Genomic DNA, 127,298 nt, shown 5'->3' on the forward strand with positions numbered 1-127,298 from the left:
TTATGTCCCTTCGTGGAAGTATTACATCATAGTAAAACATGATTAATGATGCTTTTAAAGTTTAAATATTCTAATTATGCTGTGGAAGGCTTTTTTTGTTTTTCTGTCTCTCATTTTTATAGAGATATACCGCATCTCACAAAGTGGCAATATTTTTGGCAATACACATTGGCCTGATATGTAGAAAGTGTTTCCTTACTATTTTGAGGTAATACCTATTAATATTTGTCCAGCTGGAATGGCGTGTTTTTCTGTAGTTACATACTATAGGTAAAGGAATACTTTGTCGATTTCAAACACATGCAGTGACAGACCTTTTCTCTCCAAGAATAACTCAGCTGTCAAAATCAATGTGAGAATGAAATGTGCCACATGGTGTAGTTCCAATAAAATGTTATTATTTAAGTCCTATTCGATTTTATTTTTTGACCATTTATATGGTACAGTATAATTTCAAGGTCTTCAACCAATATTTGTTATAGGGGAAGGGCACAACGTTATTCGAAGCTTGTGCATATTTTAAATACCATATTCATTATTGCATGTAATTGATTTTGCTTTTCAAAGCAAGCCAAAAAGAAACAAAAAACAAACAAACAAAAACCCAAACATTTCTTTTATAAAGGAAATTGGCTCCTAGCTCATTGACACCAGCCCAGTTCTCTCCTTCTGGTGACAGAGAAGAGAAAATTCTCTTTTCATTGCTTATGTGGATAAATTCTTCCATCCCTGTGTCAGAGGATGTGATAAGGCAAGAATCAGGCTGAATATTTAGCACTCACCCAGCTCTTCTTTGGATGCTGTTCTCACAATGAATCCAACTCTATTTTTTTTTCCCATTTTCACTCTGTGCTTGTCTTTCAAACTTAGGGCTACCTATCAAGTTTCCCCGACTTGACTCAAAAGTATGGATGCTAAATTGAGCTACCTGTCTAATAGCCAGATATTTTTTAGTGGCAGCAGTATAATATTTTAGGCTCTGAAGTCCCTGAAGACAAGGGCTATATGCCTGGGACTACATGGCATATAAGAAGTACTCCATAGAAAGGAGAGAAAATGAGTGGGAAATATCAGAGAGGAGTCAAACCATGAGAGACTCCTAACTCTGGGAAATGAACAAGGGGTGGTGGAAGGGGAGATGGGCGGGGGGACAGGGTGTCTGGGTGATGGGCACTGAGGGGATGAGCATTGGGTGTTATACTATATGCTGGTAAATTGAACTCTAATAAAAAAATACACACACACAAAAAGAAGTACCCCATAAATATTTGGGGCAGAATGAACTAGAAGTACATGATGAGTTAGGTGGCAGTGAAACAAGTAAGTTTGGTTCTAGAATCAAATTTTGAACATGATAGCCCTTTTAACATCTTAACTCACATTTATTAGTGCAATATGTAGAATGCATAAGTGTTTTACTCATTTGACTTAGTTTTAGATTACTTGGGAAAGAGACAGAAAATTGCTCTAAGTTTCTCTTTTTAATTTGTGTTACCCAAGGATACAGTAGTAAACATGAAAAACAAAAGGGAAACTGATTATTTAAAGGGGTACTTGTAACTATTTCAAGGGAAGCCAAATTTTGTTACTTTTTAAAATCCATGCAAAAATATACCTAGAGTGAAATTAAAGGGAATAATTTGCTAATCTCTTTTAAGGACTTTCCTAAATTAAATATCAACTTAGCAAAAGTAAATTTCTGAATCTTGATGCTAAACACAACTTAAAGTATATCTTTATTGCAAATATTCTTGCTCTTTTGGAAAAGCTAGGTAATCAATTCTCATAATATAGGTGGAATATTAGGATTTTTTAAATTATAAGAGCCACATAGCAGAGAAGTAAAGATATTCTTAAATAAATTTGAACCTTACATAAATATAATAGAAGATGAATTATTACAATTGCTGTAGAGTTCAAAACAAGCATGGAAAGCAAACTAGTAAATGTGTATCTTTAAATGTTGGTGATCTTAAATGGGTTTTTCCTGAAAATCATATTAAATGAATCAACAGAAGATCCAATGATAACTTAAATGGGGTTTTTCCTGAAAATCATATTAAATGAATCAGCAGATGATCCAGTGATAACTTAAATGTATTGCTTCTTTGTTTACTCATCCATACAGAAGGCAAATTTCCTGCCTGCCAGGTTAGTAGATGACTGACTCTTACTAAGTGATATTTGGTGTGAATTTTCCTACCTGTGCACATAGTACTATCGCAATAAGCTAAAACCCATTTAAATAGAATCACCCAGTTGCTGAAATGGAATCATCAGCAACTTTTGTGAAGTTAATGGGATTATATTAGTTTAGTTTTATTGCAATCATTGATAAGAGAAGGAATACTTCATGTGTAATGAAGTACTAAGTGCTGTCATTTCATTTTTTCTTATGATTGCTTAAAGCAAAGATGGGTTTTAAATTGATATAATATTTATTTTACTGCATTCCACATGATAGATTATACATTTCTAGACCTTTTTTTCCCCTGGAAAATATGATCTATTTCCCTATACATAAATATGATCACTTTTAAACAAAATACATTTAAACCGAGGTATGTTTTAACAATTTTATTCTATTGTTTAAAAAATTAGGGTATGTTAGTACTTTATGAGAATTTTAACTTTAAAAATCTATGTTAATTGGAAAGATTTTTAATATATCACATTTTGAGTTTCAGGAAAATATGGATGCATGGAGAATACATATAAGAAAGTGATAAAGATCACAATTCAAAACTAAATGCCAGAATTAGTCACAATTCAATTTAAACTAACAAAATTGCTTTTCATCTTTTAATGAAAACCTATCAGTTAAAAGTTTGCATGGGGGATCCCTGGGTGGCGCAGCGGTTTGGCGCCTGCCTTTGGCCCAGGGCGCGATCCTGGAGACCCGGGATCGAGTCCCACATCGGGCTCCCGGTGCATGGAGCCTGCTTCTCCCTCTGCCTGTGTCTCTGCCTCTCTCTCTCTCTCTGTGACTATCATAAATAAATAATAAAAAAAAAAGATTTAAAAAAATAAAAAAATAAATAAATAAATAAAAGTTTGCATGGGAGATTTTCTCCTTCTCCCTAAATATGGCTTCTGTTTAAAGCAGCTACCTCACATGGCAAAAATAGGATTGTTTTTGCCACTTTAGATATTTGAGATAGATAGATAGATGATAGATAGATAGATAGATAGATAGATAGACAGACAGACAGACAGGCTGGCTTTTGGATACTTTATTGTCAAAGTTTTTCTAATGAGGGAAAGCTCCATTAGCTATAATATCTTCTTTGCAATAAAAAGAAGGGAGGAGGTGGTACGGAACAATGGCTCCTGCTTTCCCAGTTCCCCTTGAATTATAGGTGATAAGACACAAGTAGGGCATAAGGGCTCAACAAAGAACTAGAAAGTCTGATGCATTAAGAATCATTACTGCCAATTCTGTACCACAGCCCTTTTTGCAATTTCCCCTGGCTTTGCCCACACTGTGAAAGGACTCTCCCATGTTGCCTCCCCTTCCTGTCCTCCATCCTGTTAATTCACTCCCTCTGCACCTCCATCCCCAGGCCACCTTCATGATGGAGTGCCTAGGTCGTATCCTGCAAATGCCAGCCTAGAGCTGATGCCCATTTGGTACAGAAACTAGAAAAATGGATTGGTTTGGACCACACATGAAAAGGAATTTAAACCGTGAGAAGCCTATATTCAGTTTTGGACTTCCTAGCCTTAGTTATTTTATTGCCCATTCCCTTATTTTTCTACCTTTTAATTCCCTTCAGATGAAGAGAATGTGGCAGAAAGAGCATCCCCTGAGCCAGAACTGCATCTCAGGCCTTACCAAATGGAAGTCACCCAACCAGCCTTGGAGGGGAAAAATATCATTATATGCCTCCCTACAGGGAGTGGGAAAACCAGAGTGGCTGTTTACATTGCCAAGGATCACTTGGACAAGAAGAAAAAAGCATCTGAACCTGGAAAAGTCATAGTCCTTGTCCATAAGGTATTCAAATAGCACATAATACAACAGTGTTTATTTTCACTTTATTTTTCTGGAGCATTTGTAAAATGACATATGTAACAACACAGATTTAATGTAATTAAGAGTAATATCAAAATAAGTAACTTATTTTAAATCTTTGCTTTTTTTGCAGGTTTATGTAATATCTAAGTTATTAGCTTTTAAAATATTTTTCAAAATACCAGAGCATAAATCAAATAGCTGTTATTTATGTGTGAATACATTTACCCAGATATTCTTTAAGGTTAACTGGCACTAATTTAAATTATCATGTACATGGACATGAATGACTTCAAAATAGTACTGCAGTCTAGGATCAGATATTGTCTTTTGGAATCTCTTTAGCTGTTGACCCTTAGTCAAAGGTCATAAGTCCTTCTTACCAGAATATATATCATTTGCTTGAAGACAAAGAGAAAATCAAGTGAATATTTGGCTGATCTAAATCAAGTTAAAAAGGAAAATAGATAACTTTTAAGAGTTACTAAATAGATGTTACCCAAAATGCAACTGAAGTTTTCCTCTAATAATTTATATTTTGGGGCATCTAAAGACCAATCCTCATAAATAGGTATAAGTCATCTCCACAGTAAAATAAAATCTAGTTATTTGAGCTTTATTCAGATAAATGAGTTTATTAACTTATAAATCTGTACATTGGGCAGGTTAATCTTTACTTTTGTGGAGTAAAATTGAGTATACATTGGCATGGTCAGACATAGTCTTTTTTCTATTACTTAGAGTAACTAGACTTTCCTCATTTCCTTTACCAAAAATATAGTAATGGGTTATACAGCTTTTCTGTATTCTTGGATTTCTATTATGCCAAAGGGTTTAGTTGCAACCTGCCGTTCAGTACCAAAGAAACATGCTCACAATATATGATCTGAATAATTTCTATCATGTAGTTCCAAATGCATTTTGAATGTATCTGCTAAGTCGAAAGACCTCTTCTTTATACTTGAATGCCTACTCTTAGAACAGTTTTATTTCTCTTGTGACAATAGTGATACATTAGAATTTACTTGGAAATATCCTTTCACATATTCTCTTTCTTAAGTATATTGTCTTTTGGAATAAAAGGAATCTAGCTCTGAATACAACTTCTACCCACCAGTAGTTTGACCTTGGACAAATTCCTAACTTCTCCTTACTTTAGTTTCCTCATCTGTAAAATGAACAAGATAATACTACCCAGTATATTTGCTCTGAAATTTAGTCTATCTTAAGCCTGCGAATGACTCAGTAAGTTTTAGTTCTTTCCCCCACTCCTCCTTCCTCACTTCCATGACTGATTAAATGGAACTCCTTAACCAGTAAACAGGGTCTTAAGTGCCAGGTTTAGAGAAAAGAACAAAGTTAACTGGATTTGAAGGTACTTCAGCTGGAGTTCTTGAAACCATTTGAATATTCTGCAGCTTCTTCAAACTGTATTTGCCTCCCTGAGGTTCTCCTTCCCTCCTCAACTATCTCTTTGTTACTTATACCACCTCCTCCAAAGCATGAAGCCTCAACACCTAGGAGATATTTTTGATTCATCTGCTTCCTTGCCTTCTCTTATCAGGCCCCAGGGTCATAAACTCTTAGAGCTGAAAGAGGACTTCAGGATCCAGCTCTCATCCATCGCAGTGTGGTTCTCTCACCCCTGCTGAGTAAGCTGGAATACCCAGGAAGTCCCACTTTTAATAAGATAGCTTGATCCATTCTTTGAATAGCTGGCACTGATGGAAAAGCCCTTACAAAATCTGTTTCTCTGGGATCCACACTCATTGGTTAGAGTTCTTTCCAGTGTGATTATAAAAAGTAAGTATGAATTCTCCTGCCTCGTGACTGCCCTTCACATTGAGAAGACAGCAATATGGCTACTAAGTCATTTTTCTTTTTTGTTCCCTGGGATAAGTATTCCAGTTCCTTTAACTAATTTTCATATAGCATGGTTTCCAGATTTTTTATCATCCTGAGTGCCCATATTTTTTGATTCATTTATTTAGGACCTTCTTCAAGTACAGCGTCCAGAGTTGGGCAAAATACTATAGATATGGTGTTATTAGTGCAGACTGTAAGAGAGATGAGATGTGACTCTAAGCCCACGACCTGGTTTGCATTTATCACTGGTGCTGGCACCCAGAGATTCATCTGGAGTTCGCTGTAAACTAAAAGCCTCAGTTTCTTTTTTGTCTGAAAATCTGTTAAACTAGAATTCTTTTAAGTTATTTTTGTGCAGTTAATTTTTGAGCCTAAATGCAAATACTTACATTCATTTCTTCATCTTATGTATGTTGATTGATCCTCGCAGGCCTCAGGTTTTTGTATACATCTAACGCACCTTGTTCTTATAATGATTCTTCCTCTCGATGTTGTATGCTCATCATGAATTTTTCATCTCATTGGATTGAGGTGATTCTTACAAATCCACATTTGCAGCCATGTTTAAATGTTAAATTATCCTCATTAATTATTCATTTTCACTGCAATGTTATGGAGACAGTTAAGGACGTAAGTCTAATTCATCATCTGCTTCTCTGGTATTTTTCCCTAAGAATCACTAGAAATCCCTCCACTAGTTCTTCCATATATATCACAATTGTTTACTTTATCATCCCATTTCTTTCCATTTTAAAGTAACTTGAGCTTCAGTTCTCTTCGACTGAGTCAGGAAATCTCTGGTCCTCTATGTCACATAACCTTAGGTTTATATTTGGCCTAATAGATGGCATCGTAACCCTTGATCTCGAAAAGAGAAATCCTGTCCCCTCTAACATCATTTACTTTCATCTCCCTGCCTCCATGCTTTCCAAAGTTATCGCCTTCAAATGCAGGGAGAAATGAAAACACCACCTGTGTTCCCAGACTTTCTATTTCCTATCTAGGGCTTCAACATCACGAGAGATAAATCCCAGGTTCCTTCAGATGCTATAATGCAGCCCCATATGATTCAGCAGAAGTGGGTAGCAGTTGGGTTTGATTAGTCTTGGCAGGCACTCTGTCACATCTCAGGAAAAGGCTCCAAGAGGACCACACACCTCCCAATTAGCCATGTCAGACTTGCATCTGGCTTTCTCTGTGTCCTTCAGTAGGAAGTCAACGCCACCCAGAGTGAGTATCAGGATTTCCAACACCTGCTACCTCCTGTGAAAACTTATTTTTGTTCTGTAGGCCAGAAGATGCTGCTTCTTTGGAAGGTCTTGACTTATCCTTTATGGGCTGAACCCCAGGTTGCTATGTCACCCCATGGTATAGAGATTCTTAAATCATTCAGCAGCATGAGGGTATTTAAAGACAAATCAAAGACAGATCCTATTCTCAGGAATCTACAATCTAAGAAATGAGAGATGTATATTAATCATATAATTATTAATATTGCATTATAGTTCATGATACAGTATTAATTATTTTTATTGTATCTCACTAAATCTACACAGCTACTCTATGAGGTAACCATAATTATTGTCATTTTACTCCTCAGAAAATTGGGGCTCTGAGGCTTTATTTGGTCTGTCAGGGCTCATCCTTCCAATAAGCAGCTGAGCTGAAACTTGAACCATTATCTTCTGAAGTCAACTGGCCTTTTTTTTCCCCCCTGTACTGGAATAAAAGAATCAGAAAAATATCAGGAAAGTTTCTGAGGACCAGAAAAATGACAGCTTATATTTTATTTAATTTTCACAACAGTGTTATCAGTAGTTTACCATTGATTGTTAACATTCTCATTTTTTGATGTGGAAATTGAAATGATTGAGATGATCAGTAACTTGTCCAAGGACACATAATAACCAAGTGGCTGGAGTAGTTTTTAGGGCTAACTTTCTCTCCTCTGGATCTTGCTCTTTCCACTAAGCTTAATTTTCATTCTCTTCTTCAGAGTCTTTCTTACTCCCTCCTCAGATGATTTCCTCTGTCTCATGTAAGTAGAAGAAAAAGAATAGTTCTAGAAAGATATGTCAGCAATGACTTTGTGTAAGAGAAAGAAGAGCTGCGGTTCTCACATTTTAAAGATTTATTGTCACATGAGAGCTTTCATATAAGTGCAAGTTGTGCCTACAAAGTTGTGTCCCTAGAGATGATCGCTAGATTCAGTGGCCTTTTGATGAGGCCCAGGAGTTTGTATTTTCCAAATATCTCAAATGATTTTGTGCAGATGGACCAAAGACTTGACTTTGACAAAAAACAAACAAAAACAAAAAACAAAAGCCCCAAAACACTAACAGAAAGTTTCTCTTCTTATTTTTCTCACCTTGTGTTATTTTCTCCGACTTACCAAAGTTGGTTATTAATTTTAGGTCCTCACTTTAAGGAGTAAAATAGAATCTAGTCATTTCAAGAAAATAGTGGGTCCACACTCACCCTTCGATGACTTCATTTTTATATTAAACAGTGATACAAAGTATTGCTTTTTGTACACTGTTCTCAGCCAGAGGTATCAGCCAGCCCTCATTTTACACATAATGGGGCTCTCCTCAAGGAAAAAGATGAATAACACATGTTCTGCAGACCAGTGGAAAGATAACCACTGATCATATTATCTGGTACTTATGAGTATAATGCTTACTCTTTGATGCTTTTCCTTGAAACTCTTTCTGCCAACTCTCTTCTTGCCACACTGTATATCCCTAGGCTTCCATGGTAAAAACTCTCCTAGGATATAACCTTCAAGATATCCTGGTTATTCCTTTCCCTGATCTGGGTGGTATTCTATATGACTAGTAATGTGTAGCATTGAAGTGTCAACTCAACCACCTTCTGCAGATACTATGACATACAGAGATCCAGCTAAAAGGATTTTATTTTACTTTCATGCAACAAGACCTTTGTTAAAATTTCAACAGATTGAGCTTTTACTGAAACTGGTGATTTTTAAACTTAAGTTGGGGTAAATGCCCATTATGCAGAGTAATGCCATCACTGGGGAGTGTGAATGCAAGACTGAAGAATTAATAGCCATCCCTCAGACAGAGGACCAAGTACAGGGCTGACACTTTCTGGATGTTGTAACCAGAAAGAATGTGGCCATCTTCCAACTGCTTGCCTGCAAAGATGTACCTCTGCTGGCCAGGGGGCATGCCTTCTTTATCCTGGGTCTTGGCCTTCACATTCTCGCTGGGTTCCATCTTCAGGGTGATGGTCTTGCAGGTCAGGATCTTTATGAAGACCTTTATTTTGACTGCCCAGTGAATGCAAAGATATTGTGAATCGCCATCACGTTAAGTAACTTCAATGCCAACATACTCCGACAACATAATGCCAGTCATGTCTGAAAGATTTCCACTTATTTTGCCAATCTGCCCTTTTGTTCTTTGTTAGCTATCAAAGCTATTTTAATGGTCTATCCCTTCATCTCACATCTGCTCTCTTCGGCAGTATCTTACCTCCTCACTTTTAGTTCTCTGTTACCTTCAGTTTTTTAGGCATGTTGCCTCTGGCCCCTTTCCAAAACAAACTACAGGAAAAAATCAACACCAAACACAACTCACAAGGGTCCTATGAACTATAATACTAAATTTAAAATATTCTGCATGGTATTCACAGCCCTTTATAGCCTGGCCCTGACCTATTAATTCAGAATTTATCTCTTATCCAGGTTTGGTTTTCATTTATCTTGTCACTGACCCATGGCTTACTAGATTAAAATTCTATCTAAACTCATCTTTGGAGTACTCGGTTACTTCTGCCTCCTTGCGGTCACTTTGTATTTCTGTGGGAGAATTATCACATGTGTTTTAATAATTTGTGGGTTTCTGTTGGTTACTCTTACCCTATGTGCTCACCTAGACCTAGTTCCTCAAAGTTGTCAGCTATGTCTTAAAACATCTTTATGTTTCAGATATGATGTTTACACCTAATAGGCATTCAATAAATGCTTATTGATAAATTAATGAATGTAATGATTGATAGTTTGTTATGCTTAGTTAACTGATAATGTAAACACTTCTGATAAGGCTTGGCACATACTAGGCCTTTAATTGGTACTTTTTTTTTCCTCTGACCATGCCCTCTCTCTCTTTAATTTTGGCATTTTTAAAGGTACCACTAGTTGAACAGCTCTTCCGCAAAGAGTTTGAACCATTTTTGAAGAAATGGTATCATACTATTGGATTAAGTGGTGATACCCAATTGAAAATATCATTTCCAGAAGTTGTCAAAACCTATGATGTTATCATCAGTACAGCTCAAATCCTTGAAAACTCCCTTTTAAACTCAGAAAAAGGAGAAGATGATGGTGTCCAATTTTCAGGTTGGTTGAAGTTGGAAAAAAAAGAATTAGTAATATTGATGATAGTTACAGAGGCTGTAGTAGATAAATAATTTTCAAAATGTTGATTTAAAAATATTATCTCTGATTTACAGGTGCCTGGGTGGTTTAGTTGGTTAAGTGTCCGACTCTTGATCTAGGCTCAGCCCTTTGTCTCAAGGTCATGAGTTCAAGCCCATGTTGGGCTTTATGCAGAGTGTGGAGCCTAATTTAAAACAATAAACAAAAATAAAAAGATGATTTCTCATAGGATAATTTTTTTAAGATTGTATTTATTTATTCATGAGAGACAGAGAGAGAGAGAGAGACAGAGACAGAGACACAGGCAGAGGGAGAAGCAGGCTCCATGTGGGAGGAAGCCTGATGCGGGACTCAATCCTGGACGCCGGGATCATGCCCTGAGCCTAAGGCAGGTGCCTAACTGCTAGCCACCCAGGCATCCCATAGATCATCTTTCATTGCTTAAGTTTTCCTTAAAACTGTTTACTTTCCTGGAGATACACAAAAATGAGATACATTTTTAATTAGATCACTTTATTTACATAAGAATACATTATTAAATCAAGCACCCACTGGACTTTTTATTATTCTTTATTTCTAGATACCAACAAGTTATTTTCATATGCTAATGGATACTGTTAGATATGCCATCATTTCCTTAGAATGAAATATAATCTTTTTTATTTTGTGGGGGGAGGGAAGAAAAAGTGAGAGAAAGGGAAAGGAATATAGTCATTATAATACTTCTAATAATTAAATGCAATGTTAAAACAAAGCAAAGTGATCTCTGTTTAAATTGAATGGTTTTTATCTGGCATAAAAAAACCCTCATCAACTTAAAATTGAATGTTTTATTAAAGAACAAGTGTAATCCTGACTAATTTGGGGGGAACAAAGCAGGGATTGAATTCTATCTCGTAAAACTTACTACCGTTATAAATTTTCCAAAGCTAATCTCTTCAATAGGGATAATATCTAACAAGAATAGTTTCATAATTAATATGCATGGGCCTCTGGATTTACAGATGACTAGCATAGACATTGTCTGCTTAAGAATTAAGAGGTCTGTGCCATATTCTGCTCAAGAAAGGATGAGCAGCTCAGTTTACTAGCTACTAAAGGATGTCCCATAGCAGCCCAGTTTACTAGCTTTAAGGTTCTTTTCACTCTACCTTGCTGGTATGGACAAATGAACTACTTGGATTTTCTTTTAAGACTTTACCCTTATCATCATTGACGAATGTCATCACACGAACAAAGAAGCAGTCTATAATAACATCATGAGACGTTACTTGAAACAGAAGTTGAAAAATAATAAACTCAAGAAAGAATACAAACCAGTGATTCCTCTACCTCAGATACTAGGACTAACAGCTTCACCAGGTGTTGGAGTAGCCAAAAGGCAAGCTGAAGCCCAGCAACACATTTTAAAAGTAAGCCATTGACTTTATATGTAACGATGATAGCAACAACAACAATAACGAACCCTAAAGCAAATACCACGGCTTTTTGGGCTTTTTGAGTAGGATTAAGTCCAAGTGCCATTGAGAAAGAAGGTATTCTGTAATCATTAGTTAAGGGAAATGAATATGTTTTAGTTAAAGTAAATATATTCAATCTTCTACAAAACAGTAATATGCCTTAATAAATTACTATGGCACAGAAAAATATCACAAAAATTATGGAGTGTAGATATAATCAATGAAAAATTGGGACAAATGAAATACCTTATTTTAAATATCTACTCATGTTGTTAAACTCGATGATCCATCTGATACAGAAATGTGCACAAACTGTGAAAATTTCTAATTTTCAAAATACTGCATTAGTTTCAAAATTGCATATTTTCTTCTGTGCCTTTTTTGTTCTGTGTGATTCTCAGATTCTGGGTAATTCAAATTAAATGACAAAACGGATATGAGAATCTTTAGTCGAGGTTGTCAGCTGACCCCAAATGATAACACCACATGAAGTACTATTGTTGATTTTGAGTGTTATGTCAATTCAGAGTAACCCAAGAAATGTGTTAGCACAAAGGCAACTGTGTTTATATTATATTATATTATATTATATTATATTATATTATATTATATTATATTATGAGTCCCTTACTTTAAGTTGAATTCAGTGAAATTCAGACATAGGCACAATTATTTGTTCCAAGATATTTGGGAATTTATTATGGGATTAAGGACTAACATCAGTTTAGATCCAGGCACATCCTGGCTTTGGCTGCTCCTAGCTTTACATTGTCCTCGTTATGTGTAGAAGAGGGTGGTAATCTGATCCAAGGATGTCAAGCTGACCTTTAAAATGTCTTATGTAATATGGTTATCTCATAACCATTCTCTACTGATCTCTGTAATTTGCTACACTGTTTCCATGTCAGTTTTTCCACCTGGCAAATGGAATTTAAGGAATGAAAATATTTTAAGGAATTAAAATATTTAAGGAATGAAAATTCTTTTTCTGCAATTATACACCGACAAAACTTAGAAGCTTCTTTTGAGTCCATCGAGATAGATGTGTTGGTTTAGCAGATCCACAGTAAAGCGATATTAAAATGCTGTATTTAATTAGTCGTGGTCCCTATTTATTACATGAAAATGTTTCTACATTGAATCAATTGAAAAGGAAAAGTAAATATTTGAATATTAAAAAAAATCTCTTTTTCAGATATGTGCCAATCTCGATGCATGTACCATTATAACTGTGAAAGAAAATATCAATCAACTCAAAAGCCAAATGAAAGAGCCATGTAAAAAGTTTGCAATCGCAGATGACACCAGAGAAGTATGTACTTAAAATTTTATGTTTATTAGATTGAGAATACCATACTCAACTGAAAAATGCAAAGATTACTTTATACCTTCTGAAGAATATTATCTTAAATTTTTAGCAAAATAAGTTACAGTTTTATTCTTTATTATTACTATTAAGCAACAAAACACTGCTGTGAATTCTCCCTTTCAGGCTTCTTTTAGTTTTCCGGTTTATATGAAAAGTGGCTTGACTACATGTGGGCCATGGGGGTAAGGGTGGAGAGAGTTATATTGCTAAACTAGAGGGATTACTGTAGTTTATTTTATTCTTTTTACTTTCTTGGTGAATTTCAGGCCTGTGGGTTTTTTGTTTTTTTTGACATTTCACAGAACCATTTTGTTTCTACCAGATTACAGTTGGTAATAATAATGGGAATCCTAATAATCTGCATATTTACTTTCTTAAAAGCATGCTGACACAGTAAAGAAATAAAATATTTACTTTAATGGTGCTTTTGCAAGGAGTATTTTCACTGATTATAAAAACCACTGAGTTAGTTTGGACATTATGACCAGTGTGTTATGGCAGTACTTTCTTTTGTAAAATATAAAAAAGCATGATAAATTTTAGTTCTATGTACTTGATAATAAAGGTAATCATTAAAAATCTACCTCAAAGGATGTTAGGATTAAGTGACATGAAATATGTATAATAGACAATATTGTATTTGAAATGTAGTAGGCACTAAACCAGACCAATCTCCATAGATTAATTTTTTTGAAGTTCTGAAGATGACTCCTATCTATTCCAGCTGAACTAGAACATTTGAATATACTTTATTATCCTTCATTTTTTGTTATTTAGTTTTACTTAATAAATTTAAAGGTATGTTTCTACTCATAATCATTTTTAAAACTTCCACAGAATCCTCGGGATATATTTTTAAAAGAAGTTGCCATCTTACCTTTTAACTTAATTTTGATATACTTTTTATTGAAGTATAATAGACATACAGAAAGGTACAACTTCATAAATGTACAGATTGCTGAATTGTTATAAAATGAATACACCTGTTTAATAAAAATCCAAATCAAGAGATAAAACATTTTCAGCACCCCAAAACCCCTCATTCCTCCTTCTAGTCACTTAGCCCCCAAAGATAACTACTATTTTGTCTTCTAACACCAAAGATGGATTTTAACTGATTTTGAACTTAAAAGTGAAATCATATAGTATGCACTGAAGAAGAGTGCATTTAAAACTCTATCTCTTAACTTTTAAAAAAATTTCCAGTTAACATACAGCATTATATTAGTTTCAGGTGTACGATATAGTGATTCAACGTTTACACACATTACCTGGTGCTCAATACAAGCCTACCTTTTAACTTTCTACTTTAGTAAAAATAATACTGAAACCAGTTCTTCAAAAGGTAATTTTTATGAAATTACATTGTAGGCTTTCTAAATAACTAGGGCATTGCTTTAATATATAAATATTTATTGGGGCAGCCTGGGTGGCTCAGCGGTTTAGCGCCACCGTCAGCCCAGGGCCTGATCCTGAGACCCGGGATTGAGTCCCACATCGGGCTCCCTGCATGGAGCCTGTTTCTCCCTCTGTCTGTGTCTCTGCCTCTCTCTCCCTGTTTCTCATTAATAAATAAATAAAATCTTTTAAAAAATATTTATTTATTTAATACTTATATAATTAATGATATAATTTAAATAATTAATATTTACTATATATAAAAATAAATACATTTAAAATTATTGTTAGCACTCAATGTGCATATTATTCTTTAATTTTATTTTTGTAAAACTTTTAAAAGGGAAATTCTAGCAGCAGTAAATGATGTTGGCATATGTATGGCTTAAGGATGGATTACTGAAAAATAAATGTACAAAGAGATGGTCAGGAATTAACTTGTTACTTTGTCTAGACCAAAGATTCTGAATTAAATTTATTATAACATGGGAGTTATTTTAACAAAGATAATGCTATTTCTTTAATAATATGAGCATGTAAGAATAAGTGTATAATTTATTTTTAGGATCCATTTAAAGATAAACTTTTAGAAATAATGAACAAGATTCAAAGTTTTTGCCAAATGAGTCCAATGTCAGATTTTGGAACTCAACCCTATGAACAATGGACCATTCAAATGGAAAAAAAAGGTAATTTGGGTTTTGACCTAACACTTCGTTTATTCCAAGTTCATGCCAAGATTTCAGATGGATGTGTCATATATTCTCAACCAAACTGAAAGCAAATGGAATATCAAATGGAATTTCTGTGTTTGAAGTAGTACAAGGATGAACATGTTCTAATCCCTTATCTAAGGAAAGAAGCAGCAATCCATTAATTTTCTCTTTATTTCCAGAGTCTTTCACTTATTGTATGTTTAACATATTAAGATAGATATTAGTCTCTGCCTCCAAATGCAAACTCAACCGCAATGTTTTTCATGCCATTCTTTGAGTCAGTATGGATCAGGACTCTATTCTTGCTGATACAGAGCTCAGGATGCCAGTTTAGGGGTTGGAAAACTTTTAGAGCTGGAGGCACATTTGGAGGCCCATCTCAAAAACAACATGAAGCTTATTTTTAGAGTCGTATCATAGACGTATTCAAGTCCACAGCACAATTTTCAGGGATGTGTTCTACCATTATTTCACTCTATGTAATGTATTCTTTCATAGCTGCACGAGAAGGAAATCGAAAAGACCGTGTTTGTGCAGAGCATTTGAAGAAGTACAATGAGGCCCTACAAATTAATGATACAATTCGAACGATTGATGCATATAATCACCTTGAAGCTTTCTATAATGATGAGACAGAGAAGAAGTTTGCAGTCCAAGAAGGTGATAGTGATGAGAGTGGTGAGGATGGTGACGGTGATGGTGATGAAGCTGAGGATGATGAAAAGAGACCTTTGAGACTGGATAGGACAGATAGATTTCTCATGGAGTTATTTTGGGGTAAGAATGTTATGTTGATTTTATACTCTCGTGCATTTGCCTCAGAGTGTGAGCCTGTTGCTTCTCAAGAGCTCTCCAAAAGGCCCTCTTAAAATCATCTTTTATTTTGAAAGAAGAAATCCCAATCATTTTGGAGTTCTTTCTAATTGATGAGCTCAGATAAGCCATGAATTATATACTCAGAATCAGTCAGTTGGTCATCTGGTTTTATTGTCAACAAGACTGCAATACCTTTATTTATTAAGCTAGCCTGATCATTAGATACAGCATAAGATTAACTATAGTTCAACTACATATTCGTATCTCATTACATAAAGTCTCCCAGTGTAATTTATTCACATATTTTATAATTCAAACTAATTCTTTCTTAAAGAAAACAAGAGAATGTTGAAAAAGCTGGCTCAAAACCCAAAACATGAAAATGAAAAGCTGGTCAAATTAAGAAACACCATAATGGAACAATTTACAAGGACTGAGGAACCGGCCCGAGGAATAATTTTCACAAAAACACGACAGAGTGCATTTGCCCTTTCCCAGTGGATTACTGAAAATAAAAAATTTGCAGAGGTAGGAGTCAAAGCCCATCATCTAATTGGAGCTGGACACAGCAGTGAGTTCAAGCCCATGACACAGGTGAAAACACCCTTCTTTACTTCTTCCCTTATTCTGTTATTACTCTTCCCAACTTAGTTGTAGTCTTTTTTCCATCAATTGTCTTGCCCTGCAATTCTCTTACCCACAAATAATTTTATGGAATGGAACATTTGTTCTTAAAATATGAGTTTATTAGCAATCTAATCTGTGATGTCTGATAAGCTAAGAATTGTGTTAGAAGTCACTTCTTTCATATACTTGGAGGAACCTTCAAAATTGAGTTTCCTTTGCAAAAATGATTGACATTTAGACTTAGTAACAAAATGGAAAAATGGTTACGATATAATATCAAGTGGAAAAATCAAATCCCAACAAAAATATGTGCATTATAATTAGAAAAATGTAGAATATGTTTGCATAGGATGAGATCTGTAAGGCAACTTGGAAAAATGAAGACATTTCATGTGTTAGAGATTTGGGACTATAAGTGATTTTCTTTTCCTTGTTAAGATTTGTTTTGTGTTGTTTTCGTTTCATTATACTACTTATCATGTGCACAATAAAACCCATGGGAGAGAAAAAAAGACACTTGTAGACATTATAAGCGTGGCTTGTTAGAATAAAATGTTCTGAAGTCATATTGACCTTGAGTCTTGCTAGACAAGAGGATACTCCAATTCTATCATACTCATCAAAATTCAGTCCAATGGAGGAAATTAAATCTGTTTTAGGATTTACTGAAGAAAAAGTCATTCTTGAATTTTTATGCAATATACTTACTGCACATACTCAGTTAGAGTTGTCTCTAAAATTTATACCAGAGAAAGAAAGCATTGCTTTCCTTGGGTAAGGAGCTTATTTTCTCTTTTGTGATGAGAGCCAGTTTATTTAATCTGTTTCCTTTTTGCCATAGCTTTCAGGAAGCTCACAGGCAAAACTGAAGTTCAGTCTCTCTGCCTCTATGCTAATTCTTATAAGTAGTACATCTATATTCTTCTACTCCCGTTTTTGAGTTTCTATTATATTAGCTTTAGTGTTATAACTTTGGTTATACGTGGCCTCAGATCCGCTTTGAAAAGAGGTGAGGTACAAAAGGAAAGTATGTTGTCAAACTACTTTTTGCTCCTTAGCTCCTTCAGATTTGGGGGCTACTTGCCAAAATATAGAACACACCTTTTTCTTATGCCCCACATCCTCTCCTTGTGAACAGAGTTGGTCTTACTCATTGGAAGAGGGAGTCAGCATTTATTTGATGTGATTTGAGGGTCTAACTCTGTGTCTGAAACTCTCATTATTAAATTTACTCTTTTTTAAAGATTTTATTTATTTATTTGAGAGAGAGAGAGAGAGAGACAGAGAGAGAGAGAGAGCATGACCTGGGGGAGGAGCAGAGGGAGAGGAAGAATCAGACTCCTGGCTGAGCAGGAAGCCCAGCACAGGCCCAACTTAATCCACCGAGCCACCCAGGCATTCCTAAAGTTACTTTTTTGAATAGCAGACACTTCTGCTGAAATCCAAAGGCATAGAAGATTTTATCAGTGGACATGAGTGCGAGAGGGAGAAATTATCAGAGAAGACTGGAGAGAGGCTTTTCTGCAGAATTCTCCAGCCTTTAGGACTCAAAAAAAAAAAAAAAAAAAAAAAAAAAAAAAAACACCACCTCTAAGAAGAAAGGGAAGAGGGTGGGAGGACACACTCTTGGTCTGACATGTTTATTTTTATTTTTGTCTAATGTTTAATGTTTTTGTTTAATGTTTGGGGATAAAACATAACAGAAATCTGTACAGGCCGACTGGAACAACAGTTTTGATGAGAGTGGTTCTAAGAACAAAACCACACTTGCCATATCAGGCTAAGTTTATGCTCACCCATTCATCCTATGCAAGGACCAGAGTGCTTGTTTTATTTCTTTACTTATATTAAGTTTGAAAATTCAGAGTTTTTTCATTGAATTATAGTTTTTAAAAGTCTGTTTTGAATAACTTGTTATTTCATTTTTATTTACTCTTCTCTCTGAACACATAATATATTTACCTCCTTCAGAATTAATGAGCTTTAGGACACACCAGTGCTCTCCAGCCTTCTTGCTCCCTCCTGGGAGAAAGCCAATGTTTTTGGTTTCTCACATGTCCTTCCAGACATATTCCATAGGTTTCGCACTTGAGTGACTGTTATAGTGACCAAATGTGGCATAGAGTGTGTTATTTTTTCTGTGACTCATAATTCAATGATCTCAAAAAGTGTCCCCGAATCTCATTTTCTGGATATTAACAATTCTGAAGTTAACATAGTGAAAATCACAGCCCATTCTAGTTTCTCATCGCCTTGACCCTCTTCTCCACTGAAAGCATCTCTTTTTTTCTCCCTCCCAAGTCATCCATCAGTTTATTTCCTTGGCATAAATGATGGTCTTCCCACTTCCAGACTGGATGATGGAAATATTTTTGTTATTGTGTGGTAATCCCAGATTGGAAATCAAATGTTGTCTCACCATCATGTCTTTGTTCAATGCCAAAAACAGATGGCAGTGAATCCGTGTATGATCTAATCCTTTGATTTGCACTGACCAGTTGCAATTTATTATTTCTTCTGCTAATTAGAAGATTTTAATGTGTTTAGCATCACAAAATTTAATTTATTAAACTGTTTCTACAGAATGAACAAAAAGAAGTCATTAGTAAATTCCGCACAGGAAAAATAAATCTGCTTATCGCTACCACAGTGGCAGAAGAAGGTCTGGATATTAAAGAATGTAATATCGTCATCCGTTATGGTCTCGTCACTAATGAAATAGCCATGGTCCAGGTATGTTTAATACCTCTAATAACTTGATTTTTGATTTTGTGTTATTAGTTTGTTTTCTTTTAGCAAAGCAGCACAGACCATTTTTAAAATGTATCTATTCTCCTTCTAAAGGAGAAATCGTTTTGCACTGTATACAAATATCAAATCATTACATTGCACACCTGAAACTAAGAGTGTTACATGTCAATTATACTTCAATTAAAAGAAGAAGAAATCTTGAAGAGCTGCACACTACTGCCTTTTATGCTGTTGTTTAATTCAGATGATGATGACAGATAACTGTCGTATTCCCAAACAACTCTTCTTGGGTTATTATTTCTGTGTCCCAAGACTCTTCAGAAATGTGACACTGGCCCATCTATAAGAGTTGACGAGGCCTCCTAATTCCTAGGATGTCTATGAGCTCCCAGCTGGACCAGAAATCTGAAGAGCAGTGTCCCTAAAATGTCTGACAAAGTAATATGCTCAAAAGTTTGGGAACCCTGCTATTTCTGCATTTTCCTCCCTATTCTTGCAATTTTTCTCTGTGTTTGAAAATTTTCATCATAAGAAGTTGGGGGAGGCATAGTTATACATATAAAACAAAAGTGAAGTATACTAATTTCCATTTAATTTCGCTTTACCTCTTACCTCTTACTATCTTAACAATATAATTGTTACCTTTCATTGAGCATGTATGGGATTTGTGCTGGTTAATGCCAATAATATTCCTCCTATATCATTAACTAAAATCTCTTTTTAAAATATATAAAATTGCTTTCTTGACTGGAAAACAAGTCATGGAATATTAAGATAACCAGATAGCCACCAAATTAGGAAGTAATTGTATTTCAAGAGTTACTTTGTTAGCAGTTTATTACACCAAATACATTTTTATACAGATGGTGTTATAGTTGGTCATTAGGTTCCTGGTTAAGACCATATTTTCTGTTACTCAAAATGTACCTAAATGTCAATTTTTAAAGGGGACTATAGAAATTTATCACCATGTTAAGCATGTTTTCATGGGAAATGTGCTCAAAATCCAATATAGATACCAGGAGCAGACCTGCTTTCTCAACAACTCTAGTGTCAAGGTCAGAGATGCCCCTTCTTTCTATCCATCCCTCCTACTAGGCTGGAGGAGTGCCTCCCCAGTCCAAATCAATGATGCTGGCTTTTAGGATTGAGAGAAGTTTCCAGGATTGAGAGAAGTTTCCAGATTGGTCTTGTGTAACTGGGGGTCTTGAAGGATGGTGTGGTAACCTAACCATCATTGCTCTAGAACATTGTTTGTTCATTATAGTGCAGTTTGAATTTCAAATAACTGACTTATAAAAAATGGGTAATAACTAACATTACTGACAATAGAGAAATTACTTGAAGACTGGGACACTGAGCATTGAATACCATTCCAGGCCAAAAATGAGAGCATTCACAGAAAGACATGACCCTTCATTAACTTGATTTCTTTATTTTTCTCAGGCCCGTGGTCGAGCCAGAGCTGATGAGAGCACCTACGTCCTGGTTGCCCACAGTAACTCAGGGGTTATCGAACGTGAGATAGTTAATGATTTCCGAGAGAAAATGATGTATAAAGCTATAGACCATGTTCAAAATATGAATCCAGAGGAGTATGCTCGTAAGGTATTGTTTTTGGACCTCTCTGAATTTTTCACTTTAAAGAGTCTGCATGTGGTTGCCGCTGATAGCTTTGTGGCTAAGTCTCAAGACAGAAATTGTGCTAAATTTTAAGTTCCAGTTGGATGAGCCATGCTTAATCCAGATTCACATACAAAGAATTAGGACCGATGAGGGCAGAAATTGTCAGACTGCTGTTCTAGTGAAACCAACCATAAACTTTGAAGATATAAATTTAGTCTGTCCTTGATCAGAAAGACTAGTATAGCTCACCCATTCAAGCCAACCTGGTAATTTTGGTTTGGTGCAATCTGTTTGTATGGGCACAAGTTTTTCATTCCAGAAATATTTATGAAGTGCCTACTGTGTGCCAGGTAACATTCTAGAAAGAGAGAACATGGCAGCAAACAACACAGATAGAACCCTCCTGTATGAAGCTTACATTCTAGAGTATACATAATGAGATTTGAGGAGGAGAAACAATAAGCAAAACTGAAGCAAGAAATGTATCACATAAGGATAAATGCTACAGAATTAGAATAAGACAATATGAAACAAGTCATTAGATGAGTACTCTATAGATTGGGTATTTGGGGAAAGTCTTGTAGGAGGAGTAACATTGAGGCTAGATCTGAATGATAAGAAAATACATAATATGTCATCTAGCTGCATCTCAATTTACTAATGCTCATTTGAGCTGCAAGAGGAATGCAGTGAGGGAAGAATGCACTTCTACAATATTTCAGGAAATCCCCCATACCACTGAATTAAAGACTGTAACTACTATAATAGCAAACAATCCATTTAGAAGAAAATTCACACCCTTGCATATGGGTGTGAATGTTAGTTTCTTAACATTGGAATTGGCTCTACCCTAAATAGAGTTTCACGAAAGGGATGCTTTTAAATTGGTGTGCATTGCTATAACCAACTCCAAGGTTTCCTGGCCAGGTTTCTACACAAACTTGTATTTTAAAACCCCCTTAAATATAAGGCAAACCAAACATTTGGTAATGTCAAATCAAACATCTGTGGCCAAATAATGTCACTGGAAAGTTATTCAAGTGGATATTTTCAAAGACCGATGTTTCGAGATCAAGTGTTTTGGGTAAGCTCTAGGCCGTCCCTGGAGTTTATGAGTCAAAATTTTCCAGCTTATATCTATAATAAGATACAGTCTCTTTCGGGGCCCCAGAATCGACAATCTTTTTAGGTTTCCTTTGGCTAAGAGACCTGCCCTTCTAAAGCTAACTCCAGGCTGACAAACTCAGAGCAGGGATGGCAATGATGTGGGGGCACATTCCACTACTATTCAGTTCGGCTCCCTCAGCAGACATCAGTACAGTAGACATCGCTACTAGGTCCCAGCTCTTCCTTTTCCTGAGTTAAGAATCCTTCTCAACACAGTTTGCAGGCAGCCACTAATAAATGGTGAGCATTGACGTAGAAGGTGAAGTGTGTTTTCCATGTCATATACAGAATTTGTACCTAACTGAAAACCTCTAAATCAAACTTCTAGAAACAATGTGAAGATTTTAAACATTTTCCCTAACAATGACTCAACAACTTTTCCCACATCATTACATTTTATTTAGACTTTGACTGCCTGTACTGTGCCTCCTGTACTATGCTTTGTTTTATTTTTTTGCCTTTCTTTTTGATTCATATTCTTTATTATTCTAGAACCAGTCCTTTAGTTCCTGGTGTCCTGTTTACATATCTGTACACTAACCTTAGATGTATTTTTATCTTTTCTGTCACACATATAGGTGTTTCTTGATTACCCACCATGTATATGGTCCTATGCCAAATCATCTTTTATCAGCTCACTGAATTATAAATATCTTGCAAGTACAACCTAATTAAAGTTTAGGAAACATAATACTTCATTTTTTTTTATTGTTACCATTTACAGAGGACATTGATTTTTGTACTTGTCCGATTAAGGCATTCCATGGCCCATAGATTGCTCACAAGGTTTAGTTTTCTTTTCTGTACTAAATATGGCTGTCTTGAATCAAAGCCCAAAACAGAGGTGAGCGCCAAAGGTGGGCCACTCAACTTTGTTCATCAGCACTGAGAGTTTACATTTACTAAAACTTCCCCTCAGTCTTCAGGAAAACAATGGCTTCCTCCACAAGTTAGTATAAATTTTCCATCTGTGAGAGGTTCAGTTTGGAAGTAAATATGAAGTTGTATAGGTGTGAGAACTGGCCAGTGCCTACCTCAAGGTTTGTGTCTTTCCATTGTTTCTATTATTAAATAAATGTTGCCACTAACTGCAGAGCCTGCAATACAGGGGCTTAAGGACTTATTCTCACATAAAAAATGTGGACAATCTGGACCCATATGATAGCTCCATGATGATGTGAGGAAGCCAAGACTCTTCTCTTGCCCTTTTAGTATTAGGTTTCCATTATCCAAGTCAAAGAGTTTTTTGAATTTAAATTATCACTTGCTCATTTGAGGCAGGAAGAAGGAAGAAGATGGAAAAGGCAAAAAGTGGAAATGGCAGCTGATACTTAAGGAGACTTTCTGGAAATTCTATGTAACATCTTATGTCTCATTGGTCATTAGCTTGGAAATGTAGTCATTTAGTTGAAATTATAGTTCTGTTTCCAGGAAGAATGGACACTGGGTGGGAAACCAGTAGTTTCTGCCACAAATGTGTAAAAAGGAGATTGACTAAGATAGCAAGGGGGTCTAGAAATTATAATGTGTGAGAAAAGCTTAAAGAAACTGGGGGGGGCTTATCACAGGTAAGAGAAGATTATTGGTAATATAATAACAATGTTCTTCAAAGAGATTCTATGTAAAAGCAGATTTAGACATATTTTATGAGACAGAATTAAAACTAATGGTGATAGAGGTTAGGGGGTGAGGTTTTTTTCTCTGGGATATTGCCAAGCACTTTCTCACTACAGAACTTGTCTAAAATGGAATGGGTTATTTTCGGAGCATCTGAAGGTTCTACATTTCCATGCCCACAGGGAGGCATTATATGCTAAATTCTTTGGGGCCAATCACCTCATTATTTTCATTTCTAGGCTATGGCCAGGTATACATTTCCATAACTATCTAAGAACTCTGAATTCCAGGAGACTTACTTCAGTCAAACTGTGAAGAAAAAAAATAATAAACTTTTTTTTTTTCTCAATGCAGATTTTGGAACTACAGATGCAAAGTATCATGGAAAAGAAAATGAAAATCAAGAGAAGTGTTGCAAAGTGTTACAAGGAAAACCCATCATTAATAAATTTCCTTTGCAAAAACTGCAGTGTCCTAGCCTGCTCTGGGGAAGATATCCACGTTATTGAGAAGATGCACCATGTCAACATGACACCAGTATTCAAGTAAGTCCCGGAAGACTCAATTTTAAGTTCCCTTATAAGAGGTGAGGCAGATTGTATTGTGAATGTTCTTCCAAAATAACACAAATGAGACTCATTATTTTTTGGAATTTCCCCTCCTTTAGCCTCCAGATTATAGCCCCATGTCAAACATCATTTTTTTTTCCAACTATATTGCACTGAGGCAGGGAGGAGAAGTGTAAGACCCAAAGCCATTTTGTCCAAGGTACATCAGTTTGGTGTATACTGATACTTGTTCTCAAAATTTTGGACAACTTAAGTCTAGTTAAAATAATCAATAGACTTGGAAGAAACCACCAAAGGCAACATGACCCCTGAGATGTATGTGTGGAAAGGGGGTATCTGTCTGATGATCTGCAGGAGGAAAAGGAGAGAAGGAATAAGGTGTGGGCTAGGCATGCCTGCGGATTTGCTTCAGGTCCAACAGCTTGTACCCACAGGCTGCATATTTGTCCACTGCAAATTCCCAGAGATATTTTGTTATTTCTTGATAATTTTAGGGAACTCTACATTGTGAGAGAAAACAAAGCACTACGAAAGAAGTTTATAGACTATCAAACAAATGGCGAGATCATCTGCAAAATGTGTGGCCAAGTGAGTACATTGCTGTGGGCTTTATTTTTACTTCGGCCAAAAGGAATTCTTAATTGAATGTGCATTTAACTTTTCCTCTCACTCTCTTGTTTTTCAGGCCTGGGGAACGATGATGGTGCACAAGGGCTTAGATTTGCCTTGTCTCAAAATAAAGAATTTTGTAGTGATTTTCAAAAATAATACATCAAAGAAACAATACAAAAAGTGGGTAGAATTACCTATCGCGTTTCCCGATCTTGACTACTCAGAATACTGTTTGTTTAGTGATGAGGATTGACATTTGATTTGAGAGCCTTTAAAGATATCATCAACTTAACATTTGCTATGATCCTGATTAATGTTTTTACTATACTCCAGGACTGATATAATAAAATCATTGCTTTACTCTGTGTTGAGCAGCATAGAGGAAGATCATATAATATGCTTTCAAGTATCTATCTTGTAGGTGGACAGGGGTAAAGGACACCCACTGGTAATACTCATTAGTGTGGAGCGTTATGGTGCACAGGGAATGCTGGGCTGTGAATGAGCACCCAGGAGTATCACTATCAGTCCTGTCACCAATCTGCAAAATAAAATTAACCAAATCAGTTCATCTTTCTGAACCAGTGTCCTTCTTGGCGAAATGGCTATGGTGTTATTTACCTTTGCTTGCTTTTATTAGTTTCCTATTGATACGTAACAAATTACCACAAACTTAGTGGCTTAAAACAACAGCCCTTTATTATTGCACATGTTCTGGAGGTCCACTAGTTGTCCACTGGAGATCACTCTGAGCACTAGGCCTGCGCTCACCATGTGGCCTGCTCACAGGGCTTTTTTTTTTTTTTTTTTTTTAAGATTTTATTTATTTATTCATGAGAGACACAGACAGAGAGAGAGAGGCAGAGACACAGGCAGAGGGAGAGGCAGACTCCATGCAGGGACTCGATCCCAGGTCTCCAGGATCACACCCTGGGCTGAAGGCGGTGCTGCACCGCTGAGCCACCCGGGCTGCTCACAGGGCCTTTTATAGCAAAGCTATTTGCTTCTTCAAAGCCAGCAGGATGATCTCTCTTGTGCGCTAAGATAAAATCTTAACTGCAACCACAGGAGTGATCATCTCATTATATTTATAGGTCCTGCCCACTCTCAAAGTGAGGGGACATTGAGGGCATAGACACCAGCAGGCAGAAATTGTGGAGGTCATCTTAGAATTCTACTTCTCACATCGCTTCTCCAGCTTTTGTAAGTGATATATGTGTACATATTGTGTACATACATACGAAAGCTCTTTGAAAAATATGAAGCACCCTAAAAGGGAAGGTATTATGAAGAAGCAGCAACAGGTAGGTTAAGGCTTATTTTTTAGCTTTCCCTCCATGAACATAACACTATGCTCAAGGAAGATTACCTGGGGCGATGGAGATGTCTAGGGCTCACACAGGATTTAGCAGGTAACACATGTTGGATGTTACTAGAGAACAACAACAACAAAATATATCCATCTCCACCTGTCCCTAACCCCAGGTAGAAGGGAAACCTCTCTGTGACTATGACATTTTCAGTGTTTCTGAACCCAGTATGACCATTTGGAGATGGACACAGGTCCCAACCTGGGAACATTCTCCCAGGAGACAGGTAGCCTCTTTTTAGCTTGAAAAGCCACATGATTGACACAGAGCCACAATTGACCATTTTAACCCACACTTATTCAGATGATCTGCTACATGGAAGGTGTTACCTCTTACACAAGGAGAAAAAGTATGTTGGAGGAAGTTAAAATTCTTTCGTGGTTTTGATGGGTTCATTAAATTCAGTCTAACATTAGCTTTTGTTGATAAGAACCAAGCAAAGGTGAATATTAACCAATCAGAGCTCTTGGAATGCAAGAGGACAAAAGAAGATTGCGATTTTCTTAAAATACTTTTAAAAACTCCAGCTGATTCCATTTAAAGTATTGCTGTCTTCTAGAACACTTTGGAAAGTATGCAGAAAACCAAATGCATAAAATAGCTAAATGTACTACTGTAACATATGTAGACTGTTTTTGAGGTGTCAACAAATATCAGGTTTTTTCATCTGTGTTTTCCAGAATTTTTTTCAATAAAGAAGTGTTATTTCTACCTCAAAGTTTTCAAATACATGTTTCAAATTGTATAAAACTTACTATGTTATCATACCTGAAAACTCAAACTTGGTGCATGTAATCATTGCAGCATTTTGATTGATCGTTACTGAACAGTCTAATATTTCTAATATTTGGGGATGATTTACAGAATATGCTCATGACATCTAGGCATCAATCTGGAGTTGGAAGGTCCAATTTTAGTCCCCACAAAACCTTCAGTTGGTTGGGCCACTTTGGGCCACCTCATCTCATGCAGGTCCTGTTTCCTCTCCTGGAAAATGAACAACTGGATTAAGTGGTGTCAAAGGTCCCTTACGATTCCAGCATTGCCCTAGTCTGTGCTTCTGGCTCCATGGCTGCTTTATTTGAAGACCTTGTCTAATGACTTGTGGTAATATCAGCTGTGGGTTAGATACCTGGCGAGCACATTACATATTCGAAGGTGGCTCCAATCTGCTAAGGGGCATTGCAGGGGTGTCACAGGACAAGTACATCAGCTGGACTCATGTGTCTCATGGTGGTTTTGAAAGGCCTGGAAGTGTCAGGAAATTTTAGCACAGCAAGCATTTCCAAGACCATTGGCCAACCTTGTGGATAGGTTTTATACCAAAAGTTTGAGATCCTTTCAGGCCACGTGAAATTAAAATACAATAATTTACAGTTATGTATGTAAAGCATTGAGGCAGCACATAAATGAGTAAGAAATGATTTTCCAAAGGACCATGAGTGCATGTCACAAGCAGTCATTGGAAGCATAAAATACTGTAAGAGAGGTGAATATTTTTCTGTCTGCAATTTAATATATCAGAGTTTTAGGCCTTAGGAAAAAGGCCTCTGGTGGTGTTTTCAAATCAGCTGAACATAAAGCCAAAGAGGATTTGACGTTTCCCATCATTGTTGCTTTTCATTCATTCTTTTTTTTTTAATATTTTATTTATTTGTTCATGAGAGACACAGAGAGAGGCAGAGGGGGAAGCAGGCTCCTTGAAGCAGCCCAATGTGGGACTCGATCAGGAGACTCCAGGACCATGTTGTGAGCTGAAGGCAAACACTCAACCACTGAGCCATGCAGGCCTCCCTCACTGTTGCTTTTCAGATGTGAGAAACTCAAACATACTTATGTGCTGATGGGAAAGAACAATGAAGAGTGAGAAAATAGTAGCAATGTTCAACCCCAGAGTAAAGTGCTGGTTGTTATTTATTCTGTATGTTATATGGCATTTATATATTATTGACATTTCCTGCCAAATAATGTTGCCACAGTCTTTTCTGGGACCCTGATCCTTTCTCAACAGTGTGTCTTTGCACATGGTTGGAGGCCCTTCTTTGCGATCTCTCCAGCAGACATCCATTATGGTCCTCAAAGATGAAACCCATGTGGCATTTCCCAGCATCTAGCATGGTTCACATTTTCAGAACCAGAATAGAGAGCACATGCAGGGTAACATTCACTCACCCTGAACATAATGAAGTGCTTGTTTCCAAAACCTGATAACAATTGCATTAGGCATTGCAATAAAGAAAAAGGCAAGAAAATTAGTTTACTTCCTTCTAAGAGTTAGAAAGTTAACTTGAAATAGCTATAACCTGGGGCACGTAGGTGTCTCAGTGGGCGAGCTTCTGCCTTTGGCTCAGGGTGTGATCCTTGGGTCCTGGGATCGAGTCCTGTATTGAGCTCCTTGCAAGGGAGCCTGCTTCTCCCTCTGCCTATGTCTCTGCCTCTCTCTGTGTCTCTCATGAATAAAAAATCTTAAAAAAATAACTATAAACTTCTTCAGTCACCTTCAGTTTGTGAGTTTCTCTATTAGTCATACTAGATATGAAATTTCACATCTTTGTTTTACGGTGGGGAGCATGGACTGAGACATTAATTGGGTTTGTATCCTTAGTAGCATTGTGACTTGGGCAAGTCACTTAATCCCTCTGAGACCGTGGGGAATTAATACTAGCCTTGAGGGACTGCCATGAGAATTTGTATATTGCATGGAACATATCTTTTGGTACTTAGTAGGAATTAATATATAAACCATAGTAGTGAGAGTGGCCAGAAAAACAGCAGCAGTTGAAATAGAACAGTTTAAGTATAGCATAAAAATAGTAAATGTTAGACCTATCTTTATAATAAGTAGGATACATACAGGATTGTAATCCCCACATCCAACATACAGCCTAGAGGGCTTATCCCAAGAAGTAAGTGGTAGCTGTAATGAATCATGATTGTTATGAATATGCTATTCGGTGTCACTAGAAGGAAGATTTAATATCCAGCTCTATAAGCACAGCAGAAAAATAGGTATCAATGTAAATAAAAAGATCAACACTTATTTGTTAAGTGGTTATAGGACTTAACTAGATCTGCTGTTTAGATATAATTTTAATTACATTTTGTCTTTACCTTCAAGAATAATGGGGAATGGTGTTGTACTGACCTGATCAGCAATTGCTTGAAAACGAGTGAGAGAGAGAGATAGAGAGAGAGGTTGAGTTGTAGCATGTCAACAGTAATTTTTGTCCAACACAAATGATAATGTTTTTTTATTTTTTTTCTAAATCCTGAAACTTGCTTCTCAGGTCATAGATTATAAAATAGGAAATACAGATGGAAAGCATAGCAGATTTTTTTTTTGGTAATTTTTAGATTTTTTCCACACAGAGTATTACCAAGTTCCTCTTTACATGAAATTAATCATCCTATGAGCATCTCATTTGAAGATGAAACTGGCTGTGAGCCTTCTTAGTTCATAATTTTTAAATCCAAATTAAAGGTGAGATCTTAGGTAGGGCCATGGGAAGAGAAACAGACTTTATAGGAAGCACTATTTAACCATGCAGTTGTTAGAATATGTTTGGGCCACTATTTAAGTTGAATATATTTGATGAAGTATATTATTTTTTACATAATAATTTCATAAATGGACATGATATTGACACTTATAAAAGAAATTAAAGTGTTTAATTCAGTTGAGTATATAAAATAATACTGAACCAAAGATGAGCTTTTTCTTCCAACTTAAATATTTCCTTCAAATTCTGTCTTTTGCTGTCTCTAATGACTATGCTTGTATTTTATTGTAAACACATAGGATGGGTGGAATGTTGGATGGTTAGTTCTTTCATTTTGAATCCCTTAATAAGCCATAAAAATGATCATAGTTTATCAAGCTGTAAGGATTTGTATAATACTAAAATGCCCAAAACAACTGATTTAGTGTTCTGTTATCTTGGGTGGGGTTGCCCATCTGAGATTAATATCAATTCAGTACCACACCAATGTCTTCATTGCCAAATCTACTTTTTTCTTACCATTTTACCCAGGTTTATAATTTCATGACTATACTTTGTACAATTTATGCAAATAATGGTGAAAACCTGTTGAATTCAAAATTGCAACTTTCAAGGAATTTATCTCATTTGACAAGCAGATCCCAAACCTTTCTCTAAGAACAATGTTTCTTGTGTTTAATTATGTTAAATGATTTTTTCTATTGAAATATACTAACCTTATGGAGAAAGATCAGGTAAGGGCCTAATTTTTCTAGTGAACAATTAAGTTCAGTGTTTTATTTTTATCATTCATTTCTTTGGGGATAAAATGCAAAACTCAACCTCAAGAAACAAATCAAATGTGTCATTCCATGTGTTCCATGCAGGAGAGGAAAAAGAAGAAAAAATGAAGGCAAAAAGGGAATAAATAGAAGCCAAATGACATAGAAGCAAAGAGATTAAAAAGATAACCACAGTATAACACATAGACAAAAACAGAAGAAGGAAACATAAATTTAACTAAGGGATAGTCATACATCTAATAAATGGCCAATTATTTCTTTTCTTTCCTAAATATTTAGAAATATTAAAGCATTAAAAATAGATATTTTAAAGTCCTATTGTTTATAAAATATTGTATTTTAGGAACTAATAAATAAAAAGGATCTTGCCCACAAGACTTTTTACCCAATAGTGAGGATCTTTTACTCATAATGAGCAAAATAAGGATCTTGCTTTTAGGATTCACTCACAGAGATTAGCCATGTTCATAAATATCAGTATGGGAGACAATGGCCAATGTCATAAGAGAAGGGAAGGAGAGATTACTTCCAACAGGGATGGAGGATGAAAGATTGCATTGGATTGTGGAGTGTCCAGGAGATTTTTCAAAGTCTTTTTTAGAGCTTTCCCTGTTGAGGAAGTTGAGGATGGATAGTATATAGAGATAAGAAAAAGGGAAACACCTGAAGATCCACAAAAGAAAATTTTACTTTCAAATATGGTTAGAATAGTCATTTTAACTATGCTCAGAATAAAATACTTCAGATTTAAAATCTATAATAATTTTGAAATACCTTGCAGATAAACATGACACTTGATTTAAAATATTACTAAACTTTACTTACCCAAGTAATTATAAAATAGTTACAACTAGTCATAATAAGGTTCAGCTCCACTGGGGTTTGAGATGGGAATAAACTAATGCAAAAGGATTTAACAGTCATGAGGAGAGGTCAAGACTTTTCTAGATTGAGCCAGAGGTGGAAGAAAGAATGTGAGATACCTGTGCTCTGGTCACGTCCATCCTGTTCAAAAGGTGCCTTAAGACTCAATCTTATTTTTCCAACACTCTCCTAGACAAAGGCCTCAGTAACTGGCTCAACAATCATCCTTTGGCGCAAGTAAGGTCACTACCTCATAACCATCTGAGGAAAAGAATGCCCAGACAATCATTGTTTGGTCTGGGACAGGTAAATTTGGAGTTGGTACCATGTCCATTTTGTTCATAATATCCAATAATCAGGATAATTTAAAAGAAGTTTTAAAATATGCTTTAAAATGAGTGCTCAATTTGACTGTACTGTGTTATTATGCTAAGGAAAGCATTTACCAAGCAGGTCTGGCAGATAGTTTTCAAGAGTGAGTGTGGGGAAGTGATGTAATAAGCATAGATGATCTTTATGTGGATATTGTGAAAAAGAAAAAAAGACGAGGAGGAAATTTTGAAATGGAGTCCAAAGTTTTAGGCCTGTTTGCAGGCTGAGGAACAAGAGCCAAGAAACAGGGAGAGATTCGAGACTCAAAGGGAGAGAGGAAGGCGTAACTGTTGCCACAAAATGTTTAGGAAGAAAGAAGGGGATGAAATCAAGAGCAAAGGAAAAGGTGAAGATTGAATAGAAGGATAGATGCTTCTGCTGCTGCTGAAGCAGCAAGGAAAAAGTAAATATGAATAAAAGATACGGTTTAGTAGAAACACACAATATTTTGTAGGAGGCTCATGAGGTTTTTCTATTGGCATCAACCACTAGACTACCTGCGGAGTTGGGTTTGGATTTGAGGATGGACATGACGTAAGGAAAGCAGTGAGGATTTTTAACATGCTTTAATGAATGCAGAATGACTAATAGAAACTAAGCAAGAGGACTATCCTGTAGTATCAGGACTGGCTGATTTAGAAACATTAAATGCTGTATGCAGGGTATTAGAGTAAGTTTTGTTGTATTTATTCTTCAATATTTAAGGAAAAAATCAGAACGTTTAAAAATTTGGTGGACTTAAAAAGCTTTAAAATGTTATGGTCACCCAAATAAAGCTGGTACTGTTTGTGACTTCTCTTGGCACAGGGTTGTATTTATAAGAAACCAAATATATCAACATCTCTTCAAAACTCCCCAAACTTATCTTCCTAAAATCATGCTGTATTCTTTTTTTTTAATCTCCCCTACTCTTCCCCTCAGACTTTTTCTTTTATGATGCAAATCAACATGATTTTACTTGTTCATTTCTTTTCCTCTTTCTGTTCGTTCATCCTAGGCTTTACGGATGCCTGAACCACAAATGGTGTTTTCCACTTTAGATGTATACATTGGAAAGTGGGGAGGATTTTTTGGGAATATTCATATTAACACATTTTTAGTCTCTGGAATATTAGAAAATAACAGTGCCAGTTATCAATTTATTATCTCTCATCTCCAAATTCAGCTTTTTTCATCTGGTCCCTAAACATGCATCTGGGCCCTTCGGGTATTTTTGTTTTGCCAGCTGGCTTTGACATTAAACTTTGCCCATAGAGGGTGCTGGAGAAACGATGCAGAAAGAAAAGGTTTTGCTCCCTGGTTCTGGTGCACTTGCTTGGCAGGCTTCTGCAAGTGTGCATGGCTTCTCCGGCATCCAGTTCCTGTAGCACACATGGCTTTCTCTAGCACCAGGGTCTTGCATGGCAGCCAGCAGTACTCAGTGGCCAGCAGCTGCATCTTCTCAGACAATTATGTGTACAGTATCTTCACGACACTCCCCACGAACCTCTCCCCATGAACAGCTTTCCCTGAAACCCAGAGGACACATTTCCAGCAAGCTGCAGAAGACAGATTTCCAGCAAGTTCCAGTGGCTCCTTGACAAATTTTTTGGTTTCCATAACCTATAGCTGCTCTCTCCAATAATGTCTGAATCTCAGCTTTGGGTTGCCTATCTCAGGCACAATGGTAGTGGCTGCTTCATATCTCTGCTATTTCTGTATTTTTTAGAGTTCTTTTTTTCTTCTTATTAGTTAATCTTCTGTTGCTCCAATCGCATTATAGTTAATAATTATTTATACTAAATTTTACCTGTTCAGATGACTGTGGTTTCTCCCACCAGACTGGAACTCACTCATACAATTATATCTAAAGAAATATGAGAGTTCGCAAGAAGTTATAATTTTCAAATATCAAGCTACTCGCATGTATAAACACTGTATTTCACACAGGAAATGACTCAAATGCATCTGACTGATTCTCTAACCAAATACCTTAGAAACAAAACAGAATATATTTTACAAGTAGATACAGTCAGCTTTATAATGCCAGTAGCTGAACCAAAGATTCCTATCCTACATAAAAGACCGAGTAATGGATTGCTGAGAGGATTTAATGAAAAAATATATGTATAATAGATTTTTTAAAAGACTTAACAATCTCAGAACACATCTCAGAGAAAGAGAACTATCTATGTTTTGGAAGCCTCATAATTTGTGTGCTTATTTTTGAAAACGAGGCCTTCTTATAGCTCCAATGGCAAATAAATCAAAGAAATAGCTAGGATGTTTTTGTTTTGGTTTGGTTTGTTTTGGTTTTGTGTGTGTGTGTGTGTGTGTGTGTGTGTGTTTCATAAAACACGATCAGTTAGGAGGAGCTAGAGAGGAAGAGAGAAAATGTTAAAGAGCTAGGGAATCCCAGGAACAAGGCAGGAGGCTACAGTCCAAACAGAAATTACTAGTGGAAATTCCACCATCATGGTCCCAAAGCACCAGTAAATCTGCTGCTTCCATACTTCAGTTGGAATCTTTGGCACCAAGGCAGTCTGGCAGGACAATATGGAAACAATGAAGGGAAACTACGCAAAGTGACTGATACAAAGAAAGCATTCAATAAATATTAATTTCTTTTTCCGATTCGAAGTGTAAGATGTAATCTCAACCAATTGGCTGAGAGTTCAATAATTATCACCACAAAATAATCAAAAAAATATGAGCATACAATAATCATAGGGTATACAAATTATAGGTTTTACAGAATTCAGGAAAGTCAGGGCTCAAAGGAGAAAAGCTTCTGAATCAGTGAGCAAGGAATTGCCATAATGCCTTGTGTATGTTAGACGTTCATATTTCATAATAATTTCAAAGGGAAAAAGAGTAGGAAGTGTATTTTAAGCGAGGGTTAAAAGGAATAAGGAAGAAGAAACTAAATACCAAACTGAATCTGGGCTTGACTCGGTAACCAATATGAAGTCGTTCTAGTTTTTTGAGCAGTAGAGTGACATGTTATAGAAAAGACAATCCACAAAGGGTTAGCAAGCTAAATCATACTGAAGAGAGAAAAGCTGGGAGAAGAAAAGATCAAGGAAGTTGGAGCCATTGAGTCCAAGGTGATGAACATCTGGACTTGGTCACTGGCAGTAAGAATGGAAGCAATGAGTGGTTCTGGATGATGCTGAAATAAAATCACGAGCTGGGGAAATCATGGCTGGTATGGAATTGATGGCAGTAAATGATAAATACAAAAGTACAGCACAGTTGGTGAAAGAAACAAGTTACAAGTAATTTCTTTACCTTACCTTCTTTTTGCTCTCATTATGACTCATGCTTCTGCTTGGTTGTCATCTAGTGCTACATGAGGATCATATTCCCGGCATACAGAGGAACTGTTTTAATGCACCCAAGAACTTGCTCATGGGGCTCCAGCTGTTTTCTAATCCACCCACACTGATCACTGAGCTGTGGTGTATACAATTCCCTTGTCCTGAGGAAAAGGTCAGAATCTCTTGATTTGTGAATAAAGCAAATATTTTTATTTCCCAGAAGCTCTGGTTCTCAAGAAGGATGGTTACTCCTATATCCATCCTCATTCTGTCTGGGGTTATATGACCCAGATGCTATCTTGGCGTCTCAAGAGCTGAATAATGTGCTTTGGGGTTGCCATTCTAGAAAGGCCAGGGAAGTGAATTCCTGAGAATGTAGAGGTTTCTACACTCATTCTGTGGCCCTTTCCAATAGTGCTCTGTCTTAGACTGTGGCCTGAGACAATGACCCCCTTTCTCAGACTTTAAGATTAGTCTAGACCAGTTCTGTGCAATGAAAGTATAGGCAAAACACATAACTAATTTAAACTTGGCTAATAGTTACATTTTAAAAATTTAAAAAATAGGTCAGATTAATTTTAATAACATCTTAACTCAATATAGCTAAAACATTACATTGACATGTTACCAATATAAAAATTATTAATAAGATAATTCGTATTTTTTTCTATCCAGCCTCCAAAATTTGGTGTATATTTTATACTATAAGTACAACTCAATTTGGACTTGTCACATTTTCAAGTGCTCAATAGACACATGTGGTGACTAGCCACTGTAGTGAGAACAATTCTAGACTAAATTATTTTTTAAGACAGAGTGAAAGTGCAGTTTAAACTGAAATTTCAATTTTATCTTGCAAGTTATTACTTAACTTTGAATTCTCTTATTTTCTCTAAATTCTCTGACCTCTTCTTATCTCTGAAGTCATGTGTATCTTTATATCTGATTATGAAACACATAATAAACTCCATAGTTTTCTGCTTAGATCCCCTCTTTAGGGCCAGGGCATTCATCCCCCTGGGCTTAAGAACATGGCTGTTGGGAGTATAGTTGCCTCCCCTCCCTGGGTATTATCCTAAACTATAGGGAACTGCCTTCCCTAGGATTATATTCTCTTGGCAGTGGCCTGAAGCCAAATCGCAGACTGATAAGGACACACAAGCCTATCCCCCTCCATTTGGGACAACTCTGAAGGGCCACCCCAGCTCCTGAAGTCCCTGTAGGGTAGGCTGGGGCTTCCTTTGCTATAGTTCCACAGGCCAGTGTCTCCTTCTGCCCCAACCTGCCTTCTTCCCCTCCCTGCAGGTGTTTTTCTCCTGAGAGCAATCCCTCTCTATCCCACCCCCATCTAAAAACTAAACCCTGCTTGCATCACTGTGCCTCAAAACCTGTTTCCATTAAGAGAATATATAAAGTAGCCTCTCTTCTACAAAAGCAAAATTATAGGCAGTGTTTGAAGTGATAAGGGGGAAAAGTAAGAGTCAGTCTTTGGTTCATTTCTGTATATTGTATGTCTACTTCCCTACAAGTGAACAAGGCCAGAGCTCTCTCTGACCCTCCCTCTTTTTTATGTCTGTTCACTCTCATTATCTTTCTTTTCCTATATCACATATCCTCCAGAGGCCAAAGTGACAACTGAGTAAAAGGTATGGTCAAAAATGGGATTAATCCTCACTGGGTTGAAGCATAAGGAGGGGAAAATCAATCCTGTTGAAGAGAGAACTCCAGCTTCCCCCTCATTTTAAACTTTAGGCTTGTCTGCCATATTAAGGTCTTTGACTGTCAAATATCTAAGATTATTTTCCTGGGGGATGTTGGCTTTTACCATTTCTGCTTTAGCCTTCTTCGATGACTTCATACCTGTCTTTCACACACACACACACACGCGCACACACGCACACACACTCTCGCAAATTCATTCAGATTAATGACAATTCATTCTGCACAGCATGGCGGATGGTTCTGTTCCAGACCTTACAAAGTCATAATGAATTAATTATTGTTATAGTTAAGACCATTATAACCCGGAAAAGTGGAAGAAGGAAGCCACCATTCCCATGATTTCCCCTACATCTTAAGTCCCATAATGAAGATGAGGTAGTCAGTTCTTATATGTAAATTGCAAATTAGGAGGCAATGATTCTCCATCTAATTTGGTCTCTTACTGAAGTTTTTGTGACTGGCTTAATATCTGAAATATTCTCCTATTTAATTGTGATATAGACTGTAGCAATATAGTGATTAAAAGTGCTTCGTGTTCCAGAATAACTTTTCTAGCCTGTAGGTTCAAGTTAGAAGATTGGACAAAATCTTACACAAGGTAGGCAGTGTTTATTTTCTTCAAAAAGCTTGCTGCCTCTTTGGTTTTGGTGAAATTCAGAGGGGTGGTACAAAAGAATTATAGAGCAGATGGGTATTTTCCTAAAGTATCCTAGAAAATGTTTTTTCCTGAGTATTTTTATTATGCCTATAACTAAGATGTATGTTAGAAATACTGAAGCCATGGAAGTTTCTGTGAGTCTATGAAATATTAGTTTTGACACCATGGTAATACTCAATACACAGCACTGAGAGGACAATGACTAGGTGCTTATCAAAGGAGGGACCCCCCATTTAGTGAAGGACAAATTGTGGGCATCACAGTGATAAGGAGATTCTGGTACAAGTCATATTTCAGGCCCTAAAACTATACTTGAGAATATGTAATAATACACATCAGCTATTTCTATTAGTTGAGCAAAAACAAAAACTAGAGCAAGCCCTGTTTCAGTCAAGCATGACTCCTCTTGCATTCAACTAAAGGGCTTCTCTCTTGCCTTCCATCAGAAGATGGAGGTTTATATGGGTGAAGGAAATGCTCCTTTTTCCCTTGATAGTAGGAACGAGGCTACTAAAGAATAAAAGAGCATACCTCAGTATCACAGGAAAAGTTTAGCCTTCAGTATTCATCAGGAGAGAAATTGTGGGTTTGTGCTCATGTCTCACTGTGACCAGTTTTTGTGGCATCATGTTGTAGGACAATAAATTAATGCCTCAGGACCTTCTGTGGCTCCACAGAATCACCCTCTTCTGCTCCTTTCTCTTGCCAACTGCTTGCTTCATCCTTCTTTACAACTCGCTCTTCCACGATAGTTCGTCAGTGTGAACGTGGATGAGGCGACATCTAATGGTCCAGGCTTTTCAGAGCCCCCAGGCACCCATACAACTCCTTGACTACATCAGCTTGGCTTTGCCATTCAAATTTTGTTATGCCAAGCCAGCCACCGTGAGCATGGCAAATCACTTGTCAAAAAATAGGTCCACAATTCTGGCATGTATGTGTGTTTTAAACTACAAGTTACTGAAAAAATTATCAGAGTTGAACAGAACATTGGTTAGATTACAAGTTCTTTGAGATTTTACTAATTAGAATGTCAAAAAGAAGTAGACATGGAATTGTACTAATCTCCACTTTACTAATCCATAAAACAGATACTTCTCATAAAGAGCCAGTAATCTTTCCTCAGTTCTCAGGAAAAAAATGACTGAATAGCTGCCGGAAAGTCTCCTATTACTAATCCTCCATGTTATAATGAACAAAACTGAAAGGCACACTTAAGCAGTAGCACAGGATTAAATGACCATTGTTAGATAACAATGGTTAATATCTGATTGTTTAACAATAATGAGCTTGACCCTTTACTGGTCACACCTGGAGGTGTTCTCCTTGAGCATTATCTAGCTTGGACCCACTGTGAGCAGCACGTGAGCTCCACATCATCTGTATCATTCATTCATTTGCTCATTCAGACAGCGATATTTATTAAGTACCTACTTTATCCAAAGCACTGCTCCTATAACCCTTGAGATAAATTAGTAAACAAACCCAAACGGAGCTTATATGTGAGTGAAAGAGGAATAAACAGTAGAAATAATACATGCATGCATTCAGATTATAGGATGTTGGAAAGTAGTAATATCTATGGGGAAAAAAAGACAGGTAAACTGAAAAACAAAACCCTGGAAATTGGAGGGGGTCAATTTTAAATGAGTGAGTCAGTCTGTTTAAGAAGATAACAGTTGAATGAGAATTTCGATCCATGTTGGTAATGTCTCTTCTATTTTCTCACCCATAAATCATTGCTATCCTGATACCATCTTCCAGACACATAAAAAAAATTATGTGTAAGTTTAAGACTATATAGACCTCTGGTCAAGGCCAGTGATTTTTTTTTTTTTTTTTTGTGATGACATAGGATTTCTCTCTTGTAGACCTAAGACACCTGGTCTCACTCATGTTAGCGGTAGGTAGTTCCTAAATGATGTGACATGAGATGTGCTACCGAAAGTCTGTCTCCTCTCCCAGTTCCTTTACTGTTTCTTGGGCAGCCTGGATGCTCAGTGGGTAAAGCCTCTGACTCTTCAACTCAGCTCAGATCACGGTCTCAGGATGGTGAGATTGAGCCCCACGTCAGGCTCCACACTCAATGGGGAGTCTGCCTGAGATCCTCTCCTTCTCCCTGTGCCCCTCCCCACCTCAAATAAATAAATAAATCTTCAAAAATAAAATCTAATCTGCTTCTTAAAGAAGTTGCATAACTTTCCCATCAGTCAGCCAAGCTACCTGAATTCACCACCATTAAGGTATTCATTGTTTAAAGTACAGCATTATTAGCGATTTTCTTTTAAAATTCAAACGTGCCATGAGAGTAAGACTCAAGAAGACATACGCACATACACGAAGGGAAAAGCTGCATGTGTGGTGTGGGCTGGCAAGACTGTAGACAGTATCCCGGGATTACACTGGTAGATCGGGCACCGAAATGGGGGCACAGGAGTAGAGAGGGTATAGATGGAGACCAGACAAGGATTGTTCAGGTCTTAAATTTGATCTCCTATACTTTACATAATAAACAGTAATATTTTTTACTCCCCAAAACAAATATAATCTCATACAATTTTATTGGTCCTTTGATCTAATTTTATTTTCTCACTAGGATAACATTTTTTGACTTCTGATGGAATGGTATTTGAAAGGTAGGGTATACTGGGAGTGCAGTGGTGCGCTTCAGGAGGAGGGAGTACTTTATCACTAAAATTGTTTAGAATTACTGGACGCAATGGTAATAAAAAAGCAGACTGATTTTAGTAGCTTTTACATCTACGTCATTCATTTGGATATGTTCCATATGGCTTTGTCTAATTTCCTCTGGACAGGCTTTTAGATAGTTTTTAGTTCCTTGATATTGTAAAGTGAGTTTCAATAATAATCTTGTATTTGCAGCTCTTTACACTTATCTAACGTCCTCCTTAAAGTATATTACCAGAGGTAGAATCATTATCTGCCAGGGGATACATATTTTTGATACTTACTCCTCAGCTGCATTCCAGAAAGTTTCTTTTTTTGGAAAAATTTTTAATTTTTATTTATTTATGATAGTCACAGAGAGAGAGAGAGAGGCAGAGACATAGGCAGAGGGAGAAGCAGGCTCCATGCACTGGGAGCCCGACGTGGGATTCGATCCCGTGTCTCCAGGATGGTGCCCTGGGCCAAAGGCAGGCACCAAACCGCTGCACCACCCAGGAATCCCCTCCAGAAAGTTTCTAATACTCTTCTCTACCATCAGCTAATAGGAAGAGGGCCTGCTGCCATTTTTTAAATCTCTGCTGATCCAATAAATGAAAAATATCCCATTTTTGTATTTTATTTTGCATTTCTTTGAAACCTAGCAACATTTAGCATCACTTTATAAATTTCTTTTTAAAAAATATTTAATTAATTAATTTACTTGAGAAAGAGAGAGAGAGAGTAGGGAGGAGCAGAAGGAGTGGGATGAGCAGGACTTCCACACTGAGCATGGAGCCTGATGGGGGCTTGATCCCAGGACTTCGAGATCATGACCCGAACCAAAATCAAGAGTCAGTCTTAACTGACTGAGCCACTCAGCTGCCCTGACTTTATTAATTTCTAATAATATATTTTTTAATTTTTATAATTTGTAGATAGGCCTGGATAAACTCTATTTTTGCACTTACTCAACTTTTCTATCGTGCCATGGAACAAATGTCCTAAAAGAGGGGGAAAGATATTAAGCACAGATGTCACCTATTATATCAAACTACTTAGTGGCGAAGACCTGCTAATATCCATCCTATGAATTTGCAAACAGGTTTTTTAAACTTCTGAAATTAAATGAAAAATCACATGGCTCTATTTTTCTACTATTGTAAAATTCCTCGCCTGCAATATGTCCTCAATACTATTTGGAGGTGACATAACAAAGCCTGTTATGTGTACTCGGATTCTTACTCTGGTCATCCCAGATGAGATCTCTCACCTGCTTGCTTTGTGAGATGAGGGCAGAAGTTTCCCTTCTGTCTCGGTTTCCTCACCCCCTCTACTTTCCACTTTCTATCTAAATTCAATTTTATTCATATGCAAAAAATTAATAATTTTGATTGATAATTTCTGACTACAAAAAGGCTTTTGTGATCTGTCCATAGTGAATTATAAAAATTTAAAACCAGTAAACACTCAAATTATGAATATGTAGGCATTGCTTCTGAGCTAAGTAGTTTGGTAGGATTACATTTCATCCTCTGTGGGCCCAATAGTACTTTTTATGTCGATCGGTAGAGAATGTTCTTAAGATTCTACTTTTACATTCCATCAACCACCTCCATCTGTTATGTGACTATTGGGACTCTTGTTTATAAGTGGCATGAAAAACAACTCCAACTTAGAAAAAAACTAGTTACTCAAAAGAATAGATCTGACTTAAGAAATGGCAAGAGACAGGCGCTCACACACTGTTAGCGTCTGTTTTCCAAAGACCAGATTCTCCATTTCTTGGTTCAGTTTTGTTCTCTGAATGGTGACTGCAGTACTTCCCTCCTTCATTTTGCTGAAATACACCCTCAAATTTCTTCCTGAAAAAGGACACTTGGGAGACACCTGGGTGGCTGAGCGGCTGAGCATCTACCTTTTGCTCGGGGTGTGATCCTAAGGTCCAGAGATTGAGTCCCACATCGGGCTCCCTGCATGGAGCCTGCTTCTCCCTTTGTCTATGTCTCTCCCTCTCTCTCTATGTGTCTCTCATGAGTAAATAAATAAAATCTTTAAAAAAAGATATTTGGTATGTAAACTTCCTAAGTTCCCACTCGTCTGAAAATATATTTATTTTATCCTCATGTTTGACGGTTTCCTGCCGAAGTAGATTCTCGCTTGACAAACATTTTCTCTCAGAACTCCGAAAACAATGCTCTGTCGTTTTGCAGCATCTACTTGGCAGATGTTAAGTTTGTTGTCAGCCTAATTCTTGCTTCGTTGTAGAAGACTTGCTTTTCTCTCTGGAAGAATTCAGAATTTTCTCTTTGAAATTAATATTCTGGAATTTCACAATTATGTGTCTGGGTGTGAGCCTTTTCTCATGTTCTGTGCAGGACATTTTGTGGGCACTTAAGACTGTTTTCTTCTTCTTCAGCATTGGGAAATTCTCTTGTTTTCATTCTGTGTAACCCCTATTCCTGAACTTCCTTTAAGCTTTCTTCATCAAACTCCTGCTAATTTGATATTGAACTGAGTTCATATTCTATGTCTCTTATCGGCTCCATCATCGTCATTCATCGGCTCCAAGATGAATATGTATATTCTTGTATTTCTGTTCTGGGAGATTTCCTAACTTTATTCCCCAAAACCTATAATGATTTTTTTTTAACTTGGCAATTACATTTTCTTTATGTAAGAGCTTGTTTGAACGGTGCTTTTTTTATAAAATTATATCTAAATATCCAGTTGGATCTTTCTGAAGATGTTAACTCAAGCTTTTAAATTTTTTTGGTTTTCATTTCAGCTTTATTGAGGTATAATTGCTAAGTAAAATTGTGAGATATTTCAAGTGTAGATCGTGGTAATTTGATATGTGTATTCATTGTAGAAGGATTCCTCCCATCCAGTTAATAAATCCATCACTTCACACATTTATCTTTGTGTGTGTGTGAGAACATTTAAGTTCTACTCTTAGCAGACTTTAATTATACAACGCAGTGTGATCACCTATAGTCACTGCGATTTACATTGATCCTCAGACTTTATTTAGCTTATAGCTGAAAGCTCCTACTCTTTACCAACCTCTCCTATTTCCCCCAGCAACCACTTTTCTACTCTGTTTCTAGGCGTTTGACTTTTTTTATCCTCTTTTTTTTTCTTTTAGCTTCTACATATAAGTGGTACCATGCAGTATTTGTTTTCCTCTGTCTAGCTTATCTCACTTAGCATAATGCCCTCCACATCCCCCCCATGTTTTTGCAAATGAAATAATTCCTTCTTTCTTATTGTTGAATAATATCCCACTGCACACTGTATGTTGTACATATATAACATGATTCCTTAACCATTAGTTCACTGATGGACACTTAACTTGTTTCCATTCCTTGGCTACTGTGAATAGTGCTGCAATAAAGATGCAGGTGCACAGACCTCCAGGAGACCCTGGGTTCATTTCCTCTGGATATGTAACCAGAAGTCCAATTGCAGAATTCATATTTTTTAAAGATTTTTTTAAAATTTATTCATGAGAGACACAGAGAGAGGCAGAGACACAGGCAGAGGGAGAAGCAGGCTCCATGCCGAAAGCCCGATGTGGGACTGGATCTCGGGACTCCAGGATCACGCCTTGGGCTGAAGGCAGGTGCTAAACTGCTGAGCTACCCAGGTATCCCAAATTCACACATTTTAGTGTTGTTTTCTGTTCTCGGAATCATCTCCGTGGTCATTTTTTCTATTTCCCTTGACTTTTCCCCCCCTATTTATTCTTCTCTGTCTTTTCTTTTTCTTCACGTTTTAGGGTTTTGATTCTTCTTTTAAAAAAAGAAGATATTGGGCAGCTCTGGTGGTGGTGTCGGGATCGAGTCCCACGTTGGGCTCCCTGCATGAAACCTGCCTCTTCCTCTGCCTGTGTCTCTGCCTCTCTCTCTGTGTCTCTCATGAATAAATAAATAAAATCTTAAAAAAAGAAGATGATATATGTCAAAATGAAATAGCCTTTTTTTTTTTTTTTGGCCTGGAATAAATGTTCTGCATCTAGAGGCGAAGGGTCTACATTTGGATGTTCAACTAGTAACTTTCATTGCAGCCCCATTTCTCTCTCCTACCCTCAGTTCTGGGACTGTTTTATGGAAGTTCTTTCTAGGTGTGTCCTTGGCAGTTGCTGTTTCTTTTCTGCTTCATCTGCAGATGGCACTCTCCATTCCCTCCGTTGCCTGTCTTATCTTTTTCTGCCTTTATAATCAGTCTAATGGAGTCTCAGAAGGCAAAGAAATTGATATAGTATGTTTAGTCTACCGTCTTGAACAGGAAGCTCTTCAACTCTTTCATAAAGTGTTTAGAATGTGACTCGGGGTATTTCTCCCCACTCGCCAAGGATTACCATAATTTGAGGTGAATTACGTGCCCAGGTAGACCTGCCAAGTGACACCAGGAAGCACCTCGCACTCTTTTGCCAGCTGCACCTCTAGTTATTCACTGCTTTCAGCCTTCTCCCACTGTACCTGCGGAAGGATACAGGGCCTTGTCAGCTCCTTGAGCTGAAATCTTCAACGGAAATGTGCTGCTTTCTGGTAACTTTTTTTTCACTTGCTGCTCCATCACTCAGTTATTACCACAACAAGCTTTTGGCCTTGTCAAGATATGCACCTTGTTAGCCCCCTTCATTTCTTCCCTCTCTTTCACCTCCTCCTGGATCCAGTTACACCTCTCATCCCTGTAGCTGTATACACTTTTCTTTCAGAATCTGAAGCATGAAGCAATCAAGTTGTGTTATAGAATAAGATTGTCGGGGTTCATGTCCCATCTGTACCATCCCCATAGCTTAGGAGCACAGTCATAAGCTGTGTGACTTTGGAGAAGTTACTTAAATTTTCTGTGCATCCATGTCTTCATCTTTAAAATGAGGATAATGACAGTATTACTCTTCTGAGGATGAGATGAGACAATTATGTATAAAGTGCTTAGAAGAGAGTCAGGCTCAATAACAGTGTTCAATAAACATTCATCAGTGGTAATAATATTCTCTCATCTAAAAATGTTAATGAAATACCAGTGTGCTTTAATAAGTTATATTAACATACAGAAAATTCTTATACATTCAGTTTGTATCATTTAATCAGTCTTTGTTGATTAAGCACTTCTAAGAAGATGTAATATTTGCATTTTTAAATTACACCAAGGCATCCAAAGAAATGGGTTATTTCTCTAATGTTTTTTTTTTTCTAATCCAACTTTGATAGTTAACTCTGAGCATCCAAGGGGAACTTGGATGCCCTAATTATTATATATAGAACCACCGACATCTAATTATAACATCTATTAAGGTAGTAGGTACCAATTACAAACTCAGAGGCATGTTGCCTTATTTTCTCCCTTATGTAACAATTAGAAATTAGAAAATAGACCAGATTCAAAGAGTGATTTAAATTCTGTCAATTCTCATTGATGCTCTTATGCCGCTTCTTTCAGATCTGTAGTTATGTGATAGTTACTAGGAACTTTGAAGTTCTCAGGTGTCTCCTAACTTGGATCTCAAAATCTCTTTGATCATGGAATTCTGATGAATCCCTTAATTTAAACAAGTCCCTGGAGGAAGACCTTTTCGTCCCAGTCGATATATAATGATTGCTCTGATTACCAGACCCCGATTGTAACAGAACTTTAACGAAATTAAGATTTTGGACATTATCCCTGTAGAGTGAGACTGTGCTCTTTTAAGACATGTGTAACAGCATCCTCTGAAGATGTGAACATTGTGCACATTTTAATGATAATGATTCTACCATACCCTTAAAATATCTCTGAATAGAAATTCAGTGAGATGTCAAATTAAAAAATATTTATTACTATTGAATCAGCTTCAGGAGGTATTATAAAGAAACAATGTAATATGCCAACATTGGGTACTGTTGGAATCTTGGGCAAGTTATCTACTTTTTCTGGGCTCCATTTCCTAATCAGTAAAATGAGTTTTGGTTATAAGTTAAATGAAATAATATATTAAAGCTCTTTGCATATACTACTGAACTGCAAGTATTTATTGAATGTAAGTAATCAGATGGGCAGGCATGGCCTTCTTAAGAGCAAATTCTTATTTTATTAAAATCAAGGCTTATGGTGGCTCCACTCCTGTTCTCCTACCCCTTACTTATCATTTGTCCTTAAATGATCTTAGTCTTAGATTTTGGTTCATAAGTGTATGTCTCTTTCTTTATCTCCCTACCCTCAAATAAAAAGACAGCACTCCTATTTATGCCTTCACCATGGTCTTACCGCCATTCACTCTACGAGTATACCACTGGATGTGTTTTCCAGGAAAACATCTAACTCAAACTCACTTTTGGCCGACACACAATGGCTACTGCTAAATAGTTCTAGAAATCTGTCTTAGTATGCTAAAGACTTATGTTACAGTTAACTTTCCCAGTGGACTTACTAGAATGTAGTCTATTCCAAATTAAGCCTTAAAAGACTCATCTTGGGGAAAAGCTCAGTTGAACTTCTATTATCCTAATTCTTGCTCTTCATTTTTTACAGGTCAAAGTCATAGTTTCCATTTCTGTAGCATTTTAATAGATCCAGAATCACTTTCTGAAAAAAGCTTCAGTCCTGACACTCAACCTACTTTATGGCTTCTAAACACGGTATGTGGACTTTCTGACTCCCCTCCTGAGTCTATAGTCAACAGACAATCATAGGTCTCTTTCATTCTAAGCATGAACCAGCCTTAGACTCCGCAGCCAGAGCTCCAGAAGGGGAAAAGAAACCAGTATGTAGAGCTTGCCTGCCCCGCTTATACTAGAGAGTAAGCTCCTTGAGGACACAGACTGTTTTCCTGAGAAACATGCTGATTAGATGCTGACTCAGTATATAAAATAAGAATGATAGTCAGTTTCCTTAATGTTTTAAAAAAATGTTAGCATAAGCATTTTCATATTCACTCTGAAAGAAGAAAAAGTCAGTAAAGATGTTATAGTATTAAAAGGATCCAAATTTTTGTGGGAGTTTCTGTTTGGGTGAAAGCTAGAACACTTCCACAGTATCTCAGAAGGCCAGACATGTGATGCTCTATTAAAGCAACATGTCCCTAGCCCATGGAATCACATGGAAAAACTCTGGACATCTTTACTTCTGTAGTTGGTCTCATTTTTCTAAAAACAGTTTAAACCAGTAAGAATTTTCCAGAAGTTGAATTTGAATCACCAACCTTCCAAGGAAAAAATAAACAAGACTAAATAAACACATTTCAGCTTCAAAATTTCCCCCACTAACAGTTTCAACTTAAATTTGTTCCACTTAAAGCACCTCAATTTCTCTATTGAACCTATCAAATGAGTCTCCTGTAGACACCCACACTTGGCTGCAATCCTAAATGATACTCAGACCAGTCCACGTCAGTACACTTTTAATTGCTAAAGCGAATAGTAGCCATTTTAATTACACCCTAATCATTTATTACAGTCACTCTTCAGAAAGTTAAATCTTGGAAATAACACACTAAAAAGTACTTGTAGACTCTGGGGCTTTGGCAGGCTGGGATAGAACTTCTGAGAACATGCTGTGTGAATTTTCCAAAGGAGGCAATCAATCTGAGAGGACCCACATGAGAGCTGTTCATTTGGAACCTGGCTGGTGGCTTTTATCTTGGATTTGAGCATCTCACAATCAGTGGACACACCTGCAAGTATAGAGCATAACCTGGATATTACTCTTAATCATTGCTTCAGTTTGTAAAGAGCTGGTCCCATCAGCTGCCAAAGAGGGAGGCTCATCCAGAATCCGGGTGGCTACATCTCTCTGCCAGTAAGTGCTTAATGACTCATTTTCCTCAACAGAATTTTCATAAGACTGGAATTCAGGGAGGGATGTCTGGAGAATGTCTGAAAGGAAGTTCGCAAGCCACTGTCCTGCTGTTTGCCGGAGAAAGCCTCCCATGGTAGCCAAACCAATTGATTAAAGCAAATGGTAACAGATTTCAGTATTGTTTCCTCATTACCTTTCATGAACAACCCATGAAATGTCATCATGAAGTTTGTTTTAGTCAGGTGGAGAGCATCATAAACTTCCAGAAAAAAAAAATCATTAGTGGAAAAACTAAAGACACAGGAGGTTAACAGCTGTGTTTATGTGGAACCACAGAATCTACCTGAGTGACTTGCACTGAGCCAGCCAGAGTACTCCAAGACACTGTTGCGTTGTATGTATTTTTTAAAAATCCAGTCAACCATTTTCCTGATCTGTCAAGTTGACCGATTGCTTTGAAATTATATGGATTTAGCCCAAACTAAATTGTTCTTAAGACTCACTTCTGTTTTCAAATGCTTTCTTATTTGTTTTAGAGGCTTTATGATTACTAAAAGGTCTTCTCCCTCAGAATATATTCTGAGATGGAAGCAAAAATATCACTTTTGCAAAGCCATTTCCATTCTTCCAAAGGTCTGCTGGTAAATTATTCTCACTGATCTTTCCATCTTTCTGGCCTGTGCATACACACCTAACCCATACTAAATTTCACCAGATGGCATTTTATTTCTTTAAAGTAAAGCAGTCGTGGGTTTAGACAGTTGAATTTTTAAACTTCTGTATTTACTGAAAGTGCATATGGTGCTATATGGACAAAGAAATTGTGCTGAAAGAAAAACATTTCTGTCCGCAAGTACCTCATAATCTCCCAGAGGAAGAAAAATGTGCAGTTATGTGGTGTATGTCTCACAAAATCTTATATAGCTTTAATTTTCCTTCTCTGCTAAAAAATAGATATGTGTATGTTGTGCATACCTTGAAGTCATACTATTTTAAATTCTTCTTTTAGTTGCAAATAAAAAGGTTACAACAAAATGCAATCACTTGCCAAAGTGATCTGTGAGTGATTTCTAGAAGAAAATGAAACACAAACCTGAACTTGTTAAAAAAAAAAGAAAGAAAGAAAGAAAGAAAGAAAGAAAGAAAATCCTAAAACCTCTGTATGTCAACGTAAGCAGATGTTGGTGTAGAATTTACAAGGATGAGAAGGCTATAAAACCTCCCTTGAGCCACTCACAGTTCATTTCAAGGCCAAGAACGCCCCCAAAATCTGTTTCTAATTTTACAGAAATCTTTTGAAATTTGGCACGGTATTCAAAAGTCCGTGGAAAGAAAAAAAACCTTGTCCTAGCTTCAGCTTCCAACTCTGAAGACAGACTTGCTTCTTTTCAACGGTTTTCACAGATCCGGTGACCCACGCTCTGAAGTCAGAATTAGCTAACTTTCAAAAACATCTGGAAAAATGAAGGTTAGTATATGCAGCCTCAGGTACTGCTAAAGAATGAGGACTGGCTGAGTTGAGTTCGATCAGAGTTTTCTATTGTTTAGAAGGTGAGGTTTTGTACATAAGTATGTACTTCCTGGAGTGGGTTGGGATTGGGAGATTGTTCTAAATATACTGTAGAAACATTTGTCCTTGCAGAGCTGGGAGGATTCCAGCAATTATAGCCAGATCAGTGGAAAACAATCAAAGACTTTGTGGGGAGGAAGAAATAGGATTTAGGTGTAAACAAAGTCTTGCCATTTCTACTACTTAGCAGAAACTGTGTATATGTCAATTTTCTTTATTTTATGTAGACGTGGTTAAAAATTGTATTTGGAGTTGCCACCTCTGCTGTGCTTGCTTTATTGGTGATGTGCATTGTCTTACGTCCTTCAAGAGGTAAGAATTTTCTCTGATTTGCTCTTATCTGCCTAGGATAGCTCGGAAAATGCACTAATGCATGGTCAAAAGTGATTGAACATTTCCTGAGTGCTTATTTCCCAAAGTAAGTCTGTTATTTCTAAGAGGACATATAAGCTCACAGATATGTTGTTGAGCAACCAGAAATACTGAGGAATTTAAGGCACGAGTAGGAAGAGATTCCCAGTATTACTTCAGCAATAGAAAAACCTAAGCACTATTCCGTATCACCCCCACACCCTCCACATTATCTGCTAAATTACAAGTCTGGACAGGCCTTTAGAGAAAATATTTTTAACTAACGTTGCTTTTCATTATTGGATTGCCTTATGGAAAATAAAGATAAGTAAGAATGGAAAAGCCCAAACAGAACCTATGGAGTTTTGTATTATGAGACTTTCCAAAAATTTAGGGAGGCGGTGGAAAATAGAGATTCCAGGAATAGCTGTACAGAAAAGGTGAAATTGTTACTCCAGATACAGTAGCAGTGAAAAATCAGATTAGAAGACTATTATCAAGCAAGCATTATGTTTGGTGATATATCGATCCCTTTAAAAGATTACCATTGATCTCAATTTGCTGTAAGTTGCAAGATACTATGAACTAATATTTGGGCTAGTTGAAATTTCAATTAAGGCTGTCTGCAAATAGCCCAGTGATATTAGGGGAATGAGTTTTTATGAAACAATTGATGAAGAGTAGCTCAAATTCAAAAGCAGGAAAAAAAATGACAACAATAACAGATCTTGTGCCTTGGGGTCTTGGAAAAGGGGAAAGGTTTGTACTAATAAGTGTTAAAATCTTATGATAGCTGAGGGGGAAAATGTTTTTAGTTACAGGTTATCTGACAGTAAAGTAAGACCAATGGTAAGCCTTTAGCTAAAAAAGGATCCTTTGCTTTAAAAAAATGAAATATAGAAAAATATTTTGAAAAATTCAAAATGCTAATGGGGTTTTCACAGGATTACAAAATGGAGATGTTAATCGATATGATGAAAGCAGTGTTCTTTAGTCCTTATTTCTGCTATCTGCTGGCACTCAAGTACTCTTAGGCTGCTGAGATGTATGTATGCATCCGTATTTTTCATGTTTTTTTTTTTAAGTTAAAATTGTTTTTAGACCAGTGTCTTAACTCCATGGGTTTGGGCCATATTTCCCTCAGAGGAGTAACTGTCAGATGAGGGATTAAGTCCAATTGACCTACTGAATGCTAATCCATTCAAAATTAACTCCTTGTTTGGAAAGACTCACTAGTACTTGGAATTAACACTTTGCTCCCTCAAAAATTAATGTTCTGAGAACAAAAATGTGTGGAAATTATCGTGAGCTTGCCCCATGTCGACAGGCAAGATTGGGTTGCATGGGCACTTTGGAACTTAAGTCATATATATAATTTTGAATGAGAAACATATTATAGTTATACATTTATAAAAACTATATAAGTATATAATATATAGGCATTTGTATAATTATATACAATCTCAATCCTTACCTTCTTCCCAATTTTAGACTTGTATATATTATACACATCTACATATTATAAACTATGTATAGTATAAAAGTCCTGTCATTCATAGCATAGTCTTCTTTTTCAACTAACAGGATTATTATCAGAGCAAAGTAATTTCTCGAAAGAGTAATCAAATTAAACTTTAGATGAAATTTTATTACTGATTCAGCAACAGAAAAATAACACACACAAAAAAGCTGAGAACTGCATCTTTTCTATCTATAATGTCATTCTCTAAGTTGGTTGAAGAACTTCTCAGAATGCCACTTGTACATGGGACAATTCATTGCCTTCTTTTCCTGAGCACTATGGAGGTTGAAGCCCACAAACCAGTGTACAGGCAGCCCAGATGCTAAACGCATCCTTCTAATCTCCCTCCTGTCTTCTCACCCCAATCCTTAGTCTTTCCAGGTCAGGAGCTTTGCTCTCACCTCTTCCCAATGTGAGAATAGCATCTGAGGTACTAAGGGAGGAGAAGGGGAGGAGGAACAGAGAATCCAAGGCCAAATGAGTCCCCAGTTAGCCTTCTCACACTTCCTCAGAATTCCCATTACCTCACATTGGCCTTACGTGGCCTCATATTCTTAGCTCAGGATTTTGGCTCCAGTGTAAGAACAGTCTTCCTTTGAGAAACTTAAAGAGCCGCTTAAGAAACCTTGGTTCACTTATTTATTTATTATTGAAGAAAATCCCACCAATGATCTGCCCAACATTGTGCCAGTTGCTTGGGAAACAGAGGTGCTGCAGCGGTCTAGAGTTCCTTGTGAAAGGCAAGGTATAAAAACCCACTATGGAGGGATGGTCATCACTACCGGATGGGATTTCTGCCATTCCCCACCAGGTCCCAGTGGAAGAAGGAGAGAGATGGACTTTTCCACACAGGGAGAAGGTCTTGGGAACACCAACCACAGTTCTAAGAGAGCTGTGGAGGAATTAGGCAGGATTTTAGGAACAAAAAGGAAAATGTAGTGGTGAAATGAAAACGATCCATTTAGATCATCGACCTAATAATAAAAATAAGGGATAACTTTTTTGGAAAAGTTTCAAAATTTCTTATTTTAATTTTCACCAAATGGGAAGCACATATGAGTTTCTATCCCTTAGTCCCAGGCCACCCCACCTTGGCCTCAGCCTACCCCCCACCCCATTCATTTCTGGCCCTTTCTTAGTCTCCTGCCTCTGTTCACTTTGCCTCTTCTTCCGAAGTGCTGCTCCACTTCCCCTGTGAAGATGCAACCAGGCCAAGAATGGAAACTCCCCTCCACACCTTCCCCCTCTTTTTTGCCAACCCCAAAGACAAATGCAGAAATCTCATTTCAAGAGATTTCATGAGATAAACACAAACACAAAAAAACTGGAATTTGACAGTGATAGAGGTTCTGGAATTTCAAAAGTAAAGTCTGTATGGCTTTACCTTATGATTTACAGTCTCTGAATTGCTAGACCTGAATTTGTGAAATTCATGTGTGAAGGGAAAGGTTAGTGTGAACTGCCCTCCCCTTGACTTCTACTGAGTATAGAGCTCCCCACATGATGACAAGCAAATGCTCCACAAATCTTAGCTCTTATTTTTCTATTTTAACAGAGTAGCTACTGAAATAGTGATAGCTAGAATTTCATTACCTTCATTCTAATAGATAAATAACACAAGGATGGCAAGTAGGCCCTACTGCATGATGTATTTCAATTTCAAAGGTGTTCTCAATGCTGAGAGTAGGGAGCCTTTACCCCTGGGTATCATCCCCATTCCTATCCCCCACCTCTTTGCATCAAAAATAAATCTTTTTCAGAAACTTTTGTGTGCAGGGCACTCATACAGGACAAGAGCAGCTCTGGCGCAAAAGCAAGAAAGGAAAAAGGGAGAAGGTAAAGGAAGTTGGAGGTGGGGATAGAGGATAAAGTGGAAGAAAAGAAAGAAGAGGGGGAATGCAGTGGGGAGAAAATCTCAGTTCCCCTGAGCGGGGCCTCTAAGTCCTCTGGTGAAAGGAGAACCATTCTAAGTCCAGCCTCTGATCTCCCTGAAATCCTTTGTCTACCTTTAAACAGTTTGTCCTTTGCTGTTGTTTTGCGTCTGCTGTGTTTTATACAAATTTGTATAGTTGCACATTTTTAAAAATCAGGTTTCACCTAGGAATCCTAGATTTTTGACTCCTCTTTAAGTATTAGATCTCACAACACTGGGCCCATGGTAATAGTCGAGAAGTAGGTGCTATCTTTAGATGGGCAATACATTCTCCAGTCAGCCACAGACCCTACAACTTCTTATTTTATGGTGCACAAGACACCACATTCATTTACAGTATCTGCCAGATTTCTAGAAACAGTTGGTTTTTTAACCCTTGGACTGGAAGAGGTGTATGATTCCTCCAGGGATTAAAAATAACAATCTACTGAATATGAAAAACCTGAGAATAGCAGCCTACAGTTATCCAGTATCCATACTGTCCAGTCCACTGTGGGTCCTAGACGTGTCGGTTATTTGTCCAACAATGATTTGTTAAGCACCCTTCCAAATAACTGCCACCACTCTGGGGCATGAAAGCCAACTTCTCCATCCTTGGGAAAAAGCAGTCTGATAATAAGCCAATAAATGAATATAAAGAACAACTAGAGTGAGGGTTGTGTTAGACATCTAAGGCTGCCACAGACGTGGCTTAAACAGCTGAAATTTATTTTCTCACAGTTCTGGAGGCTGGAAGTCCAGGATCAGGATGCAGGCAGGTTTGGTTTCTTTGGAGGTTTCCCTCCTTTGCTTGTAGATGGCCGCCTTCTTGCTGTGTCCTCACATGGCCTTTTCTCTATGCACACATTCTTCTGGTGCCTCTTTCTCTTATAAGGACCCTAGTTTTATTAGATTAGGGCTCCACCATATGATTTTATGTAATCTTAATTATGTGCCTCCTTCAGGGCACTGTCTCCAAATATAGTCACATTGCAAGTTAGACCTTCAGTCTGAATTTGGGAGACACAATTCAGTCTGTAATGAAGATCATAAGTTAGCTTCTCTGAGATGATATTTGAGCTAAGATCTTAAGGACAGGGAGGATGCCATCCTCAATGCAGAGGGAAATGCAGGCACAAAGTCCCAAATGCAACTGGAAAGTAAGTTCAAGGAGTCAAAAAGAGAATGATAGCTGTGAGATAAAATCATGTAAACAAGTTAACACAGTAAAATATGTATCTACATATATATATGATTATATACACACATATAAAAATGCATAGTGATTACTTAATTAGATAGGTAATGCCCTATATAATTCATTTCAGGAGATTTCTGAATCCATGGACAATTTAGATAGAACAAAAATCAATATTTTGCAAGGAGAAATATAATTTAGAATGTTTGCATGTTAGGAAGAAACCCACTGTTGTTGTTGCTGTTATTATTATTACTATTACTATAACCTCAGTCATCACTTTTTGTAAAATAAGATACATGTGAGACAAAATCATCTTCAAAGGAGATGTGAATATGTTTTTAAGGCTTGAAATTTTCCCAGTATCAACATTCAGAACTGTGAAACAGACTCCCCTCAAAAACATCTTAAGAGTTTTAAGCTTGTATTTTCACTGTTCTTTTGGAGGAAGTCTGAGGAAGTCTGAAGAAAAGGTTCAGAAAGTTCATGAACATAAAAGAGCTTTTGAGTTAAGTGTAAATAAATCAACTTTGCAGATTATATTTCCGTAATTTGCACTTGGATTTTAAAATCACAGAAGATGAATCTTGCCAAACTTTCTCCAAGTTTTGCCAAATTCTAAATAATATAGAAAATAATGCCAGGCTTTGGATGAATCCCATAATGCAGAGGAGGTTTACCTGTCTCTGATTTCCAAGAGAATTGTGTTACAACTTACACAAGAACATCTAGTCATAGACATACCTTGAAAAAAAAAAGTTCTAAAGTTCAATTGGGGATGTGTAATCCAGGATAAACATTTTTAAAAACCTGTCAAACTGAGTTTTAAAATATATTGTAATAACAGTTAATACAGTAGGTACAAATTGAAATGATCTTTCCGGAAGATAACCAAATACTAATCAGTCTTTTTTTTTAAATTTATTCCGTATTTATATGTAAAGAATTTTTCATTTCAGTATCTTTGTGAAATAAAAAGTAGTGAAAACAGAATAACTTACAGCTGTTATTAACCTTTATTTACATTAATCATAAAAAGAGTATAATTGCTTAGTAGCTAAATTAAATTTTTTATACAGATTATTATTTTATACCTGGTGAAAAAACTGAGGTGATAGATCTCTTTAAAGGGACCAGACAGGTATACAATGAAATATTAGCCAGCCATCAAAAAGAACAAAATCTTTCCATTTGTAACAACATGAATGGAACTAGAGGGTATTATGCTAAGCAAAACACCTCAGTCAAGAACAAATACCATATGATTTCACTCGTGTGGAATTTAACAAACAAAACAGATGAGCATAAGGAAAGGAAAAATAAAATAAGATAAAAACAAGAAGGAGACAAATCACAAGAGATTCTTAACTCTAGGAAACAAACTGAGGGTTGCTGGAGGGGAGGTGGGTGGGTGGGGTAACAGGGTGATGAACATTAAAGAGGGCACTTGAAGTAATGAGCACTGGGATTATATGCAAATGCTAAATCACTAAATTCTACCCCTGAAACTAATAATAATCTACATGTTAACTAAATTTAATTTAAATAAAAATTTTTAAAAAATAATAAAGAAACAGGATAGAAAGACTTTATGTCAAAAAATCAGATAACATAGGTGAAATGGAAAAATTTCTAGAAAGATACAAACTACCAAATTTATTCAAGAATAAATAGAAAATAAGAATAGAACTGTAAGAACTAGAGATTGATTCAGTGATTTAGAAACTTCCCACAAAGAAAACCCCAGGCCCAGATGGCTTCACTGGTAAACTCTATCAAACATTTAAAAAAGAATTATTACTAATCCTTCACAAACTCTTCCAAAAATATAAAAGAACACCTCCCAACTCATTCCTTGAGGCCAGCGTTACCATGAAACCAAAATCATACAAAGATGTGACAAGAAAAAAAATGACGGAGAAATATATCTTATGAATATAGATGAAAAAATCCTCAACAAAGTACTAAATTCAAGCAAACCAAATTCAGCGATCTTCAAAGAATTATATCCCATTACCAATGTGGAATTTATCCTAAGAATACAAGATTGGTTTAACATTCAAAAATCAATTACTATAATAAACTGTGTTAATAGAAAAAAGGGCAAAAATCATATGATTATCTCAATAGGCACAGTAAAAAGATTGAATACCCTTTCATTATAAAAACACCCAGCAGACTAAAATTAGGAAGAAGCTCCTCTATCTTTTTTTTAGGAATTTATTTATTTATTTATTTATTTGTTTGTTTATTTATTTATTTATTTATAAGAGAGAGAGAGAGAGAGGCAGAGACACAGGCAGAGGGAGAAGCAGGCTCCCTGTAGGGAGCCTGATGTGGGACTCACTCAGGTCTCCAGGATCAGGCCCTATGCTAAAGGTGACGCTAAACCACTGAGCCATCCGGGCTGCCCAAAATTCCTCTCTCTGATAAAGAACATCTACAAAAAATTCACAGCTAACATCACAGTGGTAAAAGATTCAATGGTTTCCCCCTAATATCAAGAACACACCACTTCTGTTCAGTATTTTTTGGTGGTTGTACAAGGGCAATTAGGTAAGGAGAAGAAATAAATAAAAAGTATCCAGACTGGAAAGGAAGAAGTAAAACTGTCTCTATTTGCAGATGGTATAATCTGGTTTATAGAAAATCTCAAGGAATTCACCAAAAAACTATTCAAACTATAAAAACTTTAGGTAAGTTTCAAGATACAAAATCAATATATAAAAATCAATTGCATTTCTATACCTTAACAATAAACAGTCAAAATTATCTAAATAAATGGAAAGACATCCTACATAAACTTAATATTTATATAGATCATAAAGCTAAATATTTTTAAGATGGCAATACTCCCTAAATTTATCTACAACTTAAATGTAATTCTTATCCAAATCCAAGATAACTCACAGAAATCGACAAGCTGAACCTAAAATTCATATGGAAATGAAAAGGGCCCAGAATAGCTATCTTGAAAAAGAACAAAGTTGGAGGAATCACACTTTCTTATTTCAAAACTTACTACAAAACTTACATAATCAAAACAGTGTGGTGCTTGCATAAGGATATACATATAGATCAATGGAATACAATTTAGAGTCTAAAACTAAATATATATATATATATATATATATATATATATATATATTTCATTGTTTTTTTTTTTTTTTTTTTGTAAGGGTGCCATACAATTTAATGGGAAAAGTTTTTTCAACAAAAGGTATTGGGACAACTGAATATCCACATGCAAAAACAATAGCAACAACAACAACAAAAGCAAGCTGGACTTCCTTCTTCACACAATACAAAAGAATTAGGTCAAAATAGATCTGAGACTTAGATGTAGGAGTTAAATCTATAAAAGTCTTAAAACAAAAATAAATCTTCATGTTCTTGAATTAGTCAATGCTTTCTCAGATAAAAGCACAAGCAACAAAATAAAAAGTATATACGTTGAACTTCATTGAAATTTAATGCTTTGGGATTAAAAAGATACCAAGGAAGTGAAAAGGCTACCCACAAAAATGGGAAAAAATGCTTGCAAATCATATATCTGATAACGGACTTGCATTCAGAATATATAAAGAACTCTTAAAAATCAATAATAAAAAGACAAATAATCCAATTTAAAAAGAAAGGATAGACAGCTCCCCCTTCCCCCAAAAAAGGTATACAAATGACCAATAAGCACATGAAAAGATGCTTAACATCATTAGTCATTAGGAAAATGTAGATTAAAACTTGAATGAAATACCAGGCATGAAGTTGCAGGTGGAGCAATTAGGCATCTATGATAGTTTACCTAGTGAGAAATGGCTTGGCCTTGGGGGTGCAGTAGAAATGGAAAAAAAAAAAAAACCAGACTAGAGAGAGATCTTAGAGACTGAGTTGTCAGGCTTGGATGTTGGACAAAAGCAGTAAGGAAGGAGGAGGTCAAGGATGACTCCAGGTATTTGAATTGAGGAACTACGTGGGTGACAGTGCCATTGACTTAGAGACTTAGAGAAGTCTGGAGGGACAGCTTGGGACTCTTTTTTATTTTTAGCTTTCAACATAGTGAGTTTGAAATGCCTGAGAGATGTGCAAACAGAGATGTTAAGGAGGAAGTTTTAATAGACAGGTCTGGAATCCAGAGAAGAAATTCAACTGGGGATTTCAGGTGTGACAGCAATGGTGGAGGTGAGTCGGCCCACGGATATGTAATAGATATCGTGGGAGAATGAAATGGCTGAGGAAAGTCGTTCTTCCTTAGACCCCAAGGAACAGCAATATGAGCCACACCAAAATCTAAAGTAGAGGTTAGAAGATGAGCTGACAAAGGAGACTGAGTGAGCTTCAAAAAGACAAAGGAGGGGGCAACCCCTGTGGCTCAGCGGTTTAGTGCCACTTTCAGTCTGGGGCCTGATCCTGGAGCCCCTGGATTGAGTCTCACGTTGGGCTCCCTGCATGGAGCCTGCTTCTCCCTCTGCCTCTCTCTCTCTCTCACTCTCTCTCTCTCTGTGTGTGTGTGTGTGTGTTTCTCGTGAATAAATAAATACAATCTTAAAAAAAATACACAAGGTTGGCTTTCACTTTGAGGATCACCCAAATGACATTGACTGTTCCTGTTCTTTTTTTTTTTTTTTAATTCAACTTGCCAACATAGAACACTCAGTGTTCGTCTCATCATGTGCCCTCCTTAATTCCTGTCACCCAGTTATCCCATCCGGCCACCCACCTCCTCTTCTGCAATCCTTTGTTGCAAGAGTTAGGAGTCTCTCATGGCTTGTCTTCCTCTCTAATTGTTCCCCACTCAGTTTCCCTCCTTTCCTTTAGGGTATTGTTCCTGTTCTTATGCATTGTGTTGACCATATCTTCTGATCTTCAAAGCTTTAGAGATCATGAAAAAAATTCCCTCATTAAAATAACATAGCACAACAATCACACAATACACAAATGGACTTTTAAAAACCTGACAATTCCTTTGACTTACGTTTTCAGTGTTATTTATAGAGAGAACCACAGAAAATTGCTTTCAGAAACTAGGAACTACTAGATTCTTCAGTGACCTCTTCGCTTCGACAAAGCTCAAATTGCCTCATTTTCTCTTAACCTACATTTTGAGGTGTAATTATTCTACCCTTTTGTGTGTTGCTTGGTTCTTGACCTTATTTTTGTGTTTATTTTGTTCTGCTGTTGTTGTTTTGACATGTGCTTTCACTTTTAATCACAGCGTAGTAATAAAATGCCAGCCTCTAAGATCAGATGGAGTAGATTTAAACTCCATCTCTGTTATGTATTAGGCAAGTTGCTTTACTTCTCTAATATCCATTTCCTAATCTGTAAAATGGTGCTAATAATAGTACTTATGTCTGAGAATTGCTGTGAGTATTTAATGGGACCAATGCATGTAGTATGTTTGGTACTTATAAGAACCTAGTAAATTATTACTGATCTAAAGTTGCCTCAGTTCTATCTTTTGTTCAGAGTTGTCAGCCTTTGCAGAAATATCATATGAGTTTGTAAGTAGTATATTTCACATCCTAGTATTTCCTACACTTGTCCTTGTGGCGCTCCTTCCATGTGATATGATGGCTGGAGGTGAGGCCTCTTCCCAGAGAGCATCTCTACAGACCCCACAGACACACAGGTGTGGTGTGCCTGGGAGCTCCCATCACTTTCCTTGAGGTGGCTCATAAGCATCGCTTCCAAATCAAGGTCAAAAGTGAAAACAAAATGACCTTCCAGCAATTTGAGTGCCCACTTGAACCATATTTTCTCATTTAGTTGACAATGAATATCAGAGCTAACATCAGATAGCTCTGCTCTGACGCTCTTGATTTTTCAGGCCTGGAAAATTAAATGGCAGAAATAGAAACAAAGTCCTAATAATGGATACACAAAGCTTTAAGAGAGAAGTAGGAAAACAGTGAATCACTACTGTGAATCATTTCTGTGAATTGTAATTTCTTGGATTTGTAATTGAAACAATTTTCAGCTTGGCTTTAATAAGTTGAAAATGCAAATAACTAAAGTACAATTAATTAGAGTATTTAAGCAGTGTATGAGTAACTTGTGCTAACAATGGACCGAATTGAATTTAAGGGCACTATCGGGAGTTAAGTGTTAACCAAGTGAGTGTCAGCTACATATAGAAGAGAAATATGCTTTCAGAATTGGTCTGTGCTTCTGTCCAGTTATTTAATTTAAAAATTATAGATGTCAAAACTGAACTTCCAAAATAATCAGAAAATTCTATTTCCAAATTAAAACATTATTTAGAAAAGGGCATGAAAATCTACTTATTCATTCAGTAACTATTAGTGGAATCTTTTCCAAGTGACTGGAACTTGTTGAGTGTGATTGATGCCATGGAGTGGCACTTTATACTGATTTACACACTATCATGCACTCAAACCACTAGAAAACAATGACCTCCATGCTTTCCCTGCAATCTCCCTTTAATCTAATCTGGGGCAGAATCAGTCCACTTACTTCATTCTTCAAGGATCAGCAGAAGGAATATACCCAAAGAAGAGTCCATTTGGACATAGCCTCAAAGCAATAAGCAAGAGGACTGAATGGGAGTATAAATGTTAAAGGAGACCATTAACATTCCTTAAAAGCCATGATCAACACTTAGTTGTAGGGTGTCTATGTCTATGAGGTATGGATTGCTATGCAGGCTAGCCCCACTCATGTACCAGGAGTTTATAGGCAAGGAGCAAGTCCACTGATAGCCACAGGAGTTCAATGAATCAAGCAGGTTCAATGAAATCACTAAACTGCAGAATCATCAACTGAAGGGCTTGGTAAAAATAAAAGCTACCAGGGCCTCAGAGCCTAGAGATTCTGAATCAATAGGTTTAAGATAAAGACTAGGAATCTGTTTTTCAAAAAACAGTCCCAGTGACTCCAAGAATAAATTTCGACACAGTCTGCAAATGAAGACACGTCCAGGTAGAAGAGTGTACATGTGAAATTCACAACATCCACAGGAAGGTAAAGAGTAAGGGCAGGCATATCTTTGTGGGAGAATTAATGAAAGTAAGTTAATATAAAATCTGTTCAGTTGATTTATTTCTTCATTCAACAACTATTTATCATGTTCTCACTCTATGCTAAGTACTGTCCTGGCTACTGGGCATATAATAGTGAAAAAAATCAAATACGGACTACTGTCAAGGGGAAACACCTACACCTTATACAACTCCCATAAATACAGAGATGAAAATGGTTCATGTATAATAAATTTAGGTAAGCACTGAGATAGCAATAAGCCAATAACATTTTCATAGAACCCATTGGAAGTTCATTTCTCCTGGTAGCTGACGTAGAGGTCAACACTGATGGTATAGTGAAACATAATTATGTTTATGGTCTTTCTAGATGTACAAAGAACCAAAGCTTGGATAGGAAATTCTGAGTAAACTTCATGTCTCATAACTCATAATATGTGACCTAATGCAACTTCTCAGAACAGATACATTACTCCATTGTATTTATGAACATGTAGCCATTTTCAGGAGAAAGAATTCCTAATTTAACTTATTCCCATGATTTGGTATTACTCTGATCCCAACCTGGCTCTGGCATAATCACAACTTCTGAGCCCTGGCTACACCACATGTGAGGTTAAGAGCAATTGCCTACCCTAAATCTGTGCCATGAACCTTCCTCGTTTCCACATCAATATAGCTGGCTCCTCTGGATATGTGTTTTGTACATCTACTCATCACTTCTTGGGTGTTGGTGGGGCTTATTATCATTATAATAATTAGTAGTATAGCTAATACATGTTTAAAATTGCTTTTCAGATATTTTGAGTCATAATAGGACATATGCTAAGTTCTATATATATATGTTATTGGCATTTATAGCTCCTATTCACCCATTTAAAATAAATGACTAACTAGGAAATGATATGCAATACACTTTCTTGGATACTCTGAATTAGACGTTCTAATAGAGTAAATAACAAATCCCTAAAAGCTTTCTGAGAAATCTGACATGGATCAGAATGATTGTTAATGATATGAAAAGGAAAAAGAGTAGGTATTCTAAAAATAATTTGAAACTCTTGTTTTTTGTTAATTTTATTTATCCATATATGTGATAATAGTACTAACCCTATTTTGATCATAATTGTGATATTTCAGTTATGGAGGTATAAGATGACCAAAATGTTCTAAGCACAACTGATGAATTTCATCATAGTAAAATGAAACTGAACATTAATTATACATACTAATAGTCTAATCTGAAACTGCATTTCCTTTACTGTGATTTTAGTAGATATTTAAAAACGAAACAGTTCCCATGGTCGAATTAGTTTGGGAAACACTGTTCAAGAATATTTATTTTGGGATGGGATGCCGGTTGCTCACTGGTTGAGCGTCTGCCTTTGCCTCAGGTGTGATCCAGGGTCCTGGAATTGAGTCCCACACCAGGCTCCCCGCAGGGAGCCTGCTTCTCTCTCTGCCTATGTCTCTGCCTCTCTCTGTGTCTCTCATGAATAAATAAATACAATCTTTTTTTTTTTAAAGGAATATTTATTTGGTAGGAGGTTGGGCAAAATGGATGAAAGGGAGTGGGAGATACAGGCTTCCAGTTATAGAATGAATAAGTCACAGGAATAAAAGCCACAGCATAAGGAACATAGTGATATTGTAATAGCGATGTATGGGGACAGATGGTAGCTGCGCTTGTGGTGAACATAACATAATGAATGTATAAACTTGTTGAATCACTATGTTGTACACCTGAAACTAGTGTAGCATTGTATGTCAACTATACTCAAATTTTAAAAAAGGAAAAAATATGGAAAGAATACTGATGTTACAATAATAGCAAAAGCTAACATTTATTCACTGATTACCATGTGCCAAGCATAGAGCTAAATGTTTCATTTCAATTACTTCACTTAATTTAGCCTTCTATAGAAATGAAGATTAACTGCTGTGAATTTCTCAATTAAGCATAATTGCAAGCAAGGAAAATTATATGCAAGGATATTTAAATAGGAAAATCTATTATGTAAGTCATTAGCCATAATCAAAGCATAACTTCTGCTAGATGAAAAAGTATATAAACAAAAGTAAATAAATAAACCACCAAGGTTATATTTACTTATTGAATTAATATCACAAAAAGTCTTTTTAAGACCAATTATCTAGGGGTTTATTTTTAGTATTCACAATAAAGGATTCACTGAATTGAAATTTTTTTCATCTATATGTTCAGGATTGTGTAGACATAAATTAAACGTATCTCAAAAAGGAAAGTAATTTCCACTGCAAATAGTGTTAGAATTTCCCCTTAACTGTATTAGAAACAGATTGTAATTTCCTTTTAGGAGAGTTAAGTAAAATTTAATTAAATCCTTCACAAGTATTCTAATGTTATTGTAGTTAAATGGTCTTTAATTCATTGAATAGGAATTATAAAATCAGTGGTATAAATTTTATACAAGACCATTTAAGTAAATAGAAGAATTTTTATTATGAATAACTGTATGGCATGTACAACCTTACTTAGAATTCAAAGAGAATGTAAGAAGATAAATATCTCAAAAACAGAATAACTTAGTGTTATTAGTGTCTGATTGCAAAGGGGTTTATCAGCCTCTTGTGTTCTTATAGCCATCAGAATAATTTCTAGTAAATTAAGAAAATGATTCAGGGTCCTAATTAAGCATATGGAGCACATACATCATCAGTGTGTATCAGTTAAAATAGCAGAAGATGCTGTTATCCAGTTGGTCAACTAACTCATCACATGGCTGTACATTTATGTAATTACAAGGTTATAGAGCATGCTGAGTCTCAAATTTCAAAAGCTAGTCTGGTAGGACTGGAAGCATTATCACCATTTTCTAGTTCAATCTTTTATAATATTACAGGTGAGCAAGCTGTGATGCCAGAGGTTGACTTACCAAAGCCATATAGGAAATTAGTAGTAGAATGATTCTTTAAAAAAAAGAGGGCATAAATCTCATCAATCCATCCATTCATCCATCCATCCATTCTTCATTTCATGTGTTCATTCATTAAACAGACATTTGTTAAATGCCTATTATGTTCTAGATACTAGGGATGTGATGGTGAGCAAAACTAGATATGGTCCCTGGTCTTATGGCAACTATTTTGAGAATACAGTGGAAAGTGGAGAAATAGTAATAAAATAATCACTCAAATACATGTAAGATTACAAATTAAGACAAATATTTTTTTTTTTTAGAAAATGAACATGGTCTATGGAAATATATAACAAGAGGACCAGATCTAAATCAGAAGGGCTTTCCCAGAAAAGTGACCTTTACATTAAGCATTTATAGCCTGAATAGAAGCAACAAGAGAGGAGAAGGTGCAAAGAGGCGCAGAAGCCCTGGAGAAAGAAATGAGTATCTGAAGAACAGAAAGCCCAGCATGTTTGGAGTCTAAAAAGTAATGAGAGAGAGGCAAGAAGGAACAGGAAGGCCATTCCAGACCAGTTAGGGCCGATAGTTCAGACAAACATTTGGTCTTTATCCTAAGAGTTATGGAAAGCTGTGAGAGAGTTTAGCAGGAGGATAAAGTTATAGCTCTCATCTTCGACAGTTTTATTTTTACATGGGCAAATACCAGATTCACAACTGCTATTCAAGGTATAGGACATTTTTCTAAGTTTTGGTTCTGTAAGTGATGGCCTGGAGAAGGGGTAGGGTGGGAGGGATAGAGAATGGCAATATGGATATGAAGGAGGATTGGAAGTTGGTTGCCATACTATCCATCTGGCGTATCTGACTGTTTGGGAGCTCTATAATGAATGTGTTCTGAGAATAGAGTCATGTTTGAAAAACACAATTGTTTTGGAAGATTCAAATATAGGTGAAATTTGCTTGTGGTTTGTGAGCTACCTTTGGCGAGGTTTTACATGGCAAAACCCTACTTCTGGAATTGTTAAGATGATGTGGCTTTTGTGGGTTTTTGTGGCTCATTTTCTCTATAAAAATCCCAGTCAGGATGAGAAATTATCTAGGTTCATTAATGCCTCTTCTCTTGAGGTGTCTGAAGGTAAAGATTTGGGCTGACCTCTTCTGACCAAAGAGGATGCTAAACTATGTTGTTGATAAACCAGTAGTAATCCAAGCCAAGCATCTATGACAAAATACAACGAACAGCTTAAATGACTAGGTTTTTAGACTAGTCTGCAATCCCAGCTTTGCACGGTTTAGAGTTGTTGGAACATCATCTCATCTTTTTTTAAAATACTCTGACTTCTCTGCACAGCCTGAATAGCGTCCCTGCTGCTCCACATGGCCCTCCTGGACACCCTCTGGTCCTTCTAGGCAAGCAAACGGCCTCTAGGCCTTCATTAGCCTGTCCATCAGGGAGATAACAATGCTTACAGATCTTGAGACAGGAGTTAAACAAATGTTTAGCGATGGCAGGTCTTCTTTTCTCTTCTCTTCTCTTTTTTGAGAAAGAGAGAAAATGTGTGTGCATGCAAATGGGATGGGGGAGGGGCAGAGAGAGAGGGACAGAGAAAATCTTATGCAGGCTTCATGCTTACTCAGCGTGGAACCCCACTTGGGGTTCGATCTGAGATCATGACCTGAGCAGAAACCAAGAGTCGGTAGCTCAACCCACTGAACCACCCAGGTGCTCGGCATGTCTTTTCATTACATGAGATAGAACAGATGAGAGAATTTATTTAAATTTAATCATCTTTTTAGTAATAATGTTTCCATTTCTCCCAAAGTTCATGACTCCGAAGGAAGTACAACAAGAGCACTCACACTGGAGGATATTTTAAATGGGACATTTGCCTATAAAACATTTTTTCCAAACTGGATTTCAGGTAAGTGAATTATTTGTTTATCTTCTGAGTTCTTAAAAAATATGTGTTTTTTTGTTTTTATTTTTAGTACCAATGCATCTCTATGGTAACCGAAGCCATATCATCTGAAATGGAAAGAAAGAGCAATTATTTATATAAGTCAAGTGGCCACCAAAACACCTTTGGCAGAATCATTTGGTCTGCGTTTACCCAATAGTAATGATGCGACTTAGAGTTTCAGCAAGAAAGTAAAAATTGAGAGTGCATTGCTAGAATAATTTGAGCATATTGTATGGTTCTTCAGAATGGGAGATATGCACCTATTTAGGAGATGTCATAAAAAAAAAACTAAAAAAAAAAAAAAAGGAGATGTCATAAGAACTTTACCAAAAGAGAAATTCCATTGTCAACCTGGATATCTGAGAAATGGACAAATCTTCCTCTGACAAAAAAATCTTTCATGGGCCAAAAAATTGATATTTTCATATAAGTTTCCAAAATAGGATGTTGTCAAATAAGTCTAACCAAACAAGTAGTAAGGTCAACTACATTGTTTATGACGTTATAGTTTATATCTAAAGTACAACTGAACAGATTTGAATATTTTGATTCTTCTCTTTAGGAAATAAAATGCACATCAAATGGGTTTTAAATTAAATCAAACACAACCCAAAAGTCATGTATCCTTTCATTGCAAAACAAACATACCATTTTAAACTAGTTTATCATCCTCGTAACACAGAGAAAATTTTATTCCCAAGCACCCTGAACTGGTCGTTATAGGACAGCTACTAGTAAACATAGCATTTTTTTTTTTTTTGTGGAGAGTAGAGTAAGAGCATCCTTTCATCCCTTCCACTGTCAACTTATTATTTTAAATCTGACAAAGCAATGTCCTGGACAGGGAAGAAAAACAAAGTAAATCTGTGAAATAAGAGAGGTTTCTCTTTCTTATAAATGTATTTCCTATTAAGGGAGATCATTTCAAGTTTATTTTCCTTCTTGTTTAAAGGACAAGAATATCTTCATCAGTCTACAGATAATGATATAGTATATTACAATATTGAAACAGGAGAATCATATACCATTTTGAGTAATGCCACCATGGTATGTATCCAACATCATCTTCCTCCTCAAAACTTTGCCATTTCTTCACTAATCAAGGACCAAACTCTCAGCACTTGATCTGGACTCAACATGCCTTCTTGGCTCCATCTCTCACGAAATTGTCAAATTCTCTCTTCTGGTCACACTAGACTACTGCCCTGGCCTTCTCTCAATCGCCTAGCATCTTTCTTTCTCTGTGGAAAAAAATGTAGCAAGAAACAAGAGTCAAGAACTCAGTCTTTATCACAGGGAAACCGAGGCTCCAATACAAGTCTGTCAATTCCCTAGTTATGGAAAGTTATATAGGGTTCCTCACTACACTAGCCACGATGTGCCTCATTTTTTCTCTCTAAAGGGTAGGAAGAATAAGATATATCTGGGTTTCTACAAGAGGTAAGTGATGTAACATTGGAATGTAGTAGAACGGTGCCTAACACGGAATACGCGCTCAATAAACAAGAGCTAGGAGATGTAGGTGCGTGCTGCTCTAACTCCCAGGCTCTCAGTCCCCTTGCTTTCTCCACCCTCAAAACCCTACTAATATTTTAAAGTCAAGCTCAGATGATACTCTCCTCCTCTGCGCAATCAATGATCTTCTCATTTGGATTTGATCTCTTCTTTTTTTAATGCTTTGACAATGTTATATTTATATATCTTTAATAGAACTTTCTAATTTGCAATACATTACTGATTTTCAAGCTTAACATTTTAAGCTTCTAGAAATCACAAGGTATACCCTATTTATCACATCTTCTTCTCATAATGTTTAATAAATTTCTTTGTATACAGTAAGTGCTATGTAAACATTTTTAAAAATTGCATCGAAGGCATATGTATGTAGGAGTATATCAGTTATATGATATCCTTTTAGAACTACACATTTACATGGTTCTGGGTGGGTTTTTTTTCTGTATTCTAATCAACTTCTTTATAATTTCAGAAAAGTGTGAATGCTTCAAATTATGGCTTATCACCTGATCGTCAATTTGCATATCTAGAAAGTGATTATTCAAAGGTATGGACTATTTAATTTGGGTATATCTGTTTATATCTCTTACTAATCCACAGTTTGACTTGTAAAAGTAAGAGGAAGCAAGAGTATATTTTTATATCTAAATATTCAAGAAGTTAATGTGGGTTCTCAATGAGCCCCCAAAGTATAACTGAAACATACACAAATAATTCAGAATTTGGTGTACTTGTCTGGTTATCATCCAGGTAGTGGAAACTACTTTCCTCTGGGGGGGGGGGATACATTTTGGGGCACTGATGCTTATCAGAAATGGGAGAGTTATACTTGTATTTCTAAAGCTATTTGACTTCACAAATCATTAGTTCGCACATATTTTAACCTCTTGAAAGTTTATTGTTATTGAAAATGGGAAAATCAACGTGTAACCTATTTAATTCACTTGCTCAGGTAAAATAATACATAGCCAGTGGTAGACCAGGGTTTAAATATTTTACTTTTTTTAATTTATGATAGTCACAGAGAAAGAGGCAGAGACACAGGCAGAGGGAGAAGCAGGCTCCATGCACCAGGAGCCCGACGTGGGATTCGATCCCGGGTCTCCAGGATCGTGCCCTGGGCCAAAGGCAGGCGCCAAACCGCTGCGCCACCCAGGGATCCCTAGACCAGGGTTTAAATTTGTGTGTTCAGAAGCCTGGAAAAGGAGAATCCTACCAAACCATAACCATTTACCCTTACTTAATTTCCCCTTCCCGAATGAAGTCGAAGAGGGGAGTTAATTATCTTGTTTTATCTACTTATACAACTCCAAGATAATTATTTTTTGTAATAAGGCACAAAAATTTATTATCAAATTAAACTTCTAGTAATTACTTTTAGATAGACAATCTTTTAATCGCCGTTTCTAATATCCCATGTGAGACGTAAAACTCTTAATACACAGAATGAATAGTTAATCTTTCCCCTCCGCAGCTGTTCTTGTCTGCTGATTATTTTCCACTGGACCAGGTCCTGGTCACTGGAAATCTTTAGGAAGACGCATTTCAACCAGTTAGAGTTTCTTTGCCAAGAGTTTGAAAGCTCTTCTAAGAAACAAAATCCAAAATAATACTTATATTATTCCCTAACCACAGAACAAATATACTTAATGAGAAAAAGAGCAGTTTTTTTAAGAGGAATTATAAACTACATATCTTCTATTTATTTTTCAATTTCTATTATTTTTAAAAGTGTTAAATTTAAAGAAAGATAAACATTTTGTAACAAAACCTGTGTTGAATGAAATTCTTTACCTAATTTTAGAGGGTATCGTTGTAATGAACACAGGTGTAGGGTAATCCTTATGGCCATGGAGATCATAGTGGTTTCACTTCAATCAAGGTAAAGCATAAAGGGAAAATTCTTAGGAGAGAGTGTGTCAAAGAAAGCTTTTTATATTAAGAAATGTCTTCGGATATGCTTTTTATGGAGTGAGGGTTGAATCACTGCTGAGATTAGTTCTGGAACTTAGACAAACAGCACAAAAGTCCACAGTAAAACTCTTTAAATGAAGACTCTTTTGGAATTGAAACATATCTTTCCTAGTGCCTTGTGAAAATTGTCATTTTATAATTTTGGATTTTGAGTTGAATGATTTGTGATGATACATTATTAATATAAGCTTTTTTAAGAATCATAATGTGTCTTTGTCTCTCCTCTTTCTGACAGCTTTGGAGATACTCTTACACAGCAACATATCACATCTATAACCTCAATAATGGGTAAAATTTCATGTCTATTTATTCATAATACTTACATCTATTATAGTTTTTCATTCCAAATTCTGTTTTGAGGTTAAGATTACATTCTCTTGTTACTGATTTTAGTTTCTTACTGCTTTACAGTGGATGTGTACCCATCACACTTAAGAAATTTAAAGAAATACTTTTATGGAATATTTACCTTTTTTTACTTGACTAATACCTTGCATTTTTACGCATAATGCAGTTTTATTTTCCCTACTTTGGGACACCACAGTATAAATAAACCATTTATGGAAGTAAACATACGTACTGAAAATACAAACACATGCATGGGAATGATACAATACTTTCAGGAGAATGGCTACTTCATTGGAAGGAAGCAGAAGGGAAGGAGATGCAATATTAGTTGTACTTGAACACATACTCCATTAATTGTTTTTTAAATCGATTTTATTTAACATTGCAAAATATAAGTATTTCTTAAATTTAGGTTGTGGATAAATTGTTAACCTATTATATAATTTTCTTTATTTATTTGTAATGCTACTTGATTAAAAGAAAAAAAAAGGAGTGAGTAGGTAGGCAAAGACATAGTGAAAGAATTCCTGGCAGAAGCAATAACATGTAAAGGCCCAAAGGGAAGGGAGAGCATGGAATGTTCCAGAAACTCAAAGTAGGTCAGTTGAGTTGAAACTGGAGAAGGGCATGCCGACTAGTGAGAGGTAATGTAAGGTTGGGAAGGAGTTGGGGCCAGGAAGCAAGGGCCAAATAATAATGAGGAAACAAGAAGAGTTTTAGATGTCGTTGTGATGACAATAGGGAATCACTGAAGAGTTTTAAATGGGAAATGACATGATCAGATTTGCACTTTAGAAAAATCACTCTAAGTATGGACAATGAATTGGTTTTGTTACTCGTCTTAATGTGATATCCTATTTGCTGTTATATAAAAGGGAAAAATAAGTATATGGCTTTAAGAGGTATTGAAAAATTTTATGGTCTATTTCCTCTTTTGTCCAGCAAGAGCACAAAAATCCAAAAAAAATCTACTTATTTTAAAAGTTCAGGAAAGAATAACTCTGATCTTAAACTGTCAAATTAAGAACTAGGAACAGCTACATAAAGTAGAACCTGAAGTCATCTAATGTACTCTGGGTCTTTCTCTTCTCTATATCCACATCATCATCAAATTCAAAAAGGATTTATTGAACACCTACTATGTGAAAAGCATGTGTGGGAGAGATACAGATGAATTTGAGGCACTAGCCCCGCTCTCAAGAAAACTTGAAACTAGTGAAATAAAAACCTTTACTCTTTCAGCACTTCTTGAAGCTTTAAACATTTTCTCATTTTTCTTATAATCATTTTGCAATTCTCCATGTCCTACCTATGTCGAGGTTCAACAAATTAAATAGCATTCCAAAAGAAGATGACAATACTAATATTTTAATTATGACTTGTATAAGCTTTACAGCCTAGAATCATTTTAAGTATTTAGCTTTTGTGCAGTGAATTTAGTCAAACTTGCTTGCTTTCTTGCTTTCTTCCTCTTTCTTCCTTTCTTTCCTGTACAACTAATTTGCCAGACTGATTCTTTTTTGTCAGGCAAATATAGCATAATTTAGGAAGTGAGGGATGACAAATTTGTTGAGATTCAAGGCAAGACCAAATATCACTAATTCCAAGTTTTCTATGTGCCTCTGAAGAGTCTATAAAAATCTACCACAGAGCAAATGAAGATACTTCTGGTTTCAAGCATGGGAAGGAGTACTGAGGAGATGACAGCCTTTGTAAGCAGCCTCCTCCACTTTCTCTCATAGTGTTAGTTATTTAGAAAACAGAAAATGGCAGCTGTGGTGACTTGCCAGTCATGAAGAGCCTATGTGCTGAGATTTTCAGCTTGGCGCTGTCTGAATGCCTGCTTAGATGATTCCACAGCATATGGAAACCTGAGACAGTGTTACAATGTCAAAGGTAGCATGAACCCTGGCTTGACACAAAACTGTAGCCAGGTGAAGAATGTCTTCTTTTTTGGATCATTCCTCATGTCTTTCAATATAGTCTGGCCCTTCCTGGTGCCTGCTGCTCATAAACTGTCCTCTGGCAGGCAGGATTCTCACTGCAGCACCAATGGTTTCTCTCTTTTCCGGGGGCATCACTCTTTTCCCAAGCAAAACTGACCTGCCCCTGCTATGCTAGGCCTCAGGCTGCACGACCTAAGAAGTTACATCAGAGTAGTGTGGGTTACAAGCCTTTGCAGGTGTCTCTCCTTTAAAAGAATGAGAAAAGTAGAAATGCCAGGCAGATGTTCAAGCCAGGCTAAAGTTAGTTTTTGGAGAGGAGGCCAAAGAGTCTTCAGGCTCCTCAATTTATACATTGGAGGCAAGTCTTGTTTTGTGTCTCCACAAAAGCATTCCTAATAAAACCATTAATATGATCTTGAAGAAGATAATAGTCAAAACTTGGGCATAGCATCCTATGACTCTTTAGCACTTGTAAAAATCTGAACACATTCTTGCTGAAGAACGACAAAAGCTCCACAGTGCAAGTTAGTCAATTGAGTATTTGCAGGGCAACTTTAGGCATCAAAGTGAGATTTTTGGCCAATAAAATATTTGAAATTTCCCCATGGGTGGAGAACTTTGCAAGCTTAAGGCATACTGCCCAGTGTATGATCTGTTTTTCAGTTTAGCTTGAGATCAGATGTTCCTTTCCTTTTCTGATTTCAAGTCAGATCCCTGGGGAGATTGTCAAATGGCATCTTATTTTCAAAAATTTGAAATGCATATGCATTCACAGAGATGGGGGTTGTAAATGAGAATGTGGAAGAGTACATATTAAACTTCAGCACAATTATAGCATTGGAGAGCTGGAAGGCACTTCATCGACCATCTCAGCCTGATGTGTACAAATTTTACAGTCCTGAGGGGTAAGAGGCTTGAGCTTACTTCGGGGTCTGCCAAGAACCAGCTATGTAATTTGAAAAAGTCGTATCCCTCGAACCTCATGTTTATTTTTTATAAAAGGAGGGGGTTCTTTTAGATAATTTCTAGAGATAGTCCCACTTTTGCAGCCTATAAATCTTTTTTGAAATCTCTAATTCACTTCACTAGAGAGGTCAGAAAACTGAGACCCGGAGAAGTCAAATGACTTTTAAGTACCTAGTAAAGAACCCCAATGTCTCTAGTGCCATTGCTGCCACATTCTTTCTGTTAGGTTTAAAGAAGCAGAGGATGATCCTTCATTGTTCTTGTTTACTTTTTTCTGTTTATAAAGACATTTTTTTTCCCATTGAACAGCAAGGTTTATTATTATTTTTTCTTTCTTTTTTTTTTCCTTCTAGAGAGTTTATAAGAAGAAATGAGCTTCCTCGTCCAATTCAGTATTTATGCTGGTCGCCTGTTGGGAGTAAATTAGTAAGTGTTTAAATTATAGAAGTGTTTAATCATTTAAATAAAAGAGGAGCCATTTGATTTTGGCCTTTGTTAAATTTCCCTGCCTGAAAGGAAAAAAAAAAATTCATGACTATTTTAGTGGTTAAAAACGGGAAGAGTTTTGATAAATTGAAACTCATCTGAGAATTCCGCAAAATCTCAAGCTCATGGATAGACTTCTTTAAATATCGCAGTCAAAAACTTTATCCTCATACTCAGCCAGAATGCGTTGTGCCAGAAAGCTGAGGAAAAATATGGTTTTCACAAGTTTCCCAGACTAGCTTCAGACAACATGAAATTTTGTCCAAGCTCTTATTTAAGGACTCTAAATAAAGATTAGATCTGGCTAGCTATTAATATTCAAAGATTTATTTGACTTTCTGTTAATATACACAATTATTTATTTGGGTAATAAAACAACATATACAATAGTAGACTTTATGCTTTATTTGGTATAGACTTTAAAAATCATAATTGATGTTAATTAATGTGAATTGGTTGGTTTTTTGACCTATTAAAATGATACTTCAGTTGTGAATCTTTTTCACATTTCAAAATGGATTACCACTCATTTTGTAAGTGTTAGATAAGTAGTTAATACAAATGTCCAGACTTCATTGTGTTTCTTATGGAATTCTCCTTATTAACTCACTTACCATTACTTCTAGGCATATGTCTATCAAAACAATATCTATTTGAAACAAAGACCGGAAGACCCACCTTTTCAAATAACACATAATGGAAGAGAAAATAAAATATTCAATGGAATCCCAGACTGGGTATATGAAGGTAAAACTGTACTGTTTTTCTGCTGTTACTGTTTTAGGGCTTTAATTGAAAATAATTGCATATATTTAGTAAGATAGAGATGAGTACGTTACTGAGATGAAGGGTGACATTTCTGAAAGCTTTTATCAGGTTAGGAACAGAATGTGCCTGTTCTGAAAGAGCAAAATCTAATAATTGGCCTGAGAGAGTTTATTTTCATAAGCATTATAAAGTGGTAATAATAATTTATATTTCAAGAAGTATGTGGTCCTTAGATGCTGTTAGTACATTACCTCAGGTTTCTCTTTTCTTGAGAAATAAGTCTTTCTTCCAAAACGAAACAGCAGTCCACATAATTTTGCAGGGAAATATCCCCAGTTTTTGATGTTTTCGTGACTTGTGTCCTCTTTCTATGCCATGTAGGGTCCGGGACTTGACATTAAAAGGTTTTATAGTCTTTGCCAATACTAAAAAATAAATAACTGAAGTGTTATTGTTGTTTTTAAAAATATTCCCAGGAGAAAAAGTTAACTTCCAACGTTTATGTCACTCTGTAGTATTTAATTATAGTTCTTGTTTGGGTACTTTAGGTGACTATAGAAACCAGAAGCTGCCTCAAAGGAAAAAATCATTTATTGTTGAAATGTTTAATTAGTTTATTCAAATAATAGCACTTCTGATTCATATCAATTCTTAAGAAGACTGCTTGATGTTTGATATGGGGTATAAGGTTAAAGTATTTCTTTAAATTCAGATTATCCTTTTTCATAACCAAATTTTGGCACATGTCACATCCACATTAAATAAATTATTTCAGTCAATGAATGCCTAATATAATGTATTTTGAGGCATTTACATTGATCTTAAGAGTAAGTTATAATTGTAATTAATATGCTTGTATTTATCTTTCAGAGGAAATGCTTGCTACAAAACATGCTCTCTGGTGGTCTCCTAATGGAAAATTTTTGGCATATGCAGAATTTAATGATACAGAGATACCAGTTATTGCCTATTCCTATTATGGTGATGAACAATATCCTAGAACAATAAATATTCCATACCCAAAGGTATGTTGAGTACTTTTAGCAGATGCTTCTATTCCTCCGGTGTCAAAATGAGCAACCAATACCATGAATAGAGGTGGGATCAACAAGTTTGGAGAGCTTCTTATCCTTGTGCATTGTAAGGCAAACATTGTACTGTGCTCTATTATTTATGTGGACATCTGTTGCTTTGGACATCTGGTTGTGCTGGATGAAGTAGTCTTTGCAAAATCCATCGCAGAATCTTTGAAAAACATATGGTCTAGATTATGGAGGAAAAACAAGCTTAACTTAATTTTAATTTTTCATATTTCATGCTCCAAATTCAGGGTAAAGTTCTGTTTTGCAATTCCCTCTTGAATTCTCATGTAAATGCCGACTAGAATGGAAAATACAAATGTTGAACTTGATGTTCCTGTCAGGTAGAAGCAGGTATGAGTTGTGATCTTTTCTGGACACACAAGGTAGGTTAAGTTTATAAGCCTAGTTTCTTCCTTGAGGAAATTAGACATGGAGTGAGCCCAGAGTTTCTTGAATAACCACTGTAGAATTCTTAGTGTACATACTTTTCATTCAGTCCCCTGTCCGAAGAGAAGGGTCCTGTGTCTGTAGTGGGAGAACAGCAAGGTCACTTGGAAGGTCATATGGTGGAGAAGCGTCATATCCTAATTTGATATAGACAAAAAACCTGAAAGGGGATCAAATCCTCTTCTTTCAAAAGGCATGGAAGTGATTTTAGAAAATAGTTCTTTGTTCTTTAGTTCCTATTGTGTTTACTTGCCAAAGAGAGCACTGTTATGGATGGACCCAGTGGGTCCCCATACATGACACGGATGGGACAGATGTGCATACACACAAGTGCTTTTCGATGCGAGCCAAAGTGGCTGTGGTCAGAGAAGTAGAAATAGCAGATAGTCTAAAATTTATGTTAAAGGTCATTTGAGAAAAGGCAGTGGACAGGAGGTGTACGTTTAGGTAGGAGATCTCTCAATGGCTGTGTACAAAGTCTGAAAGCTGGAGATATTTGGAAGCAAGAGGTATGGTACTTGGGGCCTGGGATGTAAAAGAGCTTGGATCTTTAGGAGGGTGGAAGGGAGCAGGAAGAGATGGAGGAACCCAGAATTGAAGACTGACACTGGCAGAGAAGTTGGGACCCAAACTTTCATGCTTCCTTGAAGACTGAAGTTGTTGAAACATCTGAAATCAGACTGAGAAGTGAGACATCTTGCAAAAAGCCAGAAGTCCCAGTTGAACCTCAGAGTGAAACGGGTCAGAGGAGAGCCTGGACAGTTCTTTAGATGAATCCGAACAGCCCAGAGTCATTTAAGGCTGTGAACCTAAACTTCCTGGACTTAAGCTGTTTAACAATTATAAGACTCTCTTTTTCTGTGTTAAAATAACAGGAACTCTAAGAAGCTGTCTGGGTGTGAACTACACTGTCATGTAAATTTAGGGTGTATAATAGCACAGAAAGTACAAAACAAGGAAAGTGCAAATTCCACGGGCACTTTATTTGGAGGTGACATTTCCCTAATTTGGGGGGGATGAAAGAAGTAGTAATATAACCAGCAAGGAGAGTGAGTGATGACTGTCCTAGACCAAACTATAGGTACAAGGCAAAAGGTATCTTTCATTATTCATTCTTTACACTCTCCCCACCCCACACTCCCTTTAGCACATGGAGAAACGATTGTTATACGTATCATAATAATAATTATAGGAAATATCTGTCTTGAAAGTCAGAAAAGAGAATATCAATTATGGAACTGCATTTTCATATCCAAAATATTTTTCCCTATGAATCAAAGCCCCCTCATTAATCACTTAAAATGTGTGTTTTCACTCTGGTTGACACAATATTTGTAGTTGCCCTGCAAGTAAAATTGAAATGAGATTCCTGGTCATGTTATAATTAGAATGTTTTCACAGTAATATACTTAATATTATTAGCTTATAAAAATATGCCTAAATTCCTAAAGTGTCTTTAATATGTTGGCAATAATTAGAATTTTATGAATTTAGAATTCATCTAAATTTTATCTCCAATGTTTTGGCAGGCTGGAGCTAAGAACCCTGTTGTTCGGATATTTATTATCGATACCACTTATCCTCAGCAGACAGGTCCCAGAGAAGTGCCAGTTCCAGCAATGATAGCATCAAGGTATAGTAAGCTCAGATGCTTCCCACCTTAAACTGAATTTTAACACTGAAATTTCTTTATCGGGATTTACGCTTCTTTTCTAGTGAGTTTATGGTGTTTATATTCCAAGCAAAAATAAATAAATAAAGTTGGCATGCAAACCCGAATACATAATCAAATTAAAAATCACGAATAAGTTTCTTAAATTGATTTTAAAATACTAGCCTCTTTCACACATATAAAGGTGATCTTAGTGATGATATAAGGGATATTTCCCTCAGATGTGTGAATGTAAACTTGGGATCAGTAGGCAGATAGTATAATTCATACAAGTTCTCAGCATGGCTTCTCTCAACTCTGGTCTACTTTCCAACCCAGAATTTAGAGATCATGCTTGCTCACATATGCATGACAAACAAGAGGAAAAAAGTCAACCCTCTCCAAATATTAGCATTTTATTTTTTACTAGAATGAAGTCTATCCACAATTATCTGTTGGCACAATTATCTGTTTGGGGTTAACTACAGTTAGACAGGGACATGAAGCAGTCTCACTTCCCCAGCATGGCACCCTAGGTAGATATTGTCTGATTAACCCTGATTATAGCAACCCTGCAGCATCTCCATCAGTCCTCTGTGGTCATTCTGGGTGAAGCTGATAAAGGTAAGAGGTGCCCTATGCCCTGCCTGGTGGGCTTCTTTACCACTTCCCAAACCCTTGTAGGCCAGGGCTTGGCTTTTCCTCCTGCTGGCCCATGCAGGAGAGTCAGCCAAGGCCGAATGATTGATCACTAACAAGGTAAAGAACCTCAGCAGAGGCCTCTGCTGGGCCCTTCCAGGGTGAATCCACTTGTGGGTAATTTAAAATAGCTTTATTATTATTGTTATTTTTTTGGATGATCCATTACTCCCTCAGCCCCAATCTAGTTAACAAAAGCTCGACTAAATACATCTTTTTTTTTTCTTTTTAAGTATCATTCTCCTTAGGAGCCAAATGAAATGATAGAAGGGTGCTGTAGAAGGAGTCAAGAGGCTTGTTGGAGCATCTATAAAATCCTGACAATGTAACAGTAATAGTTAACATTTTCGTAGCCCTCACCATGAAGCAGGCAGAAATCTCAAGAACTTCAAGCACTCTCAACAAATTTTGTAGCAAGCTTTAAATTTGGTAATATTATTATTCCCATTTTATATAGAAACAGAGGCACAGACATGTTAAGTAAGTAGCCTTAAATAGTATAACTAGTAGGAGGTAAAACCAGAATCTGAGCCAGAGACCCTTCCAGTTCTGTGATTTCTTTTACATCAATGTCCAGAATTCTGTGGTTTATTTACACTGATGTTCTCTATCTACAGCTTCGTCCTCAGAGTGGAGTAATGATTGCTGCCATTCATTGACACCAACTGTGTGCCAAGCATTATTTGAGTTACTTAGTATACATCATCTCTGATTATTGCAGTAAATCTGAATTTCAACCGCTGACCATGGTCACAGTTAAAACTCAGCTCCAACACAAACATGCCTGGAGAGAAAGATGGGCATTTATCACACTTGGCTCTCAGCTAGTTAAAAAGTGAAAAAAATGAGTTTACCTGTGCAAAATCACCAGTTTCATGCTTTTTCCCCTGTAGATGGACCAATAACTTTGTCTCATGTCTAAAGATTTTTCATAAGATGTAAAAATCCAAAGTGAGGAGAAAATTCAAGCATAAAATAAGTCCACTAGGTGAATGAGGTCTCTTAGAGATATTCTTAAAAGTCAGCAAGTATGGGGAGCCTGGGTGGTTCAGTCAGTTAAACATCTGACTCCTGATTTTGGCTCAGGTCATGATCTCAGGGTTGTGACGTGGAGCCCCACATTGAACTCTGCACTGGGCAGGGAACCTGCTTGAGATTCTCTCTCCCTCTCTCTCTGCCACCCCCACTCCCCACCCCCTGCCCCGGTCCTGGGCTCATGTGCACTCTCTTTAAAAAAATTTTTTTAATAAAATAAATAAAATAAAAATCAGCAAGTATATTTAAGCTTTCTCTGTGGAAAAGGGAATGTTTTACTTTCCTTATCTATGGGATAAATATTTCATAATACTAAAATACATCCTTTAGAAAACAAACGTTAAGAAATTATTTGATGTGATGCTACTTTATGGCTGTGACTATCTGTTTTCCTTTATTTGCAGTGATTATTATTTCAGTTGGCTCACATGGGTTACTGATGAACGAGTATGTTTGCAGTGGCTAAAAAGAATCCAGAACGTTTCAGTTCTGTCCATATGTGATTTCAGGGAAGGCTGGCAGACATGGGATTGTCCAAAGGTAGGTTATATTAGAACCCCAGAGGTATATTTCTGAAGATGAAAGCCCATGAGGGGGCTAACATTTTGTATTATAAGGCCAGAATTAACACATTCAATTCTTGATTGCTTTGCAAACAAATCCCTCCTTATTCAGCCCATTATTTTTATTAAAAATGACTTTAGCACTGATACTGCATAGAGAAAAAGGCTAAATGAAACAATTGGAGAAATAAGGTGTCTGGTTCTGAGTTAGGATGGAAATCCATCCTTTTGGGATGATACCACTGGCAGTCAAAACCCCCAAAATAATGATGAAAAGATTCCACACAAATCTTAAAATAATTTGTTCTAAGTCTCTGAAGAAAGTCCATGGTATTTTGATAGGGATTGCATTATACGTGTAAATTGCCCTGGGTAACATTGACATTTTCACAATATTAATTCTGCCAATCCAGCCAGGGGAATTTTAAAAAAAGAAAACCATATCTGGGGGCATCACAATGCCAGATTTCAGGTTATACCTCAAAGCTGTGTTCATCAAGACAGTGTGGTACTGGCACAAAAACAGACATATAGATCAATGGAACAGAACAGAGAACCCAGAAGTGGACCCTGAACTTTATGCTCAACTAATATACGATAAAGGAAGAAAGACGATCCACTGGAAGAAAGACACTCTCTTCAATAAATGGTGCTGGGAAAATTGGACATCCACATGCAGAAGAATGAAACTGGACCACTCTCTTGCACCATACACAAAGATAAACTCAAAATAGATGAAAGATCTAAATGTGAGACAAGATTCCATCAAAATCCCAGAGGAGAACTCAGGCAACACCCTTTTTGAACTTGGCCACAGTAACCAGAGAAGGACAAACAGTGTATGTTCTCATTCATTTGGGGAATATGAATAATAGTGAAAGGGAATATAAGGGAAGGGAGAAGAAATGTGTGAGAAATATCAGAAAGGGAGACAGAACATAAAGACTTCTAACTCTGGGAAATGAACTAGGGGTGGTGGAGGGGGAGGAGGGTGGGGGGTGGGGGTGAATGGGTGACGGGCACTGAGGGGTACACTTGACGGGATGAGCACTGGGTGTTATTCTGTATGTTGGTAAATTGAACACCAATAAAAATTAATTTATAAAAAAGAAAAAAAAAATAATGATGAAAAGATAAGATGGCTCTATTAGGAAAATAGATATGTTCTATTAAAAACAAAAAAACAAAAAAATTCTAATGGTGCTATGTTCTATTCAGTGTCAAAATTGAAAAATAAAAATTTCAGAGAAAATGGATATTATAAAAAAGCCAAATATTCCCATTTTAAAATTAACAGTAGATAATTGAGAGTATGACATGAAATAGCAGATCAAATTATCCTGCTCTCCTGTTATCTTGAGAATACTCCATACTATGCTAATTTTAGGAAGAAAAAACTCGCAAATTAGGCATAGATTTATTGTTGAGTTTTGTTTCTATTGTTCAAATCCAAACATAATTTGTTAAATTAATGAGCTAGACAAGTACTTCAGCTATCTAAAAGCTTTAAAATGAGCCTGCTCATAAGGACTCATATTAGAGACTAAGAAATACAAAATGTTATCTTCAAATAGGAAATTTGATGGATACATTTCATAAGACTTCTAATTATGGAGACATTTCATTAAACCGAATATGGAATAAACCTATTTTATAAAGTTAGGAAAAAAGCTCAGAGCAATCAAAGTAAATCACTAAATTCCATCTCAAAATTAGGACACTATGTTTTGCAAGAAAAGAGTCATATGAATCTATTTGGAAATATATCAGGACTATAATAGTCAACATTACTCGGGCTAAAAATATTTTTTTAAATCACTACTCTGTAAGAAGCTTGACTAATTTTGATGGAATCTGCTAGAAGCTTATTTTTATCTTATTTATATTTTGAAATACAAAACAGAAAGATGTTGGCTTTAATGCAGTAGCATGGGGGGGGAGAATAAACTTGATTGTGGTAGTTAATTAGAAACCATTTATCTGATAAATCAGCTTTGGAGGAATATATCTTCAATGTTTTCACTGAATCTAGGTATGAGGAATGATTGCTTTACTTTCATTAGTTTAAAACTACAAGATCAGTCATTTAGATACAATTTTTAATTCTCAAAACTAGGCATTTAAAAACGGCAATTGCTTTGGAATCTGAAATTCTAATTTATCAAAATCAGGGACAACTTTAATCGAAACTGACAGTATATATAGGATACTTATTCAAGGAGCTGTGGAATTCCTTGGAATATAAACTTTAGCTTTATAGCCCAAAACAGTGATTAAATTTAGAATTCCAGGTTTAATTAACCTTAGGATTTCAAAACAACCTCTGCTTCAAAATAATTTGATAAATACATGGAACACATTTTCAGATTTTAGAACAACCAAGTGTTGAGTTAGACAACAAAGCTGTGCCTTCAGATTTATTATTTCCTTGCTTCTTGTAACAGTACTCTCTCGTGGTTCTCTTTCTTCTTCACTGACTGTTCTTTTTGTTTCCAGCTCTTCTTTTTCTATTCTCTAAAAATCGTATTATTCTCCAAATTAATGTATTTGCAAGGTAGGCTAACTGCTATACCAGCCATAGAACCCTTCCAGTCACTCAGCGGGCTAATACAATAGAAATATTTTGCACATTCACATTACTACCAACTAGTAAGTCCAGGTAAATGGGGGATGATGAGGGGTGGGGGATGAGGTGCTCAGGCTGATGGCATTTCTGCTGTCTTATCTAGTGAGTTTCAGGGCTAGTTCAAAGTTATTCAAACCTCATTTGAATATGACCACTAATGATCAGCTGGAGAATGGAAAAGGGAGTGGAGGCTCATGTACAAGAGGCTTCTGTAGGTTAGTTCTAGAAGTGGCTCACACACCATCGGTTAGAGCTTCTCAAATGACCACGTCCTACAGGAAGGAGGCCTGTGAAATGTAGCCCACCTATATTCCTAGCAAAAAAGAGAAAATGGTTGCTGATAATCTTACAGTCTTTACCACAATTCTCAACCTACTCTTCAGGTGGTTTTTATCTATCCCAGAGGTTTTGTTACCATTTGTCCCTCAAATGGCTACATCTTCTCTGGTTCATCCTCACTATTGATCCAGGGTTTTAGGCCTTTATCATCCTTTTTCCAAACATTAAAATAGCCTTCCAATTGGTCTCTCTGTCTCCTTCTAGCTAGAATTACTCATTTCTAATCCATTCTCTGTATCACGTTCTCAATTATATTTTCCAAATTGTGATTTTGAAATCCTTCAAAGGATGTGCCCAGAGTGAAAGTCCAAAATTCCTAGGGTGGCATAAAAATTTCTCCAAAATTGTTTTGATACCCCTGCATCTTCCCTCATCTTTGACTCTTTTTGATGGTCACCCTCCACTCAGCCATACTGAACCACCCTTGTGGTCTACTAAGCTGGCTTGGCCTCTGTGTTGTTCATTTCACCGAGAATGTTCTTTCTAATTACTTGACTAGGAAAACCTATTCATCCTTTTTAAGCTTTCTAAATTCTGTTCAATAAATGATTGACTGTATTATGCCAAAATATATACCAAAATAAGATCCAGCACACATTTTAAGATTCCTACCTATTTAATAAGACTAAGAATAGAAAAAATTAACCTAAACTCCACTGTGAAATGCCTTTTGTAACTGCATGACACCAAGTGCTTGGGTTGTGCTAGGCTCCCATAGATGTAATAATTCCAGGCACTGCCTCATGGAAAATTAAACCAGAATTATAAAAGGTTTGGAGTAAGATACAGCCCTTAGATCACTCATGTGTATGCAATAGCACTGATGTATAAGATTTTAAATATGGCCATCTTAAACTCAAGTGTGAAGTTACTCAATTAACAATAGTACACTTTGAGTAGGCAGCTTAACTGGTTCAAATGCCCAGATTATATTTAGGAAAAACTGTTCTCCTAATAGTATGTTTGTTGTGATCTTTCTTTTAGGCCCAGGAACATATAGAAGAAAGCAGAACTGGATGGGCTGGTGGAGTATGATTTTGCTATCTTTTCCTTATATTTTACTGTCACTTGCCAGATTCTCAGCTATCAAAGGACTATTTTATTTTATTTTATTTTATTTATTTTTTAAACATTTTATTTGTTTATCCATGAGAGACACAGAGAGAGAGGCAGAGACACAGGCAGAGGGAGAAGCAGGTGCCACACAGGGAGCCCAATGTGGGACTCGATCCCAGGTCCCCAGGATCATGCCCTGGGCCAAAGGCAGGTGCCAAACTGCTGAGCCACTCAGGGATCCCCAAAGCACTATTTTAAATGTATTCAAACTGACACTACTTGTTTCATAGAAAAAATAACAAGGTAAAAAAAAAAAAAGGTAGTGATCCTTTCAGCAATTGTGTGCCAGATAAATTTAATGTCTAGATGTTTAAAATTCTGTTGAGAACAAATCATATTCCTCATGTCCCATCCTTGACTTTTTCAGTTGAATCCCGGGTATCATAATTAATATTTTATTAAATGAATAAAATAAAGATTATTTTTCAAAAGATTACATTCCTGATCAGCTTAAAATAATAATTACTAACCAGAGGAATCAAATACACTGGTATTCTTAGGAATTTAAAGACAATCTACCTCATTAGATTTTATATACGCTGAAATGAATAAATGAATTATATATTTTTCCAGTTTTTAAGTGGTATCAAATAGGAAAATGTGTGCTTTGTGATGGTTTGTGATCACTTATATATAGGTTTGGGGAGATAGGTTTATTCAGTGATTTGTGTAAATTTTTAGTGTAAAAAATCACGTTTTACAAAATTCTCAATTGTGTCTAATATACCATATGAAGAATACACAACTGGACAGAGAATAAGTGGATGTTGTGTGGATGCTTCCACTTATTACAAACATATGATTGAATTCAACTAGCATTTGGATTAAAAAACACATACACAAGTTTCTCTGAGTAGCACATGTAAAGAAAAAGGAAACTTTAGGACCTGGTTTAATACATTAACCCATGGTACAAGAACAATAAAAAATTCAGAGTCAATTGTAAGATGATAACTCATAAAAATTCAAAGTTAAGGTGAGTATAAAGAAGGTAAATTTCAAAGTAAAATATCTTCAGATATTAAAAACTGTTTTGCACTTTTCTGGATTTAGCGATTTTTAGCTTACACATGTTTGCTTTGTCTTTAGTTAAAAACAGTTCTGTTTTAGTCATTAACTAGAGGATAGTTATTACTTTATTAAATATATACAGTAAATGTAAGTTATATTCTAAAATAGCGAGGTAACAAGGATAAGTGTGTAATCCAGAAAAAAATGGGGAAGTCCTATTTGAGTTCACCCTTTGCCACTGTACTAAGCAACACAAGAAAAATCAGAAATATTTAGTGAAAGGACAGAACTTTCTAAATTTTTGGAATGTTGTTCAGTTCAAAGCTTCTCCTCCAAAAAGGTAATTCCTAGGTCATTGTTTGAAAACTTGAGGAAAGGGAATGTTAACCTTTAACTTCCAGTAAAGAATGAAGACTTCCTTTGGTTGTATTCTCCTTGATGATAATGTAGCTGAAGTTATTACAGAATAACATGAATGATACGATTTTACAAATAGATAGATAATAGATTAACGATTTGTATTTATCTACAAATAGATACTAGATATTTTATCTACAAATAGATACTAGATATTTTACAAATAAATGATATCAATAGTCTTCTTAAAGACATGATTTTAGAAATTCATACACATTTATTGTGAAAATGCTACCAGCATTCAAAAAACTCTGAAGTATTTTAGAATGCATCTTTTGAAATCTCTTACTTAGAAGCATCTTAGAATCATCAATATTTATATCTTATCAACTTTTACAATCTGTATAGCACCAGCCTTGCAACCTCAGCAAATATGAGCTGGATGAATGGATCAATTAATTAATTAATTAATTGCTTTCTAAAGCCGAAGAACATTGTTTAAAAATATCCTCAGTGGAGGCACATGCATATCTTTTGAGGGAAGATGAGATCCCTACATTAAATAAAAAATCAGTTTTAAAAAATCATGCCAAAATAAATCTAGTGAATAATGCATTATTTATCTGCAATATATGTTTTGTGCTAGATCATTTTAATATCTGTGGCTTTGGAATTCTACTGGGAAAAATTATTTTTTTCATGTATTCATCTCAAATTCCTAAAATTTACCCAATAGTCAGTAAATTTTCTAAATACCAGAAGAGGTATTGTTGAAAAACCTTTGCAGTGATAGCTTTCAAGAGAAAGTTCACATTCTCCCAAGGCAGCTGCTTTGAAGAGGTCAGTCATTAGATTTTACAAGTTTTGACATGTCTTTTAAAAGTCAGGGCATAACTTCATATGCTCATAACTCGTATGTCATAAACGCTGGATAGCTTCCTTTGACCTATAATCAAACCAATGGCTTAATAAAACTATCCAGAAATAACCTAGAAATACTTATGTCTTTCAGACATTTGTTCAAGTAATATTTATGAAGTTTTTAGAGAAAGTGTACTGGTTAATCATATTAGTCTAAAACCAAAGAGTGACTTTAGAGAAGTTGATCCTTTAGAATTTATCAAGGGGATTTAAACTGGAAAACACCTTTGGAAAACACCTGTGAATCAGAGGAGTGAGAGTGAATGACTTGCAAAAAGCAATGCACCTGTTAGCTGCAGGCACGGACCTGGCGAATAGAGCTTTACCTATCACTTTCTGCCCTCCAGCATCAGATGTTCAGTGTCTTAGTTTGGGGGAAAGAGCCTAAATTCTCCTTTGGTATTTGATCTGAAAAATAACAACCACAAGTTCACTTTAAACAAACTATTCCTTGCCCTGTAGAGAACAGACAAAAAGAAACCTTTAATCAAAGAATCTAGTATGGAATTGGTAAAATTTGGAGAGCAAGCACTAAAAGCATAAAGCTTAGAGTGCAAAACCACACTTAAATTATTTTAAAGTCATTAAGCCATACACTACACTTCCCTTAGCTGTTGGCAAAATCCCTTTGTTCACAAAAACGAGAGTTGTTTTGGGTTTTGGGGTTTCATTTGTTTTTTACTTTTAAGTAAGAAACAAGGAAATGAACCTTAAATAAAGCTGGCTCAATTCAGTTGCCAGAAAAATGAGCTTTCTACCCGATGCTGAGTCTGGGCTTTTCACCGAATGTGGACTCCGTTTAGGCATCAGCCTTTGATAAGCAAGACCTCAGGTTGTTCACCAGCCATGGGAAGAAATTATCTGGTGGTAAATAATCTTACCTTCCAAGTAAAATGTTTGAAATGGCTTTGCACATAGAGGTGAGTAATTTATCAGAAAACCTAAGCATGATAAAGGGGCTGTGAAAAGGCCTTGTTAAAACTGAGGACCACCTCGTTATGAGAGCTTATCTAGGATCCAGGTGTGAGTGGCCGCAAGAAGCACTTAACTCAGGATGCACGATGGCTCTAGCTCTGCTAAAGTGAAGGCGGAAATATTTCACACTCTCTTTAGCTCACCCAAGTTACCCGTCCATCTAAAGCAGCTCTCTTCAATGAATGCAATAAAAAGGGAGAAGATAACAGTCTTTGTTTAGCAGAGATAGTCTTCCTGTTTGCCTGATTCTAATATCTTAAAATATAACCCTCTGCCCTCTTTTTTTTTTTTCAATGAAAGTGAAATTTTAAGTTTGAATCTAGAACAAAACCTTTTTCTTTACAGTTCCTTACTAACCGGAGGTGTGAGGAGAATATGTTTTTACTCTGGCATCTCAAAATATTTTGTGACCCTGGTTCCATTTTAGTGATAAAGACAGTGCAGAGCTGGGTTTTGTCTTTCACCCCGAGGAGTGAGAGGGAGGCATTGTGAAGTGGTTACTAGTAAGTATATCATCATTTGCCTAAGAAGGCAAAGCTGCATTCTAAAATGGAAGAAGGGCTTGTCAGGATGATCTATACTAATGAAATTCCATCCACAAAATTGTGAGCCAGAGTTTCTTTTTCCTGGACCTTTTTTTCACTCAGTTCACCCTCGATTTCATTTAGAGGCATGAGTCTCAAAACCCATTTTTCATTTGTGAAAGACATCCATTCTATGCCAAAGTGATAAGACTTAGTACCTGAGGTTTCCTGGGACCACTGCAAAAAAGTACCACAAACTTGATGGCTTAAAACAATAGAAATTTACTCTGTCACCAGCCTGGAGGCTGTACGTCCAAAGTCAAGATGCCAGCAGGGTGCTGCTCCCTCTGAAGCTTCTAGGGAGGAATTCTTTCTCGTTCCAGCAACTGGTGGCTCTTGACAGTACTTGAACTTCCTTGGCTGGCTATTCATTGTGTCCCTCTATGTCTAGTGGTATCATCTCTTCTTATGAGGACACCAGCTGGATTGGATTTAGGGCCCATCCTAATCCAATATGATCACATCTATATTCTTAGCTTGATTATATCTGCAAATAGGGTCATTATCTTCCTCCATTTGGGCTGCTGAAACAAAGCACCATAGACTGAGTGGTTTATAGACAATAGAAGTTGATTTCTCACACTTCTGGAGGCTGGAAGTCTTAGATTAGGGTGCCAGCATGATTGGGTTCTGGTGAGAGCTCTCTTCTAGGTTGCACATCTTGTATCCTTACATGGGAGAGAATAGAACAAGGGAAGCAAGCTCTCTAGTGATTCTTATAAGGGCATTAATCTCGTTCATGGGGGCTCTACCCCTGTGACCTCATCTAATCCTAAGTACCTGTCAAAGGTCCCACCTCCTAATACCATCCTAATGGGGGTTAGGGTTTCAAAATATGAATTTTGGGGAGACACAAACATTCAGTCCATGGTAGTCATCTTCAGAGGTTCTGGGTTCAAATGAATTTTGGACAACACTATTCGGACCACTATAGACACCACATCAAATAAGTTACATTTTAACATCATGCAATCATAGCCATCAGTTTTATCAAAGAGCATCAATGATCAGGTCACACAGGGAGCCATCACTAAAAAGGTCTATACCAACTAAAAGATACTGGTGGTTTGGTTGTTGTCACTTAGTTCTGAAGGAGTCGAACATCTTGTTTCACTGTCCTGTGGAAGCACTTCTGGCTAGAGAGAGCCGGTTTGGGATTATTTGTGAGAATATCTACTGGGCACAATGCAGAGTAGCTCTTTCCTCATGTCGTCATTTTACCACCTGACCTTTCTTTTACAACCCAATGACCAGGAGAAAAAGAGCCCAACAGATGTAAGATAAGGCTATTTTTTTTTTAATGTGAGAAACTACTAGCTAAAATTCCATGTGAGGACATTTGTAGGTTTTAGTTATCTAAGCCATTCAGGATATAGAGGTATGGCTTCCTCTGTTCCAGGCATAAGAAAGCTGAATATCGGGGACTCCTTCGGTCATTCAGCAGTTCCCAGCAAGTGGCCAGTGGGGGCCCTGAGGAGAGGTCAGAGACAGGCAACAAGGCCTGCTTCCCTCCATGAGCTCAAGGAGTAAACCTCCTACTTTCTTGTCCTGGTAACATTTTATTTCTCAAGTCTAGAAGTTTCTTCCTACCACCATTAAAAACTGTGGCTAGCAAGCCATGATATTTTCATCTTTAAAATGTCTTCATTGAATCATTGGCATTAGGTGCTTGGCATCAGACAAAACAAAAATCAAAAGAATTATCAGCCCTCATGAGTCACACTTTGGTCAAATAGCACATTTTGAAGTTTGACTTGGCTAAATATCAACACTTACTTGTGATCCTTTTAACTGTATTTCAAACCACATACTCTCTAAGCATAGACATTCAATCAAATTAAACATTATAAACACAGGGGTATGTAGTAGCAATTAAGCAGCAGTTGGAATGTGAAAATGCCTGTTAGAATCACTAAAAAAGCTGTCTATCTGAAAGAATGGAATTTCAGATGTGAGTGATGGAAGGCAGGGGAGGCAAGGCATTCTAGTTCCTATAATCAGAACTATCCACTGCTTTTGAAAAAATCTATAGTTTTAGTTTGGTTTGTCTTTTGAACATAACCTCTGTTCATTTCTTTCAGTTCTTTGTTTCAACACCAGTTTTCAGCTATGATGCCATTTCATACTACAAAATATTTAGCGACAAGGATGGCTACAAACATATTCACTATATCAAAGACACTGTGGTATGTTCCTTCCAAGATTTATCTCCTCAAAGATCATTCACTTGAGGTTGCTCAAATAACGCTCAGCTTCACACAACATAATGTTTGTCTTTTTATAGGAAAATGCTATTCAAATTACAAGTGGCAAGTGGGAGGCCATAAATATATTCAGAGTAACACAGGATTCACTGTAAGTATTGCATGAAGCATGATGCACCATTCAGGTTTTAATTGGCACTGATGGACACACAAGTGATACTGTACCCACTTCTTCGTTAAGAGCATTTTTTTTTCCTTACTCTGTAGGTTAGCTCAGATAGCTGTGGTTTCATTAAGATTGCACGTTCTTTAATAGCCAGTTAACATGATAGCTTTCAGGAAAGAATATTTGGTAAGTGGTCATTTCTCTTCTGATACTTGGTAGATAATTAATTAAAAGTATAAATTTTTAAAAATAACTACTTCTAAATGGAAATTTTACTTTTCAGCACTTGAAGAAATGAGCAAGCTTCAAAAGTCCATGAAGGGCAGCCCATAGATACAGAAATATTTTGGTAGTGATCCACTGTTATATAAATTTCAGATCATTAGCTGCAACAGCCATCATTTTTTGAGCAATTACTTCCTACCACATACTGTCAAGTAGAAACAGAGGTAGGGGAAAACCAAGGCAGGAAGACCCAGCTATGGTCATAATCTAGGCCTGTGATGATGGAGGCCTGAACTGGAACAGTGGCAATGAGATATGGACTCTGGAGGGAAAAGCTATGCCTCCTTTTTCTTGCCTTAGCATTTGGCACAGTTCCTGACACAGAGCTGGAATTCAGTAAAGATTTGCTAAATGAATGAGAGGAAGGGGACATGACCACAAGGACAGATGGAGGATGAGCAAGACTGCTGACTTCATGGCTGTGAAGGAAAAGGGAAAAGAAAGGCAAAGTGGACTCATTGCAAGGCTTAGATGAAGGCAATCTCGAAGCCTCTGACAGAACAGGAAAGCTATGGGGGGAGGGGGCTGTTTGGAAAAGATAGTGAGTAGTGTACTCACCGATAGTCTGAGATGCTGTGGGAAGGCAAGTGCAAGTGACTGTCCCTCAATCGGAGTCACGTGAAGTGAGTAAAGAAGACACTTTTAATCCTAGGAGTGGTTTGCATTCTCTGACCTTTTTTTTTTCTACTTGGGGATAATGAAGTGTTTTTGACAGTGAAGATACAGAAGTACCTATAGGCCGCTGAATAGTCCTAAGAATTAAAAAATAGTAACCGAACCTGACTTTTTACATCCTATTACACTCTTCCAAAAAAAAAAAAAAGACAGTTAACTTTGTGATATTCAGATGAACTCACAGAGGAGTGAAAATCATGCCACTAAATTGGATTTCCCACTTCATGACTATATTAAGACAGGTTAGAACTGGGACCCAGATACTTAAGTAACAAGTATATTCTCTTGTGACTTCTTTTGCATCTGGGTGAAGTAACGTGCCCCTTTGTGCGGTGTCATAGCGTACATGAGTTTCCGGATTTATAACAAATTCATCCTTTGTCAGAGCTTCTGCAAAACAAATCCAAAATGTCTTCAGAAAAATTAATAGAGCATAGAGAAGCCAGTAAAGTGTTTGTCATGGATAAGGAAGGGGGTGATATCAATCAATATCTTACCTTATTTTGTGTAACTCATAACGAATAAATCAGAACATAGTATATCTATAAAAAAAGAATATTCAGCATAATTTAATCTTTCTCCTATGATTTGAAATTCAGAGGAAGTACATTAAATTTTGTTGTAAACAGCAATGATTTATCTACATAAGTGCCAATTAATATAGTTTCATTAGATGAACATTGGACTATATTGTTTATTAGTGTTAATACTAAAAATTCCATCACCGTTTAGTTATCAATACTTATTTGATAACTTCTGAATATATTTTCAGGTTTTATTCTAGCAATGAATTTGAAGACTACCCAGGAAGAAGAAATATCTATAGGTAATTTATGTCAATTCATTCTAATTTTTACACATTAATATTTGAATGAATATCTGTCAGAGTCCTTTAGATCTATAGAATACTTTTTAAAGATTTTATTTACTTATTCATGAGAGACAGAGAGAGAGAGACAGGCAGAGGGAGAAGCAGGCTCCATGAAGGGAGCCTGACGTGGTACTCGATCTTGGGTCTCCAGGATCACGCCCTGGGCCGAAGGTGGCGCTAAACCGCTGAGCCACCTGGGCTGCCCTAGAATATTTTTTAAAGCCTGAAATATAATAAAAGTAATATATGAATTAAGATAAAACATTCAGAGAATATTGTACACTATATCAGTATAAACACACACACACATACACACACACACACACACACACACACACCTGGAGTGCTTGGGTGGCTCAGTTGGTTAAGCGTCTGGCTCTTGGTTTCGGCTCAGGTCATGATCTCAGGGTGGTGAGATCAAGCACTGTGTCAGGCTCAGAGCTCAGGAGGGAGATTGCTTGAGATTCTCTCTCTCCCTCTCTCTATCCCTCCCTCTACTCAAGCATGCTTACATGCATGCGCTCTCTCTAAAATAAATAAATATTAGCTAACTCAAAATATCTTCAGAAAAAAAATCAAGAAATTCTAATGCTGATATGAACACGATACTAAGTATTTCAACTAAATTCAGAGGTAATTGAGGACATCCATTCACTTAGCAGATCCTTATACCAGGCATTGCGTTTAGTCCCATATTATGTGATTTCTTTTAATATGGTTTACTTTGGCATAAACCTGTTACAATTGGAGGGAATTCATCTCTGTTCCTAAATCGTGTTTAATTTGGTCCAGTTGTCCCCTTGGTTATTGGAATGGTGCCCTCTACAGCCCTCTCTGGATATGGAAGTAAAAGTCATAGTTACCGTGGGCCGGTGGTCTGCTATATCCAGGAACCTTTTTATCTACTTTACATATGTAATTTCATTTCGTCCCACAATTTCAGAGGCAGGTGACACTGTTACAGCCAGAATTTGTACGTGGGTATGCTGACTTAGCTCCCTTACTGCTAACTACCTAACATTTCCGAGGTAACACCAAAATGCGAACGAGAATGTGAACTATAACCAAGGAAATAATAAATTGTCCCTCTTCTACATTCCTCTACTCCCTCCCGAATCATGACTTCTTACCTATTGGGGGAGAATCCCTCTATGGCCCTAGCAATGTCTCCGGCTCCCCTCTACCATGCCCCAGGCAAGGTCAGGGGCAGCAGCAGAAGGAACACACTGCAGCAGCCAGAGTATTTTACCAGCAACAACAGACTCTGACCGTGACCCCATTCTGGCATCATACCATCTAATCTGCTCTGAATGAGAATCTGATTCTGAGGGTTTGGGGTAAGGTCTGGGAGTCTGTATATTAAAGTCAATCACCCTACTCAGGAGCCATGAGGAAGGCTCTGCTGGGCCCAACGTTGGCTTGTGTAGGAATGTGGTGGAGGGAAGCATTCCCAGGAAGAGCTTGTCTGATCCCAAACGTCCTTCAGAAAAGAATGAAAGGCACAGGAGGCACTTAAAAACTATGTTTTTTCAATTTCCACTTTGCTTATTACTGATTTCCCCTTCCAGATATATGATTAGAACAGCGACCCCTTTCTTGGTGAGACTGCCAGACTTTCCTTGCATGTTTGCATGGGAGTACAAAAAGGGAGATGGGAAGATGAAGAACTATGCATTGGCAAGCACTCTGTAAGATGTAAGAGATGAATGGCTATGGGAAGTGGTTACCTCACTCCCATTCAAGGTGTTAGATATTTCTCCCACCGCAGAGAAGCCAAAGGGCTCCTCTCTCCAGGCTTGTGCCTATTCAGGCAAAGAAGATTGAAAATCAGGCTACATCAAAATACTGTAATTCCCCTTCACTTTAAATGATATTGGCAAGAGAAAAATAGAGTGGGTTTGATGTCAATATGTAAATTAGTCATTTTACATGGAGTAGTACATTTTGATAAATACAATCTCAAAATTTCAGCTTAGTTTTATTTTCATTTTCCTCTAGAATTAGCATTGGAAGCTCTCCTCCAAGCAAAAAGTGCATTACTTGCCATCTAAGGAAAGAAAGGTGCCAATATTACACAGCAAGTTTCAGTGACTACGCCAAGTACTATGCACTTATCTGCTATGGTAGGTAATGGGCCTAACATGAGCTACACCATCCCACTGCCAATGTTGTCAGCCTCATCACCACCATCCTAGGATCAATCCTAAACTACAAGTTATTGAGCACTTGTTTTATGGGGATCTCACCTATGTTATCTTATCTAATGTTTGCGGGAGGGTAAAAATGAAAGAAAGATAGGAGAGCATTTTTATACCAATATTTTGCGGTGGAGGAAACAGGATAACTTTCAGAAGACCCACACTGCTGGTAAGCAGCAGAGCCAGGATGGGAGCGAGGATCTGTTGACTGTAAATCTCAGGCTCTTACTAACTACCTGCCATGGCACCATGACATTAACGTTATATGCAAACACCATCTATCAGCTATCACAGCAAGACTCCAGCAATAGTATAGAATGAAGTATTCTCTGTTAAAATGATTGCTGGACTTTGGCCCCATTTGCCTGGAGAAATGTTAAACTTAACAGCCAGGGGAAGAAAGAATGTCCTAGATACCTGAGCTCCTTCCCTTGGAGGCCAATATTTCTTTGCAGTATAGTTTCAGTGAGGATGGAAAATAAACTTTTTTTCACCCAGTATGTCCTTTCTAAATTTGGAAACATAATAAGTAATTCATTCAAATATCAAAAAGTCATAGGGAATAAAATATTCTAAATACTTCCTGGTTTTTAAGGCTGTGTGTACATTTAGTTAATAGTTTCTATCCAAATAATTTTATTTTATGAATAACATCTGTATCTTGAACATATGATAAGCAATGAGACAAGTTAGGTTGGGGTCTTGGTGGGCATCATCATGGAGATTTGGAAAGTGGACTTGAGAAATATCTACTTTTCCATTCTCTATCGCATTCCCATAATTAATCCCTGAGTTTCCCTGGTGGAAAAACAGCAAACAGAGAATGTTATTACAAAATACATGCCACTCTGCTGTTTCTGGTATCAACTCCCAGTGGAAGGCAGCTCAGAGAACAAATGGAACCTTTGACTGATGGAGGTCCCTGACCAGTTGCAGAAGAACCCAGGGTCTTTACTTCCCAGAAGGAAGCCTGCCCTGTCATGCCACTTTCCTCATCCCAATAATCTGGCCCTAGAACCGGAGCTCTAGCTCAACTGACTGAGGGAATGAATACACATTTTAAGCCAAATGCTCCCTTTAAGATGGCACAAGATGTCGGTTTGGTACAATTACTTTCACAAAATGTTGAGTCAATGACATCTTCAAAAAGCCAAGAGATTGTTGTTCATAGCTATATGTGCTAGTTGTGGTGATGGCACTTAAAAGATATATATTAAATGTCCTTCTCAAATTATATGCAACATTTTTCAACCCAGGCTATGTATTTATGCAACATATATTGAAAGCTTACATGCCAGGCATATAGTATCATTGAACTAACTATACTGAGTCATCTGTGTTTCTCTCCTGAAGGCAGAGGCTGCTTTCTTTACATCTTTACATTCATAAGGCCAAGAAAAATGGATAATGCACAATAATTATGCATAATGCATAATTGTTGAATGAACATCAGTGCTAAAGATCAAAGCACTACTGCCTTTTGCAAAGCCTGACAGAATACTTGTTCTTGTGCTGATATATTGAGACATCAGTGACACTATACTTGCATGCATTCATTTCTATTTATATGCATTCTGTATTTGTACAATGCTTCAACCCTTTTTGAAAGCACTATACCACTTTTATATCACTTTGTCTTCCTAATATTTCCTTGAGTCTGAGTGCCCACTGAAAAGACAAGGAAGCGAAGACTAAGCTCTCCTCAAAAGTTGGTGGAAGAGTCCTTTCTAGAACTTGAATCGCCTGACTTTTCCACACTCACTCTTGCTCGGCAGTATGGTAATTTCCCATTTAGCAAAAAATATACTGTGTGGGAAGCATCACATCGTCTGGTGTTTTTGAAGCTCCAGTAAAATGAGTCACTGAGCCATCATAAGAAAAACCTTGAAATCTTTCCCTTTAGGACTAAGAGTAAAGCCTCATTATGTAACTTCAAACTCTCCAAGAGATGGTGAGTAAATCCCAGATAATAAGATTAAATAGGTAAAAATCCTCTTCATGCTGCTGATGGAACAAAAGTAATGCAAGGGATGGATTCTGGACAATTGATCCTTTTGTGCCACTGCAACCACATGCACAGGCCATTTGTATCCAGGGCAGTCAGTCATTAGCCTGTCTCAGAGTTTGGCCAAAAAAGATATGCTAGTTGTCACTACTGGAACTTCATACCCATAAAAATTCCATAGGAAGGATACTGGCTGACTAAAGTCAAGAAATTCAGAATCGTGTTCCATTTCCTTACATTCTGCCCAAAAATATATGTGTTCGTCCCTTCTAATAACTTTAAAGAAAAGCTAGTCAAAATGAAAATATCTGAAATTAAATTCTATAAAATTTTGAAACTCCACACAATAAAAAACTATTTTTTTGAGAGAACCTAATAAATAATAGCTGTCCTCCTGACTCTCAAGTTAGACTCAGGGATCAGAAGGAAGTTAAAATATTAGCTTTATTACCTGTAAAAGTTATATTACAGTTTCACAAATGTGGGTACGACTAGACAGCCACTGGGGGCTCCTGGAGACCCCAGCACTGTCACACTTAGGGCATTGAGGATCCACTCAAGAGCAGGCAGGGAGATGCCAGGAACAAAGCCGAAGGAGTTACTTCTATCCAGGTCTTCTGAGAACTCGTCAAAAAGGCTACCTCCTCTTCTGCTTGCTTGGGACCAGGGTGCTACTCCAATAATGTTCCACAAAGAAGGAAGAAGAATCAAGAGTGCAAATGAACCCCTGCCCCCAACTTCCATGGTGTTTCTTTTAACCCATTGACTGGTGGAGCAAATTTATCTTTTAAAAGTATATTTCCAAGGGCACCTGGGTGACTCCATCCATTAAGCATCCTACTCTTGATCTCAGTTCATGCTCAGCTTAGGTCATGAGTTCAAGCCCCACACTGGGCTCCCTGCTGGGCATGGAGCCGACTTCAAAAAAAAGCTAAACATTCTTAAAAGGTATATTTCCAGGTATTATTTTATGCTGTAGTTCCAGTAAGTTAGAGATAATTAGTGTTTAATTATTTGTAGATCTTGTTAAAATGGCCTGTTTCTGCACAGAGAACCTGAGCTCCATGCTGCAATATGTAGTGGACACTGGAGTTGCACCCAGAACCCCCCATTCAGAACAGAATCCCTCACTTCACCATCTGCTGAGAGTGCTGGTGGCCGAGAGCTCACAGCCGAGCCCCCGCCCTGCTCTCATCTCGTGCCCACCCCATGACGGCTCCATTCTGGAGTACAAAAGCCAGCCCTGTTGGGACATGGAGGCCATTCTGCAGACCACCCAGCTCTAGAGCTCCCTGCGGGGTCAGCTGAGGTTTGCATTTTGACTGCACTGAAGCCCACCTCCCCTCACCAGCCAATCCTTCCTCTCCCAGAAGTCAACGTCCTAATACCACCCCCAGAAAAACCTCTGGCCCACAAAACCTCTGGGTCTGTTTCCAGAGAATGTGACCACCACAGCATATCTGAACAGGTAATGGGTTCTATATAAATTTATTTCTACATTTATTACTCACTTGGGGGAAAAGAAAAAGATGCTGAGTTCCACCCACCAAAATAAACTGAACATTGAACCAAGAATCCAGACTGAAAGTATTATCTGGGTGCTGGTGAAGGTTATCGGATAATAAAGACACAGCTAACCCTAGCCCTATGACATGACTTCTCAGAAGGCTGTCTATCATAGCAGATCCTGGGGGCCGCTTGTGTAATTAGATCTGGACTATTCAGGATCCCTCCTTGAAAGGTGCCTAGGCAAGTCTTCTCTCACATATCTTCTTTTGGGCTCTGATCTCATGTGTTGTTTCAATGTAACTTAGAAGGTGTTGTTGACTTCTCCATGGGGGAAAAATAGCTGTAGAATTAAGATACACTTGAGCTTGACGCTAATCACAAATATGACCAGTGGTTCTTCTTGGAAACTCAGTGTTCCTTTAACACTAAACTATGTTTTTGTTTGCATCCTGTGCACAGGCCCAGGCCTCCCCATTTCCACCCTTCATGACGGCCACACTGATCAAGGTACCGCTCTCTTGCATGCTGCTGTCTAAAGAAATCTTGAACTCTGGGTGACATTACACGAGAGGAAGCAAGACAGTCTCCCCACACGGGCAAGGAGAACTGTGATGGAATCTTTTGGTCACAGAGCTTATTTTCACATAGACTTGGATATTGCTGGAGTCAAACCTGATCCTAAGAAATTTAATAGTTACTTGCAGTAAGAACCTGGCATAACACAGATGAGTTATATCACAGGGATTCATGCTGTCTTCCCCAGTCAGCCTTATAAAAAACACAGAAGCTTAGCATTGGAAGGAAACTCAGGATATTTAGTACAACCTCCCTCCCAAATAAGAATTCCTGCTTTTTTGCAACATCCCAAACCAGAGACAAATTCCAGATCTAAGTCCAGTTCAAAGCAGAGGATGACTATCACGCGGGCTTTTTTTGTTTTAACAGCTACATCACACTGTTGCTACGAATGAAATCCCTGAAATTTTAGAGGCTTTTCCCATTTTCAACTATTATCAAGACAGTCCTCCTCCATCCTGCATTTATGATATTAGTTCAAAATAGTTCACAGATCAAAGATGACTGTCTTTGCTCTGGGCAGAGTGGTCCAAGCATGCAATTGCCCAGATGCTCACCCTGCAGTTTCCTCGTTGTCTTTTGATTTTCCATTAAACAACATTATAGGGTTGAAGTTGATGGAGATGAGGGACAATGAGGGACCTCAGGACCCGTGCCTGTGATCCTCTCTGGACAGCTTTGGTGACAAGTCAGTAGACTGCTTTGGGACTAGTTTGGCTGCCAGCTCAATGGCTCAAGTAAAACAGGTGAATATAAGATAATGAGGAAAACCAGAGTCAGTGCCAAAGCTCTAGACAGGACAGGTATTGTAAAACAGGGGCTGTGAACCCAGTGTCATTTTAGAGTTGTGGGATTTTTTTACCTCGTGTCTAATAATGAAATACTTGTAAGAATAAAACATTGTCTTTCTCAGTATGGTTCATCTCAACCCTGAGTAAGAGAGATTTTAAAGCAATACTACATTCAAATCTGTAAGATTTTGTTTTAATGGAAATTCCCATAAATGCATGATTCCCATTTTATCATGACTGCTAAAGGTCAGCCTCCCTTTTTTCAGAGCATGAATTTCCACTTTTTAATTACCCTTCTTCTATTCCTGCCAGATACCAATTTCGGTACTACATACAAAAGTGTCATTATTTCACCCAATACTTACAAAATAGGTGCAGAGCTCATGTGACTCTCATTTCTCATATGTATTTATATGTTTCCTAACTCTCGAACAGAATGCGATTTTTTTAGAACACAGTTCTGCAAATTCGCCTAGTGATGAGATTCTCCAGAGGTATTTATTGTAAATACAGATTCCCAGGCCATCCCCAGTTCAGGCGGATCTTAAATTGGGCTAGAGAATCTGAATATTTAATAAATACCCAGATAAACTGAGTTTTAGAGCTGATGCTAGGTCTTCTATTTATTTGTCGTTTTTTTTTCACCTGTTTTCCAGTGCATTTGGTACCAGAGATCGTTATCCAATAGATATTTGTTAAGCACCTATCACATTAAACCAGACATTGTGCTAGATACTAGATCCTTAAAATGAACAGACACTGGGTTAGATATGGTCCAGGTCCATGAGGAGATTATAGATCAATTGGGAATGCAAACATGTGAGTGGAGAATAGAGCGGGATAAAGGATTAGGGTGGGGGGAGTAAAGCAGGACAGCACACAAGCAGGGTACTGTATGTGGGGCTTGGTGGTTAGGAAATGTCTCCTAATGATAGATACATCAAACTGGAAACTCACAAATATAAAGGAGATTAATGCTGCTTGGACATCTGGCTTGGTCAAGTGGATTGATATTGATGCTTTTTACCAGAAGCGGAATTCGCAGCCGAGAGAACGTTTTTGGGGAGATGATGAATTTTGTTTTTAATGCTGAGCTTGGGGTGCCGATGGGATATCCAAGTGGAGCTGTCCCAGAGTGACTAAATTTTGGATCTGGACATTGGACTGAAGATAAGAAACAAGAAGTCATTTGTTGGTGAATTACATGGTAACTGAGACCATGGAAGAGGATAAGACCACAGAGTAGGAATAAAACCGCGCAGAACACCAACACGAGAAATGAGAAGAGGAAAATGAACCTATAAAGGAGACAGAGAAGGGAACAGAAGGAGGATAACCTTGAGAGTATGGTATCACAGAACCCAGAGAAGAGTGGATCTCAGGAAAGAGGAGGGCTCATCTGTGTCAAGTGCTACAGAGAGTGAAATGAGACCTGCTCTAAATCAATGAACTTAGCAAGAGAGAGATTACCATTGGGTTGGTCAGAGCAGTTTCAGAGGAACAGTGGAGGTGGAAGCCAGACTGCAGCAAGTTTAGGCCTGCACAGGAGGTAAGTAAAGAGCAATATTTTCAATAGGCCTGCCTGAGGAGAGGAGGAAAGAGGTGAGACGATGGCTGGAAGCAGTCGATAGAGGTTTAATTTTGGTTTTGAAAGAGAATGAACATATGAGCATGGTTAAACGCTGATAAAAGAAATTAGGAGACCAGAAGTGGTGGAAGACATAAAGGAGGGAGGTCTCTGAGAAGTTGGGAAAAAATGGACTCCAGAAACATGTAGAGATTCATTTCTGGCCTTGTGCTGAGTGAAAATGAAGAAATTACTAATGTCATTGTATGAAAGTTTGTAGACATTGTAGAAAACAGTGTAATGGCCTCGTTTTATCGGCAAAGTAGGATAAGGTCACTTGGAAATAACACAGGACCTGAACCAAGTGCTTTAGAAACCCAGAAGGGTTGCCACTTTATGACACAGACATCCCAAAAGAGGCTTAGTTGCTTCAGGCACAGCAGGTGCTCATTACAATTACCCAACTGGTCTAATGACCTCATTTATCAACTTTTCCACAGATTCTTCACATAAATTAATTAATAAGCAACATATAGTAGTTAATATAATTAAAACAAAAATTCTTACATGATCCATCATTCTTTTTATTTCATCATAATGAAGAACCCACAAATAAATAGAGAGCGCATACCACATATATACCACATATATATCGTTGTACTCGGTACTAAGTATGGTAGGTACTGAGTGTATAATGACGAGCGAAATAAGGTAAAGGTACTCTGGACTGTAGCACAACTTCCAGGTTATAGGCTTTTAATGCAAAGCCACATAGAGAAGCCCAATCAGCACCCCCACCACCAACAGTCCTTTGAGTTCCCATTTTGCTCCAAGGGGTGGGAAAATTGCCAAGTTACTGTATGAACAAATGCTTCTCTGGACTATAAAGCATTAAAAAGCTTATGAATTAAATCTGACATTTCAGCAAGCCATGAATCAGGAAAGTTCAATAGCTGGAAGGAAAATGGAGAAATCAGTCTAGCCAATCTGTCAACCCTTGTAATACAGTTTCTGACTTCCGGTATTTTGGTAAAATGATAAAAATAAATAAGCAAATAACAAATAGAATAATAAGCAAAATATAAAAATAAATAAAGAAGCAATTACAATGCAGTCACTCTGTGTGACTACGTTATAGGATTCCCTTTATTCATAATAGCTCCACACATAGAACCCACACAAGGAGAATGAAGAGCTGGCTCCATTGTACTTAGAACTGTATATTTGGTGGGGTTTTTTGTTGTTGTTGTTTTTTGAGGGCTTTTTTTTTTTTTTTGGTTTTAACTTTTAAGATGCCACAAGTATTTCTTTCCTGATGGATTATCCAAAGTTAAAATGAAATTTATTATGTATCTTATACAACTCATACCAAAACATCTATACTTGTTCTAAGATTAAATATAACATGTTGGAACAAAATGCCATGAGTATATGAAAACTGAGAGTTACAAGGGAAGTGGTTTGGCAAACTTACTGTAGTTACAAGTACTCCTCCAGTTCCCCATCTTCAAGGACCACTTTTTAAAAAGGCACAAAAACAAGAAGTTCACAGGATGTCTTTTGTAAAAACTGCCATATCTCAGAAGTCATCCAGACCTTCTTTTAAGAAAAATAAATCATCAAACTCCACGTGCTATATGAAAGCCTAACTTTTCTCTAGAAGATAACCAGTATCAATTCTAGCTCAAAATAAAACTTGCAAAAAGCCCTCTATTGCTAGAAACCCATTTGCATATACCACTAAACTATGGCATCAGGAGATCAATGGATTGTTCAGTTTCAAAGATTAAAGTGTGAATCATAATTAAGCTTAAATATAAGCAGCAGTTTTTTAGAAGATCCTTTAAGGTGAAAAAGAGAAAGAGATCATAGTGTGTATATTGTTATTTTACTAAGATGTATGACCACCTTGAGAGAAATGATATGAAGGTAAATGATGTACAATAATTCAATTACAAAAAAAGGGAGGAATATCTTATATTAATTAAGTACAGCAGGAAAAGAAATGTATATGTTGGGGTGACTGGTGGCTCAGTCGGCGAAGTGTCTGACTTGATTTCGACTCAGGGCTCAGGCCATGATCTCAGGTTTGTGAGATGGAGCCCCGTGCCCAGCTCCACACTGGCCGTGGAGCCTGCTTAAGATTCTCTCTCTCCCTCTTCCTTTGCCCCTCCCCCACTTCTCTCTCTCTCTCTCCCTCTCAAAAAAAAAATATATATATAAATCACAGGAAGAATATTTCACTTTACACATTGTAAACTTAAAAACAAACTTTGTGACTACATAATTAATTATTAAAGATTTATTTACTTATTTGAGAGAGAGAGGATGTGTATGTGATGGGGGAGGGGCAGAGGGAGAGAGTATATAAGCAGACTCTCTGCTGAGCACGCCTGAGGTCATGGCCTGAGCCAAAATCAAGAGTTGGATGCTGAACGGACTGAGCCACTCAGGCACCTCTATTTTTAATTTGAAGTTTCAGCAATAAAGATTTTACTTCTACTACTTTTATTTTTTCTTAGTAGATGATAAAAAAAAAGTCACCTACTCAGATCATAGCTTCATGTTAGAAAAGTTGGAGATGGGAAAATATGGTGACTAAACATTGTTGCCTCTGTGATTCTGCTCAAAATGTGTTTTGATGCCATAAAGATCAGTTTCAGGAGGCAATGATTAATGTCATCATAAACTCATACCTATTTTAAAGACTAGGCTAAAAATGTGCTTGTCAAGATAAATTTTTTATACAGTTCCGTATATTGTTTCAGTTTCATCCATATTAAAATCAAAAGAATTTTAAGAAAGGACTCTTTTATGGAATACTATTAATAAAAAATGAACATTTTGGTTTTTTTTAAGAAATTAAAATCCTGGAAGAAAACAAAGAATTGGAAAATGCTTTGAAAAATATCCAGCTGCCTAAAGAGGAAATTAAGAAACTTGAAGTGGATGATATTAGTAAGACTTTAAAAACTTCTCATTTACAAATATGAAGCTGAATGCTTATCTTACTTTATCTTATCTTACTTATATTAAACAAAATATAAGATAAATATTATAGTCCAAACCCTATAATATCAAAGGTCTTAAGTAAACCAATCTTACTGTAACAATAAAGCTTCACAAAAGATCTTTAACATGTTTGTAAATAGAGTTGATCTTATACTTTCTTATAGTTCCATTTCAACATTGATATGTTTTACAGTTTAATTTTAATTTTAGAATGTGTGCTTCTGGAAAATACAACTCAAGATTTCTAGTAATTTATAAATTTGACAAAAAATATGTAATAAAAATCAACTTAAACTACATTCTTGATTTTTTACAGTTTGCCAGTTATGAATTGATTTTATGTCATATTGTTATTAAAGAAAATAAATAATGTTATGAACATAGTGGAATGAAGATTTTTCTTTTTTTCCCCCCAAGCTTTATGGTACAAGATGATGCTTCCTCCCCGGTTTGACAGATCAAAGAAGTATCCCTTGCTAATTCAAGTGTATGTAATATTTTCTTTGGTGTAAAAACTATTTACTGAAAATATGTTGAATTAAATACACATTTATGAGATAGAATGAACCATTCTCCTTGGTAACAGTTCCTATTGATGCTGTTTTTATATATTCCTCAACTAATCAGAGTAAATAAAATATGGCTATTTAAAATAGATTGAGGAAGTTTGGGGATTTTAGATGGACTGGCTTGCATTCGCTGTCTTGAATTTCCTTTGTATGGCAAATTGCCGAATGTGTCAGAATACCTTTGAGATAGAGAAATTGCAGCCAAAAAATATTGTAAATCATCTTAATGTCTTATGTAAGTGAGTTAGAAATGAAATAAGGGAATGGAATACATTTAGTGGAATCACACCCAAAATCAGTGCTGACCTACACACAATTTGCTTAAAACACCATGCATTTTTTTTAGTATATCTTATGCCTGCTTTTAGCAAGTGGCAGGTGGCAGAAATGACGAAAAACCCACACATATTCCTTGAAATGCCAACCCTAGATGTATCCGTTTTGGGGAATAGGAGAGGCTGTGTCCCAAAACAACTTCCTTGTAGCAAACCTCTGGGAAAAGCCTGGTCCTCTCTTGATTTTGAGCCAGTTCTAATGCCACTGTTATTGAAATTTTATCATACAAATGTACTGGGAAATACTAAAGGCAATTCTTAGCCATCATGACAAGTTGAGTTTTACAAAGGAATCCAAGATTCTTTTTTTTTTTTCCTTTAGGTATGGTGGTCCCTGCAGTCAGAGCGTAAAGTCTGTATTCAGTATTAATTGGATTTCTTATCTTGCAAGTAAGGAAGGGATAGTCATTGCCTTGGTGGATGGCCGAGGAACAGCTTACCAAGGTGACAAACTCCTGTATGCAGTTTATCGAAAGCTGGGTGTTTATGAAGTTGAGGACCAGATCACAGCTGTCAGGTGAGCACCTTCTCATTCAAACAGAAATTGATGTGCAACAAAAGTCATGCAATCACTGTTGGGTTTCTCCATCTTTAATGATTTAATCCTTTTTTGTCTATTTTCCTAACTTCATCTAAAGTTATCATTAAAGAGATATTTTTGCCCAATGTGAGAGAAAAATTGTTGATGGAAAAGAGCTAATAAATGTACAAAACATGATTTATGGTGATAAATGACAAATACTCTCTTTTGTTGTTTCATCATTCTGATATCCTTTCATTTATTCACATGGTTCACAAAAAAAATATGCATAACTCTAGGGATGGTCCATAGGAAACAAAACATCTGAATTTACTCAAGCACTGTGGATCCTACCTCATGAATTTAGGAATGCCTCAAGATTTCATCAACACTGTATCCTTATAGATACTAGGCATTCTTTTGTAATTAAGCTAGCTGTGAATTTCAGCTGTGCTAGGATGAGAATATTTTCCTGTTTTCATTTGACAAAAAGAAATTCATTTTATGTAATACAAATTTTATTATGAAAACATTCATAGGGAAGACAGACTCATAATCTGAATTCTTCCCAACTACATTCTCAACCACAATTTATGTCTCCATCTCCATCATGTTTTCTGAAACAGAAAGAATCGAGTCACTGAAATTGTTTATTTGGAAAACCTGTGCAGGATTCTTCTGGATATTTCTCTATAGTTGTTGGGTTTCCGTTATTATGTTGTGGCTATGTGAAGATAGAGAGCAGTAGTTTATAAATGTTAAAGCCAACACAGGCCACTTGCACTCTCAGTCGTGGATGTATACGTGTGCGTGATGGCCTAAGGTCAAATACTGTTTCACAGCAAAGAGCAATTTAGAAAATTCATTAGTAAATTCCTTTTATCGTCTCGATGTCATTAATAGTTACTGATTTCATTATAGCATACACAATGAAGATTGTATTTAACAGCTAGGAGCCAGGCCCAGACAATACTTTTCTGTATTTTTGTCTCTAATCACAGCAGAAGAGTTTAGACTCACAAGTAATTATTTTTAAAAATAGAAAAGTAATCATAACCCATATGTTTTCAAATTTTCCTTCCATTCTGTGAACAGTACTATACACACAGTTATATACAATGTTCAATTAAAAACAGTCTATTTGGGTAAAATCTGACAAATGAATAAGTAGATTATTAAATAACACTACACAATCTGTAAGCATTATTCACGGCTAATTTCTAGGAGGCTCCATCTTTCTCGCTGATCCAGATTTTTGGCCTGTCTGCCACTAACATGTTTAGGAGAATCTTCTGCCTAATGGAGAGCCATAGAAGAGATAGCTCAAAGAAAGATCTACCAAGAGATCTACCAATTTCTCACATAAAGACTGTGTGTGCCTTGATGGGAGTATGAACACCATTGTCAGTGTAACAGACCTAATTCTTTAAGATTTTTTTTTTTTTTGGCACTGTGATTCACATCTCTTTGTATTTAAAGCATGTAATAAACACCAAGGGCATGGGACCCTAGGACCACATCAAAAGCCAGATGTAGATTATACCTCATTTGTAATTCAACTGGATCTTTTCCAAAATTGGTAGAGCTAAAAAGTGGTTTGTTTTGGCACTGGTTAAAAAACAAACTTATCTTCATCATCGTCATCACAATCTACTGATAACAACACAATACATCATCACTTATTTACCACCAAAATTGCAGCATTTGAATTTAAGAATACCTCAAGAAACAGACCTGATCGCGTTTCTTGGATGGAATGAAAATTTAAACCTGAAACCCCTGTAGAGGCCTTAAGGAAAATTGTTATTTCTGATGTTCAATATGTGGGACATGAAGCCATAAATTGTACCAATTTTCACAATAATATAAATGTCTTTGGCATTTAGAATTGAAGATAGACCAGAGGCAGTAATTGGCTACCTGTACCTTCTCTGAGCCATTTTTAGGATGGAATCTGAAGAAAGTCTTCCTGCTTTGGAGCAGGCATATGTTCCCTCATTTGCTCAGCCATTCAACAACAGATCAAATATTAATATATGCCATTGCCATGCACTCTGTATAAAATTTTGCAATTTATGATCTCTACTTTCAGTGCTCTTATAATCTGTAGAATGGATAAACCCTCAGCACTCTGAAGGGATAGCATTGCTGCTAGATGGAGCGTTTAGTAAACAGCCTAGGGAACAAGAGGAGGTTCTGTGACCCAGGCAAAGCATACACACAACAGTGGAGATGCACTTGGGGCTGGCCTGGCTTTGCTTGAAGGCATCATTCTGCAAAAGTGAAAGGGAAGCCTTGGAACCCGATGCTTTGAGAAAACAAAAGCTGAAAAGGATAGATTTATAATGATAATCCTGGGAATAATTCAACCACATGTCTGCCAAGAAGCATTTTAGGAATCAAACACTGAATGTTTGACATGGGAATTGGGATTGCAATCCCTTTACAGTAGCCCTCAAGTTACCTTCCCACAAAAGAACGAAATTTGTCCCCTTCAGTCTCGTATAAAAGGCAATCTGGCTAAATTTTTCAGATACCAAAAGAAAATCATGTGTACATATTTGGAAGGGACAGTAAATACTAGTCAGGGTTAATAAATAGATTTAAACAAAGCAAAACAGGATTTTAAAAAAATGAAGAAGAAGAAACCATACAACCTCACAACTTTGACTACACAAAAGAGAATGCTTATGAGGTCAAAGCATAAGTGAAACCAGGAAGTGCTTTCATCAGGCTTCTCTGCAAATGGTACATATGTAGGACCCATAAAACTTCGTTAGTTAGAGGGTCAGTTCTATTCATTTGGGGTATATTTCACATTTTTTATATTCCCACAATTTGAAATTTTTATACAGCTTGAAGGCTGGTGGTGAGAAAATATATCATACTGTTATACATGGTATCGATAAGAACAATTCCAAATAGAATAATAACTGATCCCTAGGATTCCAAATTGACCTTTGGCCTAGGGCCATTTTTGTGCGAGAAAAGTAGTAAAGTTCAGCCCAGCCTCCAAAATGCTTTCTCATTTGTTACTAACATTTTCTTTATTTCACCACATTATCAACAGTGTTTCTGATAACTCTTCTGCGAGCGCTTCAGAATTTGGAAATAAATTTTATAGAGCCTTGTTGGCTTCAAAGTGCTCAGATTATCTAGCTAACCTTTAACCTAGTCCCTCCACATTAAGTGTTAATGTTTCATTTCCATGTTAACGATTGCACTATCATTTCCTGTAAATGTCATCCTTTCAGAATAAACCAAGGAAGGGAGCTGTTAAGAATTTCCTGCTCCCAATGTATCACCTGCTATTTGCTTTTACCCCAGATGCAAGGCAATATGATTGCTAGCTTCTGGGAGATCATAAAATCGAAATTGATTTTATGGCTCAGAACTATCTTCAGGCACTAGAGGAAAGATTTTTTTTAACAAAGAAAGTGAACCTTCTCCTCTTTCATTTGGCTTTTGAAGTTTATGGAAGAATTGCTGAAATTCCACAGTTTGCTGCACATTTTCTCTGTTTTACCATGAACACCATCCACACAGGTAGCAACTTTCCGTTTGCTGCTGCTGCATTTCTTCCCCATAGACTCCTCAGTGTCCCTCAGAGTTGGTGTGGGGTAAGCTGTGACTGACGGGGCTTCTTCCCATCTGTTTGTCCCGGGCATTTGCCCAACTCCTCTGTGCATTGGAAACGTGCATGTTGAATCAATGCAACGAGCAAAATGGTTGCTGTGAAATCCCTATAAAAAACTCCATTATTCAACTAATGAAACCATTCCATCTTACTTCTGGAGAAGAATGAGAAAGGGTGTTAACATAACCAAAAGGAACAAAAAAAATAGTATTTTTCTGGCTCCCTGTGTGTCACTTTGTTCTCCTCCCCTCCTTCCTGTCACTGTTGCATCTGGGTCTCTGCAATGGCTCACCCCCTGTGCTGTTTTCTTCCACTGCTTCTCTTTTTCTAAGAGTTTTCTGAGTTTTTATCAAACCATCCCCCAAATAAGTCACAATTGCTCCAGAACGCTAAACCTCAAGGAGGCCTGGGATAAATTAGCCTAAAACATTCCTATTTTGTACCCACATTGCAAAGTTACATTTCTGAGGGTTTCCCATGACTTTTGTGAAGGTTGCCCTTTGGCATGGTCACTTGCTCCTAAAAGGATATTTATTTTCAATATAGTTTTCAAAGAAAGGCTCTTCTGTGATGGAACTCAAGTGAATCATGTCCATATCCTAAAAGATATGTATAATTATCTGTATTGTGATAACTTGAGGGTACCTGAGTATGAAATGGGAGAGGGATGGTTATTTTTCCACGCATGAAAGTGACCAAAAGTGACATGGTGATTATCACTAACATCTAAGCATTTAAGATTGATAAAATTTAAAGCAGCAGCAACAAAAATCTTTTTTCCAAAATCTGGGGATTTAGGAATTTGGTCCTAGTCGTGGTGCTATTACTTCTTGTGTTGCTGTCAGCCTGGGTCTTGAACTCTTGAGTCTCAAGTAACTCACTCACACAATTAGGATACTAGACCTGTAGCCCTGCAAATACTACCCAATAGATGTACAGTAGAGTCTGAAGGATCCGTTTTATCCTTTGCAGAAAGCATGATAATATTCTTTTAATTATTTGTAAGTGCAGTGTTATTATGCATGTGTTTAAACAAAGAAAATGGAGCGTTTCTATTAAATCTTTGGATTAAATATGCTTGTGTAATGAAGTAAATGTCATGTGTACACACTTAAAATTCTAAAAATTTGTTTCTTTTGCTTTAGAAAATTCATAGAAATGGGTTTCATTGATGAAAAAAGAATAGCCATATGGGGCTGGGTGAGTTGTTTTATATGTTTTATGCCTGTTATTCAGCTCAGCAATCATAATTTTCTAAAGTGTGCGCTTATAAGGTTTCTCATGAAATGTTAATGTTGCAACATCATTTAATCTGTCAATGGAAACAGTCAATTTGGATAATCTAGGCTTCAAAGTGGTGGCTTTAAGTGTTCGTTTTTCCCAATCATTTAGTTTCTTCCATATAGCAAATTAACTGATAACTGACATATTTTTACTTAATTTTTTTGTATTAGACTATAGTATACTGAACTGAACTATCTTTCAGAGGTTCAATTTCCTTTGTTATTTTAGATTTCATATATATCTTTTTATATTTCATCATTTCATTTTTATGAAAAGCTAAGCAAATCTTTGCAATCACAGAAACTTTTAAAATATAAATTCCCTAGTACCTAGCCTATCCCAATCATCTCTTGGCTGTTTTGATTCTTTTTTTTTGGGGGGGGGGGTGGATAATCAAGTTCTCTTACCAGATCTAATATTAATTTGTGTCAGTGGGAGAGAAGTATAATTTAGTTTTCAAGTCATAGGTCATGAAGATAATTGCCCATGTTTGAGGAGCTGTGAAGGTTCTCAACATACACATGAAAAGGAAGTGGCAAAACTTCCCAAATCCTGGGCAATGAAGTCACTGGAAAGTTTAGAGAAATATTGGAAAGAGTTTAGATTTGCCCATTATAAATTATGATAATTACCCTTCAAAGAAGATTTCCTGTTTCACTTTTTGGTCTGAATTTGTACATTTGCAAGTCAATTTGCAGCCGTTTGGGCTTGGGTTGTTTTTCTTGGCTGTTTTCTCTGAGAGCGGCCTGCTTTCAGATGGAGGGAATGAAACCCAATATTGAAGGGAATCTGCAGGCTCCGGCTCAGCTCTCAGCTCAGTGACCAGATGAAGAGCTGTTATGAATTTGTGGAAAGTTGTTACTTCAAGCCATTTGGTCCTTCTTAAAACTATCAAATGTTAAATATCTAAACAGAACAGAATTCAAATGGGTGGAAATCAATGAAATATTTTTATAGTGAAATATTTCAGATAAGATCTCTCCCACCATCCATTTTTATGAAATTTCCTAAAGTAAATTTTTGAAAGAATTCAAATTTCATGCCGAACACTTACATATCGTCGTTAACATTTCTCTTATAGTTTTAATTTTCTTTTACTGCAGCCTTTGAAATAACCAGGAAGTGGAACTTTTGATTTCATTTCTAGAACATCCTGGTATTAGTTTGGTAGAGAACCACCTATGTGATTTAAAGAACCCACTCCGCACCCCCAAAATACATGCATATCAGCCTGAGATTCTTCAATAAAAGATTGTCAAGAGGTCTGTGCAAATGCTACTAGAAGAGGTGGTCTAATAAGCCCCCTTTATTGCTTACTTTCCAACATGGCAATGATTGTGAGGTAAACCCCGAGAGCATGTGCAAAGAAGGAAAATGTGAACTGCCAGTGGATGCAACATTTGAGCAACCCCTCAATCAGCAGGACCCAGAAGATCCTGAAGGAAAAAGACCTTAAAACTACACTGTTTTTTTTTCCCATCAAATCTTTATGATTTATATAATCCACCCATCTGATTACTAACTAATGCATTTTTTCCTCGATGTAGTAAATTTTTATTGGATCTCAACTGGTCCTTTTTTTTTTAAAGATTTTATTTATTTATTCATGAGAGTCAGAGAGAGAGAAGGCACAGGCAGAGAGAGAAGCAGGCTCCATGCAGGGAGCCTGATGTGGGACTCGATCTGAGGACTCCAGGATCACACCCTGGGCTGAAGGCAGGTGCCCAACCATGAGCCGCCCAGGCATCCCTCAACTAGGTCTTATTTTAGGTTCTTTAGAAGATGAAAAGATGAGTAAGTTATAGCCCTGGCCCTCTATTAGATAAAACAGAACAAAAAAGGAACTGCTCAGCAATGTTCCAAGTGTTAAGACAGATACAACTTGAGGCGAGAACACCAGGGACAGGAGTGGTTCATTCTGGCTGTGAGAGCAAAGGGAAGATTCAGAAATGAGGCAGTGAAGAAGATAGGTCAGTAACGGTGCATTCCAGAAAATGAAGACAAACTTGCCCAGTCTTGAGGTAAAAATGAGTAAGGCATGGTTGGTCTGGATGCCAGAAACTTCAGAAGTGTAAAGCATGTAGTGAGGAAGGTGAAGGAAATGAGTTTGGATAGGTAGGTAGATAGCCAATACCAGGAGCCTTTTAGACTGCATAAAGGAGGATGGGCCCTATCTATGGCTCTGCCACACACTCCTCTTATTTTCCTACGTCTCCATGATCATTACACTCCATTCATTCTTCTGACATCCATGTTTTCCGGGGTCTGGCTATGGCCCCCATTGTTTTTCACTTCACTGGGGAAACCCATGTCATTTCAAAGATGGCAATGACTGCCGCTAGCCCCCACCTCTCTTCTGAGCTCCTTTCAAGTGCTCACTGACCATCTGTCCCAAATGTCTTACTGGAGCTTCAAGCCTAACCCACACAAGCTAAACTTGCTATAGTCTACTTAAAACAAGTCCTTGTCTTTATTTAAGGACCTCATCACACACCTAGTCACCCCAATTAGTAAATTCAGAGCACTTCCAATTTCTCTTGATCCCCAACTCCCACATCCCATTGGTAAGTAAGTTCTGTCAATGCTATCTTCAAACATCTAAATCTGTTCTCCTCGTCCTCAGAGCCAGCGCTTTAGTTCAGTTCTCTTCATATGTGGCTTAGATCAGACCTTCTCAAACTTTGGCTTTCATATGCATCAACCTGGAGAACTCGTTGAAACAGTTCCCAGGGCCCTACCATCAGAGATTCTGATTCAGTATTGAGGGTGAGGCCTGAGGATTTGCATTTCTAATAAGATCCCAGGTAATGCTGATTCTTTTGGTCCATGGACCATTGTGTGGTACCAGTTTAACTATCCCAGTTGCCTCTTAACTAGCCTTCCTGCTTTGATCTCACAAACTGCAATGTTGCTACTGAAGTTATTTTTCCAAAACATAACTTATATGCTTCTATACTTTCTAAGGCCACACATTGACCTTGGCCTGGTGCCCAAACTTATTTCCATGCATGGAAATCTCTTGACAATCTGGCTGTAACCTGCTCTTCCATGTTCATCTCTTTCCACTTTTCCTCACGCCTTTATGAATAATTTGACTATGTCTGCACTTCCTTACTTCCATGCTTTTGTGAATCCTCTTCCCTATACCTGCAATGCACCCATCTTCTTCTATTCTGCTCCTCTTCCTCCAAAATGGAAAACTTCTATTTATTCTTTAAAACCTGACTCAGATATGACTTTCTTTGTGCTCCAACAGTTCTTTATACTGCTGTTTTAGGAATTATGATGTTTTATCTTGTCGGTCTATTGGTTTCTCCCGTGAGAATGTAGGCTCATCGAGGGAATGGACTTGTCTTTTTTTAAAAGTTGTTTTCTCAAGTGTTTAGCATACTACTTGGTCATCCCACATACCAATGATGTCATTTAAACTGAATTTAATCCTATAAGTCAATGTTCTCCCAAATGTATCTTATTAGTACCAAGGACTTTCTCATGAAAAGATCCTCTGGTCTAATTATTGGATAAATCATGAACTCTACATAGTAGTGTGTATCAACTCTGTGAAGGAACAGTAAAGAATCCTGTTATATTTTGATTACTATAGCATTACTAAAAGGTATTTGATTCCTTAGATACTTTTTTTGAAATGTTTTCTTGAAATCAATAGAGAATAGAATTGGTGTCTTAGAAAGATACCCTTGGCTGAAGAGTGAAGGATGGTCTGAGGTGGGGGAGGGAGTGGGCCAAGGAGCTGGGTAAGAGGTAAGATTGGCAACAAATACCAAGGACCTGAATTTAGGCAGTGAAGTAGGAGGTGGAAAGAGGTCACAGCTCCAAGCCCTGTTTCCTAGTATAGTAAACAGGGACCTGTGGGAAACTGGAGATGCGAAAGAAGATGACCATGAGTCTTACTTAGCAATTATTGTGTTTCATGTCAAGAAGGATATGTCATATCTGTCTCCATGAAATGTTAGGCACTTGAGTGGTCTGAGAACTATACTGTAGCTCACCACATAAAATTTTGGTAGTCAATTGGTGAATAAGCTGCAAATCCTACGTTTCCCTCCATTATCCTAATTAAGAAGGGGAGAGGAGGCATTTTTATCTTACCCTTTTATTGTTCTGGCTCATACAAACCAAAATCCAATAGCTCTGTTTTTAGCTGTTTATTAGCTATCCACCAGGCACCCAGCACTATGCCAGGGAAGTGTCTGCTATAACCGGTTCATAACCAGGCAGTTTTGCCCCTCAGGGGACATTTGGCCATGTCTGGAGTCATTTTTTTGGTTGTCACAACTGGGGGAGTGCTACGTGGCAGCTAGTGAGTAGAGGCCAGAGATGCTGTTAAATACCCCACAATGGACAGGACAGGTCCCCAGAAGAAAGAATTATCCAGCCCAAGATGTCAACAGTGCTGAGGTTGCAAAACCCTGGTTGATGTGAAGAAAAAAACGGTAGTAATTATTCTGACAATTGAAGAGCAGCAGGGGTTTTGCCTAAATTATTAGAATAACAACCTCATTTATGGGCCTTGCTTTGTTAATATAGGCCTAGCCAGGTGGTGTTGAATAAGCATTAGTTCATGATTTAATCTTAGTTCCTTTCTCTTCCAGTGACTAATTATAAGCAATTTGAATTGCTATGTGTGATCAACGATGTAAAAGTAGGACAAATGCACCTCTAATGAGACTACATTAGACTCCAAAACTTCAAGTTCCCCAACGAGGTTTGCCCCAGTGCAAGGACAGAGAGGAAAGTCCTGGGTCATAGAGGCAGGTGTCCTGGCCTTGAGTCTCAGCTCTGCTGCTCCCTGCCTCCCAGAGCCCTCTACGTTCCCTCTGAGCCACGGCTTCCTCATCAGGAAAGGCAGCAGTGATTTCCTCACCAGGTCACTTGTGAGGCTTAGCTGAGTCCCTAGGGAAGTTATATATTCGACAAGCATCCCTTTTATTCCCCCCTCTGTGTTCCAGGCCATATTGTCAGTGCTGGGGATACATTCATTAACAAGACAGATGAAAATGTCTACCTTTATGGAGTCAGGAACAGTTGGGAAGAAAGACAATAAGTGTGATAAATGAGGATAATGAACAGGACGTTAAATGATGACAAGTTCTCTAGCGATAAACAAAAGCAAGAAAGGAGCATGATGCAGGGTTGGTATATTGAAGATGAGAAGGACAGGTGCAGTTCGACTCTTTTTGAGTTAAGGCTTGAAATGGGGAGGAAGTGAGCCATGCCCATATCCGGGGGAAGAGTGTTCTAGGCAGAGGACAGCAGCATCTGTGAAATTCCCGGGGCCGGATCAGGCCTGGAGAGTCCAGAGAACACGGGGAGAGCCGACAAGCAGGGGAACATCTGAGGTGGGAGAAGGGAAGCAGAGTGTGTGGGTTCTCAAAGAGGGCTGCAAGCGCCTTGGCCACACAAACGTTAGCTATTTATTACTATTGCCTGTAGGTAAAATGTTCCAATGCGCATTACGGCTCGCATAAGAGTGTTCTATAAACCCCTCAAAATTCTGTGCCCTTCTAAGAATGTTTTTAAAGATATCCTTCGTTTAAACAAAATGGCAAGGCATCTAAGTGCAAAGGACAAAATTCTAGAATTCTCATGGCCAATCTGCTCCGTGGGTTCCTTTCTTGCGACAGCCACCCACTCTGCCTTGGAGCCCCACCCATGGGAGAGCAGAAAAAAGTCAACTCGGGTTTATTTTATTTCCTCTTCATTTCTACAATAGGAATAGCTTTTCTAAGCTGCCTGAGAATTTAAAGAACACCTACTTTTGTTGTGCTGCTGCTACACTAGTTTTGCTCTTACAAATTCCTAGAGACAATTTGTATTCATCCTGGAAACATGGAGATTTTATTTAGATACAGCACTACTATCTAATCACTGAGCAGATATGGGCTAATAATCTGTGAGGTTTCAGGCAGGGATGTTCAAAACCCTTTTTATTAGATGTAAATGATCTTTATTTCAAATCTCACTTCATGCTATTTCAGCGGGACCCAGTACTGTTACTTGTAGTGAACACACTTTTCCAATAAAACCACAAACAATAATATTTCTAACTCAGGCTTATTTTACTCACATTTGAACCTAAAATTAAGAAAGAGAGAACTTCCATTTCAGTCATAGTCGTTGCTACCCTACGAATCAAAATCAATCATTTTTATAAGCGAAAATTTTCACGTACCAAAATGATTTTTAAAGCCACTGTTCCTTCTGTTTTTAAAATTTATTTTCCCCTATGAGAACATGCTTTAGTTCGCCTCTAAGTGTAATAAAAGGAGGCCATGAAATAATTGGAGCGGCCTCCTCTATTCTGCATTTTGTAGCCAAGGGTCCTCAATAAAAGTCCCCAGAACTGAAAACCTACAAGTGTTAACTAGTTGAAGAATTATTCCCTTAACTCATGAATTCAGCAAGACTGTTTAGCTTATTGCCCCATTCCATGTATTTCATGGGTTAAGAATGACTGCTGCCACTGATCTGCCCTCATTACCATGTCTGTCCGTCTGTCTGCCTGTCTGTCCCTCACTCTGTAAAACTTTCCCTCTCACCCTTTCACTCTCTCTAAAGACTGACTTTCCCATAGCAAAGGGTGATGAGATCCCTGCTGACCTAAGGGAAAATGGCTCCCAGAGGTTTGTGGTAAAAAGATCCTAAATATAAGGCACATTCTTAGTTGGAAAGTCCCACTGTCCTCTTATGACTTGTGGCGATGTTCCCATGTCGGGGCAACAATATGCACTGAGAATCACTTCCTGATCTAACACATACATTTTGGGGTTCAGAACCCAGAGCACTGTTCAATCCACATCCCCAGAAGAAGCATGTCTCTCAAGCATGTTTCTACAGCCCAAATCAGACTTCCAGGGGGAGATGCCACCTTATGTGCTCATTTCTTCACTTTCAGGAAAAGGTTCAAATTTCCAAGTGACATGGGCAGACATCTCCTGTTGTCCGGGTCACATTTCTGAATCATCTACCTCATTCCTTGGGGAAGAAAGTTGATGAGAGCTTACCCTACTCCCAACTCATTTTGCATTTCTTTGTTTTTCCATTTAATTTGTCGGGGACTATGTAAGACTTTTAAAGACACCAATGGCTTTTCCTCCTTTGAGCTGCTATGCCAGAAATCCTCAGAACAGAATAGGCAACACTACATTATACACAAACTCTGGCCATGTCTTTAACTATCCAAAAGGTTCTATGTCCTTCCCTTGTTGTTCTATTATGAAAACAAATAAGTAAATACACAGATGTGAGTATCGCCTCACGGGTCATCTGCAGGCTGTGGGAAGTATCTGGCTTTTACATTTGGGGAATAATCTCCTTTCTCTGTGCATTTCTTTCAAGTAAAATCCTGATTTTTGCTCTGGCAAGGTCCTCATTGGAAAAATATAGAGGAAAAAAACTGGGGGCAGAAAAATTGCAAAGATAACTATCTCTTAAACTGCCCCTACCATGCTCTGATTAGCACACCAAGTATTTTTAGTTTACTAGGGATGAAATTATGCTGTGTCAGATGGAGCTGCTGCCACGGGTGCAGGGTAGACATTTAATCTACCCCATGCATATCCCCGGCTCCCATCAGTACTTATTGTGAGCAGAGTTGCTGTAAAACGATGTTGGAGAGTTTGTGAAAGCAAATCTGGGACTGACTTATAATGATGTCTCCACAGTCCTATGGAGGCTATGTTTCATCACTGGCCCTTGCTTCAGGAACTGGTCTTTTCAAATGTGGGATAGCAGTGGCTCCTGTCTCCAGCTGGGAATATTACGGTATGGAAACATTTCATAAATGTTGCTGTGAAAACATTTAACACGTAATTACTCTATATTTGAGGTTGCTAGGAAAACAAATTATGCAGTAAAATTCACCCCAGCTTCACTGAGGGAAAATATAATCTATAAATGAGGTTGTTTATATGATTCATTGTGATCATGTTGCAACAATCAAGGAAATCTCAAGAACGAGGAAGAAAGGACTCTTCCAAAACCCAGGGTATGCTATCCTCTCCCCGAAACCTTGTGTCTCCTGCTAAACCAAACCTTGAAAACCAGAGCCGACTCTGTGTGTTTTTGCCGGCACACGGGTGCAGCATGACTGGTCCTTAAGGCACATCTTATGCGAAGTTGGGTGGAGCCAAACTGTTCACCTCCATGCCACAGCCTGTCATTTCATTGCTCCAGAAATCAGAGTGATTAAAAAAAAAATTGGTTAAGAAGTCCACCCCCATGTGTGCCTGTTTTTATGATTAACATCAATGCAGGATGATTATTTGGAATTGACTCTAATAATGGGACAAAAATTAGCTTTCATCAAACCCTTGTCCCTGTGTTGGAGTAAAAATGAGACAACTATAACTTGCAGGGAATCTTTATTCAGAAAAAGAAAGTGTGTGTGTGTGTGTGTGTGTGTGTGTGTGTGTGTGTTGGGAGAGGAGGATTCGAGGCACCTAGACCCATCCTAGATTAATGAGGACACCAGTAAAAGTACTAGAAGTGGCTACGTTTGTGATTTCTTTTAAAATCCAAGGAGGCCATTCCATTAGGTCCTCTCTAGCTCAACATTCCCTGCACTGAAGGGTGGAAGAGAAAAAGCTTCAGATCAGTCCTTCCTAATGGCAGCTGTTCCTGTTTCCTCCTTGGCTTCTCAAGCCCGGTTGAGGCAAATCGCAGAGCAAATGACGTGGGTGGAGCATTACAGTAAAGGAAAGCAAGAACCTTCCTCAGCAGCTCCGTGGGGGAAAGTGAGGAGCAGCAGTTCTCTAACCTCGGGGTCTTATTGGTTAGTGACATGACTGTATCACGTGTAAACAACATATTCTTATATATTTTATAGCATCTATCTACACAGAACGATTCATGGGCCTCCCAACAAAGAACGATAATCTCGAGCACTACAAAGTAAGCGTTTTCTCTTTAATCTAGGTCATTGAGTTCTTGCAAATGTGCTAAATACTTTTTGAGGCAGTCTTCAGAGTTTACACTTTTGCCGGGTCCCCAAGCAAATAGGCTGATCTTTTGTTAGCTGCAAAACACCTCACTCGGAAGGAATTTACTCTCCTTGGATTCTCTTCTTTCTTTCCCCATCCTCCCTTCCCTCACCTCCTTTTCCCCATCCTCCTGCCCACCCCCAACCCCTACACAGCTTGAGCGGGCATCATTTATGCCTAAGGTCTCACTCATATGTAACATATGACACATAAACTTCCCGTTTTTCAAACTAAGAATCAGATGGAAGTAATGCAAATGATGATGAAAATGTGTTGCTCTGACTCTTAAATATTTATCAACCAAAGCAATACATAATTTCAGTATTGGTGCTAAGTCCATCGCACAATGATTTAGCTAGTTTTCTATTAGAACTTGCAGCAACTAAAATGTTAATTTTTCCTCTTTTCCAGAATTCAACTGTGATGGCAAGAGCAGAATATTTCAGAAATGTAGACTATCTTCTCATCCACGGAACAGCAGATGGTGAGGTTTAAGCAAGACTCTTACACATAAAAATACTGAGCCAACATCACTTTGTTTAAGAAACATTAAGCATCCTCCTATGCCTGTGCTCGGGGTCAGTACCTAAGAGTCAGAGACATTTCCACAAATGAGTGCGATTACTCACTGCTGACAATGTCAACCGCACGACTAGATAATTGTCGGTGTTCATTTGCAGGCAGTACATTGTCACTCGATGCTTTCTGGTATTTAGCAGCACTTTAACTCTCTCTCTTTGTTGCAGATAATGTGCACTTTCAAAACTCAGCACAGATTGCTAAAGCTCTGGTTAATGCACAAGTGGATTTCCAGGCAATGGTACATAATTTCATTTTACTCCTGTTCACGGCCTTGGACCCGTAAGCTCAAAGGAGGAGGAATCTGATTTTTTCATTATCATTATCAATATCATTGTTATTTTTACTGAAGCCTGGCAAACGGGCTGTGAGGTAGCATAGGCGAAGGATTAGCGAGTGGGTCTTGGATCTTCCGCGAACTCCCTGAAGGACACTAGGCAAGCCGTATATGAAATGGAGACATCTGTGAGATTCGCTGATCTTCTAGCTCGAACATCCAATAGTTCTGTGATCCTGCTTGCATAAGTGTGGCTGCATGCTCGGCGTCCCCACAAAAAAAGCTGGGAGTCCCGAAGCAGCCAAAAGGTCTGTTTGTTCAGTAAGAAGCAGTTGGGGATGTTGTCAGTGGCCTCAGAGGCTCCTGAAGTCGGGGGGCTCTGCTCAGAGTTAGAGAACCCTGTCATCCGTGTGTCCCCAGGGCCCGACACGAGCCTGGTCCCGCACGGAGGCTCAACTTGTCCCCGAGCGAATGAATGAATGGGCTAGCTGGAGGACCCAGGCCGCACAAGGACTAGGAAGGGACACCAGAGAGGACAGTAAGGGGAGAACCATGGCAGAAGAGACAACCCCTCCTCGGGAGCATGAGTTCTCCCTCACTTGCTTTTCCTGAACAAGAACCTCAGAAAGGAAACCCCCTTTTTTAGAAATTGGGCTTTCGAAAACAATTTACAAAAGGGGATGTGAGATTTTTCTGATTTTTTTTAATTGTGATCCCCCCACCCCACCCCATGTAAATTCACCTTGTAAGTATACAGCATTCCATCAGGACCACTGGCCCTCTTTATTCAGTGAAAACAATAATCTCACCAGCATCTCTCCAACAATGAAGTTTGAATTTATAATGTCATCTCCCTGGGTGTTTTTAATGATACTATGCTTAACTCCTATGAAAGGTGTTTACGGTTCTATGTGTTGTGGATTTTCGGCAGCAGAGAGGAATTGGATTCAGAGGCTAAAAGCCTCGCAGAATTTTTGAGCTAGAGGAAGCCTCAGAGAAAACCAAATCCAACCTCCTCATTTTTCAAATGAGGAAACCGAGCTCCAGAGAAGCAAAGTAATAGACCCAACACACCAGCTCTGGAACACTTGCCTGCGTCCCGATCCCCCAGAAGGCTGGCCATTGTAAGAGCCCAGCCACCAAGATCTAAGATAGAAGCTTAAAGAATGCAAAAGAATAGCCAAGGTTAATAAAAGGCCTCTCTTGTCTTCCTGTTCTAAATGGTCACGTGTAAACTCTCTTATTAAGTGTTCCTAAGTAGCATTTCAATCACAATATCAGAAAAATTATCAGGACCTGCAAGCATTAAAAAGTCAAAGCTGGATGCATCGTGTGGCCACAGGGGTGACACAGGCTTCTCTCTTTGTGTTTCAGTGGTACTCTGACCAGAACCATGGCATACCCGGCCTGTCCTCGAAGCACTTATATACCCGCATGACCCACTTCCTAAAGCAGTGTTTTTCTTTGTCCGACTGAAGATGACGCAGATGCAAGCCTGTATCACAGTCTGAACACTTCGTATAAATGCCTCAGACCATTTGCTTGTTTTACTCTTTATGCTGTTCAATCTTGGTACAAACAAACAAATGAATGATGTTCTAAAGGCTGGCAGTAAGACTCAGAAGTTCAACCCAAATATTGTTTACATTTTCTGGCACTCTCTGAAAGAAAAGGGAACCATGCCTTTTGCTTTGGACACAGACAGTGTTGTATCACCTGTTCGTTCGAGGAAAATAATAAAGTGAGAAATTAAAGTACTATTATTTTGTCTCTGTGCATTCATTTCAGCTTATGGTTTTATCAGAAAGAAAGAGAAAGAAAGAAGAAAGAAAGAAAGAAAGAAAGAAAGAAAGAAAGAAAGAAAGAAAGAAAGAAAGAAAGAAAACGCTTGTGCTAAGCAAGCACCTGAGTGATATTAGGTGGTTTTGGAGAAGAATCTAAAAGAGTTTGGATTTTTATCATTAGAATTCCAAGGGCGGGAATGTATAACTCAGAGTACGCAAAACATTGTTCAGAAATCAAGTTTGAGATGCATTTTGTAGAGGCATCCTGATGTTTGCACTCTATGCTGTCCCTCCAAGAAATGTTCATTACATTTCTCCCAGGTTTCTTCAAACTAACCAAAAGCATTTGATAAAGACAAAGTGAGAATTTTTTAATTCAGGCTCCTTTTCATTAACGCTTCGAATTTGGAAGCATTCCTGTTTTGTATCCCTTTCAAGAATTAGTACTGGTAACTGCCTTCGGATTGCTAACCCACCACCAAACCAAGCAAGCAAAACAATTCAATAAAAAGGACATCTGCAGCTAGGAAGAAAAAATGTCGTATCTATGAGATTCTTCAGGGGTTTGAGTTTGACATTATCGAGCTCATTCTGAAAAAGAAAAAAAAAAAGCCATAATGCCTGCTATCCCGAAGGTGAAGCTTTGCCAGTACGGGTCCCCATCAATTAGAAACTTACAGGCAGCTTCCATCTCTGTGACGGCCACAGAATTAAAAGATCCAGGTCACCAGAAGAGATTTCTTAAATGAATGTTGGAAGTGTCAATGGAGCCACTCCCTAGGGGACTTTTCATTGATGTGTTTCCTGGCACTAGGTTGCTCTGGATGATTTCTCCCGTCCCTAGCTTGATTCTAGCTAGAGGCAGAAGACCCTCGTGCCTTCTCTCAGGCTCTCTAGCCAAAAGAACCAACCCTGGCTTGCAGCATTACTGCAGGAAGGGTCCTCGAAGGTCACAGACCACACACACCTCTGGAATTGTCAGACATTTCTCTGTCCAACTCTGTCTCCACTCCTGCTTTCTGAAATCAGGCCTCCCACTCAGGCCACATAATCCCACCTCACCCATAAGGAAGGGGTGCCCTGTCCAGGAGCTTGGGTAGCATCCATACCGATTCAGGGCTGGCCATAGTCCTTCCTCCCCATACCTTTGCAACTACTGATGCCCTGAGGGACACAGAGACAAGCTTTTACCTTCCTGTTTTGTTCTGACTGGAGCAGCCTCCCAAGCAAGCCCAGAAGATGTCCTCCTAATATTCTCCTCATCCACTCTCCAGCAACAGCTCTTTCCTAATACTCTACCAAGGGGGACAACAGGGCAAGTGCAAAAAATAAGAAAATCTTGTCCCTTCAACGTCTTTTCTTCTGCCTTTGCGGATTTCTGCCCAGCTGTTGTATCCTATCAACATGCAATAAGGGGTCTCCAGCCTCACGCCTTCGTTCCCACGGCCGCAGGGGCAACTTCTAAAACACGAATTGAAATGTGCCATTATTCCAAGGGGAAGCCTCCAGTCTTCTCCACAGTCTACACGTACTGTTGTGGACATCAGATGGAGAACATTGCCATCATCACAGACAGTGCTATTGGATGGTGCTATCCTAGGAATCTTCACAGACCATATCTTAGAACGTAGCATATGGTAGAAACTCAGCGATTGATAGATGAGTGGATGCATCTGTGTTTGTAGAAGATTCATTTTTTCTACATTACATTTGCTAGAGCCTTCCCTGACTTCCTCAGGTAGAGTCATGCAGGTGCTCCTCAGACATTCAGCATGTGTTTATGTATTGATTCATTCATTCAACAAGAATTCATGGAGTCTGTCTGTATACTACCCGACACGGTCCAAGACTTTAAGGATCCAGTGAAGAGCAAGGCAGCAACTTGAGAGGCAGGTTTTTTGTTTTTTTGGGTTTTTTTTTAATGTTCACGTTTTGTACAGCTTTACTAGATTCTTCTTTTGGCGTGGAGGATAAAAGATACACAAATTACAAAGGGCAAAGACTTAATAGAAAAATACCAGCCCAAAAGGGATGATTAAAAACATCAGACTTTTTCTATTTGTAGGAAGCAAATTGCAATAATAACTATCCCTTAACTACATTTTATTCTTGCATGTGAGATTTGAGGAGGAGGGTGTCCTGACACCCAAATTAATGCTGAAAGTATAATCGTGCTTCATGTATCACAGACTTGGATTTTTCATTCATCCATTTGACAAATGTAATTGCAAGCCACTGTTTTAGGTACCTCCACCTCCCCAAAATGCATGTATATTTAACAAGATGCATGTCTATAGGCAAAACTTAGAGTTTTGTATAGGCGAAAAATGAATGTAACTACAATGCAAGTTCAAATGACACCAGAGCCCTAGGGGTGGGACTCTAATATGTGTAAGAGGGAAACCATAAAAAATTGTATCATCTCAGAATAATCTCAAGTGTTAGTCCTGCAGTGCTAACCGTAGAGCTGTTTCAAATGGTTTCAAAATCCTAAATGACAATTTCATATATCCTAGAGTGAATGAGAAGGAAGTGGTAAGAAAATGGGTATTTTGTTAAATTTAACATAAATGAAGGAACTTGTAATGAGGTTTTAAAAAAAATTTTGAGTCTGTCCCAAAGCAGAAAATATATGAGTTACTTCCTTCGAGAAATATATTTCGAATACCTATGCTGTGCATGGCAGTACTCTGGGTACTGCAGGGGTTACAAAGATGAATATATGTACAATTTCTCCATTTCTAGACTGTTTCAGTAAAGGCGACTTAACGAATCTGATTTTCCCAACATTTGAGCACTTTTCAGAAACTGACAGATCTTTATGCAAATGTTGTTGCCAAGCTGTTTGTAATGGTGAAATTATACTTTGACAGTAACTCTTTAAAATATATTAAACCCAGCTAAGGTTTTTTTGGAAATGTTGCCAATTAAGTGACTTTAATGAGCTTCTTGATGGTAATGTAATTAAAATTCAGATGTTCTAATTGTAAAAAAAAAAAATTACAGTTCTGGGAAAGTTAACAGTAAAATAAGCAAATGTAAAATGAATTACGACTAATTTAAATAGTGATTATGTGGTCTTCTGAGAAGATTTTACCAAAACAATGCTTTCAATTATGCTGTTTGTAAAGAAGAAAGAAGACACCTAACAGATATTTTAAATTTATCCAATAAAGCAGATATTTTGAGTTTATCCAATAAAACAGATTTAAAAATTCTGAACATGGTGAATCATTCTCAGCTTCTGAAAGAACTGCTAAAACACTCCCTTGGCATTATGGACAGGTACCTTGGCAGTTTGAAGTGGAATGATTTCTAATTCAAGGAGAAATAAGTGCTTGGACCTTACCAAGCTATTCATGGGGAAAACGATCTGGCTCCTAGCAAAATCTCTAATGACCACCTGCTCAGATTATTGGCATGTAATACTAACATGCCGGTTACAAACTCTTCTTTTTGACACACAGGTAGTATCTTTGGCAGGCTAGAGCAATACAATCTCACTCTATTGGTCTGTAATTAATACTCTATTACTTATTCTACTTATTTAAAAAAATTGCTTTGACAGTATGTGTTTTGACAAATATTAGTTGGCACAGCATCACATCCCTCACATTGTGGTTATATAGAATCTATATCCTGTGAATAAGAGCAAAACTGAAGCAAAGGGCACAACACCATGGTTTGACAACCCATCTTCCTTCTCTCACAAGTATTATCCATCAACAAGCAAAGACAGGAGTATCTTTGCTAGCTATTAATTATTGAGGGCAGGAATTTTGTATTTTTGAAATACATGTCTTAATGTAACATTTAGGGTGATGGAAAAATTAGTATGTTAAAAACCACTATCCATTCACACATATTCAATTTGTTATTGAGGCATCCTTTCCAACATTCATGGACATAATAGAAATTTTAAACATGGCATAAAATTTGTTTACATCACACCAGCGCTAAGCTAAATTTCCAGCTTTGAGAAATGATAAAAAATAATGATGCTTTAATACATACAAGCACTTTATATAACAAAAGAAATAATGCTACTGTCTGAAGGTTAAAATAATACTTTGCAATATTACAAATTTCTTCCTGTCAAATAAAATAGAAGAGAGTGCATGTCAATTCTTTTAAATAAAATGTGTTCATTATAATTCATTTTAGAGATAGTGGGCTTTGATAAGTAAGGGCACAGATACAAAAGTAGACTAACCGGGTTTGATCCCAACTCAGTACATATTAGCTTTGTAACATTGCTCAGTTATTGTAGTAAATTCAACCTGCTTCAGTTTCCTTATATATGCAGTTGAGGATAATAATAGTTCCTACCCCATAGAGTTCTTTGGAGGTTTAAATTAGTTGTTATTTGTAGACCTAACAGTGTCTGCCATAGAGTGAGCATTTCATAAGAGTTTACTAGATACATGAGGTAAACCACTTTTTAGTTGTCATTTTCAATAAATTAATTTTCAGGGAATTTATAGTCTGATGTTCATTGCAGCATTGTTTACAGCAGCCAAATTATAGAACTGGCCCACGTGTTCATTGATAGATCAATGGATAAATATGTAGTATATGTAACAGAATATTACTCAGCCATAAAAAAGAATGAAATCTGGTCATTTGCAACAACATAGATGAATCTAGAGAGTATAATCCTAAGTGAAGTAAGTCAGTAGGAGAAAGACAAATACCAAATGATTTTACTCATATGTGGAATTCAAGAAACAAAACAAAGGAACAGAAAAAAAAACAAGACAAACAGACAAACAAACAAACAAAACCTGACTCTTAATTGTAGAGAACAAACTGATGGTTACCAGAGGGGAGTTGGTAGAGAAATGGGTGAAATAGGTGAAGGGGGGTAAGAGTCCCCTTATCTTGATGAGTAATGTATAGAATTGTTAAATCAGTATCTTGTACACCTGAAACTAATATGACACTGTGTGGTAACTATGCTGGAACTAAAATTTTTAAAAAAGAAATTAATAATCTTGAAAATCAGCAACCAATAGTTTCTTTTCCATATCAGTGAATTTATAAGTGTGAAGAATAAGTGTGAGAATCATTAGTCACTTATAAAGGAATCCTAAGTTTCTGAAACAACGTGGCCTCTTAGGAATAACTAATGTAGAAATCTTGAACGTCCAAGAAAGCTCATTGACCCTGGTACTTTCTCGTGAATGAGTCATTCAATCCCATCTCTCAATACCCAAGGAGCCTATTTGCCAACAATGGAAGTACTGTTGGAGAAGACATACACCCTGAGAAGCGTGCAGCTTCCATGAATAAAGGACATGAACGATTTGCTCACTCAGCCTCATGCACTGCCTCCAAAGCAGCTCAGACGCCTTCCCCCAGATTCTCTCTCCACCACGTTCTCATTGTCCTCCAAACTCCAGCCCCATGAGTCCCCTTTTGTTTTCTTTTGTTGTAAAGGTCAATCTCATTTCTGTTTTAGGGCCCAGAATGTGGTTTTCCCATATTTTCACTTGACTGTGCCCTTGTCATCCTGGTCTCAGCTCAAGTGTCACCACCTTAGAGACAACTTTTCCCATCGCTGGATCTAATGTTGCTTCTACCATAACCAGAGACTTCTAA

The 127,298-nt window shown here is 37.3% G+C and overlaps 2 protein-coding genes across 2 annotated transcripts in view; both read left to right on the plus strand.

Moving 5' to 3' along the window:
* Positions 1-27,086, plus strand: part of IFIH1 (interferon induced with helicase C domain 1) — a 57,603-nt gene extending 30,517 nt beyond the window's left edge. The window contains exons 5-16 of the mRNA XM_055307884.1: positions 3,777-3,997; positions 10,037-10,247; positions 11,481-11,698; positions 12,942-13,058; positions 15,079-15,202; positions 15,728-16,006; positions 16,380-16,639; positions 19,256-19,405; positions 20,870-21,031; positions 24,188-24,378; positions 24,897-24,990; positions 25,088-27,086. Of these exons, the coding sequence (XP_055163859.1) occupies positions 3,777-3,997; positions 10,037-10,247; positions 11,481-11,698; positions 12,942-13,058; positions 15,079-15,202; positions 15,728-16,006; positions 16,380-16,639; positions 19,256-19,405; positions 20,870-21,031; positions 24,188-24,378; positions 24,897-24,990; positions 25,088-25,267 (2,207 nt within the window). The 3' untranslated portion in view covers positions 25,268-27,086. The remainder of the gene's footprint in view (positions 1-3,776; positions 3,998-10,036; positions 10,248-11,480; positions 11,699-12,941; positions 13,059-15,078; positions 15,203-15,727; positions 16,007-16,379; positions 16,640-19,255; positions 19,406-20,869; positions 21,032-24,187; positions 24,379-24,896; positions 24,991-25,087) is intronic.
* Positions 27,087-47,760: 20,674 nt separating this feature from the next.
* Positions 47,761-121,673, plus strand: FAP (fibroblast activation protein alpha). The gene is made up of 27 exons (XM_055308088.1): positions 47,761-48,030; positions 49,319-49,498; positions 49,828-49,912; positions 66,305-66,403; positions 67,395-67,489; positions 68,430-68,504; positions 70,167-70,219; positions 73,545-73,617; positions 74,304-74,424; positions 75,316-75,470; positions 77,504-77,607; positions 79,764-79,899; positions 83,872-83,916; positions 89,933-90,037; positions 90,136-90,206; positions 91,954-92,007; positions 94,051-94,175; positions 98,224-98,271; positions 103,558-103,656; positions 104,128-104,197; positions 104,937-105,131; positions 109,917-109,971; positions 117,741-117,840; positions 118,904-118,968; positions 119,469-119,541; positions 119,804-119,877; positions 121,288-121,673. The coding sequence occupies exons 2-27, from the start codon at positions 49,493-49,495 to the stop codon at positions 121,387-121,389; spliced, it is 2,283 nt and encodes a 760-aa protein (XP_055164063.1). The 5' UTR covers positions 47,761-48,030; positions 49,319-49,492; the 3' UTR covers positions 121,390-121,673.
* Positions 121,674-127,298: the final 5,625 nt, after the last annotated feature.

Source organism: Nyctereutes procyonoides, unplaced genomic scaffold, assembly GCF_905146905.1.
Source record: "Nyctereutes procyonoides isolate TBG_1078 unplaced genomic scaffold, NYPRO_anot_genome, whole genome shotgun sequence".
Lineage (NCBI taxonomy): Eukaryota > Metazoa > Chordata > Mammalia > Carnivora > Canidae > Nyctereutes > Nyctereutes procyonoides.

Excerpts from the sequence above, each read along its gene's own strand:
- FAP (XM_055308088.1), top strand. Across the intron at positions 105,132-109,916 it reads GACCAGATCACAGCTGTCAG|AAAATTCATAGAAATGGGTT; the intron begins GTGAGCACCTTC and ends CTTTTGCTTTAG. Across the intron at positions 118,969-119,468 it reads ATAATCTCGAGCACTACAAA|AATTCAACTGTGATGGCAAG; the intron begins GTAAGCGTTTTC and ends CCTCTTTTCCAG.